This window comes from Brachyhypopomus gauderio, chromosome 3 (assembly GCF_052324685.1).
Source record: "Brachyhypopomus gauderio isolate BG-103 chromosome 3, BGAUD_0.2, whole genome shotgun sequence".
NCBI classification, from domain to species: Eukaryota; Metazoa; Chordata; class Actinopteri; order Gymnotiformes; family Hypopomidae; genus Brachyhypopomus; species Brachyhypopomus gauderio.
The window spans coordinates 13,835,964-13,950,585 of record NC_135213.1 but is presented as its reverse complement, the minus strand read 5'-3'; the positions used below and the strand labels follow the sequence as shown (position 1 = coordinate 13,950,585).

At 42.6% G+C, this 114,622-nt stretch overlaps 3 protein-coding genes and 2 long non-coding RNA genes across 9 annotated transcripts; all 5 read left to right on the top strand.

The window, feature by feature from the left end:
- Positions 1 to 2,826: 2,826 nt before the first annotated feature.
- LOC143509734 (uncharacterized) lies at positions 2,827 to 3,755 on the top strand. Its single transcript, XR_013129755.1, has 3 exons — positions 2,827 to 3,319; positions 3,387 to 3,510; positions 3,624 to 3,755. It is a non-coding gene; the product is annotated as an uncharacterized LOC143509734 (long non-coding RNA).
- An 18,146-nt stretch (positions 3,756 to 21,901) lies between these two features.
- LOC143510365 (uncharacterized) lies at positions 21,902 to 23,139 on the top strand. Its single transcript, XR_013129959.1, has 2 exons — positions 21,902 to 22,130; positions 22,647 to 23,139. It is a non-coding gene; the product is annotated as an uncharacterized LOC143510365 (long non-coding RNA).
- Positions 23,140 to 25,003: 1,864 nt separating this feature from the next.
- Positions 25,004 to 31,383, top strand: dnai2b (dynein, axonemal, intermediate chain 2b). Of its 4 annotated transcripts, none has more exons than XR_013129958.1 (13): positions 25,004 to 25,269; positions 25,749 to 25,939; positions 26,496 to 26,657; positions 26,966 to 27,087; positions 27,201 to 27,343; positions 27,613 to 27,726; positions 27,920 to 28,059; positions 28,265 to 28,387; positions 28,496 to 28,719; positions 29,176 to 29,311; positions 29,569 to 29,715; positions 30,199 to 30,863; positions 31,166 to 31,257. XR_013129958.1 is itself a non-coding variant. In XM_076999634.1 (13 exons), exons 2-13 carry the CDS (start codon positions 25,757 to 25,759, stop codon positions 31,190 to 31,192), a joined length of 1,749 nt encoding a protein of 582 aa, XP_076855749.1. In that variant the 5' UTR covers positions 25,004 to 25,269; positions 25,749 to 25,756; the 3' UTR covers positions 31,193 to 31,383. The 4 variants fall into 4 exon arrangements, 3 of the variants coding, with proteins under 3 accessions (XP_076855749.1, XP_076855751.1, XP_076855750.1); XM_076999634.1 differs by having other exon boundaries at positions 30,199 to 30,426; positions 31,166 to 31,383; XM_076999636.1 differs by having other exon boundaries at positions 30,199 to 30,426; positions 30,729 to 31,383.
- A 371-nt stretch (positions 31,384 to 31,754) lies between these two features.
- kif19 (kinesin family member 19) lies at positions 31,755 to 67,379 on the top strand. Of its 2 annotated transcripts, none has more exons than XM_076999633.1 (20): positions 31,755 to 32,326; positions 33,126 to 33,206; positions 53,384 to 53,494; positions 53,645 to 53,732; positions 54,793 to 54,929; positions 56,923 to 57,048; positions 57,313 to 57,507; positions 58,234 to 58,380; positions 58,603 to 58,725; positions 58,845 to 59,001; positions 59,116 to 59,290; positions 59,574 to 59,772; positions 60,936 to 61,206; positions 61,305 to 61,426; positions 61,583 to 61,746; positions 62,088 to 62,193; positions 62,323 to 62,446; positions 65,597 to 65,985; positions 66,175 to 66,340; positions 66,647 to 67,379. In XM_076999633.1, exons 1-20 carry the CDS (start codon positions 32,288 to 32,290, stop codon positions 66,784 to 66,786), a joined length of 3,060 nt encoding a protein of 1,019 aa, XP_076855748.1. In that variant the 5' UTR covers positions 31,755 to 32,287; the 3' UTR covers positions 66,787 to 67,379. The 2 variants fall into 2 exon arrangements, with proteins under 2 accessions (XP_076855748.1, XP_076855747.1); XM_076999632.1 differs by having other exon boundaries at positions 61,305 to 61,429.
- A 787-nt stretch (positions 67,380 to 68,166) lies between these two features.
- On the top strand, positions 68,167 to 88,972 carry abca5 (ATP-binding cassette, sub-family A (ABC1), member 5). Its single transcript, XM_076999631.1, has 39 exons — positions 68,167 to 68,342; positions 68,849 to 69,015; positions 70,313 to 70,499; positions 70,906 to 71,073; positions 71,405 to 71,502; positions 71,749 to 71,975; positions 72,262 to 72,403; positions 72,795 to 72,983; positions 73,296 to 73,443; positions 74,238 to 74,415; positions 75,055 to 75,113; positions 75,539 to 75,649; positions 75,842 to 76,017; positions 76,197 to 76,316; positions 76,418 to 76,556; positions 76,664 to 76,754; positions 77,134 to 77,273; positions 77,531 to 77,650; positions 77,909 to 78,110; positions 78,280 to 78,446; positions 78,964 to 79,091; positions 79,500 to 79,637; positions 79,743 to 79,856; positions 80,031 to 80,201; positions 81,391 to 81,504; positions 81,682 to 81,819; positions 82,056 to 82,121; positions 82,204 to 82,295; positions 82,470 to 82,593; positions 82,799 to 82,916; positions 83,006 to 83,097; positions 83,294 to 83,469; positions 83,726 to 83,801; positions 84,191 to 84,285; positions 84,622 to 84,741; positions 84,875 to 85,027; positions 85,156 to 85,235; positions 85,325 to 85,380; positions 85,545 to 88,972. The coding sequence occupies exons 1-39, from the start codon at positions 68,330 to 68,332 to the stop codon at positions 85,683 to 85,685; spliced, it is 5,034 nt and encodes a 1,677-aa protein (XP_076855746.1). The 5' UTR covers positions 68,167 to 68,329; the 3' UTR covers positions 85,686 to 88,972.
- Positions 88,973 to 114,622: the final 25,650 nt, after the last annotated feature.

The following is a 114,622-nucleotide window of genomic DNA, read 5'->3' as shown; positions in this document are numbered from 1 at the left end:
AGAAGCCAGGAGGTACAAAGGGACTAGGCAGGGGACGAGGTCTAGGAGGAGAGCAGAGGTCGGTACACGGGAGAGCAGTAACACTGAGAAAACGCTTGGTATGTGGCATGGCAACAATACTTCGCAACCCGGAAGAGAGAGGAGGAAGCTTAAATAGTAGCAAAGGGGAGGGGCGATGAGCGACAGGTGAACCGCATCACACGGGTATCATGTGCTGTTCCTGACAGTACCCCCCCTCTGACGAGCGGCTCCAGCCGCAACAGATCGGTTAGACGGGGGCCGGCCACGACGCCTGGGAGCAGGGAAGTTAGGATGAGCAGCGTGGAATTCAGCGATGAGAGGAGGGTCTAACACATCCCGCGCGGGGACCCACGCCCGCTCCTCAGGACCATAGCCCTCCCACTCAATGAGATACTGAAGCCCACCCCGACGTCGACGGGACTCCAGGATGTCCTGAATGAGGTAGGCAGGACGACCGTCGAGCTCCAGCGGCTCTGGTGGCTTGGCGAGCGGCGTGGCAGCAGACATGGGGCTGTAAAACACAGGCTTAAGCAGTGAAACATGAAAGACAGGATGTATGCGATACTGAGGAGGGAGCTGCAATTTATAGGACACTGCATTGACTCGACTCAGGACCTTGAAGGGCCCGATGTACTTCGAGCTGAGCTTCTTACAATTCTGTCGCAGGTTCAGGTTACGAGTGGACAACCACACTCTCTGACCTGGGTGGTAGACCAGAGTGGGCAGGCGGCGACGGTCAGCATGGAGCCTCCGAGTATGCAAGGCACGGCGTAGGTGTACGTGGGCCCGCTCCCATGTTCGCGCGCTGTTCTTGAACCAGTCGTCCAACGCCGGGACGTCTGATGGCGTATTGTCCCACGGAAAGAAAGCAGGTTGATAGCCATATACACATTGGAATGGGGTCATCTTGGTGGAAGAATGCATAAGGGAATTACGGGCATATTCAGCCCAGGGTAAGTACTTGCTCCAGCTGGATTGAGAGACACAGTATCGCCTTAGGAATCCCCCTATTTCCTGATTCACTCTTTCCACTTCTCCGTTAGACTGAGGGTGATACCCGGAGGTAAGGCTCACTACGACCCCGAGTAATTTGCAGAACTGTCTCCACAACTGTGAGGTGAATTGGACTCCGCGATCTGAGACAATATCTTCTGGTAACCCGAAGACGCGGAAAACGAACGTAAAAACGGCTTGGGCTGTTTCCATGGCAGTGGGCAGCCCTGGAAAGGGAATCAAGCGACACATTTTTGAGAATCTGTCAACTACGACTAAAACGACTGTATTCCCCTCGGACTTGGGCAGGTCAGTGATAAAGTCCATCGCTATGTGTGACCAGGGACGGCGTGGAATCGAGAGCGGTAACAGTTTCCCTACAGGGAGTGTTCGAGGAGTGCGACTCTTAGCGCATACGCTACACGCCAATATATAGTCCCGCACGTCGTCTTTCAGGGACGCCCACCAATACCGCCGTGACAGGAGATGTGTAGTGCGTGTGATTCCGGGGTGACCAGTACCTGCGGTATCGTGTGCAAGCTGTAGGAAGCGCCCTCTCAGCGACACAGGAACATACTGCTTTCCTTCTGGGCAGTCGTCAGGGCTGGGATCACTGTGTAGAGCGTTTTCCAATTCGCCTTGCAGGTTCCAACGAACAGCGGCCAGGAAACAGGTGCGAGGCAGTACATACTCCGGTATTTTGTCCGTGGGATCCTTTTCATGTATACGTGACAGGGCATCTGCTTTAGTGTTCTTTGAACCAGGCCGGTAGGAAACGGAGAATCGAAACCGGGAGAAGAACAATGCCCATCTGGCTTGTCGGGGATTCAGTCGTTTGGCTTCCTTCAGGTATTCCAGGTTTTTATGGTCTGTGTAGATGACAAACGGATGTTCAGCCCCCTCTAACCAGTGTCTCCACTGCTCTAAAGCGAGTTTTATCGCTAGAAGTTCTCGGTTACCAACGTCGTAGTTTTGTTCGGCCGGTTGTAGTTTCTTGGAGTAGAAGGCACAAGGGACCAACTTAGGGGGGTTTCCTTGGCGTTGGGAGAGAATAGCTCCCACACCCACCGCCGAGGCATCGACCTCCACCACAAAAGGGACTTGGGGATCAGGGAGATGCAGAATAGGTGCCGAGGTGAACGCCCCCTTAAGCAACGAAAATGCCCGATCAGCCTCGGGTGTCCAGTCCAGCCGCAGATGCCGCCCACCCCGAAGGAGGTTGGTGAGCGGAGTGGCCAGCGAACCAAAACCCCTGATGAAGCGGCGATAGAAGTTGGCAAACCCGATGAAACGCTGTAGTTCCTTTCTCGTCCGAGGCACAGGCCATTGCGTGACAGCCGACACCTTGTCCAGGTTCATGGAGACCTGCCCAGGGGATAAAGTGCAACCGAGGAAGGTCACGGAAGTCCGATGAAACTCGCATTTCTCCGCTTTGGCGTAGAGGCGATGCTGCCGTAGACGGGCTAGCACTGCAGTGACATGTCGGACATGTTCCGCGACGGAGGTGGAATATATTAGGATGTCGTCTATGTAAACTATGACAAACTTCCCTATCAAGTCACGGAATATGTCATCCATGAAAGCCTGGAAGACAGACGGGCTATTGGCAAGCCCATACGGCATGACGAGATACTCGTAGTGGCCTCGGGCAGTCACAAATGCAGTTTTCCATTCGTCCCCCTCACGAATGCGAATCAGGTTATAGGCACTCCGCAAGTCCAACTTGGTGAACACACGCGCCTCCCTGAGGCGTTCTTGCGATGCAGAGATGAACGGAAGGGGGTACACAAACTTGGAGGTGACAGCGTTTAAGGAGCGATAGTCTATACAGGGACGCAGCCCTCCATCCTTCTTCTCTACAAAGAAGAACCCTGCAGCTACGGGTGATGTAGAGGGACGGATAAACCCCTTCTGAAGGGCCTCGTCTATATACTTTTCCATTGCCGAATCTTCAGGACGGGACAAAGCGTATGGTTTCGTTTTGCGTGGGAGCGGGGAGCCGGGCAGCAGATCAATAGCACAGTCCCCCGGTCTGTGTGGTGGCAGGTGACTGGCGCTTTCTTTACAGAAGACGTCTGCGTAACTCCGGTACTGAGCAGGAACGGCAGTTTCGAGAGGGGAATCGGGGCTTTCTATGGACGAAGACCGGAGAGGTAAGTATATGCAATGCTTGAAGCAGTGAGAACCCCATTTCGCGATTTCTCTAGTTTTCCAGGAGATATCCGGGTTATGTAGAGACAGCCAGGGAAAGCCGAGAACAACAGGATCACGGGGCGACGGCAGGAGCAGGAACTGAACAGTCTCGGTATGAAACAGACCTATCTGGAGTGTGATAGGCACCGTACACTGGGTAATCAATCCCTCACCTATAGGTTGGCCATTCAGCGCGTTAACTCGTAAGGGAGGACTGACTGACGTAGTGGGAATACGTAATCGGCGGGCCATGTCAACATCTAGGATATTACCTGCAGCCCCGGAGTCTACGAGTGCTGACAGGTGAGTGGACATGCCACCCCAGATGACTTGCACAGGCACATTCAGTTGATTGTGACGATCTAAGCAGAAAACGGGGTTGCTTATGTGTCTGCTGGTGGGGCTCTCCTCTCCAGCGCGAGCTGGGCGAACTGGGCAACGAACACGGAAGTGGCCGCTCTCACCGCAGTACAGGCAGAGGTTCTCCTGAAGACGCCGAGACCTTTCGTGCGAGGACAGCGGGGTCCTGCCTAATTGCATAGGCTCCGAACCCTCTCCTGGTGTGTTAGGCAATGGCAGGACTTGTCGATACGACGCGAAGGAGGGTGGATTCCCACAAGACGTCTGACGGTGGGCGAGTAACAGCTTGTCGACGTTCACAGCTGTTTGAATGAAGTCCGACAGCGACTGCTCTTCACTGCGACAGGCGAGCTCTACTTGCAAGTCCTGTCTTAATCCTTTACGGAACACGGTTTTGAGGGCTGGTTCGCTCCACCCGCTACCGGCAGCCAGGGTACGGAACTCTCGAGCGTAATCCGCTGCGCTACGTTGCTCTTGACGAATTTCGCACAACAGGGTGCCCACGTCTCTACCTGCTGCCGGGTGGTCGAACACCGACTTGAACAACGCAGAGAACTGCTCCTCAGAGTCGAGAGACTGGTCTTTGCTGTTCCACAGGGCGGTTCCCCAGGCACCGGCCTCTCCAGTGAGATGCGTCAATACGAAGTCTATCCTGTGCTTCTCGGTAGGGAACTGGGCAGGGTGATGCTCGAAGTACAAGGAGCATTGCATTAAAAAGTTCTGACAACGTTCCGGAGAGCCGTCATACCGCTCCGGTACTGCTACAGGAATGCAGGGAGGAAGGACGGGCGGAGCGGCGGCTACAGCAGCCTGATATCGAACTGACTGGATGGCCTGGACGTTCATAGCCACGATAAGCTGTCGAACCTCTCCTTGGAGTACGGCGATGGTATGTCCTTGCTGAGCCAGGAGTGCAGGTACGTCCGCTGGATCCGTTGTATAGGGCGAAGTATTATGTAACGTACTGATCAGGCAGACAAGGATCCAAGTGCGGATAATAGCCGCTTTTATTGAAACAGCAATTACGGAGTGATCAAACAGGCGAGTAACTCTGTTCAGGGGGTGTAGTGCAGGAGTGATGTGATCGTAGTCAGGACAGTCCAGGGTCACGCCGATGAGACAGAAGCCAGGAGGTACAAAGGGACTAGGCAGGGGACGAGGTCTAGGAGGAGAGCAGAGGTCGGTACACGGGAGAGCAGTAACACTGAGAAAACGCTTGGTATGTGGCATGGCAACAATACTTCGCAACCCGGAAGAGAGAGGAGGAAGCTTAAATAGTAGCAAAGGGGAGGGGCGATGAGCGGCAGGTGAACCGCATCACACGGGTATCATGTGCTGTTCCTGACAGTCTGGTATTTTCTCTGTTTAACTTTTGGATGTTTCTCTGTTCTGTGTTGCCCTGCCTTGGTTCGTGTACTCTCTGTTCGTAATGCCCCTGTACCTGTCTAACCTTGATGGCTCTCCCGTTGCGACCCCTGCCTGTTACTACGACGACGATTATGGTATGTCCTTTAATAAATCTTGCTCTTCTCAGCACTTGTGTCTGTCCTCTCGCTTCGCAGCGCGAGCTGCGTTACATATACATGCACATATATTCAGGGCCGGTATGGGACACTTTTTCAGTCCGGGAGTTTCATGCCCAAATCCGGCCCAAAATTATTTTTCCCTCCCAATCGGCCCAAACTAGAGACTGACATGAGCCGGCCCATCGGGAATCCTCCCGAATCTCCCGATTAGCCACTCCGGCTCTGCATATATTATAATATGTATATATATGAGAGATAGATTTATACATTGGTTACATTGGGGAGAACATTCGTTTGGGGTGCAAGAAGTGTAATAAAATAATGAATATATTCCACGACAAGACCGACTGTTACCATGGAACATGGTTTGAATTCAACTTACCTTCAACCATAAAGTTTTCAGATACACGACGAATTTCACATCGCATATTTTTATCATAAGTTGATCTGAATAAACCGTGGGAGATATACTACTTTAACTCGCCATAAAATCTGAAATCCTTCATTTTTTATTACAACGCTTCTCGTACGATCACACACTCCGTTCACTACTTCGCATCTAGTAGTGTCGTAAAGTGTTACCGCATGCGCAAAATATCTGCCAGATACGTGCCTGGGCCAATCGCAACGCGCATGCGCACATTTTCTCGCGCATGTTCGGTACGGATCGGGCAGGGTGTACGGATCAGGTAGTCACACCACTTTCTGCTTGCGATAGGCCCTTTTCACAACAAAGCGGAAATACGTCACCGCCGGGTAAAACAAGTTCCGGTACTCGCAGAAGATAGTTGTTATCAATTCACCTCAGCATGAAGCGTGTATTTACTTCATCCCTGTTGTCGCTGCCGAGACTGAATTTTAAATACGTTTCCAGTATTGTTGGAAAACATTCAACAACGAAGGGTTCAAAGTTGAATAGAGGCTACAAATTGTTTGTAGAAGAATTTATTTACTCATACCAGGGTAAGGTGACACCAGCTAGCACTAGCTAGGTAACTAACTAACTATTATTTAACGTATAGCTAGTTCCATTAGTCATCCTACGGAGTGGTAAAACAGTCTATATTATTATAATATTATAATATTACGAATGATACTGAGAGCTGACAAAGGTCAAACATTTGCTCAAAACAACAAATTGGTTTTCTTTGGCTGCTTAAGCCTATACGTGTGTGAACCTGCAATCTCCACTTGTGGCTAGATTTAAATAATTGTTTTTATTAGTCTGACTTGCATAAAAAGTCAAATGGTTTATTATTTTACATAAAAATGTTTTTAAAATAAAGTTATTCAACTGTCCACATATGTGGACACCATACAAGAACAGAGTGAATATTTTCTATAAAAATTGCCCAAATATATAACAAATTGTGAGAATCTATCCTCTTTTCATTAAAACAAGTAAGTTTTGTTCTGTTAAAATAATCTTGAAACAAACAGCTCTTAACATTTGAACAGTTAATTGCGATTTAATGCTGTTCAGGCTACAATTTAGCTTGAATTGGATAAATAAAGATAGGCAGTGATGTCAAAATATTCAGGTTATTCCACAGCTATTTCCTTGTATGAAATCCCTCAAAAACAGTCTCATCTATTAGTGAGTCTCGAAACAGATTGGAGAATAACTCAATGGGTACCTCACCCTGCGCTTTCACCTCAAAAATCCCCATGAACATAGGTGGGACTCAAAGGGAATCAATAACCTTGTATCTCCAGATTCTATTCCTGCCTCTGACATTCTGTTTTCTTTGCTAATTATTTAAACCTCCCTCATTTCCTTTGTTCCCTTCCTCGTTTTGTTATTTTTCGCTTTTTTTCGCTTCGTCTCACATCTGGCTCATATTCTCCTTCGCTGATGTCACTGTCACTGTAAGTGGACTCTGACGCACTACCTACTGGAATATCCTCAATAACTGTATAGTGTGATGTTGATGATCTACACTGCCCTGGTTGAAAAACAACACATAAACATGTGTGCTATAATGTACTGTCATTGAAATTTGAACCTTATTGATGACCAAGAACAGTCAAAAGCAGTTGGGTATGGTATCAGAGTAGAGTACAAAGTTTATTAAAGACAAAAGCTTCCCAAGGAGTCCCATCGCTTCTCGGATGCTTCCGGGTTGGAGAACGCTGTGCGCGTCTGGCTGCCGCTTCCTCCCGGTCTCACTTTCTTCTTACTTTCTTTTCTTTCTCCTGATACAAACCTATGGGTATTTGGACTTTACAATAAGTAATACTGCCTATTTCCAATCGGTGGACTTGAATCTTTTGGGATCTGCTTCGTTCGGATCATCCTGTCTTCAATCCAGCTCTTGTGCTGGCTCCCTCACCTCATTGCTGTGTTGGGAAAAGTGTTGTCAAAAAAATCGATATATCGATATGTATCGATACTGAACATTCTGAAACGGTACAATACTCGTTTCTCTTAAGTATCGATTCTTTTTACATAAAATGTGCTTTCGTTTGACCCACCCAAGCTGCCGTAATGCACAGGACAGTTTGTAATGCTAAAATGGCAGCTAAAGCAAATGCAGTGATGTTGGATTCGAAGCAGATACAGATGGAAAACCGAAGGACATGAACAAGCCAGTTTGCAAGCGGTGCTTTTGGAACATTTCAACGAAGGGCGCTAAAGCCTGGTTGAGTGACCATAGCGCTCGACTCCGTGAGCGGTGTAGGCGTTTATACTTTCCGCTTTGCAGTGTTGTCCAAAACTATATGTGGTAGTGTAAAAGAAACACCCCTCAACAACAGGGGAATGAACACTTACCTGACCAATTTTAATGCTGCTTTGTGTTTCAGTGTGTTTCAGGTTTGAAAAGTGCTGGAATGTAGGCTAAAGTACTTGAAAATGCTTGAAATTGTAACTAATTCGTTTCACAACAAATAGCTATCTGACTGAGCAGAGCTCTTGTATTACGTTAACAAATACGAGCCTCTTATAATTCCAGGACAAAACATGAAAAGAACGTGAAGACGTTAAGATTGGGCGTTTTGAAAATGAACAACCATTTAATAATGTGATAAAAAGCAATATTTCGAATCATTTAGAGTATATGTATAAATATTTAACTTAATTAAGTTTAACGTGCTGGGAAATATTGGTACAAGCGCTTGAATTCCACCTTTATAGAGGTGTATGAACCCTGCAAATATGACTGTTCATTGCGCTGAGGCGCAGCGCGCGCGAAGTTACAAAATTCGAGAAGTGCACGACCTCGCGTGCGCCGCGCTTCAGCGCGATGAACAAAGTCATGTTTGCAGGGTCCATACACATTGTGGAATTCAAACACTTGTATGTCACTTTCAAGGTCCATTTCAATATTTCCCAGCACGAGCAAAGACACTTTGTCAGACGTTCAAAAGACGTCCACTGAAATGCCAGAATGAAAGTTTGCGACGTCTTTTTTGAACGTCTATTACTGCGTTCAGTTGCAGTTTTTGCACGTCCACTGACATCCAATAAAGGTCCTAGTCAGACGTTCAGATAGAAAACTCGTCATAGACGTCCATGTTAAGTTAAGGTTAAGGTCCTAGTCTCACTGTCAGATTTTGAACCAGTTTTGAACGTCCACCAGACATGCAAAAATGGGTCTGGACTGACCGACGTGATACAGACATGATTTTAACGTTGCATGTTTGTTGGAATAAGTTGAATATTTATACATATACTCAAAAATATTCGCTTTTTTATCACATTATTTAATGGTTGTTTATTTTCAAAACGCCCAATCTTAACGTCTTCACGTTCTCTCATGTTTCGTCCTGGAATTACAAGAGGCTCGTATTTGTTAACGTAATATAAGAGAACTGTTTAGTCAGACAGATATTTGTTGTGAAATGAAGTTACAATTTCAAGCATTTTCAAACACAAAGCAACATTCATTTGTTTATAAAAAAATAAAAAGGTTTTAAAACGAAAATTAGCACAGTATCTGACTTTGGTATCGAAAATGGTATCGAATTTCAATATTTTTTGAAGTATCGTATCGAAGTTGTAATTCTTAGTATCGTGACAAGCCTAGTTGGGAACTTGAGTTTCAGCTGTAGACTATGAATCCTGCCGTGTTTCTGCTCTTAATCGTCTGCCTTATTGGATCTGGGGATGTGGTCTCTGCTTTCCATGGGACGGATGGGCAAGATTGTAGGATTGTATATACATCCGACGATCTGCGCTGTCTCCGCTCGCATTACCGTCTGGACTCGGACATATACAACTACTGCCGCTCTGTCGGTCTCAATCGCCGACCGCGCTACATACACCGATCAAGTAAAACTTGACCTAGGCTGCTCCAGCTATCAGCCAGTATCCCAGCTGTTTGGACAGATGGCCGTGGCTATAGGAAATATAAACCTAAACACAGCCATGGAGTCGACACTAGTGTTTTGCGCCTTGTCCCACAAGCAACTATCTCATCCCAATCCTCCGATTCATCTGGTCTGTTTATTCTTGCCTTATTTAACTGCCATTTGCTTACAAACAAAGCTACTCTAGTAAACGACTTAATTGAACATAAGCAACTGGATATGCAGTTTCTCACGAAGAATTGGCAGACACAGGGGGATTTTATGCTTCTAAATGAAGCTTCTCCTCCTGGATTTACATACTTTTGTTCGCCTAGACTAACAGGTAGAGGTGGCGGGTTAGCTGTCATTTTCAATAAGAAGGTGAGACTAACTCTGCTTAAACTACATGAAGTCTCGGCTTTGGAATATATGGCTTTAAAGGTGTCTGGCTTGTCCACTGTGATTTACTGTTGATATATCGCCCACCTAAACTGTCCACTGCTGACTTTTTATCTGAACTTGGTGAACTACTTACCATTGCCAGCTCCAAGTCTCCATCTCTGGTCCTACTCTGAGACTTTAATATCCATATGGACACTGTTTCATCTTTATCCACTGAATTTTTATCTCTGCTCAAATGTTTTGATTTAACTCAACATATAGATTTTCCCACGCACAATCAGGGCCATATTCTTGATTTAATTTGTTCTGCTGGATGTGCTGTTAATAACATCTCTGGTACTGGCTTGGGTATATCTGACCACAAAGTTATCACTGCTGGCCTCTGCCTGCTTATAGCTAAGACCCCCTCTAAAATGACAATATCCTTTCGTAATCTTTCTGCTGTTGATTCTCTCGCCTTCTTCAAACTTTATTCCCTTCAATTTGTAACATATCTAACGTTGAGGATGCTGTCTCTTTGTATAATGATTCTGTCTCTGCCATCCTCAATACACTAGCTCCACTTAAGACGAGGACTGTACCATCCACGCACACCTCTCCCTGGTTCACCACTGAACTACACACACTGAAATCGACCGGCAGGCGCCTTGAGCGTCTCTATAAAAAAACAGGTCTTCAAGTTCACGCTATGGCCTTTACTGACCATATGCTCACCTACAAATCTGCACTACAATCTGCTTGTTCTCTGTACTACTCTAACCTTATACATGGCTCCAGACATGACCCTAAACATCTCTTCTCTATTGTCAACAAAATTTCTTGCCCTCCTACTCACACAGTCTTATCCTCTCCTGAAATCTGTACTTCTTTTCTCAACCATTTCCAAGGTAAAATTACTTCCATAAACAAAGGTTTTCCTAGTTCACCCTCCCCTGACTTCTTTCTCTCCTCCCAGTCCTATTAACACTCTGTTTTCTCATTTCTCTCCGGTTTCCATCAGCAACACTGCCTAAATAATTTCTAAGTCCAAATCCTTATCCAGTCAACTTGACCCCGCCCCAACTTCTCTCCTAAAGCTCTGTCTCTCGGACATAAGTACTCCTATAACACATATCATTAATCTCTCTCTCTCCACTGGTTATGTTCCCTGTTCTCTTAAAACGGCTGCTATTACTCCTGTTATTAAAAAACCTTCTCTTGATAGTTCTGACGTACAATCCTACAGACCGATTTCCAATCTACCTTTTATTTCTAAAGTTCTTGAGAGAGCTGTCGCCATACAGTTACAGGCTTTTCTCACCACCAACAATCTCTTTGAGACATTCCAGTCTGGATTTCGTCCCTTACATAGCACTGAGACTGCTCTTCTCAGTGTTTTGAATAACCTGCTCCTGTCCTCTGACTCTGGGCGTGCATCTGTCATTCTTCTCCTTGATTTAACTGCTGCTTTTGATACAGTTAATCACAAAATACTCCTCTCACGTCTCTCCAGTTTTGGTCTGTCTGGCACTGTGCTCTCTTGGTTTTCATCCTACCTTACTAACAGATCTCAGTTTGTCAGTATAGGTAAGCACAAATCCATTTCTGTCCCAGTCACCCAGGGAGTTCCACAGGGTTCCGTTCTTGGTCCCCTACTATTCATTACATACTTACTTCCTCTTGGTAACATTATCCACTCCTTCGACATCAACTATCACTTTTATGCGGATGACACACAGCTGTATCTGGATCTCCACCCTTCTGACTCTTTCCCTCCTACCACACTGCTGTCCTGCATCCAGGAGATAACTCACTGGTTAAGCAATAACTTCCTCAAACTAAATCCTACTAAAACTGAGTTCATGATCATCGGCACCAAGTCTGCCATCTCTGCGCTCTCCAACTGTAGTCTATCTGTTGATAATATCCAGGTTGCCCAGTCTTCTGTTGTGTGAAACCTTGGCGTTTCATTCGAATCCTCTCTCACTTTCATCCCACACATAAATTCTATCCATAAATCTGCTTTTTTCCATCTCCGCAAAATTGCCAGGCTCCGCCCCATACTTTCACTAAAAGATGCCGAAACCCTGGTACATGCATTCATTACTTCCAGACTAGATTACTGTAACTCCCTGCTTTATGGTCTACCTGCTAAATCACTTTGCCCCCTACAACAGATACAAAACTGCAGCCAGAGTTCTAATGTCCACAAAGAAATCTGCTCACATCACTCCTATCCTCCATCAGTTACACTGGCTTCCTATCTCTGAACGCATCCACTATAACAGGGGTCTCCAACCTTTTTGAAACTGGGAGCTACTTCTTGGATACCAATTATTGTGGAGGGCTACCCGAAGAGTTGTTGAGTGGGGGGGGTGGCGAACGAAAGTTGCGTGTGCGAGTGTCAATTGCTAAGCGGGAAGACCGCTAGCAACCGCGGACAATCTATAATAGTGGCAAAAACATGACATGGGTGACCCCTGGTTTATTCAATATTGACGGCAGCCTAACTTTTTGATTGACAGGTAATTGAGCAATAGAACACGAGAGGGAGTGTGTTATCGTGAATATATGTACATGCCGTTACTTGACAACGAGTCCGCGGAGTGATACAGAGAGAATACCGTGCTGTTATCACACATATCTGCAGGGTTAGAACACTTCTCAACCAGTCGGATTGTGAACTAACTGTTGTAAAATTGGCGAATAATTATTTAGTGTTAGAAGGGGAGGGACAACTGTGAATTTTGATTGGACATAAATTTAAGTAGATTTCTCGATGGGACCAATTAGGTTTACAAATTTATATGTAATTCATTGGCCCTTTGGCGAGCTACTCGGAAAGGGGTGGCGAGCTACTGGTAGCTCGCGAGCGAAGTGTTGGAGACCCCTGCACTATAAAATCCTACTCCTAACATTCAAATCTCTGCATGGTCTTGCACCCTCCTATCTCTCCAACCTTCTCCACCTTCATATCTCATCACGTCAGCTCAGGTCCTCTAACCTAGGTTTGCTCTCCGTCCCACGCCACAGACTCTCTACTATGGGTGGCAGATCATTCAGTGTTGCTGCCCCCACCCTCTGGAATTCATTACCTCCCTCTATTCATTCCTCTGACTCTCTCTCTACTTTCAAAACTCAACTCAAGACTTTCCACTTTTCTCAATATTTTCGGTCTTTCTAAGCCCTGTATTTTTCCCCTTTCATTTGTGTACAGCGACCTTGGGTTTGTGAAAGGCGCTATATAAAATAAACATATTATTATTATTATAAAAGACAGAAAAATAGAAAGATGAATCGATCCAGAGATCTCCGTTACACACACTCAAGAGCGTCTGCAAGAGAAAGCTGCCCCCCACTCACAGACCATAGTTCTTATATTATTTTGCTACATGATTACATCATACTTCCATGACATGAGTTAAGCATGTTAGGTCTCATTGGTGGCCCACGTGAGGTGAGGTAATGGGGTGAGGTATCACCCCCATCACTCCTTCCCTGCCACGGTACGTCAGATGCACCATTAAGATGCAGCTCATCCTTATCTACAAACCAGAGACCTTCAGGGCTGTCTGCCTTCATCTCACAAGGAGTGCCTTCACACAATTTACTACATTATTACTAGAGAGAGTGCCTACACAGAGGCGGTCTTTGCATAGAGGCGTTGCTAGGCAATTGCCTTGGGCCCCTCCCACTGTAGGGCCCCCTTGTCTAGCTAAAGCCAGGTTCACATTGCACGACTTCTCGGTCGTCAGGTTTTTGTGCCGTTCGCACTACACGACTGGTTGTGCTGTAATCGCGAGTCTTTCAGTTGTTGTGGCTTTCACACTACATGACTGATCGGCGGCGCGGGCTCACGAATTAAACGACTGGGGAATCGTCGACTCATCTGGCTGCCGTCCAAAAACACGAGAACACGAAAACGAAACTCTCGCGAGAACCAGCAACACCACGTAGAAGAAAAAAACAATGTACATGTACTCCACATTTTCGTTACTATTTTTTTTATCGTTTAACCACTCCATAGTCCCAAATTTCCAGAATTATTTAATCTCTCCGTTGCAGTGAACATAGATATAGTCAATCGCACTATTTCTCCAGTGCTGTCACTGTTCTGGCCAGTCCAGTAAATCTGCTGGCAGTTTAGCTACCCTTACATACGGGTCCAAGCCACGCTCATCTTGAAACAATAGTGGACGAAATTCCGCCTTTAGACCCAGAAGCAGAGATTCTGTTGCTGTTATGGAGAGACATTTTGAGGGTGCATAAAGTTCGAAGGCAGATAAATGGCCCGCATGATGCAGCCTATGCGCAAAAGCTAGATTTGGGCTGTGTGATAGTCGGTGACGTGTGCCTAGGTAGCGTCCATAGACCACGAGATGTCACTAGCATGAAAACGTTTGTTCTTGAGAATGGCAGGCCAACTCACTTTCAGCCATGTGAGAATCACCTACTGGTTAAAGAAAAAGTAGTCTCGCAAAATTCGCATCAGCCTCTCAGTCAAAACCATGTTGCAGGATACCTAAACAGTGCTGTAGAGCACGGCGAGGAGTTAGGCTCTACAGTATTCAGTCAGACCAAAGACGATAATAAAATTGCTCGCTCCATGGAGGACCAGGTGTTTCTCAGCATGATGGAAAACGAATTCTTTCAAGATTCCACGAACAGTTGGGTAGCCCCACTGCCATTTCGCAAACCACGAGTGCACCTACCCAATAACCGACAATATGCCTTGAGTCGCTTCAGGTCTCTACGCCGTACCCTTGACAGACGCCCGGAGATGAAATCTCACTTCGTAGAATTCATGCAAAAAGTGCTAGAGAGCAACCATGCAGAACCCGCACCTCCAGTGCAGGAAGGCAAGGAGTACTGGTATTTGCCGTCGTTCGGAGTATATCACCCACATAAACCCAGATACGCGTGGTCTTCGACTCCAGTGCTCAGTTTGATGGGGTGTCTCTCAATGATGTGCTGCTGTCCGGCCCTGACATGAACAATAGCCTGTTGGGTGTGCTCATGAGATTCAGGAAGAACCCAGTGGCCTTCACAGCCGACATCCAACAGATGTTCCACTGTTTTCTAGTACGAGAAGATTGTAGAGATGTTTTGTGTTTCCTATGGCATCAAGACGACTTGAATAAAGAGGCTGTCGATTACAGAATGAGGGTGCATGTGTTCGGAAACAGCCCATCGCCTGCTGTAGCAATTTTCGGACTGAGGCGAGCTGCTCAACAATCAGAAAAGGAATATGGGGCAGATGTACGTCGCCTGGTGGAAAGAGAGTTCTATATGGACGATGTATTGAAGTCTGTTCCTACTGTGGAGGAAGCTGTTGATCTCCTAAGGAGAACTCAGGAGATGTTAGCAGCCTCAAACCTCAGACTCCACAAAGTGGCTTCCAACAAGGTGGAGGTGCTGGACGCACTCCCAACAGAGGACAGGGCGAAAGATCTTCAAAATCTCAACCTGCTCGTGGACGAGCTACCAGTCCAACGAAGCCTTGGAATAAGGTGGAGTATCATGTCAGACCTCCTCACATTTCATGTGCCTGAAAATGAAAAACCGTACACACGGAGAGGGGTGCTGTCGGTAGTCAACAGCATCTTTGACCCACTGGGCATCCTATCCCCAGTGACCATTCAGGGCCGACTCTTGCTGAGAGAGCTCTCCGTGCAGATCAATGACTGGGATTCGGTCTTACCTGAACACATGAGGGCAAAATGGATAGAGTGGCAAAATTCATTACAGCACCTCAGAGATATCCAGGTATCCCGCACATATTCCACCAACCCCCCGACAGAGCTCAATACAGAGAACTATGTGTGTTCTCGGATGCCTCAGTTAAGGCTATTGCCGCTGTCGCATATCTCAAGGTTATCAACAGTGGGGAATCAGAAGTTGGGTTTGTGCTTGGTAAAGCTAGACTCGCTCCTCAACCTGAACTCACCGTTCCCAGGCTGGAGTTGTGCGCAGCAGTGATGGCTGTTGAAATTGCAGACGTAAAAGAGGAGATAGACATAAAACTCGATGCAGTAAACTTCTATACGGACAGCAGGGTGGTTTTGGGTTATATCCATAACCAGTCAAAACGTTTCTATGTCTATGTGAATAACAGAGTGCAGCGCATTAGGCAGTCGTCTGATCCTGAGCAGTGGCATTACGTGTCAACAAACCAAAACCCTGCCGATCATGGTTCACACTCAGTCTCTGCTTCCAGTCTCAGTAACACCACATGGATTAAAGGACCTTCTTTCCTCCACGACCCATCGCAGCAGCCACCAGAACGACCGTTCAGGTTCAAGCTCGTTGATCCAGAGACCGATGTCGAGGTACGTCCTGAGGTGAAACCCCTGTCCACTCATATTTCCGAGAGCTATTTGAGCTCGACACGATGGGGACGATTCTCGGAATGGAAATCACTGGTCAGAGCCATAGCACGTCTCCGCCACATAGTACATTGTTTTGCCAACCCAAGTGATGAAGTAGGTTGTTCTGGTTGGCATATCTGCAAGAGAAGCCTTTCATCAGATGCGCTGAAAGGGGCCGAGGACCTCATCATCAGGAGTGTACAACAGGAGTGTACAACGCGAAGCGTATTCAGAGGAAATCAAGCGCATCAAGGAGAAGCGCGATCTTTCTCCACAAAGCCCACTCATAAAGATGAACCCTATCCTTGACAGTAAGGATCTGCTCCGGATCGGCGGATGCATTAAACACTCCGGCCTTGACCTGAAAGAAACTAATCCTGTTATCATTCCTGGCAGCCACTGTGTCGCAACCCTTCTTGTAAGACACCACCACATAAAAATCCATCACCAAGGAAGGCATTTTACTGAAGGCGCTGTCAGAGCAAGCGGACTGTGGCTGATTGGAGCAAAGCGATGTATAGGTAAAGTACTCAGTGGTTGTGTCACCTGCAAGAGACTCAGAGGTAGAGTACAGGAACAGAAAATGTGTGACCTTCCAAGAGATCGGCTTCAAGCCGAGCCCCCATTCTCCTATGTGGGCATGGACTTGTTCGGCCCATGGGAAGTGTCCACAAGGCGCACCAGAGGAGGCCAAGCGAATGCCAAGAGGTGGGCAGTATTGTTTACCTGCCTATGTACTAGGGCAGTTCACATAGAGGTGGTCGAAGAGATGAGCTCTTCAAGTTTTATAAACGCATTAAGGCGTTTTTTCGCACTACGTGGTCCAGCAAAGCAACTGCGTTCAGATAGTGGTAGCAACTTCATCGGTGCTTGCAGAGAATTGGGAATAAACACACCAGAGAAAAAAAGGATAGACGTATATTTGCAGGATCAGAATTGCACGTGGCTCTTCAACCCACCTCATTCATCTCATATGGGTGGAGTGTGGGAGAGGATGATAGGAGTGGTCCGGCGCATATTAGATTCCATGTTGATGCGGGTTGCTCGAGTTCGACTCACTCACGAAGTCCTAACCACACTTCTGGCAGAAGTCACTGCCATTATCAACACGCGGCCTCTAGTGCCCGTATCATCCGACCCGGAGCATCCTTACATCCTCACACCTTCCATGCTGCTGACACAAAAGGCCTGCCTGCCTCCTCCCCAGCACGGTGATCTAGGTCAAGGGGAAGTGCTGAAGTATCAGTGGAAGCGTGTACAGCTTCTGGCCGAAGAATTCTGGGGTAGGTGGCGTAAAGAGTATCTCGTCACCTTGCAATTTCGACAGAAATGGCAACAGGAAAGAAAAGACATAAAGGATGGCGACGTGGTCCTCCTTAAAGAGAAACAAGTGAGAAGAAACGAGTGGCCTATGGGTGTTGTGGTGAAGGGTGTGCCTAGTAAAGATGGACTTATAAGGAAAGCAGAGATAAAGGTTGTGCAGCAAGGCGCAGTAAAGATTTTCTACAGGCCCATCTCTGATCTGGTCCTCCTATTCTCCCCAGTATAGTTAGTCGTGGTATCTTACAGATACCAGGCGGGGAGTGTTCTGGCCAGTCCAGTAAATCTGCTGGCAGTTTAGCTACCCTTACATACGGGTCCAGGAAGTGTCTCCCATCTTATAGCAGAGAAGAGAAGCATGTACAGCCGATGCATTCCGCTCTTACTGCTTGTTCATCAGGCATTCCCTGTGAGTGTTAGTATTTTATTGATTGTTGATGTATGATTTAAACCTTATGTTTATGTGACATATTTGTTTTGCTTGTGATTGTAGTTTTACACCTTTCATTCGATAAAGGATTTTCAACACTACGTCGGGGTTCCGAGGATCATTGAATGAGGGTGTTTAGCTAACTGGATAGCTGGAAGCTACGTTCGGCGAGGCCAGTACAGTCACAATAACTTAAACACAGTGTTGTAGTAAAGTTGTATGAAGCTAGACGCTGCTGTTGACTCACAGTCGCCGACTGGGCTACATATTAAACATGCTAGATATTAAACATGCTAGATATCTGCCGGTCGTCTGCGATGAGTCGGCGACCACTCGGCGAGCGTCTTTCAGCAGTTCACGCTACACGACTGAGCCGAGCGCCGAGTGATCCCCGATTTGCCTCCGACCACAGTTTCTGTCGGCGATCTACAAAAACAGTCGGCGACTGAAAAACCAGCCTAAAATCGTGTAGTGTGAACCTGAACTTATTTCTCGCATATTAATGTTGATGAGCCCCCAAATTGCTAAGTCCGCCACTGTGCCTACAAGCATGTAAGGCATACAATGATCAACGTGTACTAGGCCTAACATATGTTCAATATATACCTTAATAACGTGATTTCCATTCTACTCACTACTAAGTACATATGTGTATATTGATGAAGTTTACAGTAAGACAATATATCAATTTTTCACCAACAGAACACACACACACACAAATGTTCTTAGATTTAGCTTTTTAGGCAATAAAAATGGAAAATTTTATATTTGTTTCTATTTACAGCAACAACACATTTTGTACAAATTTACTATTATTTATTTATATGAACGGCTTAAAAATCTATGACATGTTACATCGTTCAACGTATTGCCATTATTGCATAATGCCCACATATGTGGACACTTGGTTTATGAGGTAAAAATCCTTAGATGTTAATGTGAAAACTAACTAGAGATGTGCATTTCCTGAAGGAAATACATAGTGCTTGAAAAGAGATGCAAGTCTCTGTGTGTGTGTGTGTGTGTGCATGTAGTGTATATGGTGTATGCTCCATCTGCTCTATCTGCCCCATTTGCCCCTCTGCTCCATCTGCCCCATACGGCCCTCTACTCTATCTGCCCCTCTGCTCCATCTACCCCTCTGCCCCCTTTGCCCCATCTGCTCTATCTGCCCCATTTGCCTCTCACCCTCATCTGCCCCTCTTCTCCATCTGCCCCTCTGCTCCATCTGCCCCTCTGCTCCATCTACCCCTCTGCTCCATCTGCCCCATTTTCCCCATCTGGCCCTCTGCTCCATCTGCCCCTCTGCTCTAGCTGACCCTCTGCTCCATCTGACCCTCTGCTCCATCTGCCCCATCTGCATGTATGTATGTGTGTGTGTGTGTCTGTGTGCTGTATGTGTTTGACTGTGTGTAGTGGGTATGAGAGAGATGCATGTGTGTGCGCGTGCGTGTGTGGGGGAGGGGGAGAGACATTCAAAAATAACTGACACTCTGTCTCTGCCACTCTGAGTGGAGAAGCCTTGTTTTATGTGATTTGCACCCTCCGAACAAACGGTCGTAGTTCGGGACCCATTTAACCTATCGCTTCACCGAAGAGATTGTTTGAGAGAGGACCCCTTGCTGATGATTTTGATATATTTTTGTGTGGTTTGACCCTAAAATGACTGATTTATGACAAGTTAAAAACACACAAAAATCTCAACAAAGCTGATTCTGATATATTTATATGGGGGCCAATGGGGCAGTTTTCTGTGTCTGGTGCCAAACAAATGCTCATAACTCTAAAACGAATTGATCAAATGATTAGATATCTCGGCAAGCTAGAAAGGACAAGTTTCTCTCCCATTTAAAATTCAAATGGAGCTTCTAGGTCAAGGTGTAAGGATTTTACAGCAGTTTATCCAAGAACGTTTTGATTATTATAGGGCTACCCCTCTGCTCCATTTGCCCCTCTGTTCCATCTGCTCCTCTGCCCCTCTGCTCCATCTGCCCTTTTGCCCCTCTGCTCCATTGCCCCATCAGCCAATCTGTTCCATCTGCCCCTCTGCTCCATCTGCCCTTTTGCCCCATCTGCCCCTCTGCTCCATCTGCCCCTCTGCCCCATCCGCTCCATCAGCCCCATCTGCATATACATCTGCATATGCAGATGGGGCTGATGGAGCGGATGGGGCAGAGGGGCAGATGGAGCAGAGGGGCAGATGGGGCAAAAGGGCAGATGGAGCAGAGGGGCAGATGGAACAGATTGGCTGATGGGGCAATGGAGCAGAGGGGCAAAAGGGCAGATGGAGCAGAGGGGCAGAGGAGCAGATGGAACAGAGGGGCAAATGGAGCAGAGGGGTAGAGCAGCAGAGGGGGCAGATGGAGCAGAGGGGCAGATATAGCAGAGGGGCAGATTGAGCAGACTCCACACACACACACACACACACACACACACACACACACACACCTACCTCACACACACTCACACCTACCTCTCTCTCACACACACACACACACACACACACACACACACACACACACACACACACACACACACACACACACCTACCTCACACACACACACACACACACCTACCTCACACACACAGACTTGCATCTCTTTTCAAGCACTATGTATTTCCTTCAGGAAATGCATGTCTAGTTTTTTATGCCAGCTCACACTCTAACTGGCAGTGATGACTTGAAATTCCGAACATTCCACCATTAATTTTAAATAGGGCAAGTTAAAAGGACAAGTTAAAAGGACAAGTTTCTCTCCCTTTTAAAATTTAAATGGAGCTTCTAGGTCAAGGTGTAAGTATTTTACAGCAGTTTATCCAATAACGTTTTGATCATTTTTTTATGCCAGCTCACACTCTAACTGGCAGTGATGATTTGAAATTCTGAACATTTCACCATTCATTTAATAGGGCCATTTTTCATTTTTAAACTCAATTCTATTAAAATCTATAACTCTAATCGACTCCAAAAACGGATAGCACACCACACAGAGCTGAGACCTTCAAAACGCAGTTCGAACGGAGTCTGTACGTTAAGCGGTTCGGGCCGCATTAATTGCAGAAATTTGGAGAAAAGGAATTAACAATATAGGGCTTTTCAAGCCCTATAACAATACCTTGCAGCAAAACTTTTCTTTGTGTATGTTAAAATAAGTCTGACGTTAGCATTGTATACATAGTTAGCTAGCTAGTCGGACTTATAAATATCTATCTAGCTAGCTGGTTATTTGTTTTACCATAGTTCATGGAGCTTCCAACTGTCTAAATGCGTTGATATCGTGAAAAAATAAACATGGAACGGACCCTACTGACAGCCATTCACAATTCACATCCAGAAGTCAATCCTGTCTGGGTCCCTCCCACGACTGTCAAAAATCAAACGATCTGCTCCGCGAGCAGGAGCTTAATCGCAAGCAGAAAGGGTGTGACAAATTTTCCTCGCGCAAGCAACTCTCTCCTCGTGCGCGAGAGTAGTTTTGCTCGCGCAGGGAAGCTCTCTCCGCGTGCGCGAGAGCATTTTTGCTCGCGCGAATAAGCACTTTTCCTCGCGCGAAATGATTTTCCGCGCTCGCGATTATTGACTTGGATTTGACGTCATAGATTTTATCGCTTTCAGTGTGAACGCACAGCGCGCGAGGCCGGAGGAAAATGACGTAATCGCGGTGGCTCCGCCCGTGCGCGACGGCCTCGCGCGCTGTCGTGCACCTCTCGAATCAAATATAAACCAAGCTTAAACAAGGCTTAAGCCTAGCTTTAGCTGACTATGCTCTTTTCCCCGCACAAGCCGTCGCGGCTCATGGTTTAAACCAGTGTTTCTCAACCTTTTTTCAGTTGTGGCACCTTTTATATGCATGCAAAATTTTAAGGCACCCCAGTTTACAATGCCCTAAAAACACAGGCTTGCCAACTTTTGAAGATCGTTTGGATTGAGATTTGAACCTGGAGGAGGTGGCGAGTGTATTGTTTACGTGAGAGTTGGCAACCCTGAAAACATCCTCTCTGCAACCACGCCACACATGGAATTTCTCACGCTTGAATATTATTTATTTATTTATTAAATAATCTAATCCATCGGTTGTATATTATCAGAGCCGTAGAAAGAGAGAGTTGCGACACTCCCATAGACTCCTATTGTAATTCAGGAATGCGGAAGTAAACGTGCCATGGGGAGACCAATAGTTCCAAACATGCTATAGTTCCAGCATTGAACTGCGTATATTTGAAGCATTTCCGCGGCTGTTTTTCTGGTAAGTTAATGAATTATTCATCGTTTCCTATATAATCCTCCATATATGTGATTAGTATTACTGTTATAGTTAAGTGGTCACTTGTTGTTAGTTTATTTCTGCATTTTAAATGCCGTTAGCTTAAATTACACTTCGCTAGCATTAGCTATGCTATTAAAAGCAGGAATCGCTTAGCGGTGCATTAGCCTCAGAGTATTCAGTCATTAGGATAATTGTTAAATTCAGTAATACCTATATAGATTTGATCATATTGTAATTAATGGTAACTATCTGAAGTAGAAAAGATGGTTGGATTGTAATGAAGTTACTCTTTGGTTGATTAATTAATTAGCTAGTGTTTCAGTGACAGGTGATAAAACCAGCTGCTTGTACATGGATGACCACTATTTATACAGGATGCAACAATCAACAGCTCTATATCTCAACACAATTTAGTAACACTTTTTTTTTAATTTAATTACGTATGATGCTTAGGATTGTCATTACCATCATAACATTTAAAATGTTTTTTTTTAGGCCAGTGGTGTGATGACCAGACCAGTGGAGCATCAGTGGAGTGGTTTTATGTGATCTTTTTTAGTGTCATCCCCTCTTGAAAAGCCACCAAATCTTGCAACGGGCCAATCAAAGCTTCACAGGAAGAGAGCTTCTCCCTCTCCTCTATATCTGGAGGAATTGTAAACGTCTGTCCACGGACAAGGGCACTTCTCAAGTTCTTAACTAGATGTGGGACATCTGGCATAAAGTATAGCCTTCTGTCTGGTTTTGCTGGATGTGGAATAGATGTTTTATTATGGTCCACTCCGAAAGCCTTCCACATTGCCCGATTAGGGCTGCCCATGTCAGTGGTGATATTAATAACATGTAGCCCTATGGAGTCTGCTCTGTGAATAATGTCTAAAATGAGTGGTTTATAAACTGCCCCATCAGTGGAGTTACCACTGTAGTGGTAAGCCACTACTTGTTTCCAGCGTGTTGTGCTCCCTGTCAACATAAAAACACATGCATGCGTTGCTTCTCCTGTGTGGCCAGGTAAAGTCACATCCCCATAAAGCTTTCCTGTTCCCAGGTGCAGTTCCACGCTTGGTGTGATTGACATCTCATCAAGAGTCGGCACACATTCCTTCTCCATCTCATTTAGGCTATCTACCTTCAGCTTAAGCATGTCAAACACTTCCCCCAATATTCCTGTATCTGTAGAAGTATATCTGTAGAAGTTCTGTAGAAGTTTGATGTGAAACGAAAATGTTAGGGATGAATTAATTTATGTATTTAATAATGTTATTTTAGTGTTGTAATGTGGCTAATGAATTAATTTATGTATTTAATGAGGTTTTTTTTTGTGTTGTAATGTGGCTAATGAATTAATTTATGTATTTAATGATGTTATTTTAGTGTTGTAGTGTAGACTACAGAATAAATCTATGTATTAAATGTTAAATGTGTTTTTAGTGTTGTTTTATGGACTAAATAAATCTATGCCTGAACCTTTAATAGTGCAGGCTGCTTCAACAGGCTATTTGTAACTCTAGTTTTGTTCAAAGATACTATAAAAATTATATCAATAAATATTTATTGAAAGTTGATATAAATATTAAGTTGATAAAAAGCAGATTAAGTGTTATATCGCCGGTGGATGGCGCCAGAGCTAGCGAGCTAGTAACGTATTGAATCACATCTGTGGTTCTGAGGTAAATAAACTGGATATTTTTTTTCGTCGTGAGATATCGGAAGTGTGGCGTGAGAGCGTGTGAAAACGGTCAAATGCGTGTTGGCAACCCTGTATGTTGTAATATTTGCCAGAAATACGGTAACCGCAGATGTCTTTCCCGTTTAAAACCATTCAGTGTTCGTGTTTGATTGGAACTATACGGTCCTCCATGAACCACGTGACCTCTGAGCGGCGAGATCACAGAGTGTCGCAACTCTCTCTTTCTACGGCTCTGGTATATTATAACAGGTTGAACCAATCAGAATATAGATCGCGCTGTTGCTTGGTAGACTAGCCAGCCCGCTCTCCAACCACACACACACACACACACACACACACACAGCCGCTACACTAACCATCGCGACAGATTCCAATCCCCCCCGCCTGAAAAAAAGCTCACGCCCACCAAACTTGAGAGATCTGGTAATATGAAATAAATTTGAATGATTTTAAAGCGTATAATAACTTCAATTTTTGAAACTATCGTTTTTTTTTATTTCACATCAGAATATTTTGACGGCACCCCCGATGAAGACAGCCGCGTCACCCTGGTTGAGAAACGCTGGTTTAAACGACTCCTCGCCATCACAATATTGTTATACTGTGCATCAATAAAAACTTCAATACTTTTTCCACGTTTGAATATTCTCAGTCTGTGTGTAGGTACATTTGTCAGCTTTGCCTTAAATTTATATTAAAACTTTTCAAGAAATAGAGTTCTATTAGTAATGGCAATTTAATTACGGGGGCATATTGAAATGAAATACAAACATATCATCTTTTTTCTGCATTTACATAACATGTATTTTTTTATCATTGGGTTTTAGGTTTAAGTTCGAAAACATGCATTTCTATTTCTTTACCTAATACATCACTTTAAGCCAGTATCAATAGTTTGGCTGTCATCATTCATGCACAAATCAAGCCTTGAATATATCTCTGGCTTCAAAAACATGACTATCAAGATGCCCCCTCATTATGTTTTACTGCCCCCCCAAGCAAAGCAGTCCAGAACCGGGGCTGCTTGCTCCTCTGAAGTGTTAGAAAAGCTTGACTGCATAGATCGGTTAAAGGTTCCTGATCAAACTGCTGCTGTGCTTATTAAGGAAAATCATGTTATAGCACCATCTACTGTTATGGTGTGACAGTCGCCTGTGTGCGTTTCACACTTGTTGATTTGAACATTTAATCCATAATCTACAAGAGGAAGACAACCATGGCTAAATTACATTGCAAAGGACATATATAATGTAAGATTGTCTAAAAACTACGTAGGTCAATGAAACGTTTACAACGTATATCTTCCGGAAGTGGGCAGGGGCTGTTGCTATGATACAGAAAACTTCTGAGTGAGACATGAAATTACAGCAAAGTCTAATGAAAGTGTAGAAAAACGCGGTTTATGCATTCGTACAACTGAGGGTCCAGGTAAGGATTTCACAGCACGTAACCTACTGTTTTAGTGACAAACTGTCGCCATTCTTGCGCTTGCTCATACTTTGCCCACATTATATGGTAGAGCAGCAGGTCTTTGGTGCTACCTAGTTAGTTAGGGTAGCTGTCCGTTAACTATTCTATAACGTCAGAACGTCGTATATTTAACAGGTCGCTTCGTTGTCTAACATTTCAATAATTTGCTAGCTAATCTAATGTTTTTTACTTTTCGTTTGCCCTTTTCGAAGTCACTGCTTGCAATAGTTTGTAAACACTATGTATTTGCAATCATTTCTTATGTTGAAACAAATGCCGTTATAAAATGAACCTAAGTAGCTATTTAGCTAGCTTGTGTGTGTATATATATATATATATATATATATATATATGCCTTATAGCATATATATCTGATATTTATGTTAGTCCAAAATTCATTCATATCCAAACAACTGGATTAATCACTTGACTTGTAGGACTCATCATGGAGATTGTGTTTGTGTACACCAAGAAGCGCAGTGAGTTCGGCCGCCAGTGTAACTTTTCGGATAAGGCGGCAGAGCTGCATGTGGACATCCTGCCTGACCCGTCACTCGCTGCCAGCTTCATAGACAGGGACCCCTGTGATGTGGCCATACAGTGCACACAGGAAATGTCAGAACATGAGGTTAGTGGAAGAAATTTCAGAGCACAGTTTATAATAATAATAATAATAATAATAATAATAATAATTTTTATAAGCTCCTTTCACAACACTCAAGGACACTTTACAAGAAAAAAAAAACAAAAACATGCAAAAGAACAAAAAACGCACTAAAGGACACAAAACATAGAGATGATGTAGAAGAGGAGGATCTGAACAAGCGGGAGGAAGATACGATATTGAGAATATTTGACAGATATGAGTTCATAGAACCCTTCCACTATTTAGTCCACCATTGCTCATCACTATGCATTTTAAAGTTTTTCTTACTCTTAGCCCAAATCCCTAATTACAGTATAACCTAAGACGAAAATTTTCTTGGTAGCTGAATAAACTCCTGAATTGCAGGAGTAATACTTCAACATGTCATCAGTAGGATTAAACTTACGGTTTAATCATGGTTCCACTTTAAGTTTCTACAGATCAAGAACATATCCTATTAGAATACATACATTGAGATGCGTATGGATAGACAGTCAGTGTATGTCATAAGCTAACTTGACTTCATTCACTTTTTCAGGTTAACACAGAGCGTTTTGATTCTGAGGCATGTGGCATAAATCATGTGGAAGGAGGATGGCCAAAAGATGTCAATCCTCAGGAAATGGAACAAACAATTCGCTACAGAAAGAAAGTTGAAAAAGATGAGAACTATGTGAATACCATCATACAGCTGGGGAGTGTGAGTGTTGTATAAAAAACAAACACGCAACCAAGCACAAAAGCTCACAAACCCTAACAAAACTAAAATTTTAGACCTGTGTTATGAATGCTTAAAACATGTTTGAGAAAGGTTGAGCAGGTTTGAGTAAACTGACTAGAGAATGAGAGATGAAATTGAACCCTGTAGGTGTAAGTTGGTTTAAGCATTTATATAAAGAAGGCCTAAATTCAGAAAGAAGGTCTAAATTATACCAAAAAAAGAGTTACAAAGCTGCTGTGAATAATTGGAATCTTTCCATCACAGATCTGTGTTTCTCCCTGCTCTAGCATATGGAACACTGCATCAAACAGAACAACGCCATTGACATTTATCAGGAATACTTTGAAGAGGAAGAGATAGTTGAAGAAACAGAGGAACAACCTTCAGCCAAAACTGTCAATGTTTTCAGGTGACCCAGCTGATACTCATAATGGTACTTGGCCTATCATGATTACTGGTTGGATGAGAACTGCGATTTTCCTGATTATAATCCTCAGTGTCTCTGATCTTGTCTATGTTCAGGGACCCTAATGAGGTGAAACGCACTGCCACTAGCCTGTCATGGCACCCTGATGGCAGCCGTAAATTGGCTGTGGCATACTCCTCTTTGGAGTTCCAGAAAGTCACCAAAGACATGTGTTATGATTCCTATATCTGGGACATTGGTATGCCAAACTACCGGTTCTGTTCTGGTTCTTGTATTACTGCGACTAAATATGGGAAAAGGCAGTACAGGCCAGGGAGTTGAATGTACATGAATGTTTTTTTGCTTGCATACTGCTTCACATTTGTGAAATGTCCTCAAATAGTCTCGGTTAATGCAGGTGATATTATAATTTGCAGACATGTCAAAGACTATAATTTTATGTATATAATTAGTATGCTAAATACTGCAGTATTCTGAGGGCAAGGGCACACTCTCTTTCCTTTTCAGAGAATCCCAATAAACCTGAGATGACTCTAAAACCTGTTTCTCCGCTTGTGTGTTTGGAGTACAACCCCAAAGACTCTCACATCCTAATTGGAGGGAGCTACAATGGGCAGATTGGTGGGGACAAACTTATTGGTTCTGCATCACTGACCTCCCCTTCTTTATGTCTTTCTTAATGGAGATGTTCTTTTTTTTAATTATGTAGAAATGTTGTTGCCTTACACCACATTTTGGGCTCACTTAAAACCTTGCCTCTAGATATATGAATATCTGAAAAGTCAATACTAAACTGTGTGTGGATTCTTTGTAGCCTACTGGGACACGCGTAAAGGTAGCCAGCCAGTTGAGATGTCTGCTATGGAGCACAGCCATAGAGACCCTGTCTATAAGGTTATCTGGCTGCAATCAAAGACTGGCACTGACTCCTTCTCAGCTTCCACTGATGGTCAGGTCAGTACACAGTTTACACACTGAGTAATTTCAGGGCCCAGGATCACTTAACTGGGTTAAGGACAGTTTAATTCTTATGTTTGTATTGCTGTTTGCACATATCAAATGTACTTACCATATGATACCCTATGGTCCCCTATATAATTTTACATCTCTCCTTGATATAAGGCATTTATAATAGATATACTATGATAAAATACTTCAGGTGCTGTGGTGGGATATTCGTAAGATGAGTGAACCCACAGAAAGATTGGTGCTGGACCCCAGCAAGAAGGGCAACCTGGATAATGCCCTAGGAGCTATCTCACTGGAGTTTGAAACCACTATGGTGAGGGTTTTCTTTTGTGATTACTGTACTATGAGTGCCAAAATTAGTCATTGCTTTCCACATTAGCACCACAGATTGAATGTGAATGGTCTTTTTTCCCTTTACCAGCCCACAAAGTTCATGGTTGGGACGGAGCAGGGACTGGTGGTCTCATGTAATCGTAAAGCAAAAACACCTGCAGAGAAAATTGTTTGTACATATAGTGGCCACCATGGACCCATCTACGCCCTGCAGAGGAACCCTTTCTTCCCTAAGAACTTTCTGACTGTGGCTGACTGGACTGCCCGCATCTGGTCTGAGGACATTAGAGAATCCTCCATCATGTGGACCAAGTAAGGGCCCTTAAATACTACTAATAGCAGGTCTGCAGAGGTGGAGCTGAACCTGTAAGGATCAGCATTAATTCAGGTCACCCAAATACCAAGAAGCAAATCAATAGTAATAGTGAGAGATAAATAGGTTAGTTGCTTTTAAATTTACAGTTTGGCCCTTATTTCCAAGATAGAGTAATATATAATATCTGTAAAATGTGAAATATTATTCATCATATTTCAGTATCCATTATTCAGGCTGAATGAACAGTCCAGTGCAATGTTTCCCCTTTTCTACATTCGAATGCAATACAGAGTAATGAATGTGAAGGTGATAAGCAGTGATGTGTTATTAAAGGATGATCATGTGCAGTGAACAACACAAAATATATGTAGTACTACATTTCTAACTAAATGTAACAGTTTCAGTCCAACGGCCTCAAATTACATTTTTATAAAGTGTATCCATATCTGCAGATACCACATGGCCTACCTGTCAGATGGATGTTGGAGTCCTGCGAGACCTGCTGTCTTTTTCACTGTTAAAATGGATGGCACCCTAGACATATGGGACTTTCTGTTCAAGCAGAATGACCCCACACTCAGTCTTAAAGTAGGTGCCTAAATCTATGACTTGGTCTAGCCTTCTAATTCAAATCTATGAATCTGCCTTACAAAACAACATTAACTGCTTGCAAGGAACCTCCTTAATTTTTTTTTATAAAGGTTTATTCAAAAGTATTGTATAGTATCTGTAATATTCCACTACTGTAACTGTTTTCATAAATACTTAAGTGCCACTTTAACACAAATACAAGTTCTCTGGATTATGGCTGTATATCTTTAATTGGATAATTATGTTTGTGCTAGGTGTGCGATGAGGCTCTGTACAGCATACGTGTGCAGGATAATGGACGTTTGCTGGGCTGCGGTTCACAGCAGGGCACAGCCACTCTGCTAGAGATCTCACCAGGCCTCTGCACATTGCAGAAAAATGAAAAGGCCTTGGCCACAGCGGTGAGACACACACACACACACACACACACACACACACACACACACACACGTAGAACAAGTAGAACACAGAACCTCATCTGTTCTTACAATATCCAACAGTCGATATGCTTAAATGCTCAAAATGACTTTACTGGTTCTTGACGTATATGAAGAATTTTGGAAATGGTGAGATAAGCATAAAGTGTTTTAATATTTTAAAATGTGTGCCATTCTATTTTGCAGTCTGTGTAACTAAAAAAAATTAATAAAATAAAATGGGCATGACCAAATGCATTCAGGATTTCCTACTGAGTGATTTTCTTATGTCTCTTTAAAAAAAAATAGAAAATATAATTAGTTTCAATGGATAACTACAAGAATGTCCAGATGTTGGTGATGTCGGCACCCCTGCGGAAAGCTGAATAACGTTCATCTGAGCAATGCTTATGAAGTGAAATGACAGGGTGTAAGCATCTCTTTGTGTACATCTGTGTTTGCTGGCAGATGTTTGAACGGGAAACGAAGCGGGAGAAGATTCTGGAGGCGCGTCACAGAGAGATGCGTCTGAAGGAGCGCAGCCGCTCGGAGCAGAGCAAGGAGGACGACGCCAGAGACGGAGAAGGAGAGGAGAGTGCAGAGGAGCTGGTGGCCCGTGCCGAGAGAGAGTTCTATGACGTGGTGGAGGCTGAGATGAAGAAAAGGGGGAAAGATGAGAAGAAGGAGAAAGATGAGGTCAGGAATGGAGAGAAATGAAAGTTCAAGGGTTATACAAGAAAAATCAAAACACAATATTCAATTATATTTTCACAATATTCAAGTGTGATACTTGATTGCACAAAGTAGATAAATTCCATTTGTCTCGAGAGAACCGAAGGCAAAATTAGGTGAAACAGTTTCAAATGTTTCACTGACTATTTCAAATACATCCAGTCAGGAATTCCAGTAGTAGAAGGTAATTCGTCCATTGGGAATATAGGTTGGTTTTTAGTTTATGGTGCACGTCATCTGCCACAGTCTTTCCTCCCCTCATATAGTGACATGACCGATGTAATTGTCCTGTGTTGTGGAGAGATTGCATCCAGCTTTGGTCCACTGCTCCATTAAGATAAGCCTCCCATTCCCTATATATAGTACCACATACTCAGCTGGAACATAGAAGCATTGTGCAGGTCAGAAGGAAAAATCAATAACGCCCTTCTTGGTCTTGCCTATAGCATTATATGTGAAATATTAATTGATAACCAGCTATGTATTAATGCTTACATAAGCGCCTCTGAGTTTCGATCAGAAGATGTTTACAGAAACAGTAACTATTGTGCTCTAGCCAGTATAGTGATAGATTTTGCCATCTGTGTGGTACAATGTCATTATATCCGTCATGAAGCCATTTTCTGACAGCTGTAAAATGTAGGACCGTTAACACATTGTTAGGTGCAGTGTTTTCAGAGTTGAATATTTTGTTGCTCTGCAGGAGAAAGATGTGTGTGAAGAGTCATGAGAGGAAGCAGCACCAGAACATCTTCACCTGTTCCCATCATCCTCACAGAGCTCTCAGGAATAAAGAACAGAAACATACTATATGCCTGTTGACTCTTTCATAAAACATTTATGCAGTTAACTGCAGGGCTCTAGTAGTAACTGAAGCAAAGCAAAAGTTTATTAAAGAACATTTTGTTTTTTCCTCTGCAATTTTTATGTAATCTTTTTGCAGCAAGGGTGTTGTTACTTTGTTTAACTGAGGATCAATATTCACAAAGTATATTCAGTGCAAGAAAGGGATTTAAAATATATCACAAAATGTAAATGATATGGTTTGGATGTCAGCTCACTTGCTTGACTGAACTGAACTCTGGGTAGAACCCCAACACTGCAGCTTTCGGATTTGTTTTAATACATTGGCATTGCTATAATTTAACATATTTATGTTTGTTACTAAATATCGATATATTCTGCTTGAGGTAACAGGCCTTGTTTAAAATGCTGATGGAGTTTACGGTTTTATAACTTCAAACACACAAAAAATGAAAGCTTGCAGCCAGCAGGTGCCGCAGTAAACACGGTCTGGTGGTTGTGTACCTGGAGTTGAGGACGCGACTGCGTTTAATGACGGGTTAACTATACAACCTCATGGAGAATGGCGTTAGGAAGGCTACACTTCACTACCGATCTCTAAGGGGACAGGAAACAACAGCAATCGCTTCACAGGGAATGGGAAGGCAGTGAAGTACGGGGGAGCTGGCGAAAAGTGCCGTGAGCGCTTTCCTGCTCCGATTAGGACATAAACGAGAATAGACTATACTATTTGAACAGTATTTGAGAGAGACGATAGGTATATTTTGAGCCGGATAGTCGCCGATAGTTCCGTGGTACTGATAAAAGAATTTGGCGTGCGAACAGGTGCGTTCCGTGATAGCTTCTCTACGCACAAAAGACGCATTTTGCGCTTGATGCAGATGCGTCGCAGAACACAAGACAGGTAGTTTGTCGTGTAAGCCAGTGCTGGCATTGCAAAGGGTATTTTGTGTATCGTCCCAATGAGGTTGATATATATAATTTCACAAGAAATACTAAGCCTTTCTGAGTTTATGTTGTCATGAAGGATACCGGAGAATCGAAGGACCACCAACTAACAGTAAGTAGCTAATATATAGCCTAGCTTACTGTGCCAGCCTTGTGTCTCGGATGTCATAACCTTCTTTCTAATTTAAGTTGTCGCTTTTTATCACGTTTTTCTAATTCTATTTAACTACACATACTTAAATAACTGCTAAATGCTGTCATGCGGATTTCTACGTTATCATTTGTTTTATTACATACTACATATCGCATGAATTATTGCAGTAATTTTGACTGAGAGGGTCCACACACCACTGTCCCAGTGCATCTATTCTTTGTTATGAGTCCAAACTGGGTATACTAACCCAGAGATCCAGCGTTGGGGAGTTTTATGCTTGTTTTCCATTGATCTTTTGGCCCTAAACTGAATAATTCACATGACCAGTTCCAGTTCCCTCTCACTTCTTCCTCTGGCAGCACCAAACTGGACCAGCCATCAGTCATAGCAGAGCCTTTGAAATGGTAGTTAGAATGCAGAGAGGTAGGCCTATTGCATGTCAAGTAAAGGAGGACCCAACCTGGGCCCATCAACTTCAACACCAACAATATTAGACCAAAGCAGGCAAACTGCAAATGTGACTCAAAATGGGATCTTATGCTCAAAAGTCAATTACTTTCACAGAATGCCATAACACCTGATATTTTATATGACGCTCGTATCGTAAACATCCACTTGGGGCAGAGGTTAAAAAGTGTCAGCGTTTCTCACAGTGTGTTTTCTTTAGAGCTTACTCCTTTGCATCTGTCTTAAAAAGCTTGCGAAGTTCTGTTTTTTCTGGGCTGAAGCATGCTGTGCCTGAATATATGTTTTCCAGGTGGCCTTGCGAATTCGGCCTCTGAGCAATGTAGAGCAGGAGGAAGGAGCACGCATAGTCGCCCACCGAATTGACGACCAGGTGAGACTTTGGCCTCATTGTGTGCATGTACGCTTGAGTTTGTGGAAGAAATATATGTTATTTTAATTGTGCTCATGTTTATATACATCATGTTAAAGAAACAGCAAAAAATGTTACAGATATGTTTAAGCCTTAGCAACTTTTTACTGTGTATCACAAGTAACTGGACTGTAGGGGTTTGAACTTTCTTGATCAGCTATGTGTGGTCGCCTCATTTGATTAATACATAAAAGTACAAAATAAAGTTCTAGTTGTTTGCAGAAGAGTCATCTGCCTTGAAATCGGTTAGCTTTGGTCCTTAATATTACAGCAATATACCAACAAAACAAAAATATCACTAAACCAGGCTGTCAAAAGACTGAAAAACTCTGAATAAATTACTTTGATAAACATTATACAGTATTCTGTAGTGGTATTCAAAGTGGTATTTGGAACATGGTTAAGACCCCAGAGCATACCAGATAGTTTAGCAATGGTACACACCCTGTCAGGTCACAGAAAACCACAGCAGTGGATGTCCAATTGCTGTACACACCTTGTTCATCACTGGTTGGTTTGTGACCACAGTGGCTAGTGGATGGCAACAGATGGCCTATAGACTACTGTAGTGTGTGTTTCGAAACATGGTGGCTATTAAGTGTAGGTGCAACTACCCTTAAACTCAAGCTAGTAATCTGCTGTTTAATCCCATTGCTATTTCCTTCCAAATCCAAGGTGGTAAAGTGCAGAGTCAAAGCTTCGTAACTTATATCACGTATTCTGAACTCCCAAACATCACTCCTCCCAATCAGTCTGCTTAGTATGCATATAAATGAATTCATTGTACTTACAGAAAAGACAGTTAACAGTATGACTCAGCATGTCCACATTAGCAGGTTCCATTTGGCGTTCCGCTGTCCATGTGCCAAAGCTTAGATGAGCAGTGTGTTGTGTTGCATTGTCATATTTGTGCTGTGGAGAAATGGGCCTGAGATTTAAAAGTTGCATCTGTTCTAAACCCTGCATGTTGCAATGGTGTACGACCAAGTACACAATGTCATGCCGCTATTAGAATGAAAATCCTTTTTAAAGAATGTGTCTAATGAATCACAGCTATTTTGAAAATAAGGCAGTCTGAGACTCTGAGAATCTGATGCTAGCAGTGTTCACATATGTCTACAGGCTATGCCAAAGGTCTCCAGTGCATTTCTGCCTTATTTTTGTCATGATTCTAACTGGGGCTTAACACTGATAATTGGCTGTATTAATGGAATGATGAGGCCCAGCAGCAGTTTCATATCTCCGGGGTTTAAGTTTAATTGGGCCATACTCTGGTGCTATGCTAATTCATATGGGTGTGATCACTGGCAGAAGGATAGCTAGTTCCCCTTCTGCTGGTGGCAACAATGCCGCTGATGGTGCTACCTGTGAAAATAATTATTCATCCATAATGTTTTTTTTATATTGAAATATTGATATTGAGTATTGAGATTATTTGTGGTCTAATAGCTAGGCAATACCACAGACTACCATACAGAGTGTGTGATAAATGTATATGGTGTATGTTAGTGCAAAAACAATACTAAGCATGATACTTCATGATACTAAAATAAGAGTCCTGACTGTGGAGAATAACACAGAGCACTAGATAACAAGATGGACAGATAGAGTTAAAGGCTGCATTTAGCACACAAGATTGCATTGCATTTAAAACTTAAACTCTATGTTCAAACTCAGTCTTTTCTTTAAGTAATTTGGAGTTGCATTAATAACAGATCCAGAATGGCTTGTGAGTCATTTCTAATTAGATTTCTTAGTGTGGGTCTAGTAGCTGATGGTGGGGCAGTGTGTTTACATTGGAGAGCTTAGGTTCATTAGAGCAAACAGGTTGTGCAGGTGGTGATGGGATTGTACTGGTAGTGATTAGCCGTGCTCACACGTACACAAGGGCTTATGTACTTTGTATTGTGTTTGTGCAGCCAGACACATGAATGGAGTGGATAAAGACAAAGTCAAGCAGGGGTCCCACTCTTTCACACATGGAGCTTATTGGATTTGTACTGTCAGTCTCATATGTAATGTCCCAATTCATTGGTTGATATTGATACAATACACAAAATTGTCTAAATAGTGCATCAGAAGTAATAAAAAACTACTTTATGATATGACAAATTAAAATATGTTTGGTAAGTACAACAACATGCTCTCTCTCACAACACAAACTTGTTGTTATGGACACACACTAGCCCACGGTCACATCACCAAAAGCAATTAGCCAAATTTGCTGACTAACTAAAATAGAAACCTCACAACCATATGCCATATGGCTCTTGGCTGAGGCAGGTAAGTTTCATTTTGAGGTGGTGCACTCCTGGAGGCAGACGGTTTAGGGCGTAAGCCCCCTGAGTCTGAGCTCAGCTCTGGGGCTTTGCGGGGCTTAGACAACAACCATCTGCCCAGCTCCACCATCCCTCCTTACCTGCTGACCATACTGCCACAGAGCCACTATGGGTTTGGCCCTCATAGACACAACATGGAGCTTGTTTGGACTTTCCGCAGATCTGCTGTGTGCTAAGTGAACATAAATAGAACCTCATGCAATAGGTAATGTATGGGACTCAAGCCCCATAATAGGGTGTGATCGATAAACAGGCTGACAGATGGAGAGATGGAATTAGATAGATAGACAGACAGACAAATAGATAATTAATGTGTGTATATAGGTTACCCTTAATAGTTAACAATAACTATAGGAGTGTTACTGTGAACAGGCAAAGCAAGGTGCTGAGTTGCCTCATTGGTATGCATCATCAATGTGTAATGTCACTCAGGTAAGGCTGTTTGGTTGAAGAGAGAGAGAGAAGAAGGGAGCAGATGTCTGGATGTGTATCCAAAGCTCTGTGTAGATGGAAGTGACTGTAGACCAGCTCATTTACAACACATTACTCAACATTACTCATGTACTATAAGCGGTTCTGCAGTGATTATTGGGCACTGTCCATAGCAGCAGAACCTGTGGTATTTCAGTGTGTCCCTTTTATCTGGTAGACAACCTGCATAATTGTAGTATAGTTCAACCTATCCCTAAAACAATATAGCAAGATTTCCTTCACTCACTTCACAGCCTCAAAACAGAAGCTTCATTTTTGTTACAACCAAGGTGAATCACATCCTCATACTATCACTAGTATATGGCTGACAGCAGTAAAGACTGTGGGCAGGCTCTGGATATTGTGTTATTGTGTGGTACGCGTATCCTGTTGCTTTTACAGACTGTTAACTGAAGTCCTCAGCAGGCCTCCTGTGCTCTCCCTGTCTCTCTCTCTCTCTCTCTCCCCCTGTCTCTCTGTCTCTGTCTGTCTGTCTGTCTGTCTGTCTGTCTGTCTCTCTCTCTCTCTCTCTCTCTCTCTCTCTCTCTCTCTCTCTCTTTCTTTGTCTCTCATGCGCACACACACACACATGCACAGCCGAACACACAGGAGGGGAATGGTTTATAGGGAGGCCTCGTTGTCATGGTGATTCACAGGCAAGGTCAGAGCCATTGTTTGTTTCCTTTTTCCTTCTCTTGTGAGGTGGGGGTGGCTCTGATGGACAGGAGAGTGAGAGACAGGCAGCTCTGAGGGACAGGAGAGTGAGAGACAGGCAGCTCTGAGGGACAGGAGAGTGAGAGACAGGCAGCTCTGATGGACAGGAGAGTGAGAGACAGGCAGCTCTGAGGGACAGGAGAGTGAGAGACAGGCAGCTCTGAGGGACAGGAGAGTGAGACAGGCAGCTCTGAGGGACAGGAGAGTGAGAGACAGGCAGCTCTGAGGGACAGGAGATTGAGAGACAGGCAGCTCTGAGGGACAGGAGAGTGAGAGACAGGCAGTTCTGAGGGACAGGAGAGTGAGACAGGCAGCTCTGATGGACAGGAGAGTGAGAGCCAGGCAGCTCTGATGGACAGGAGAGTGAGAGACAGGCAGCTCTGATGGACAGGAGAGTGAGAGCCAGGCAGCTCTGATGGACAGGAGAGTGAGACAGGCAGCTCTGATGGACAGGAGAGTGAGAGACAGGCAGCTCTGATGGACAGGAGAGTGAGAGACAGGCAGCTCTGAGGGACAGGAGAGTGAGAGACGGGCAGCTCTGATGGACAGGAGAGTGAGAGACGGGCAGCTCTGAGGGACAGGAGAGTGAGAGACGGGCAGCTCTGATGGACAGGAGAGTGAGACAGGCAGCTCTGATGGACAGGAGAGTGAGAGACAGGCAGCTCTGATGGACAGGAGAGTGAGAGACAGGCAGCTCTGAGGGACAGGAGAGTGAGAGACAGGCAGCTCTGATGGACAGGAGAGTGAGAGACAGGCAGCTCTGAGGGACAGGAGAGTGAGAGACAGGCAGCTCTGAGGGACAGGAGAGTGAGAGACAGGCAGCTCTGATGGACAGGAGAGTGAGAGACAGGCAGCTCTGAGGGACAGGAGAGTGAGAGACAGGCAGCTCTGAGGGACAGGAGAGTGAGAGACAGGCAGCTCTGAGGGACAGGAGAGTGAGAGACAGGCCAACGTGTGGTGTCTGCTGAACGTGTGGTGTGTGAGGTGAGGTGTGATCAGCAGGCACTGTGAGGCAAAGATTTGTTCACCAGCACAAAATATCTTTTCCCTGACAGATGATTAAGAAGAATTTAGTCTCGGAATAGGGGAGAATGAGACTATTTGACTCTCTGTGTGTGTGTGTGTGTGTGTGTGTGTGTGTGTGTCTAAGTCTAAGACAGAGAAGGGATAGACCTCTGATCTTGACCGGTATAAAACAAAAGGCTGCATTCATCTGGCTCAGTGCAAACTTTACCTGATAACATGGCAAATTCCCTCCTTTGTGGACAACAAAGCGGCCTTGCTGAGTCTCCCGTATTCGGTTTCTGCCGTCTTCCTGCCCCTTCTGTTCCTTTGGAGCAGATTCAAATTGCTGTTACCTTGAGGCAGATAATAGTGAGAGGCCCTGAGCAGAAATAGCCCCCTGCTGGCCAGGGCACTGCCATTACACTGACATATCATCTCTCCACCTAGATCAAAGAAGTTCATTACCAATATAATTATGGCCAGGGGCTTTGAAAGCCCTCTTCTCCTTCCTTAATCTGTGCACTGTTCTCAGGGTCTCTGTTCAATGGCTGTGCTTTACCGCCTGGCATATTTTGGGCAGATAATAATTACTTGTCACAAATTGGCCCAGTGAGAGCTGAAAGAGGAGTTTCACCAAATAGCGGGCAGTGACTTTTATAGGTCTACTGTTTGAATAGGCCCAGAGCTGGAGCAAGGAATAACACTGCAAACAAAAACGGCCTTCAGTGGGCATGATTTAGTCTCGTTCCTGACCAGGGAAATGCCCACAGTTGGACTCCGCGCATTTACAGGTTGACTCCCTGCATTGTGTTTTTATGGTTCAGCTGAACTTAGTTTCCCTGTCCTGCTCTGTAAATGTCCCTCATTCCCAAATTCCCTCTTTGTTTGTTGTTTATTATTGTCAGGGCTTTTCCAGAGCCTTTAGCTCAGCCCTTATAGTCTTACCATTATTCTGGCCAGCCAGCGGGAGTAGTCTGTTCAGAGGGCATGTAGAATCCAGGAATTCCAACAAGTTCAGTGGAACCACTCAAAGCTGAGAATTTAAATATGGTGGCCCTTGCCCTGTTGGAGGCCTGACACTGAAAGTGTGTGTGGACGAGGTGCCAGTGACTACACGGGTATGGGTGGAGAGGAGCCTGCTTAAAATGGTCTCGTTAATAGACTAGCTGGCCCTAAAGAAGGCTGCAGTTAAGTGCATTGGGGCTCCTTGAAATGGAATGTAAAACTCATCTTCATGGCTGCTTTTCAAACTCTATCACTCTCTCCCTCCCTTTCTGGTCTCCTCTCCCTCTCCTGCTGTCTCTCCCTCCCTCTCTCTGTCCATCTCCCATTTTCTCTGTCTCTGTCTCCCTCCCTCTCTAGCTCTCTCCCTCTCTGTCTCTACATCCCACTCAGAATGGGACGAGATGGGGTCTGTCGATAAGCTGTTACCGTTGAAGCAGGAGAAAAGGCCGGGCACTCATTCTGACTGAAGGTCTAAAGGTGTCGTGTTAGATAATGTTAGCTGATTGATAATGGTTGCATGGCGTCACCTGGGACACGGCCTGGTTAGTTGTGTTAATGCAGTGTAGGCTGGTATATGGGCCGCTCTTCCTGTGTGGCTAATTGATACTTGTTGCACAAGGCTCAGCCTGGCCACCTTCAGTGAAAGTGTGTGTGTGTGTGTGTATGTGTGTGTCCGTGTGTGTGTGTGCGTGAGAGAGAGAGAGAGAGAGAGAGAGAGAGAGAGAGAGAGAGAGATGAGCAGTGCGGAGAACATGGAGAGATAAGAAGAAGGCGCATGCAATGATGGCTGGCCAAGCGACGCCCCAGAGATACCCAGAGATTACATGGGCAAGAACAATATAAGCAAACAAATAGGTCCCCCAGTATGATTAATGTAATTCACACAACCACATTAGTTAGGTCCCCCAGTATGAGTAATATAATTCATACAGCCACATCAGTGGCTTTATATTGTGTTTATATTTACAACTAAAGCTGAGGAATCTCTTCTATCACTGTTTAGACTTTTAATGTTTGTTTTTAATCAGGAATTTACACAGGTTAATAATTAATCAACCAAAACTTGGCTCTCTGAAATCTTGAAAAACTAGAGGTTTATCTAGTAAGCCTAAACAAATTACAATCAAACCAGCAATTTAAATGTACAGACTAAGATTTTGGCCAAAACATTTGTTAAAAAAACAGAAGAAAATTAAAACCTTAACCAACATGATCCTGCTCAATGCTTCATCTGTCAACATCAGCAGTGTGCCACGTACATCTATTACCCTTAGCTATTACCATGTGCTGCATTAGTGTGAATTGTCATGAATGTAGTAGTGTCTGTACTGAAGATTTTAGGCTGCATTCGACTCCCTGTGCAGCTGAGTGTCATCTAGCTCAAGCGCACCCAGCCCTGACACTCTGTAGGAATATCATCTGTTTTTTCATCTTTCCATGCTGTTGTTATTTTGCTCCAGCTAACATTTTCTAGCTACATTGGAACAGCACCACAAACCTAAACTTGACATCAGTCCTTTTTGGGGGAGATGCTAAAGACCTTCTATCCCTCCTTCAGCCAAGTCGTTGTCCATGACCCAGTTGTTGCCCACACTGGGACACAAGTCCTCAAAGGAGGAGCTTCCCGCCATCCTTGTTTGTATTGGTCTCACACTTCTGGACTTGACGAGAAAGAAAGTAAAAGCAAAATGGTGCCTTCTAATAAGCTCCCTGTAGACTTCACACCAAGCTTCATATTGATGATGATGACTTATTATTACTATGATGGTGAAAGCACATGGGTGTGAGTGTGTGCTGCTTCTCTCCGGGGTGCTTTCTCACTGTTGTTTTCCTTGATCTTTAAAAACGTTTCATGGGAGTCTCTAGATTCCCTGACATGGTGAGAAAAGGAATAAATAGATGTAGAAGTATTGATGTATTTTGTACATAATCGGCCAAGCAGAGCTGCAAAACGTATTCTAGACGTATATTTTTGTTTTAGAGTGAGCTTCCAAAACTATTAGCTTCTGATTAGTTTTAGGCAAATACAGTGATACTGAAACTATAGGCTAGTACCGACAAACAGCTACCCAAACAAAGCTATTTAGAAGATTGGTGGAGTGCTGCAGAAATTGTTGTCCTTCTGGAAGGTTCTCCTCTCTCCACAGAGCAGTGCTGAAGCTCTGTCAACCTTGTGACCATTGGGTGTTTCCTCCCTGACTAAGGCCCTTCTACCCTGATCACTCAGATTGGCCATGTGGCCAGCTATAGTGGTACCAAACCTCTTCCATTTACAGATTATGGAGGCCACTGTGCTCACTGGGACCTTCAGTGCTGCAGAATGTGTTCTGTTCCCTTCCCCAGATCTTTGCCTCAAAACAATATCAGAGGTCTACAGTAGGGCTGTCGCGATAACCGCAGTATAGCAATACCGCGCTATTGACGAGAAAATCGCAACGTACGGGAATTAACCGCAACAACCGCAATATTTGTGTTTTTTCCCATGCGAGGGGAAAGTGCCTGTGCAAGAGTTAAAGTCATTTTCCCATCAACCCCCTGTTATCATCCGGTGCGGCTGATCAACAATCCGTCTCCTTTTTTCAAAGATGGAAACTACGGCAGATGCTCTGGTCAAAAAACAAAACGCGACTTCGCCGGTTTGAGAGCATTTCGGGTTCAAGTCAAATCCACGCAGATCCACTCGCCTGGTGGCGCGTCAATGAGGCTAGATTTCCTCTGCTCTGCAAACTTGCCCGCAAGTACATGTGCATTTGTGCAACAAGCACACCATCAGAGCGAGTTTTTAGTACTGCCGGGAATATTGTTAGCCCTTTCCGCTCCTCACTGAAACCAGTGAAAGGTGAATATGTTGGTTTTCTTAGCGCGCAACAGGGACGTGACAACTCAGGTTTAAGCTGAGACGTTATTCTTCTGGTTAAGGAAAGATTTCGTTTTATTGATTTATTTATTAAAATCTCTTTTTGTGTTTAAAATCTCGTTTAAAATATTTACCCTACACTTTTAAGAAAGCGAAAGAGCATGGGTTCTTACTGCATCTCATTTGACTTCTGTGTTCTCTATTTGACAATAAACACATATTTAACTGCTCTTAAAACTGTGTCTTCTTCTTTAAAAACAATAAGAACCCCTTTACAATAAAAACAATAAAACAATTATATAGCTCTAAAATTAAGATTTTAGACGACAAATGACGCATATCGCGTCATACCGCATATCGCGGTGTTGAGCCACCATAAATAACCGCAGGGGAAATTCTTTCACCGCGACAGCCCTAGTCTACAGACAATTCCTTGGACTTCATGGCTCTGACATGTACTGTCAAATATGAGACATTATATACACATTATTATATATGTGTGTGCCTTTCCAAATCATGTCCAATCAACTGAATTTACCACAGATGATTTCAATCAAGTTACCTACTGAAGGATGGATAGTGGAAACAGGACACACCTGAGCTATATTTTGAGTGTCATGGCAAAGGCTGTGACTACTTATATATGTGACGGTGGCGCCAGAGAGACGGACGAGACACGAGTCCGGTTGTTCACACACAGTCACTTTAATTTAACAACAAGTATTGCGCAATCAGCGCACGATAAACACTCACACACAGCACACAACGTGCAGACTGTAGACAACGACGAGCACAAGACACTGCGCGAACGCACATTAAATAGACAGACCACATCAACCCCACGTGACGACGAGACGAGCCACAGGTGAGACGGATAATGACAAGACGCACCCGCACCCACAGAGAGACACTGACGCAGACGAATAGACGCAGACAACGTTAACACACGCCCCAAAGGAAGGGTTCGGGGACCGTAGCGTGACAGACGCCCCCACCAAGGGCACTACCCGTCCCGGGGTGCCAACAGGACCGAGTGCCCCGAACCCACATCGATGGGCGGATCCGAAGCACCCAGTCCTGCGTCTGGGAGATGACCGCCCTCGGTGGAGAGTCCGCCACCAACAGCTTAGAACACCCTCCCTGGGAAGACCGGGGAAAACACGTTAGACACGTTTAACGGGACGGACACAAACACACAAACAGGAACACTTACACACAGAGGAACAAACGGGAAAAAGGGGTTCGGTACACATACGGGCAGACTCACGAACACTGGGACAGACACACACGAAACAGGCGCCAGACTGCGCGCCAGGAGTAGAGCGATAAGGGGAGAGAGATCGAGAGATCGGGAGCTGCAGGTGCTGCAGCGAACGGTCCTCCTCCAGGCTTTGCTGCGCCGGGTGCAGCGCGGCGGGCGGACGCGCCGGGTGCAGCGCGGCGGGCGGACGCGCCGGGTGCAGCGCGGCGGGCGGACGCGCCGGGTGCAGCGCGGCGGGTGGACTCTCCCCCCAGCTGGCCGTATGGTACGCCTGTCTCGCTCTGCGACCGTCCTCTGGAGTCGACCGTGGGCTCTTCCACCTCCATCTCGGTCGCCTCGCTGTCCCGGCTCCAACTCATGGGCTGCTCCGGGCTGCCACCCCGGGAGCAGTCCATCCTCTCTCCTCCGGAGCGATCTGAGGACGGGGTCCACCTCCCCTTCACAGTCCCAGCAGAACACTCAGAGGGGTGCGGACTGCCCTCGTCCTCTGAGTAGAGTTCGCTGTCCGTGCACTCTGAGACGCCTGAGTGCACGGACGGAGGACGATCTTCCTCCTCTTCCTCACCGTAACCTACGGCAGGTGCGGAGTACTCCGACGGAGGGTAATCTTCGTACTCCCCCTCCTCCTCACCGTAGCCTACAGCCGATGCGGAGTACTCCGACGGAGGGTAATCGTCTTCGTACTCCTCCTCCTCACCACCGTAGTTAACGGTGGAGGCGTCGCAAACCGACGGAGGGTAATCCACCTCCTCTTCCTCACCATAGTTCACAGTGGAGGCGTCGCATATCGACGGAGGGTAGGCGTCTTCTCCCTCTTCACCCTCACCGTAGTATATGGCGGGGGCGGAACAAACCGAGGGAGCCTGGTCTTCCTCTTCGCCTTCCTCTTCCTCATCCTCGCCTTCCGAGCCCTCTTCTGAGAACTCGCCTTCCGGGGTTTTCTCGGTGGCGCATATCTCCACAGCACCTACCCATAGAGGTGAGAGGTCCCGGGAAGGCGAGGGGTGTCGCTCTCGCCACATTCGTTCCGCGGTCTCACGGAAATACACCGCCATCTCCGCGGTGGAGGACGCCTGAGCCTGACGCAGCATGAGCGCACAGACAGGGTCCTGCTGCATCATCTCAGGGGTCGCTGTGGTCTTGCGGTGCTGGGCAGGGGAAGAGGCGTGACATCGCTTGCTGGGCTTCTTGCCCTTCTTTGGTCGGGTCACGTAGCCTGGCATACTTGGGTGTCTCAGACGGCTCGTCGTTCTGTGACGGTGGCGCCAGAGAGACGGACGAGACACGAGTCCGGTTGTTCACACACAGTCACTTTAATTTAACAACAAGTATTGCGCAATCAGCGCACGATAAACACTCACACACAGCACACAACGTGCAGACTGTAGACAACGACGAGCACAAGACACTGCGCGAACGCACATTAAATAGACAGACCACATCAACCCCACGTGACGACGAGACGAGCCACAGGTGAGACGGATAATGACAAGACGCACCCGCACCCACAGAGAGACACTGACGCAGACGAATAGACGCAGACAACGTTAACACACGCCCCAAAGGAAGGGTTCGGGGACCGTAGCGTGACAATATACATGTGATTTCTTTAGTTTTTTTATTTTTAATAAATGTGCAAAAAGTCAAATACATTTTTTTTCACTTTGTCATTATGGGGCATTGTGTATAGAATTTTGAGGGGGGGAAATGTACCAGTAATCCATTCTAGAAAGCTGCACCATCACAAAATATGGGAAAAGTGAAGCGCTGTGAATTTCTGATGCACAGTATGTCCTGGCAGGTTGCCAGGTTCCGCCTCATAATCCTCCACTGTAGTGACTATGTGCTGGGGATAGGCTTAATGTTGTGAGGTTGTGAGGGACAGGCTAGTTTTTGTGAAGTTGTGAGGGACAGGCTTCTTCTTGTGCGGTTATGAGGGGTTGGCTTCTTGTTGTGAGGGACTGACTTCTTGTTGTGAAGTTCTGAGGATTGGCTTCTTGTCATGAGGTTGTGAAGGCTGGCTTCATGTCGAGGTTGTGAGAGACTGGCTTCTTGTTAGGAGGATGTGAGGGACTGGCTTGTTGTGAGGGACTGGCTTGTTGTCGTGAAGATGTGAGAACTGGCTTCTTTTGGGAGTCTTTTGGAAAGTGATACAATTGTATACAATCTTTTTACAGTGACCTTGGTTTGAACATTTGGTCTTATTAATCTCATTAATTTTTATTCTTTGTGTTGGTAATTTTGACTTTATTTGTATGCTTTTTACTTGGTAAATTGGACTTTACACCAAAAGACGTGATAAACTATAGTTTCCATGGTAATCTGTATTGGTCATTCATAGTCGGTTAAAATAAAGGTTCAGCACACTGTCTTGTGAATTTCATTAGTATGTGATAGAAACATAATTCTATCTTATATAGTCTATGCCATGTTTTTCTTTAAGGCCTGCCCACAATAAATCACTTTTTTTGCCCAACATATTTGGCCAGCTATTTGAATTAAAAATTTTTAATTTACTTTTTTTTTTATTTCTATAATTTAGATTTACAAATTAGAATTAGAAATAAAATATCTTGTCTTTTACAGAACATATTTTGTTGTATTATTTTCTTGTCTTGTGCCTGCCAAATGACTAAATGTGAATGTACTTGTTTGAAGCATTTCCCTGACCCACATAAGTTTGGCATTGATAGGATCTCATTGCTTTTTCTTTATTTGGCCTTCCTTTAAGCACACTGTGTACAGAGAGCATGTTGACCCAATGCATTTAAACTCTCCCAGACCCTGGGAGCTGATGTGTTTGGCATGGTCTCAGTAATCAGCCATTGTCCCAGTTAGTTGCTCAAAGCTGACGTTTATGTCATGACCCCACACTTACCTCTGACCTTGCTCTCTATCTTATATCACTGCATGACGTTAAAGACAGCAACAAAGCAACCTCCATAAAGGCTAATATGATACAACCCCAAAGTGTGTGTGTGTGTGTGTGTGTGTGTGTGTGTGTGTGTGTGTGTGTGTGTGTGTGTGTGTGTGTGTGTGTGTGTGTGTGTGTGTGTGTGTGTGTAAGGAGACACAAACAAAACATTTTATATAAATTAAACATTAATATATATTACATTAATTTATAAATTTATAATACATTATATATATATATATATATATATATATATATATATATATATATATATATATATATATATATATATATATATATAATTTATTATTAATTAATTTATATATATATATATATATATACATATATACATATATATATGTACATATATATATATATATATATATATATATATATATATATATATATATATATATATATATATAACTGTAAAACAAAACAAAACTAAAAAAATAGTAATTGGCTAACTAATTAATTGGTCAATCATTAATATTGTGCACATACACTCACTGGCCACTTTATTAGGTACACCTGTCAAACTGCTCATTAACGCAAATGTCGAATCAGCCAATCACATGGCAGCAACTCAATGCATTTAGGCATGGCCAAGACGATCTGCTGCAGTTCAAACCGAGCATCAGAATGGCGTAGAAAGGTGATTTAAATAACTTTGAACGTGGCATGGTTGTTGATGTCAGACAGGCTGGTCTGAGTATTTCACAAACTGCTGATCTACTGGGATTTTCACACACAACAATCCCTAGGGTTTACAGAGAATGGTCAAAAAAAGAGAAAATATCCAGTGAGTAGCAGTTCTGTGGGTGCAAATGCCTTGTTGATGCCAGAGGTCAGAGGAGAATGGCCAGACTGGTTCGAGCTGATAGAACAGCATCAGTATAACGTGCCATGTCATAAAGCGCAAATCATCTCTTACTGGTTTCTTGAACACAACAATGAGTTCACTGTACTCGAATGGCCTCCACAGTCACCAGATCTTAATTCAATAGAGCATCTTTGGGATGTGGTGGAATGGGAGATTCACATCATGGATGTGCAGCTGACAAATCTGCAGCAACTGTGTGATGCTATCATGTCAATATGGACCAGACTCTCTGAGGAATGTTTCCAGTACCTTGTTGAATCTATGCCATGAAGGATTAATGCATTTCTGAAGGCAAAAGGGGGTCCAACCCGGTACTAGCAATGTGCACCTTATAAAGTGGCCAGTGAGTGTAGTCTAGCTTCTGTCTGTAAAAACGAAACGGCAACAATTTTCTGCCAATTACTCCGACTTACAGTTTGTGATAAATGGCTTTATAAATTGTTCATCCTCACGGTATCTGAATTAGTTTATCTGCTCCTTTCTGACCATTGGTGTGCTCTGTACACTTGGGACAGGCATGTCAGGACCTGTTGAGCGTAGCCTCTCCTAGACAACACAGTGCACTGACCTGTGCAGTTAGAAAGGAAAATTGCCTGTACAGCTAAACTCACGCCTCTGAATACTGCTCATGTTAGACCAGCTTTTGTTCTTTACCACGTGGGATATGTGTGCGCTTATGAATGATGAATGAGTTGTGTACACACACTCACACACACACACACACACATATATATATATATATATATATATATATATATATATATATATATATATATGGGAAATATAAGAGAAAGGTCATGACCTTGAATCACCTATGTACCCACAATTAATAATTGCTCAGGAAACATTGCATTCTTCTGCAGCACATGCATTTCTGGAACACGGGAGGCACTGGAGTCTTGGAAAGAGTATCGCACTTCCAGGGGACTGTGGAATGAAGGTGCGGCATCCCATCAGATAGCTTTCACCTTCTCAAAGCTGGGCTCTCCTCGTAGGTCTTGGCCTTTTCAGGCTCCTTGAGCAGGCAGGGCCTTTTGTGTGCATTTGTTTGGCTCTTTTGTATGGCTGCAGCCTGGTGCGTCAGCCGTGCCCACCACGTCACTGGCGTAGTCTGCTTGTGGAGCCGTGTGGAGCACCTGGAGGCCACAAGGCTGGTGCTGGACTCCACATCCTCCGTCTCTGCTGCACACGGTTAGATGTTCTTAGAAAAGGTTAGAAAAGATTAATCACACCTTTGTTTATTTAAACTCAGAATGGCTGGCATCTGGCATGGACACATATGAAAGATAAGCAGCTCAATGTATTTGAAAATGCAAGAATGGACCTTTCTAGGATGTCATCTGCCTGCACTGCCACCATTTATTAATGGAATGAAATGTCCTGAAGCTGCTATGATAGTAATGTGTGTAATGGCTAGTTTAAAAAGGAACAGAAAATGTATGATCTTAATGTTGATATTTGTTGATATGTTGATATAAAAATATCCAAAAAAAAAAAAAGGTACAACTATGGGTGTTTAAGAATGTCAATATGGAAGCAAAGCCATAATGATCCATGTTGCCCTGTGCCTATACTGATCATCGTCTTAACGGAGCCCAAATACTGGATTAATGTGTATACAAATAAGTCCGTTCGGAAAGATTGATTGAGTTTGACAATTCAAATTTTCTGGAAGTCAGCTGAAATCGTGCACAATGAGTACATCTTTGTAACTCTCATCTTTGCTGTTGCTGCTGAGTATTTTCTTTACAGAAACACAGAAGATCTCCCAGTAAATTATGGCTTGCAGTGCTCATACATATATCAGGTAGTAAATTACAAGCCTCAGCATGTGTGTGTTAGTAGGAGTGAGTTTCTACTGGCCGGCCCAGTCTCCCCTCTTAAGGCATGGACCCTGTGCCCCCCTACAGCCACGACCCCCCGCAGTCCCGGCTCCAACAACCTCACGGCAATGGGTTTCTGTAAGCCTGCCTGGCTCTCTGTAGCTATGACAACTGCTTCGTTAGGGGCAACACGGGTGGGGAAGGATTTGTGGAAGAAGCGAGCACATGCACACATGTACACACAGAATATCTGGAGGAAACACACGCACACACAGTCATGAGCGTGTCATGTGGCGTGGCACCCACTCACAGGCTCTTTTGGAAGCTTTGCAACACAAGCCGTTTGTCTTTTGATACAAAAACTACACGAGAGGGAGACATGCGCAGGCACACACAGTCAGTCATCAACGTGTCAGCTGGAATAACACCCACTCACAAGCTTTGCAGCTCACGCTTCGAAATACTGAGAGTGCAGATAAATATGCACTTCTTCAAAAGATCCCGAAGCACGGGGGGGGGGGGGGGGGGGGGCACATTGATCTGTCCCTCCATGGGTTTTACACAGAGATGGGAGACTTGGTGACAGCAGATTTTGCCTCAAGTCTCATTCCACTGGGTTCTTAGTTTAGTTTCATTCAATGCATCTTGAATTTCCCTGTGTACCATATTAATGACTTAAAAAATTGGCTCTGTATAAGGGGTAGGATACTTGTGTACAAAGTGGATTTCGAAAAACAGTTGTGGAGTCAGTTGTTGTAGATTGTGCCTATATTTGTAGTAACATTTTATAACTCTAACTCGTGATAATCAGCTTGGTTGTAATCCTGGATTTGAGAGGAGAAGGTTGTCTCCAGAGTAAACTACGCCCAGAGCCCCGCGGACCTGCTTAACATAATGACGTAATGTTGTTTTGACTCCTGCACTCACATCTGTCTGTTTCCACCTGCTTCCTCTGTTTTTCTCATTCTGCTGTTCTGTTTATTCTGCTATTCTTTTTTTCCTCTTCTTTTGATTAAAAGAAATGAGTTGGAGTTAGACTTTGGTCAAAATCGAAAAAGCTAACTATTGTAATAAGTAAAAACATGTCAACATATGGTTCTACCAAAAACATGTTGCATTTATAAAACTAAACATACAATATATGCAAGGCACCATATACTATCACTATATAAAAACAAATGTGCATTGTGTGTGTGTGTGTGTGTGTGTGTGTGTGTGTGTGTGTGTGTGTGTGTGTGTGTGTGTGTGTGTGTGTGTGTACACTTCAGTGAACTGACTGCAGCACTGTCTCCGCTCAAGTGGAAATGCCAAACTCGATAGCGAAGCTAATCTTGGCAGCCTCTCTCACACCACCCCCATGCCTCCTTTATGATGGATGTAATATTTTAATCAGTTGGACAGCTACCAGGAATGCCCTCCCCAATAATTCTGCCTCCGCCATTAATTGGTAACTCGATCAGCCTTGAGGACTTGGACAGTCACCCACACTGATCGCGCCTTCGTTTGCGCTCATTTAAATAACACTATCCCGCTAATTGAATCCGCATTGCTGCATTGACAGGCTGTTGTGAGGACCTGCGCTACTTGCTGATGTGTGTTAATATTTTATGAGTGCATGCCGCTTTTTTAATTTTAGCACCCCGGTCTTGACTCACACATGCCCTGTTAAATTTGCTGGGATGGAGCACTATGAAACATTAGCTGCAAACATCTCCAGCATATGTCCAGCGCCTCAGCCGAAAAGCGGCAGGAAGGAGGGGCCTCATAGGCTCCGCCTTCTCCTTCTGACAGCAGATGCACCAGCTCCCTGCTTCGAATGTTTCGCCTTCCCTTTGCAACTTCACGAAGGCATGAATTAGTCAGAGGCGTTAATCAGTTCTGTCTGAGCTGGGGAATGTGTTCTCACGTTGTCGAAACCAGAGATGGCTTTCCTTGGCAGCCCTCCACCTGGAGAAGGGCCTCCCCCACAGAAATCCCCTTACTACTTTCCTGTACTTCTGGAGGAAGCAGGCTAGCCCACACACATACTTCATCTTCAGCACATGTGTAGTGCTCCTCTTGCACTAGGGAGACTAAATGATTGTAATTGAATGGAAGTGTAATGCTGGGCATTTGCTTATATCACTGTTACAGGACGAACTGACTGCCAGTCGATGATAAACCTAAAATTAAACAAATTAGCGTAACTGCTAATATTTATCCAATGTTTGTAAGCTATTATCATGAAGGCTGGAATGTTCCCCTGTTATAAATTGCGGGCAGTGGTTATACCTTATGTAGCTACATACATGTCTTTGTTGGTAATTGGTGTAACACTTTCTGGCATAATGAACCTAAAAGACCGGCAAGAGATTATATCAGCCTGGCTCTACTGACTGGATTTCTGTTTCCCTATTAGTATTATATATTCATCTTAGTAATTTGCATATCAGTCTGGCTTCTGGCAGTGGTGTGCACTGTATACTGGGCCTGGTTGTATATATGAACATCAGAATATCAAACATCATTCAGAGATAATTATGGCATTTACACTGATGACAGATTAGATGTTATAGGCACCACTTTATTTGTATGTCTATGAGCAGTGATAAAGCTTGAGTGATAAAGCATATCACCTTTCACCTTTTACGTAGCTGAAAAGGTGATATGGGTACAGACGTATGTAGCTATCAACGTAGCTAATGCTCCGGAAGAGGATGTTTTGTGATTCCTTACAGGCCTCAGCATGTACCCCCATGTGTGTTACGGTATAGTTCGTGTTTGTGTGTGTGTTTTGTGGATGAAATCTTTCTAATGACAAGGAATATCTGTGGTCACTCATCTAGCTGCTAATTCAGGTAGTCATTCAGGTGGAGTAGGTGGAGCCTACTGTGTGTGGCTGCCTCAGTGCTGATGAGAATGGGTTTTGAAATGTGTACACGGAGAACATGGACTCAAACTCATCAGACACAAATACGGCTTTGTAAGTTAGAAAGAAATGGGGGGTTTTGATAATGACTAGCTAGATTAGATTACACCTGCAACAAAAGCCCTTTGTCATTTGGATTTGGGCTTAACCATTCTCAACGTGTAGTAAATCTAATTGCAATTGTCTGGCAGAATACCATAATGGCCATTATAGGTGGTATTTTTAATGAGAGGATGATGATTAGTGAGCCAGTGTTAATCAGATGGTGTGTTCCTTCAGGATCAGCGCAGGTGTCTTGGCGCGGTGAAGCAGCGCTGGATAGAGGACCTAGGTGTGCATGGAGCCAGTGTCCAGCTGTCTCTGTCCGATGGTGTTCTGGGTAATTTAAGGAATATATGTACCATATGGCACAGAGGGGGATAACATCAATAATCCACAAACAAGTAGATGACATTCGCTCGCATGGGCACTTACAGTAAATGGGTTTTTTAATGTCAGTATGGCAAGTGATTGAGAACAATATACTCATTGAAATGCACACATTAGTGCCTGATATACACACCTCTGTCTATCTCACACACACACACGCACACACACAGAAAATGTGTGTTCCTCCTCAACAAATTAAAAAAGCAGCCATCAAACTCTTATACAACCTTCCTAACCGGCTAAACAATGTGCACTTGTGATAATGGAATACCGTGAGCTGTGCAGTTGAAGCAAAGTTCACTTCCTAGTAGAGGATAATTCAAGGTCTTAATCACTATTGTTGTGGCCTTTCTGCCTTGTCTATTTCCAGGGCAAAGAGGATTTTCTTCTAATTGTCTTTACTAAGCTCTATTGCCCACATAGGGGTCATGTGTCATGTTATAAAACAAAACTTGATGTAATACCACATTTACTGTAGGATAGATTGGTCATTATAAACCAATTAAAAAGAAAAAGTAAAATGCTTATGTACAGTTACTTGTCAGACCCTCAAACACAGAGAGGCTGTATTTTCAAATCATTCCAAACCTGTTACTCTCAAGAAAAGGAACATCAAGGATGATGTGGGATAGGTCTTCCTGTCCTCCTCCCGCCCCTTCTCACACTGACCCCTCCCATCTCACGCTGACCCCTCCCATCTTGTTCCTGCCGTCTTCGCTGTTTGCAGTCCAAAGTCGCGTGTTTGCTTTGCTCGCCACTGTAATTGTGCTCTTTTAAAAGTCAGATGTGTCCTTGTGCATTTCAAACAAGGGGCTTCAAAGAGAACAGCGTGTGTTTCTGAGAGGGCTGGTCAGGTTGGGGGGTGGGGGTCACAGCCACAGAGCCAGCCTGGGCAGAGTTTTTAGCACAGCAAGGTTCCCACTTTGGGGCAAAATCTGGGCTACTAACAGGCTCCATTTTCACTTCACAATCTACACAAATGAAGCTGTGAAAAAGGAGCGTTTAGTTCTTGCTGGCAGAGACTGGCTCTCAGACTGCATGAGCAAGCTGTTATACTCTTCTATGTAGCACAGAACCTCCGTATTATCCATGTACCTTAAAGCTAGTTTTATTCAAATGCTACACATTAGGCTGCTCCATAGAGCTGGACCTAGCTAAAGGTCTAGTCATCTAATGATGATTTAATGCCTCAGATTGTTAACATGATAAAAGAGTAAAATGGGCCAGTTAAGTAGATCTGTCCATAATTTCTGAAGTCTGTCTTTCTGAATGTCAGATAGGGCAAAGGAGCTTTTGTGCTCTCTAAAGGCTGCAAATGTAAAGGCATGAGTGAAGCATTTATTCCTGCACTCCTTAATGAAACACGTGGCTTTTACATAAGACCTAGCAGAGAATGAATGATCCTTGATGAATCCTCATGAATGGTTGTGCTGGTTGGTGTTAAAAAAAGGCAAACAAAGACCTTTTCTCTAAATTTTCTGCTGGTGGTCATTGAAAAAAAAAAATCTATCTCTCGCTCTCGCTCTCAGATGGTGCTGCTGAAGGACCCTTTGGAAGATCCTGACGACATCCTGCGGGCTCATCGTTCCAGGGAGAAGACGTACATGTTTGACGTGGCCTTCGACTACACAGCCACACAGGTCAGGCTTATTTCGAATGTGTGTAGTTCATGCAAGCTACATGGCTCAGTGAGAACATACATAATAAAGCTGTGCATTTTTGAATAATTTCTGTATGCATGGCATAAAGCAGCACAGAGCAGCCTTCATGCAGTTGTGTGTACTTAACAGGAGGAGGTGTATAGGGCCACTACTAAAGGCTTGATTGAGGGCCTCATTTCAGGATTCAATGCTACTGTTTTTGCTTATGGACCCACAGGTCAGTATTGCTATACATTCTTTACTGTGTGTATGTGTATAGATTTTTATGTCTGTCTGGACTTGAGCTTTTTTAATATGGTACCTGAAATACTACTTGAGCTTTGCCATGACACACGACTCATCTCTGTATGATTTGATTAAGATGCCTCAACACTAATCAACCAAAATACCAAAGAGCAGATTAAAAGGAAAAAAACCTTTTATAAATGGTAAACATTCCAAACAGTGCCCCCTAAGACAAAAACATACCACCCCATTACAAAAATGAGATATGGACAAACATTCTGTAAACCTGTTGGTGAAGGGTTATGTGGTGTGGAAGAGATTTCTACTAAGGCAGTGTTTATGTAATATGTTAATGTTCCCCCATTCTGATATGAGGGCTACCACTACAGCAGTGTACCAGTCAGATTTACTTCCTGTTTCAATCGCCTCTCATCTCTAATGTCCTTGCAGTGCCTTTTCCTGTCGGACAGCAACTATATAAAAACATGAATACATGAAAACTACTCAGTAAAACCGCAGCGCTCTTACATCACAGTCACCTTTGACCTAGCCAGGCTACTTACAAAAATAAAAGCCTGATCTATTTCAGGCCATCCAGAAATTGCACATGGTGTACAAATATTGCAGAAACTGATGTGGCCACATAACATAATCCTGTTATAACAGGGGTGCCCATTACGTCGATCGAAGTGTCGGTTGATCGCGAAGGAATGCGGGTAGATCGCATGACATTAAAAAGTAGTGGATGAATGACAGGATATCGTCCATCTGCTTTGACGGTTGTATATATACACCGCCCCAGTAACAATTTACGTTTGCCAACCCCCCCCCGTCAACAATTTACGTTCACCACCACCATCCACCCCCCCCCCCCCCACCCCCCCCCCCCCCATCTCAACAAATTACACTCGGGGCGAGGTAGATCTTTCTGACTTGGTCATCTTATAAGTAGCTCGCAACCTGAAAATTTGTTGGCACCCCTGTGTTATAACATTATCTAGTGCAACAATGCACCACATTATCTGACTTTATCTGTTTGTGTGTGTGTTTAGGTTGTGGGAAGACATACACTATGCTAGGGACGGATAAGGAACCTGGTATTTATGTGCGCACTCTTAACGACCTTTTCAAGGCCATTGAAGAGACCAGTGATGACATGCAGTACAGTGTCTCCATGTCTTACCTGGAGGTAAACTCACCATTATGAACGTGCTGTCATCTTCACAGCACTGTGACTGTTTATCATTCAGCAGTAAAATAATCACAACCATACCAGTCATGTCTCTGATATCCTTTAACATATTTCCTGTGGCAACATGATGAGATTATTCTAACCTGATCAACAGCTTATAGCTGAAAACCCATAAATGTATATGAGTCAGTCAGTGCTGGTTTTGTGATGTTGAAGTTATTTTTCTGAGTTACAAGCTTGACTTGATAAGGACATGGGATGATGTAGTCCACTGTTTACATATAATATAATATAAGCATTATAATATATAATATAAGCAATAACTGTCAGTAACAATAACTAATACTGAAATGTGACATTTTAAATTTTCAGCTTGACATACAAAAGCACACCATCAAGTGTTCAGCAGGTTGGGATGTTTTTAGATGAACAGCCCTAGAAATGTTTATTCCAATCGTTTTTGTCATCCCCATTCTTTTCTCTGTCGTCTTCATGTCATCCCAGACTTGTATGTAACATGCACCAGTTTTTGTTGATATCCGCTTCACACATCCTCTATGTTGTGCACAATTTCTTTAAAAAACTCAGCGCTTCAAGAAACACCTTTCTGGCGTTCAAGATAAACGAATGGCGCGAGAGTTAAATTGCACAGTCACCGCATGTTAAATGTGGAAGGAAAGGTTGAGGAGTCACTGAATGGAGCTGGATTCAGGTAACAGGAGCTCGCCAGTAAAGAGGAGGAGACGGAGGCACCGTTGAGGACTCATCTTTATTAAAAGGGTCCTGCCTGTGGAACAGCTGCCAGGTCACACATGAGATCGCTGTCTCGCACAGGCGGGGCATCTGCAGGATAGCACTAACGTAGTCCAGACAGGCAGGACACTAGGGCTGGGGGCCCCGCTCGGCACCAGCCGGGCTGCATGTGTGTGAGAGCTGTGGAGAGGAGCTGTGATAAATCATGGTTTATCACTGAGTCCTGGGCACATAAAGGGCCATAATGGTTGGTGATGGTTGATCTCTACACACGAGCACAAAGACGTTAAAGGCTGGTTTATGACTGTGTTTTGGAAAGGACCCATCTGCTGCCTTTCTGTCTTGTCAGTCCTCCCCCCTTCTTTCTCTCTCTCTCTCTCACTCACGCACACACACACACACACACACACACACACACACACACACACACACAATTTAACACCAAAAGGGGACTTTGTTTTTGCTAATTTTGAGACATTTAATAACTGTCTACTTTCTCTGTTAAATAAACAGACAGTAAACACGTCTCATTATGGGAAAGATGCTTCTCTTGGTCTTTTATTTTAGACTGTGCATTTCACTATAATGTTTAGATAAATTGAGATTCATGTGCGTGTGTGTGTGCGTGTAGATGATTGGTTTCCTGTTTTTATCCATATATTGATTAGACATGAAAATTTTGTGTATCTGCGTGTTCAAAAGCATGTAGCTTTATTTAGCCTTTAATGTTTTAATGTGCATATGTGTTCTGTCATTCTTTTTCACTCTCCTCTCTTTTTGCTCCCTTCTGTTTTTAAGTCTGTTTGTGTTTGGCCAGTCTCTCTTCTCTCTGTGTCAATGGGATCTTTTCATATACCTCATCCTCTCTCTAAAATTATCACCTCCTTAGTGGACTTCAAAGCATCCTCACTAATGCTGCGAAAATGTCCTGTGTGGCATTACTAAAATTGCAGCTTTTGAAGTGACCACAGCTGCTCACATTCTCTTTCTGATTACATTTATCTTTTGGTGGTCTTCTTCCAGAGATCTATTAAAATGATAGACATTAAAAAAACATTTTATATTTGTAGAGTGAAAAAATGGATTTTGCATACATAGTCAAACAAATGACATTTTTCAGACTAGTTTTGTCAGTGCTTATGCACTGTGCTGTATCTGAAACCTGCTGAATCTGAAGCTCTGGGTGATGATTGTTTTCTGATTCTGAAATTTTATATAGTGCGTCTCTGCCCTGCAGATCTATAATGAGATGATCCGAGACCTGCTGAATCCGGCTTCAGGGTTTCTGGACCTGAGGGAAGACTCGAAGGGTGAGATTCAGGTCGCAGGAATTACAGAGGTGTCTACCATCAATGCCCGTGAGGTTGGTTATGACAACTACAAAAATTTCTTGTTTGAAGCAGGTATTCTGCTTGTTTAGAAAAGGTTTTTGTTGTCTTAATTGTTAAAACATCTAATACTGCTTTTAGAGCTTTATTTTCTGACAATGTGGTTCATCATATGTTACTGTCTTACCGTCTTTCTGTGTCTGTGCCCTCCTTGTCTCTGCTGTGTCCCCCATGTCTGCTGTCCTCTGTGTCCCTGCCCTCCTGTCTCCCCACCTCCCTGTGTCTCTTCTGGCCTTCAGATCATGGAACTGTTGATGAAGGGCAACAAACAGCGCACGCAGGAGCCGACAGCGGCCAATCAGACGTCTTCGCGCTCGCATGCCGTGCTGCAGGTGGCCGTGAGGCAGCAGAGCCGGTGCCGGGACGTCCTGCAGGAGGTCCGGTTCGCCCGCCTCTTCATGATTGACCTGGCCGGGTCCGAGCGAGCCGCGCAGGTACAAGCAGCACGTTACACTCTGCCTCCCTGCCCGCTGCTGTGGGGGTGAGAGCCCCGGTGAACATCTCCGGGTTACAGTGAATGTAGCACATTGACCTATTGCATTATTTTTGCATTATTTAATTCCTTATACTCCAATACTAATTTCAATACTAGTTATTATGAGCAGGTCATTATAATGTTTTTAGGTTTTGAAAGCTTTGGTTTGAAACCAGGCCTGCCTGCTGCAGGGTTTTGATAATAAAGTATTTTAACGACATGAATAAGTTTGAATAAATTAGTTTATAAAACTGGAAGGCAGTAGTGATGGACATACTTGGTCTCCTAGCAATAGACATGTTCTGAAGAGGAACTAGATTCATCATGTACAACTAAAATGAAATGTTACTGGGCACAAGCAATTACCTATACTTGTGTGAAAAGCCTCACAGCGGGTTGCCGTGATTCAGCCGCCTGTCAGACCTGCTTATTAATTTGGCTTTTTCCTTTGACGTCGTGTGAGACAAAAACACGTGGCATCATGTTTTGGGAGTGAGAGATCACTTATCTGCCATGGAAACGGACGGAAATGTGAACCAGCTAGTCTCTCCATGGGAGTAAGAGTATAGATAGACAGCAGCTACCAAAGGGAGTGATGAGAGTGCCCTCTGCTGGTTCAGAATGAAGCTTCAATTAGCTTCAGTAAGATTAAGCTTTTGACAGCCTTACCCTCATTCTCTTTCAGACCCAGAACAGGGGACAGAGGCTGAAGGAAGGAGCTCATATAAACCGATCTCTGCTGGCTCTGGGAAACTGCATCAACGCTCTGAGCGAAAAGAACGGCAACAAATACGTCAACTACAGAGACAGCAAACTCACACGCCTCCTTAAGGTGGCACTATTGAGCCTTGTGTATAACTGTGTGGCCTACCCGTCTGGTCCTCTCTTTCTCAAATTTTTTTCTTTAGTTATCTCTTTCTTTCTCTCGGTTGTAGATGCATGAGCACAGTACTTCACAAACATTTCTGATAAATTGAGAATTCGTTCTGTATTTCTTTGGCCTGTCAGTTGATGCTGCTCTGTAATGAGCTGCTGTTATCTTGTTGACCGGCAGGACTCTTTGGGTGGGAACAGTCGTACAGTAATGATAGCTCACATAAGCCCTGCTTCAATGGCCTTTGAAGAGTCTCGGAACACTCTAACCTACGCTGACCGTGCCAAAAACATTCGCACACGGGTAATGTGTATGTGAATTTGCCAGAATTTATATCCCCATGTCCCATTGGGGTGGAGAGCATTGTCAATGTGCCTTGTTTCTGATATGTGAATGTTTCTGTTCTGTTCTGATCTCCTCAGGTAAAGAGAAATTTGCTGAATGTGTCTTATCACATTGCCCAGTACACCAGTATCATCTCTGAGCTGCGCAGTGAAATTCAGAGGCTAAAGAACAAGATTGCTGACCAGGCCAGCCGGCAGCCCAGCCCAGACCGAACAGACATCCGCCATGTGCAGGGTATCTGCTCCCTCTCCTAGTCACCTACATTTCAAATGCACATGATTATTTATATATATTGAATACCCTTGTATAAAGACAGTGGCTCACTGTCTCCCCCCTCTGGTGGTGTAGCGGAGGTGCAAGCTCACTCCACGCAGCAGAGCCGGGCGGAGATGGATCAACTGAGGGAGCAGCTGATCGAAGCCTTCAGACAGCAGATGGAGATCAGAAAACATCTGATGGAACTGGACAACACCAACATGGAGATCCAGATTGACACTTCCAAACACCTGCTCACCATCGCAGAGTGAGAATCACGCTTTAGCATGGACACACACACACACACACACGCACGCACGCGCGCACGCACTCAGGAATGTGGAGCACATAACACTCAAATTAAAAGAATTTTACATTTATCTGTCTAAACTATCTAAAACACACACATTTAAGTAGCATAGGTTTGATAAGTTCTTATTAATAATCTTGATCTATAGAAGGATTTCTTGCATCAGTAGTTAATGTACACTGACTGAAAAGCGTAACGTTAGCCTGCTCCTCGTCTGAAGTGGGCTTTTATTTCTTTGAAGCTGGGAGCAAGAACGCAGCAGGCACCGTAAAAAGTGGCAGGGTGAAAGGAGGAAGGAGAGCTTGAACAAGGACGACAGCGAGAAAGACTCAGACACGCCCGAGTCTCCTCCAGACAGCACGGAGCCTCACGAGGTGGCCATGGCTAGAGAGAACCTCGTCACACTCATGGCTGAACAGAAGAAAATCTGTAGGCAAAAAGTAAGGATTGTTTCTGGCCACTAGATGGAGTAAAAGATCCACAGTAACTCTCCTGTGCACGTTGGACAGATTCGAATATCATATATTATGCTGTCTGTTGTTTTCAAAGGTGATATTTTTAACTACATACCAAATCTTTAACAAGTATTAATACATAAGCTATTAATAAATCAGTGGAGAAGTGCATTTAATTCACATATGAATATTTTCTTATTTGCCATGATGTTTAGAATGCAGTTAACTCTAATTGGTTTTTCCTTATATCATCTAGTGTAAGGGTAATTGCCCACAGTATTGGTGTGGTTTTTGCCGAAGGCTGCAAACTCGTCCGGACCCCTTTGATCACCAAAATGAGAAATGGGACATACTATGGTCTCATGTTCCTTTTAATTCACTACTAGAGAGAGAGAGAGAGAGAGAGAGAGACTAAAGCATACAATAATCAACGTGTGATTGGTCTTACATATTACATACATGTTAATAACGTGATTTCTATTTTACTCCTTAATAAGTGTGGTCACTACTTATACTGTATATATTGATGAATATGATTTACAGAAAGACAAAATATGAATGTTTCCATCACACGGTACAGCCTCTGGCTCCTCCCTTTGGGTGTGTAGTCTACGTCTGGTTATGTCCATATGTGTATTTCATTGGGTGTGTTCCAATGTACATGTATTCATTCGTCTCACCTGTGGCTCGCCTCATCATCGCCTCATCATCACTTGGGTCTCGTTTAGTGTATCTGTATAATGTGCGTTCACTCAATGTCCCGTGCTCATCTTTGTCTGAGTCTGCACATTTATGTGTCCATGTTTAGTGTACGCTATTCGCGCTACATCTCCAGCTGAAAAAACGCTGTGTGTGTTTGAAATACACTCGTCTAGTTGTTCTGACTTGCCTCACTGTTACAACACCCAAAAAGAGCAAAACAAATGAAGTATGGTGTAACCTATTATGTCACATCCACTCCTTGCTTTCCTCTTTCTCTCACTACATGCAAGGAACTAACAATCTCTGAAGATCAATACTGAATATATATAAAGATCAATACTGAATATATGTTGTTAGGTGTAATGTGGGTGGCCAGTGCTTCATTGTAGTGGACAGGGGTGATGTTGCTGTGCTGGTGCGCTCACATGGTCCCCACCCTGTTCCAGGCAGGGCTGGAGAGGCGTCTGGCCGAGTTGCGTGAGAGGGCACGTCGTCTGGAGGAGCTCCTTCCCCGGCGGGTGAGCTCTGAGGAGCAGCGGGAGCTTCTGGGTCTCCTGTGCAAGGTGCACGAGCTGGAGATCGGGAACGCGGAGATGCAGTCGCATGCCTTGCTCAAGGACAACGTGATCCGTCAGAAGGACGCAGTGGTGCAGCGCTTCGAGCAGCACCGTCAGCTGTGCCACGAGATCATCAGGCAGCAGCGGCGGTTCATCGATGGTGGGTGTGGCTTGGAAGGGTGGGGGTGGGGGGGGGGGTGTTGGTTGTTGGCTAGCACAGTTTCACGTCTCACAGCCCTCAAACTTGTGATTCCACAGACCACAATCTCTTGGTGCCTCCGCATCTTCAAGAGCTGTATGAGCTGTACATTCGTGACCTGGATGAACGGAACCTGACTCGAGTTGTGGCCCTAGACAAGGTTGCCGTTCACACTTTGAAGGTGGTACGCAGCTCTTTTAAATGCACTTAGAGCACCATTTTCTGTGCATGTTCAGGTGGTGTAGATGTTGCATGCTCACTGAAAATATTAATAAGATTGTGCTTGCATGAAAAACTTTTTTCTTTTGCTGTTGCCTCCCTACCATTTTGGTTATAGGAGGGTTCCCTTCCCAAAATTGCCCTCCCTAGCAGAGGACGTGACCCCTTGCAGGAGTTGGACTCAGACCAGGAGAGTGTTCGCACACTGGGGTCAGAAACTAGACAAGGAAGGGTCAAAGTGCGGAGGCACACTTTGCCACCCATTCTCCCAGAGCCTGATGGGTAAAAATGCACTATTCAAAAGCATCTCACTTCAAACAGTTAATGTCCCAATCAGGCATGGCAGCAACCTGTGACTTCCTTCACTTGGTGATGCAACATTGAATGTGCTGTGACTTCATTTGGTGATACAGCTTTGAAGAAGCTCCAGTAATAAACTCAGTTCTAGTACTGAGGCTGCAATGGCATGATTTTGTACGTCTTGATTTAACCTTTAACTCTGATCACATCGAAGTCCAACTCGTCCTTCAAATGCATGTAACACCAAGCGGCTCTGCCTCTTGTCATTTGATGCTCATGCATTTCATACGGGGCTTTACGTTTTCTCCCTCTGCTTCCCACAGGGACAATAACTGCGTGTTCAAAAGCAGCACACATGCCAAGCAGATGAAGAACTCTGTGGTGATGACTCCTCCACCCATTCACATCAATGGGCATGGAAATCGAGAGGTGGGCACCCACTCTTCTTGAATGTTTTCAAGTAACCTGATCTTTTGGGCATTTATGCACCTCCAAGCTGAATATGCATGACAGTGTTGTGAGGCTGGTAACATTGCAATATATTGCCTCTCCCTGCAGTTGTTGCCAAGTGCCCTAGAGGGCGCTCTGAGTTACAGCCTCCTGAGCCACAGTGTAAGCAGTCATCTAGATTCCTCCCCAGAGAGCAGCGAGAATGGAACTGAAGCTTCTCTCACACCTAAAGGTGAAGGTTCAATAGGTTCAACATGGCCAACCACTTGGCTTAGAAATCAGAATGATGTCATGGTCACACTAACTACTGTCTACTTCTATCACGAGCACACTAACTACTGGCTCTAGGAATACCACGAGACGTTGGAATGTAGTGAACATCAGTACAACATCTTTTCTCAATTATACTGTGTACAAACCAGATTCCAAAAAAGTTGGGACACTATACAAATTGTGAATAAAATTCTGAATGCAATGATGTGGAGATGGCAAATGTCAATATTTTATTCGTAATAGAACATAGATGACAGATCAAAAGTTTAATCTGAGTAAATGTAACATTTTAAAGGAAAAATATGTTGATTCCAAATTTCACAGTGTCAACAAATCCCACTTGGGACAAGTAGCAATAAGTGGCTGGAAAAAGGAAATTGAGCATATAACGAAGAGCTGGAAGACCAATTAACACTAATTAAGTCAATTGACAACATGATTGGGTATAAAAAGAGCTTCTCATAGTGTCAGTGTCTCTCTGAAGCCAAGATGGTAAGAGGATCACCAATTCCACCATTGTTGCACATAAAGTTAGTGCAGCAATACCAGAATGGTGTTACCCAGCGTAAAATAGCAAAGATTTAAGTTATCATCATCAAACGTGCATAACATCATCGAAAGATTCAGAGAACAATCGCTGTGCGTAAGGGTCAAAGCCGTAAAACTCTACTGCAGGGGTACTCAACTGGCGGACCGCGGTCCGGATCCGGACCCGAACGCAGTCCTGTCCGGACCCAATCTCATTCCTGAATAACTGGATACGGACCAAAACAAAACCGTAACATTTATTTCAGGGCTATTGAAAAAACACTCCGTCACGAGTGTACATTTGCCATCCCGCTCAACAACTTACGTTCGCGCCCCCCGTCACGAGTGTACGAGGGTCAGCGCGGCGAAAATAACGTAATCGCTGAGGCTCCGCGTGTGCGCGAGTGCCTCGCGCGCTGTCGGTTCGCGAGGTCGTGCACCTCTCGAATTTTGTAACTTCGCGCCGCGCTTCAGCGCAATGAACAAAGTCACGTTTTCAGGGTTCATACACCTTTATAAGGTGGAGTTCAAGCACTTGTACGTCACTTTCAAGGTCCATTTCAATATTTCCCAGCATGTTAAACATAATTAAGTTAAATATTTATACATATACTCGAAATAATTCGCTTTTTATCACATTATTTAATGGTTGTTTATTTTAAAAAACGCCCAATCTTCACGTCTTCACGTTCTCATGTTTCGTCCTGGAATTACAAGAGGCTCGTATTTGTTAACCTAATACAAGAGAACTATTCAGTCAGACATATTTGTTGTGAAACCAAGTAGTTACAATTTCAAGCATTATAAAGTACTTTAACCTAAATTCCAGCACTTTTCAAACCTGAAACACATAGCAACATTAAAATTGGTCAGGTAAATGTCCATTCCACTGTTTTGAGGGGTGTTTCTACCACATATCGTTTCGGACAAAACACCACAAACCCCCCCCCCCCCCCCCCCCCCCCCCCCGGACCTCAGGTCAAAGGTATCTGCCAAAATTGGACCGCGGACAAATTTAGTTGAGTACGCCTGCTCTACTGGATGCTCGTGATCTCTGGGCCCTTAAACGTCACTGCACCGCAAACAGGAATGCCACTTTCAAGGAAATAACAGAATGGGCTCAGGAAACTTCCAGAAAGCATTGTCAGTGAACACAATCCACCGTGCCATCCGCTGTTGCTAGCTGAAATTCTACAGTGCAAAGAGGAAGCCATTTCTAAGCAAGCTCCACAAGTTCAGACGTTTGCACTGAGCAAGGGGTCATTTAAAATGGAGTGTGGCAAAATGGAAGACTATTCTGTGGTCAGATGAGTCACGATTTGAAGTTCTTTATGGAACACTGGGATGCCATGTCATCTGGACCAGAGAGGACAAGGATAACCTGCATCACTGACGGTATGGGGTTGCATGAGTGCTTGTAGCATGGGCAGCTTGCAGTCCAGATTTTTCACCTATAGAGAACATTTGGCACATCATAAAGAGGAAGGTGCGACAAAGAAAGATGATTTAACAGTTAGATGCCTGTATTAGATATGAATGGGAGAGCATTCCTATTTCTAAACTTGAGAAACTGGTCTCCTCTGTCCCCAGACGTCTGAGAAATGAAATTTTGAAAACATATTTTTCCCTTAAAATTATACATTCTCTCAGTTTAAACTTTTGATCTGTGATCTATTCTGAATAAAATGTTAGATGTTGGCACCTCCACATCATTGCATTCGGCTTTTATTCATTATTTGTTTAGTGTCCCAATTTTTTTGGAATCAGGTTTGTACATCTGGGTACATATCTGGGTACATATCTGCATATCCTGACCTTGAGTCAGAGTACAACTCTCTGCAACACTCATTGCATCATCAAGCTGAACCGAAGTACAGAGAGAGAACTAATTTGTTTAGCCTAGTAAAAGTATTGTGTGTGGTAATTGCCATCAGAATGGGCTGATTTTCTGGACACAGGATAGTCTATGGGTAATGCTATGAATGGTAATTCATTCAGAATCTATTTAAGGTCAGTTTATCCATAGTATGAAACAGTAAGACCACATTAAATGCAAAACGGTTTCTAAAATCAGACAATACATTCACTTGTCCCTCTTGTTCAAATACACAATTGCACTGTGGATAAAAAATGTTTTTAAATCAGTTACAGTGTACTTTTCGGAGTCTGTAGAAGTAGTTGAAACTTTTCATTCAGAGGGCGATGTTCTGATACAGTAATAACTGTAATCTTGTTTAATGTGTGCTTCTGAAAGAGTTGTAAAAAAGAAAAATTTCATCCCGTAATCTGACTGCTAACTACCAGCATCACTTAGAAGACTTAAATTTCCAAACGGCTAATAAATGCAAAAGTCAAAACTAACTCATTAAAAGACTTGCAAAATAGTCATAAGTTTGGAGCACACCTGAAACACTGAAAAACTGACCATTCATGATCAAGTTTGTGTTATGATTGAAACACTTATCTATTATAACACTGTAATCTTGTCTTAATTTGTGCGTGAGGAACTGTTCTAGTAAATCTCACACTGACTTGGCTCATAATCCTCTGTAATACGTATATCTGTTCCCCTCCACATCAGAGAGGCAGCAGATCCTGAGAGGTGTGCACAGCATTGCGGTGAAAGCCGCCCGCCGGCGCTCCAAAGTGCTGGAGATAGACGCCCTTCGCCTTCCGCCTCCACCCTCGCCGCTGGACCCGAAAAACAACAAGAGCAGTTTGTCTTTGAGCGAGGCGTCCCCAAAAGGCCTTCTACTGCGTCACGGCCGGCGGCCCAGCCCCGAACTCCGCCACGCCACCTCTGATGACAACCTGTCCAGCAGCACAGGCGAAGGCCCAGCCCCTAATAGCACCTGGACCCGCCCCCGGAACCGGCAGGCCGTGCCCAGGACCAACGCCACACGGGAGCAGGATTTTGAGGCTCGCCGGCGCAAGCGAAGGTCTCGGTCCTTCGAAGTCACTGGGCAAGCTGTGCGTCCTTAAGCCATTTTTCAGACATGAATAGAGCAATTTATCAACAAAATGGATGTTCCTGTAATAGCGCAATTATCGCATTCATTATGTTCTTTTGTCAATACATTTTTCCAGCAGCGGTGCTGGATTTTTAAATGTTTGGGAGTAAATGACTGTAAATTATTCAAGGCACTCTTTACTTTGCAGCTGACCCAGGGGAAGAACACAAACCAGCGATTCCGGCCTCTTGATAGCACATCTGACCACCACCTGCACATTAATGGCCAGCCCCCTGCTCCCCTCCTGCGGCCCCAGTACAGAGTTACAGCTCAGCTTAGCAAAGTTCGACCCTCCCACAACAACCTCCAAACAGGTACACTACTACACTGTGGAACACCCGTGACTGTGACACACTTGGTGCAAATAGCAAATGTGTACCAATTGGCATGACTTGCACAACCTGATTAACTCAGACTTTTCTATTTATCTCTATGCTCTATGGTTGCAGTATACATTCTCAGCTATTACCCAGATTAAAGTGTCGTTGTGAACCACTGTCAGACTAAGACTCTTATTTCTCAAAATAGATCGTTCTCAATTGTAACACATCAATGCATCAAGATAACTGTTTGTTCATGGCAGTGAGGTGTATTATTTCTCTTTCCCCAAAACTTCAAAGGATCAACGGGGGACACATCCTCTGTCAACTTCCCCGCCCACCTCAGCAATCTGAAGCGTGGACCCCAAACCAGGCACCCACAGCCTGTTCTCTATGTTACCAGTACTGGGGCTGGGGGCCAGCGTACCCGCAAACATTGAGGGGACCCTACCCTGCCGTCTCCCTTATCCATCCGATAACGGCACCATTCTGAGATAAAGACTGAAATTCTCCCCAACACCAGCACTAACAGCTGTACGGATTCTCTTCATCCCAGTGGCTGAGTTGTAAGTAATCGGATCTCCACTACGAGCCAGAAGAGAAACCACATTGTTGCCTTGTGCTGGGTACACTGGAACGTGGTTCAGTGGGAACCCTGCAGGTCCTGATGGGTATAAACTGACAAGCTTGAAGCTCGTCTCCAGCACACATCACACAAGCGTTACCTGCTTCTGTAAATTCGATGACTTATGTACTGACGTGCATTGATTGTCATAGGCTCAGTGCCTTTATTCTGCTTTAACACAGAAGTTTTACATCTTAACCCCAAAGCAAATAACACAAATGCTAATTTAAATTTAGGATTTTGACAGAGGATTGTGCATCGCAAGTCTTTGGATTTAATGATTAAGGGGTGGTGTGTGTGCCTGTGTCTGTGTATGTGTGTGCATGGCATGGGTGCGTGCGTGTGTGTGTGTGTGTGTGTGTGATAGAGATTTGGAAAAGTCATAAATAAAAGCACCATGAAAACCTAGTTCATTGAGGCTTAATGCTGACCTTTGTTATTTATGACTCCAGGCACAGACTTATCTCTGTTCTCTCCACAAAGGAGTCGTGTCTCACAGTTCTTGTGTTTGCATAAGGAGGGGCACTGGTTTTTACGGTTTTCTTCTTGTCTCACACAAGCAAGGTGTGTTTCTGGTATTACTGTCATAGCTTCTTAGTGACAAAGACGCTTCTGTAGATTTGATTCCTGTGTGTCACTCCATTTTGTTTGCTGATGTCACTGTTATTGTTTAGTTTAAGCAACAAATAGGATTTTTACATTTCTTAGTAATTTGCCAGAGGTTGATCATTCAACCAAATTTCTTCTGTGTATGTTGTGTGCTAGTGGTATCAACACAGATTCAACATTTCTGAGCCTCGGAGGATGTTCTTAATGATCAATCTGCCTTTTCTTTCATCTTCTTTGAAGTTTGTGATATTTTTCATATGCATACAGATATTCTTTTCTATTCTTAATTTTGTATATTTTTATTTGTATCCGAATAAAACTGATTGTAAATTTGCCGTATTTACTGAATTGCCTTTAACGCCAGCATATCAAGAGCGGTCAAGAGCCGAACCCATTTGCATATTGCATTTGCTGTTGATTGAATGTGAAAGATGTGCGTGAAATTCAATATGTCGCCTGACGGAAACCAATCATTTATTAACAAAAATATAACATAACCAAACCTACCAACAACAATAACAACAACAACAAAATCACCTAATCTGGAGCAGAGTGACTCATGATTGGGCAACGTCACGGGCCTCGGTGCAGCTGGTGGCTGGGGAGGAAGTGGCATCGCAAACACGGTTAGGTTCAGGTGTACGAGAATAGACCAGTGGCGTGTGCGCATTTTGACTGGGTGCGCTGACAAAATCACAATGAACAGCGTTTGACAGAGACGTCGCGACCCGGGAGAAAGACATGCCTTAATGTATTTCATACGTAAGTCCGTTTCAACTGACTCGCGGTTTAACGCAGGACGGTCCAGTTGACGGCGGCTAGCTGCCTGTCGGTGTTTACTACCAGCAGCTAGCATGACAGCAGGGTGTCGGGGATGGTCGCTATCTAGCTGTCTTATCTAGCTCGCTAGCTAAACATATCAGTTTGATCAATAAATAATATATTTTTGTGTGCAGGTGCGATATGTGTGTTTAGCTATATATATCTAGCTACTAGCTAGCTATAAATGTATTCAACTCGGCCAACATATTCAAAATATTTATTTTGTTGTTGAAATAAGTTGATTAATCGGATAGCTAGTTAACTTACGCCCCATGTAGATAACAGAAATACTATAAGTTAAAACACAGAGTGCAATTTGGTGAAAGTTATTGGGAAGTTGGATTTTGGTCAGCGGTTATTCATGCAGGTGCGGTTTTTTTAAACTTTGCACCATTTTTTTGCGCTAGTTTCCGTTGGAGTTTCACTTCTCGGTCTCTCCCCCCCAGCTGTATCGGACGTGAAGGTGCGTTCCTGTCCTTGTCCCAGCCTGTTGAAGCATGCTGCAAAAATGCAACCTTTAAGGAGAAGAGATGCTGGGGTCTGGCATCAAACGAAAAGCCTGCTGTACAAAAATATTCTGATCAAATGGAGGACCAAGCAACAAAGTCTCCAGGTGCCATTTAAAATGAGTTGTTATTATTTTGGAGGTGGAGGGTCTTGGCATATGTCGCTGAGAGCTTAGGAATTAACTATGAGTGCCTTGATGTGACCTGTTTTACATTGGTTAGGATTTCATTACTTGGGTATATGTCATGGCATAGCTGGAGTGACTTAGCATTAGCTGGCTCATCAGGCAGCATAATCATAGTTGGATGTCTTAATAGACTCAAATATTTAGTTTGATCATTTTTAAACTCAACATTTAATTTACAGAGATTTCTGGTCATAGTACTGGACCAGAAAAAACATTAAGATGATGTATCATGCTGAATATCCAACGTATTTAGAATCAGTTCTAAAGATCACCCTTTAAATAATACAATTGCTTATTGTTAATATACCTGATAAAATACATATTACAATGAAAGACTGACAGTGTGTAGATGTATAAGAAAGGGAGTTCAGAAGTAATTAAGCCCAAAATTACATGGTTTTTACCATTTAACTTCATCTTCAGATTCTAAAGGCACAGTGCTCTATTCTGCGAGTGTGTTATTGTCTGCTGTTTTTTTTTCTTCCTCAACTCAAGTTTCTTGGCGTTTCACTTTTGATTTTGAACGGAGTGAGAAATTAAACCTCCCCTGGCAATTTTTCTTTCAATTTATTTATTTATTTCCTCTTGGTGGCAGTCATGTATTTTTTATTTTAGCTTAAGTTGCTCTAATGTATTTTTAATGTCCCTCCGTGTTTGATGCTTGTTTCCTTAGGGCTGGAGAGTGAGAGAGGGTGTATTTGAAAGCCTTGTGGAATGAATAGGCTGTTAAGGAAATGGAGGCCCTCTTTAATAACACACCCACTGCTGCCATTCATTTCCATGTGCATTTCAAGCTGCACTTACAGTGCTACTTGTTGTTGTTCACATTGAGATGCATAGGGCTCTGCAAGTTATTAATAGGGATAAATGGATAAAAGTTTTATGCAGTGCCTTCAGATAGACCTCTTGCCAGCAACTGCCTTCTTTGCTTTATTGATTGTTGTAGAGTTTGATTTGCAGCAATATTGTGAGTCCTGAAATTTCTGATATTTTGTAATGGTCAGTAGCATTTGATAATATTTAAAAGGGTCACACTTTTATAAATATTAACTTTTAGTGTCACATGTCTCTAAGCGGAAATGGGCTGGGGGGGAAAAGTCATAGACTCAGTATGCCATAACACATATATGTTATTCCGTGTCAGATAATCTCCAGATTATTGTTACGTTCCCAATGATTACTTGTGGCATTATGCCATGTGTTTGTCTCTGTGTAGGAGTTGATTCTTCCTCTGCTGCTCTTGGGTCTGCTCATCCTGATCAGTACCCTCAACCCTCATATCTCCTACGGGAGCATCAGCACCTCTGAGCTAGAAGATAGTGATGTTTACCTCAAAGGCCTGGGTTACACTCCCATAACAAATGTCACCAGTCAGATTATGGAGGAAGTGGCACAAGAGTTACGTGAGTTTCAGCGACTGGTAATCCACTGGCATAATCCCATAGAAACATGTTTTTGACTTAAGAAAAAGACCATATTTGTATTTGGTATCCTGTTTATGGAGCCATGAGCCATCAAGGGCTTGAGAAAACCTGACAAAATTTATGTGATGGACATAGATATGTACTCTACTAATGTTGCTGCACAATATACAGTTATTTATGAGCATTCTAGTGAAATATGTAAGTGTTAATATTCTCCTAGTGTTCACATAATTTGTCTGTAATTAGGACATGTGAAATTAACTTAACAATAATATAACCATAACATCATGCAGAAATAAAGATGCTGTGTGTGCAGAGGACCGTAAAACCGTATATTCCTGTGTGTTGATAAAGTATGACATGGTTCATGTGGTTCTTCTAACAGATATGCAGGACCATTTAGATATGTTTTCTACTGAAGAAGACCTGGAGAATGCCAGCCTCTATGAACCTGTGGGCTATGTGGGAGTGGTGTTCCTTGATAAGATGTCCTACCAGTTACGATTCCCCTATCACCAGGTCCCCTTGCCTAGTGACTACACTGAGTCGATTGGTGAGAATGCCTGCCTTTGTAGAGTAGATTCTAAAAAATAAAAAGGAGAGAGATTAAGCAAAATCACCAATACCTAACATGCTTTGAATATGAAGTCTTAATTTGCTTAGCTCTTCTGTTTTGGACAATTGCTAACATTTGGTTAGCAGAGTACTCAAATAATGTTTGATGCATTTTATGGAAATATACATAAAATTACTGTTGGTTACCAATTAGTGTAGGCTAAGCTTGTGTATATTTATATTCTGCTCAGTAATTTAAATATAATATTTGAAACTTGAGCAAAGCCATGTCCTAGAATTAAGTTTTTGCTTTTTGTCTTACTTCTCAGCTAACTGTTATGCCAACCATTTGAACTGCCATGCAGCAAACTATTGGTATTCTGGTTTCACACGGCTTCAGTCACTGATCGACGCTGCCATCATACAGGTGGGGTTGGCATGAAAAGCTGTGCATTTATCTGGGCCTGGAGTATGTTGGCTTTAAACACACACTTGAAAACCTAGTTTTTAGTAATGTAACTACACCCACATTATTGAAAACTGATCATTTTAACAAGCAGAGCGCAGCTTCAGAAAACGTATGAAACAAGGTCTATCGGTGAGGAATACACAAAATTCTCTGGAAAGGAAAAAGGAAAAAAAAAAAGACGCCGTTTTTAATCTTTTGATGCAGATGCAGACGAAGCGTTCAGTGTGGGTGGAGCTGAGTTTGCGTGTGGTGATGATGGGTCACCCCGACACAGTGGAGGTCCAGAAGTTCCCTCATGCACTCATCTCCATTTATTTGGTGTTGGCTTTCACGCCCTTCGTCTCCTTCCTCATTGTCAATGTGGCAGCAGAGAAGGAGCACCGGCTTAAAGACACCATGAGCATGATGGGGCTGTATGACACGGCGTTCTGGTAGGCACGCTCACCTTGATGAGTCAACTGCGCAACTCCAATTGAATCTGCATTGAGTTTTTTGCCACGTTTATGTCCTTTATGGCCTCTGCTCATGTGTGGAACATGCAGTCTGTAGCGAATGTGCAGTGAGATTTGAAGGCTCATGAAACAGTGTTTCATTATTAGTACTTCTCTTTCCATTCAGCATGTTGTGAAATTGTGGAGGTCCATGGCTGCAATGGTGCATGGGTTTACAATTGTGTGTGTGTGTGTGTGTGTGTGTGTGTGTGTGTTTCATGTATAGGCTCTCGTGGGGTCTTCTTTATGCCGCCCTGATTACCACAATGTCTGTTCTTATGGCTGTTATTTCTACATGGACACCTCTCTTCTCCAACAGCAATTTCCTTGTCATATTCCTTCTCATCTTCCTTTATGGAATATCCACTGTAAGTGCTGTCAGTCTTCATTTGTTTTGTAGGTAAAAAGCAGCATTTCATTTAATTGGTTCTAGGAGATTGCTTGTTTGACCATAGGTCTTGCTTCATTTCCTGGCCTCATAGATACAAAAGTTTGTAATCACAGGTCTGATTCTGTTAGATATTGTACCTTTTTAATTCAACATGTTTAGTGGTGCTCAGGTCATATATGTATTGTCTTCAAACGTCTCAAGGGTTTATACCTACAGTTGTTTACTCAGTATTGCAGAATGCTCTTGAACACAGTAATTCACACCAGAGCAAATTGGAAAGAAGGAAGGAATGCATGTGTGTTTTAGTAGTCCTGTAGTAGAACTTGGATGTGTAGCTGATGACTTTGCCTCTCCTCCCTTCTCCCCAGATCTTCTTCTCCTTCATGCTGACTCCTCTCTTTAAGAAGCCCAAGTTTGCTTGTACAACGGGCTCCATGCTGACGCTGGTGTTTGGCTGCTTGTCTCTGTTTACTGTTCTGATGAGGGATTTCCCCCAGCTGCCTGTCTGGTTGCTCTGCCTGTTCTCTCCCAGTGCCTTCTCCATTGGCATTGCCCAGGTAACACACAATCCAACAGGGCAGTGGTGCCCGAGTTCGGGTCCCTGTGTGTTAAAGTGCTTTTAGAGGTGACACAGATAAACTGGTACTTATCTTGTGCTAATTGGAATAAAAATTATTTATATCCCCTCTAAAACAAATGCACTTTTTGTATGAAACAGCACTTTGTGACCTATACAAAACTAGACTTGATTGTACTTTTTCCTTAGTTCTAGGCCTTGCCATGTTTGATTAGTTAATACTCCTTCAGTACATTGATGGACATACCTTATTTGTGCTTGCCATGTGTTGTGTTGATTGTAAAACGTGTAGGTGGTCTATCTGGAGGCCCAGGGGGACGGTGCAGTGTTCTCCACTCTGGCTCACGGTCCTCATGCACTGTATGTGCCATTGTTGATGCTCTTCCTCGACTGCTTCCTCTATCTGCTGCTGGCTATTTATCTAGACCAGGTGCTACCAGGTGAGCTACACACCCTATCCTACAAACACCCGTCAGACATTTCAATATGGGTCCTCTTAACACAGCATTGCTATTGTATATAACAGCTTTCGTCCATCAGCGTTTAAAATACCACGAACGTGTTGCTGTATGCTGACCGTTTAGAATTTTAACGCATTTGCTAAATTGTTATGGAGTTCCTTCTGGTGCGATTGAACCAATTAACTTGGACATGTGGAGGCTACATCAATGCAAGATGTCAAATCAGGCCTGTAGAAGCCTCCAATTAAGGCAGTCCAAAAAAGCAATAAATTTGACTGTATATCTTCCATGGGGAAAAACAAATTTTATGGCCCATGATGTGATTTTCCTGGTGGTGAATTGGGTTGGATTCTAACTGTAATATAGAGTGTAACAGTTCAGCTACAGATGCCAAGCCACACCCACTCACATAGTAAAGTTAGTCATAACTTGCTCTACAAGACAATGTCTGGGAGCCTCTTGGCTATACAGTGAAATTAACTATTTTATACTTATAAGTAGTATTGCTTATAATTACGGTAATGTTCTGTATCCTTTTACTTCCATGTTTTTTCTAGTTATGTTTAAGTGTCTTTTAATTTTTAATATGTCTGTGCATAAAATAGCCCATGATCCAATATGGTACTATGGTGGTTTACTGATATTAGAAATGTTGAAATTTTTTTGGTATCAGCCATCAATAATCTGTGTTTCAACATGATTGGTGCCTCTCAGATTGTAGTGTAAAAAATCCTGGAGGAGCTCAGCTTTTGTAACTTTATTTTGCCCTCTAGGCGAGTTTGGAATGAGACGCTCTGTGATCTACTTCTTGAAGCCTTCTTATTGGTCAAAACGCAGAAAGCGCTATGTGGAAGTGAGCTCTGTTTATGAAGGCGAGGTGAATGGGACGCCTACGGCTGATGAGTCGGTGGAACCAGTTTCTCCTGAGTTTAGAGGCAAAGAGGCCATCAGGTATTACTTTAACCTTTCACACATTTAAGCTGTTGGAGACCCAAGCTGTATCGTTTTATTTTTTTTGCACCTTTATTTTTCTAACTTTGTAACTTCCACAAAGCAGCTATACATAGTATGTTTTTTCTGCCCTAATGTAATGATTTTGAATTTTCATAGCAGTGTCTTTATGCATAAAACACTCTAAAAATATCAGGTTTCACAGTAAACAACATGCTTACAGAAATGGTGAGAGTGGCTTATCAGGTGTGGGAACATGAAAACTTTGGCATATGCTTAGGTGAAGAATACATCATTAATTCATATTTTAATGATTATAATTATAATACCATGTGAATTACAACACATGTGCACAGTACTTGCTGATACTTATTTGCACAAACGAGCCATCAGTAAGGGCAAGACCTCCCAGTTCTTATGATTTGTGCTCTGAGTGTTAAAACACATGTCTGCTTATATATAAATATTTGTCTGTTCACAAAATAAATAAAACCTAGAAGGTGGGGTGTGAAAATGCCTGCAAATATCATTGTGTAGGCTAAATATGAGGGAGACTTGGTGAGGTCATGGCGAGGTCACCATTGAATATCCATCGTGTGTGTGTGTGTGTGTTCGTGTGTGTGTTCATCTTCACCCCAGGATCTATAACATCCATAAAACCTATAAAGAGAAGGACAGCATGGTGGATGCACTGCATGGTGAGTTCTTATACTTTGATACTGATGTCCTGTCTTAACAGTAATAGCAGTTTCATTATATTTCTAGCAAAGATTATTATTTCACCCTTCTGTATTGATTTATTCATACATGTTTACTGCAATAAGTATTGCTGTGGTTCTATTCTGCTCTGTTGCATTATAAGCACACCTGGCAGCCTGGGGAGAGGATTAAATTTGCAGTTGGGGAGGTTTAATCTGGATTTAAGTGTAGGGAGTTCAGAATTCTCAGCCCCCTGGTTCAGGGTCCATTTGCATGGTACCTACCTGCGATTACTCTGGCAACCACCGGCCAGTGTAATCCCTAACTACAAGTGCTAACACCTGGTATTGCTTTTGGCTGTGATGCAACACATCTAACACACCTAGCATAGAGGATTATCCCTAAACCCCAGGTTTACTTTCAGGTTTGACTTTTGACATCTACGAAGGTCAGATCACGGCTCTGCTGGGTCATAGTGGAGCAGGGAAGTCCACCCTCATGAACATCCTGTGTGGCATTTGTCCTGCAACAGAAGGTCTGATCAAGGCATTGTACACTTCTAAATAAATACTGTCCAATATTAGTGTGAATGCATACAAGGCTCTCTCTAAGAAGGGAGCATATCTAATAAAATTACCCAGCTCACCTATCTGATTCATAACTGTGGACAAATACAACATAAAAAGTGAGCACCTGCACATTTGTAATCCCCTTGTCTGGTCCACAGGCTCTGCTACCATCTACGGCTCTCCAGTGGCGGAGATTGCAGACGGGGCTGAGATGAAGCAGCTGGTGGGAATCTGCCCACAGTTCAACATCATCTTTGACGTGCTGACTGTGGAGGAGCACTTGAGGATCTTCGCAGCCATTAAAGGCATTCTACCCTGTGACATTGACAATGAGGTGAGGACCTGCTATCACTGCCTGGTCCTCAGCACAGCCCAACCGGAAAGGGTCAATAATTTATCACAGAAATAAATAAAGAAATTTTTCGGACTGTATCGAGGTATCCTCTCTCCAGGTCAGTTTGCACTAACTAGAGCTGCTGTGTTGTATGTAAAGACTGCTTTGCCTGTCTATAGGTTAGGAAAGTTTTGAAGGATCTGGACTTGGAGAAGATCATGGATGCACAAGCCAAGAACCTGAGCAGGGGTCAGAAGAGGAAGCTGTCTGTGGGCATTGCCATTCTAGGGGACCCTAAGGTACAGAACACCTCCACAGCTTGATTATCTTAATGAATGCTTCTGGTTCACTGTGTGTATGTGTGTGTGTGTGTGTGTCTACGTGTGTACGCGTGCTATAGATCCTGCTCCTGGATGAGCCTACAGCAGGTATGGACCCAGTGTCACGTCACCAGGTGTGGGCCCTGCTGAAGGGTCGTCGGGCGGGCAGAGTTACGGTCCTCACCACACACTACATGGATGAGGCAGACATACTGGCAGGTACAGGATGGTCGGCCTTCCTTGTGCTCATTCTCACGTGGTCCTAATCACAGAAACACTCCGTCATATTTGGTATTTCCTTCGTGTTTGACCCTTCTGCTCCACAGATCGTAAAGCGGTCATCTCTCAAGGCCAGCTGAAATGTGTGGGCTCGTCTCTCTACCTCAAAACCAAGTGTGGAGTTGGCTACCACCTCAGGTCAGTGTAACGTACTATAATGATATATGAATGACATGCAGTTATCCTAGTTTGTGGAGTAACTAGTCCCTAAAAAACAATTATTTTAATATGTAAACAATGTGGTTTAAATTTAATGAAATAGCTGTTTAATTTAGTATACTTGAAAGTATGAATTTGAAAACTACTCAAGTTTACTTAGTAAAACTTAGTAAATATAGTAAATATAAAGATTGAATGATCCTAATGTTTGTGAGATTGTGTATTAGTTACGTGTGCATGTCTTGTCAGTTCCTAAGGTTTGTGTATGTGTGTGCTTCCGCCTGATTGGTAACGAAAGTGAGAAGATGGCTGGTATCGACATAGCATCTTTTTCTCAATGTGTTTTCACTTGGTGCAGGATGTCTGTGACAGAAGTCTGTGATGCAGACAGCCTTACATCACTGGTCAAGCAGCATGTTCCGAAGGCTCAGTTGTCAAGGCAACAGGAGGCTGAGCTCACGTTCACGTTGCCTTTTGAGAGCATGGAAACGTTTCCAGGTTTGGCTTCTGCTAACCTTCTGCTTTACCATCTGCCTTGGACTACACTGCCTTATGCCTGACTGAACATGAGTGATCTGCACAGTTCTATCAGTGCTGATTAGTGGATTTACCAGGTGCTTTTAGCTTTGGCATAGTGCATCAGGGGTGCGCGAAGCTGCTTTGTTTTGTTACTTCGTCTCCGGGTTTGGATGATTATTGTGTTGTAAGATATGCTTGTATGAAGGTAAGTGGTGCCTCTCTTGTCTCGGTCCAAGGACTTTTCACAGCGCTGGACTGTAGGCCTGACCTGGGTATCATTAACTATGGTGTTTCCATGACAACATTAGAAGATGTGTTTTTGCGTCTGGAGGCGGAAACAGAAGTGGATCAGGCAGGTAAAAAAATATCTTTCTCCACTCGTGCGTGCACACACACACACACACACACTTATTCGAGGTAACAATGAGAAGCATTTGTTGTACCTGTGATGATTTAACATCAAATAGCTTTGACCTCACACAGCTATCTAGAGAGTGTGTTCATTCGTTTAATGCTCTTAAAATCATTAAGTTGTCAAAACAGCAGGAACCCCAATCCTCCTATTTCTAAATAGCCCCAGTGTTGACATAAGCATATTTCATTATGTGTTTCAGACTACAGTGTATTCAACCAGGACAAGACAGAGGAGGAGGGAGACGCGTCCTCCCTGGATGACATGGACCAGAGGCTTCTTACCTTCTCAGATGGCAGGCAGGATGCAGTAACAGGCCATGCCCTCTGGAGGCAGCAGTTCAGCATTGTGGCCTGGCTTCATATGCTTAACCTGCAGAGAGAAAGGAAACCCATCATATACAAGTGAGTGCATGCATTTCACCTCAAAACACCACGATAGCTTTTACATGGTAAATGAGGCGAAATCATTTTGTGTGTGATTTCTTCCTCCCTTTCACTGTGTGCGTGTGTGTGTGTGTGTGTGTGTGTGTGTGTGTCCACCCTCTTTGTCACTCTCAATCTCCTACACCAGTTTGATGCTGCTTTTGGTCTTCCTGACTGCGGTGCTGATTCTATCTCTGGCTACAGGGAATATTCAGATCCATTCCCCCGAAAGACACTTCCAGCCGATGTACCTGCTTCGTCGTCATGAAGCCCCTCGCAAATATGCTACCAGCCTGCTCATACTCAACTCGTCTGGTTTGTTAGCCAGCCTCCCTCAAATAGAAATTTATAATTATTGATGTCAAACTGCTTCATTAAATATTCAGATCAGTTGTTAATTATTCGAGTTCTAATTGAGCACTGTTTATATAGTTAGCTATCAGAGGTGTCAATTTCAGGTTCAGAAAGTAAAAGTCCTCACCAGGATTTTGCTCAGGCTTCCTGGATTGTGTTGATTCCACTAATTTTACCTGGATTGTACTAATTAGAAAATCTAGCAAGCTTGAGCAAAATCCTGGTGAGGACTTTTACTTTCTGAACCTGGAATTGACACCTCTGTTAGCTATACCTGTTAAGGTACTGACACCTGAAGATGATATGGAAATGAAAGATATCCTTCAGAGAAGTTACTTACAGCATGAGGTTCACAGTGAATGTAACCTAGAAGGGATGCATCATGCTTTCATATACATAATGCTTCCTGGTCCCTACTGCATTAGAAAGGTCGCCATTTGGGTGAATCCTTCCTCTCCATTTTTGTCTTCCTTGGCAGTATCTGATATATCTGGCTTCATTCACAACCTGGAGTCTCAGGACATTAAGGTCGAGATGATGAAGAAAATGGACTACATGTCTGCTGCCCCTCACAGTGCTGCCATCAACGTAACAGGCTCCAGTAGGGTAAGGCTTTGAACAGCCTTGGTATGGATCAGGATTGTAGTAACCTTAAATGTGTCTGTTAAAGAATCTCCTTTACCTCTGAGGAGCATCTTGACTTGTGGGCGCAGATGAAAAGCTACTGTGTTGGTGTGCTAGAGTGTGGGTGGGAAGCACGGTGGATCGGAGTGGGGTAGCTCTACCAAACTGAGCTCTTGGTCTTCTCAAGATGAGGGCTTTGGAGCAGCAGGTTTGCTTAGAGAATGAGGATTGCCACCAGCATGGCTGCTTAAAGATGCCTGTCATGTGGACTGTGAATCCTCTTTGACTTCTAGCTTCTGTTTTATTTGTGAATTTTTTACATTATCCAGGAGGTGTTTTTTAATTAAACATTCACCCTGTGTCTCTATCCTTGTGCATCTCTCTGTGCAGGGTTTTAAGTATACGATCGCCTTTAACAGTACAACGGTGCACTCTCTGCCCATGGCAGTGAATGTACTCAGTAACGCCTTGCTCAGAGGCTTCAATGGTACAGGACAGATCAACACCTGGACCAAGCCCTTTGAATACGTGAGTACCCGAAATGTACTCCAGCATTCTAGTTATCCACGTCTTTAACACAGACTATAATTGTGTGTGTTCCAAAGGTGGAATCCTCTTTCTCTTTTATCCTAGCAAATTCCAGACTCGATGTCTTATGCTATGGTTTACATTGAGGCAGTGATTCTGGGCATGTTGGCAGCTGGCATGCCAGCCTATTTTGCAATGGACCACACACGAGATCGAGAGGTAAACATGTCCAAAGAAGTGCCTTATATGTAACAGACGCCATCTTGGGTCAGTGTGTACCCATGTTCTTTTTCAGCAGAACGTACCTTATTGCAGTAAACAAAATTGGAACTAACTGAGCGACACTGTAAGCAGAAGTAAATTTCCGGTTTTGTGATTTTCTTTCCGATTTAGATAAAATGTCGCTCAACGCTGAGAATCTCTGGCCTGTTGCCGTCTGCATACTGGTGTGGGCAGGCCGCCGTGGACATACCCTTCTACTACCTCATCCTTATTGCCATGACAACCACGCTGTTCGCCTTCCATTCCAATAATCTACTGTCCGACAGCAATGTCATGTCTGTGGTAAGGAGAGATGCTCACAGACATACACTCACCAGCCACTTCATTAGGTACACCTGTCCAACTGCTCATTAATGCAAAGGTCAAATCAGCCAATCACATGGCAGTAACTCAATGCATTTAGGCATGTAGACATGGCCAAGATGATCTGCTGCAATTCAAACCAAGCATCAGAATGGTGTAGAAAGGTGATTTAAGTGACTTTGAACGTGGCATGGTTGTTGATGCCAGATGGGCTGGTCTGAGTATTTCACAAACTGCTGATCATCTGGGATTTTCTCGCACAACCATCTCAAGTGTTTACAGATAATGGTCAGAAAAAGAGAAAATATTCAGTGAGTGGCAGTTCTGTGGGTGCAAATGCCTTGTTGATGTCAGAGGAGAATGGCCAGATTAGTTCGAAGCTGATAGAACAGTAACAGTAACTCAAATAACCTCGTTACAACCGAGGCATACAGAAGGGCATCTCTGAACGCACAACACGTCGAAGCTTGAGGCGTATGGACTCCAGCAGCAGAAGACTACACCAGCTGCATCTCTGGTCAGCTAAGAACAGGAAACTGAGGCTACAATTCAGACTGGCTCACCAAAATTGCACAATAGAAGATTGGAAAAACGTTACCTGGTCTGATGAGTCTCGATCTCTGCTTCGGCATTCAGATGGTAGGGTCAGAAATTGGCGTCAACAACATGAAAGCATGGATCCATCCTGCGATCCATCCTGCTTTGTAATAACGGTTCATGCTGATAGTGGTGGTGCAGTGGTGTGGGAGATATTTTCCTGGCAAAATTTGGGCCCATTAGTACCAATTGAGCATCATGTCAAGGCAGTTCTGAAGAGGGTCCAACTCCGTACTAGCAAGGTGTACCTAATAAAGTGGCCGGTGAGTGTACATGCACTCACTCAAATTGATGTGCACAAGCAGTAGCTAGTTTGTCTTAGAATTTTCTATTGAATCATACAAATCTATTGAATTGCTATAAATTTTCTAATGAATCTCACACACACATACACTTCAATCAAACATTATACCAAACATTACATTGCACCTTGCTAATTGCTGCCTCTTGTACATTTTCATTATTCAGTGTCAGAGCTGATGAATCCTGCAACCCACATGAACTCGTGCTAGGTCTCGTGATCTTGTACATGCTGTAGTTTATGTCTAACTTTTTTTTTCTTGCCTTTCAGATTCTCTGTCTAATCGGATTCTGCCCTGCCATGATCCTCTTCACATATTGTGTGTCATTCATGTTTGCCAAAGTCCAGAGCAACAGAGACTTCTTTTCCGTCGTCTCCATGATGGTAAGTCACAGGCTGAGATGTTACTTCAAAACAAGGTCTGCTGAAGACCGATGTATTACTAAATGTAAACTTAGATTTGTCACTAAATGAAAGGTGTTGCAATTACTACAAAAAAAAGTTGTACTGCGTTGTAATACCACAACTGTGTGTGTGTGTGTGTGTGTGTGTGTGTGTCAGGTGTGTGTAGTGTCTGCATCTCTGGTCCAGCTGGCTTTTGTAAATGATTACCCTGTCCTGATGCGTTTTCTACACAACACCCTATGCTTCTTCAACCCACTCTATCCTCTAATTGGTTGCCTCAACTGCATCACAAAGGTAAGTGCCTCTAATTAGACAACATCATAATGATCATTATGGTCTCGAGTTTCAACCAATGGCCAGGTAAAGGTTTGACTGAGGTTTGAATATGTGCATTACCAGAGTAGTTAGGATTTGCATTCTGGATGATGAATGTGGGTTACTGCTTAGTTACTCTCATGTTTGGTGATTTAGAATCCAACATTTGTTCATAGAGTTCATAGTGCACACATGATGAATGTCTGTGATTTCAGGCTACCTTCCTTCTATCTTTCCATGAAGAATTCCTGTGGAAAAATCTTCTCATTGCAGTTATAGCTGTGAGTTTCTCAGACTTTGTGAACATGCCTTACAGGCCTCGAGTAATTTCGTATACTGACTAATTTCTTGTGGTGTTTGCAGCCTTATCTCCATTGCATCCTACTACTGTTCTTACTGCGGTGGTTAGAGATACGCCATGGAGGCAGGACTATGAAGAATGACCAGCTGTGCAGGTGAGAGTGAAATCTCCTTTATTATGATCTCTGTCTCACAGGTCAGGGCTTCTGTTTTGTGTTAAAGTGACTCCTGACGCAGAATTTAATATTTAGGATTTTTAAGTACTTCTCCACAATGTTGCATTTGTCATGCAATGTATTGTTTTTAATTCCATACACTCTTCTGTGTAGGATCTCCTCTAAAGCCAAAGGCAAAGTGCAGAGGAACCCAGAGGAGAGCATAAATGAAGATGAGGATGTACTGTTGGAGAAGGCTCGTGTGAAGGAGGCACTCACCTGTCAGAGCTGTGAAGAGGTGGGAAATATTTCATTAATTTACTCACCAACCATGTGTTTTCAGCTGTGGTGTTTAATACACTGCTTTTAATTAAATACATTTCATAAATTTCAGATGGTAGATCTCATTATGAGGTCAGCTGCCAATTTAAAGAAAGATTTTATTCACATTTGATATTACTAAGTAATGTATGTAGTAACTAGTTTAAAATGTGTGTACTCAGAAACCCGTGGTGGTGGTGAGCAACCTGAGGAAGGAGTACTCCGGCAAGAGAGAGGGCTTCTCTCTCAATAAGACCAGGAAAGTGGCCGCCAAGAACATCTCCTTCTGCGTCCGTAGAGGTACGCTCTTTTCTTCTGTTCACCTAGCCCTTGTGTGAGATTTGGGTAAGGTAAGGAAGTCCTACCTTCTGTTTTCCTGTTTTACTCAGGCGAGGTCCTGGGCCTTTTGGGACCCAACGGAGCGGGGAAGAGCACAATCATGCACATGCTGTCTGGAGACACAGCTGCCACTGCTGGACAGGTGCCGCCTGCAAACTCCTCTGAGCAGACCCGCTGCATTATAAAGTGGCTGTAAAACCACTGCACTCGGAACCTTTTTTTAAAAGCCTCAGTCAGACCTGCAGCAAATGAAATCTTTTGTTTTGTTTGAGTGCCCTAATTTCAAAACACCATGTGAATGACCATTATCCAGTTTTATGCATTGTGCTGTTTTTCAGATTTTGATGGGTGACTTTAGCACAGAGTTCAATCCAGTGGATAACCCGCTAGAGCACGTGGGCTACTGCCCTCAGGTGAACCCGCTTTGGCCCAGGATCACCCTGCAGGAGCATCTCCAGATATATGCTGCCATTAAGGGCTTACGCAATGACGATGTGCCAAACATTATCAGACGGTACCTCTAGGACTGCACTTCTCTATCAATATACATGTTTTCATGCTCATTCTCCGATGGTGAGCAGCATTTCATGTAGCTTTCGCATTCTAACCCCTGGTCATCAGATAGTAAGACTGACTTTCATATCTTAATGCAGTCACATTGCCAAGGGGGAGGATCTAATCAGATTAGTATTAGTATTCATACCGAAATAGTTGATAAATAAGGATCCGTGGACATAGAGAGAAACAGTTGTGTGTGTGTGTGTCCTCAGTGTGGTTAATGCTCTGGAGCTGAAGGATCACCTTCATAAGCAGGCTAAACACCTGTCTGCAGGCCTCAAGAGGAAGGTGAGGTTCCAACACCTGGTGCTGATGAAACCACCGCTGCTTTACCACTTTTGAGTCCTTTGAGTAAACATTTCTGATCCTATTTCGCATTTACATTTTACATGTTGAAGCATTTGACAGGTGCTCTTATCCAGAGCGCCTTATGATCTCAAACGTTACAGAGGTAGGCAAGTGTAGTGTTGGGAGTCTCGCCCATGCAGTCTTATTGGTACAGCATAGTATACTTGCCTGGATGGGGCTTAAACCCCATGGGAGTGGCAACACTGTTACCCACTGCACAATACCAACCATTTTAAAAAAGGCCCTTCTTTTATATGAGACATGCCTTACTAGGACTCTCTTCACAGCAGGATCTGTTTTTTTTCCACCATGTTTTTGTTTGTTTGCAGTTGTGTTTTGCACTGAGCATGCTGGGAAATCCTCAGATTGTGCTCCTGGATGAACCCTCATCTGGGATGGACGCTAAATCTAAGCAGCGCATGTGGTAAAACCCTTTTTGTGTTTTTGGAGCATACATTTACTGATGTATACCTCTGTGGCTATTTTACATTGCACCTTGATAGCAGGCCACAGAGCTCACATGATATTATTTTACTTTTAAGATTAATTGGATCCTGTTGTTTGGACCATATAATATTAACATAACACTGCAATTTAGAAAAATAAATAAATAAAATGACATGATGATGTCAAGACGTTGCATGATAATAACCTGATGACATTGCAGACTTGGCTTTACGTGTGTCTGACACAGACAGTACCTCCTGCTCCTAGTCCAGGCGTTTCTTCATTAACATGTTACTGTTGCCTGGTGCTGCAGGAGAGCAATGCGTGCTGCTTTTAAAAACAAGCAACGTGGTGCCATCTTGACCACTCACTACATGGAGGAGGCAGAGGCCGTCTGTGACCGAGTGGCCATCATGGTCGCTGGCCAGCTACGGTCAGCCGAATTCTCACTGCTTTCTTCCAGGACCCTAATTGTTGTTGTTGTCGTCATTATTATTATTATCAACACTGTTATTATTATTGAAACATTAATTAGTTGTGTTAATTTGTGATGCGGTTTCCTTTAGGTGCATTGGTTCCATCCAGCACCTGAAGGGGAAGTATGGTCGAGGTTATAGTCTAGAGATTAAACTTCGTGAAGAGCTCACTGGCCTCCAGCAGGTGGCACTACTGCACAAGGAGATACTAAAGATCTTTCCTCATGCTTCACGCCAAGAGAGGTGTGTGGTAGAGAACAAGAGCGTCTGTAGGAGTGGTGGTGCTTGAGTGACAAAAAAAGAGGTGTTTACACAAAGCCTTAATGATGTATATTAAGTATATGTGTGTTTTGCTTTGTTGTGTTTTGCAGTTTTGCCACACTGATGGTTTATAAAATTCCAATGGAGGATGTTAAATCACTGGCCAAGGCCTTTTCCCAGTTAGAGAGTGGTAGGTTGCCATAGAACGATACTTAGGACAAACACGAATTTCAGTTATTTACAAATTGACTAATAATTCTTTCTTGTTGCCTCGCACAGCTAAGCAGAACTTCAACTTTGAGGAATACAACTTCTCTCAGTCCACCCTCGAGCAGGTTGGTTATAATGTTGAGCTGTTGCCATAAATGCTAACATTCCCTAATAATAATTCCATAATAAACATAATAATAACGGTAGTTTAGTTTTTTTAGGGTACTTTAGGAATTTTTTTCTCCTGGTTATTTTTGGGCTCTCATTGTACTGAATTTGTACATCTCAGGTTTTCATGGAGTTTGCTAAAGAGCAGGAGAATGAGGAAGAGGAGTTGGGCTCTCTTAGCACCACCTTCCAGTGGCAACGCCTCCGTCAGGACGGGCCTGCGTCCTTCAGTCACACTGACAGCATCGTACACCAGCTGTGAGCCGGTTCCTCCCACTCTCTCCCGCTTCCCTGCCTCCACTGACTGATTGCCAAACTTGTACTGGCATATGCTATTTTTGAAATCCTCACCTTCCGACAGTAGGATGCACTATATGTGAACAACTTACCTTTGCTAGTTCCTGGTCTTGGAGAACAGATCTGATCTGTGTTCAGCTGTGTCTTGGTCTCACCTTCCAGCTGTTACACACGGCTCTGTGAATCACGTCGAAAAAATGCACGGGAAGGATCATATGCCATCGGGAATCTTGGCAGAACCAAAGCGGTGCGTCTCTAACCCAACTGTAAGCTATCCGCCCCATCCATCACTCACGTTTGCGCTGAAGAGGGGCTTTGCTGTCCATAGCATTAGATCTGCAATGAAGGGAGGATTTTTTTTTGTCTGGGATATCTAATGATTTTCACAAGCATAGGGAGCTGCAGAAGGAGGAACCTCGTGATACCTAGTGTAGGCTTCAAGGTGGTACCACAGCACTGCTGCTGAGATATACCAGCACGTGGAGACTCTACGCTTCACAACCCACCACTGGTGGCCTGTTGTCCGGGCGGTGCGGCGTGGCCCTGCTCTCTGCTGCTCCCCGGAGTGCTCGGACTTCTCTCCTCCAACACCAGCATGTGCTTCAGGCCCCTGCTGCAACGCCCAGGTCTCCAGAGCCTGAGGCTTGTTGACATGGCACGGACCTATATGGGCCAATAGCATCTGATTACTGGGGAAAAAAAATAACCACCACACCATCCCTCTCCACCTCCCCCAAGTCTTTTGGTTTTTTAGTTTTTTTGTTTGTTTTTTTTACTTGCCCTGTGGCCTTTGTGTGGATATGATTAAATGTCTGAAATAATGGAGACAAAAGCTTGAGAATGTAGTTGCTGCACACTCCACTTAGACGCATGTAGCACTCCATATTAAACAGAAATGGAAACATGGCCACGAGGTACTGCGGAAGACTGAGGTCATGTGACTGTTTTTAATTAGTTAAAAGGAGATTACATACTGAGCAAGGCCTTGAATGCATGACTGTGTTATGATGGTGTTTTATTGGAAAGCACTGTCTGTGTGTGACAGGTGTTTTATCATACTGGTGTAGCAAAGATTAAGTTCTTAAGAGCTTTATGGTGTGAAATTACTTTTTAATGCAGGTTTGAGATGCACAATTTACTTACCCTGCGTACTCATAGCATGTATTCAGTCTTTTGTTGTGTTTTTTCCTGTTTTTAATACCAGCATTTCGTCGACTTATTAAAGAAGTGTGGTTTGGAATTGCCTTTATTGCCCACCAAAATAAAACACTACCACATTAATAGAAAATATAAACCCAAGACTATCTTTAGATTTGACCGATTATTGTACAAATTATTAGGCATTTTTAACTGCCAAGAAGGCACGGCTCACTAAAGATGTAATTTATAAAACTGGTGCATCCAAGTTGTGATTCACTTTAATCTTTATCCCTTAAAGAAATGTATGTCTTAATGCAGTTTGACTTGGCTGTTTGGCTGTGTATCTCTAAGCAATTTTGTTTCAACTTGAATTTTGACAGATCATCCAGGTGTGTCACTGAGGCTCAATTAAACAATTCAGCAGTTTTGTATGATGGCTTTTAATTAAATTACCGTAGTATAGTTTAATAATCCTTCTCAGACAGGTGGAACAGCGTCAATCTTATAGTTGCCACTTTTAATATAGCAGTAGATTCTGCAGTACATGTTAAAGCTTACACAACTTTGATGTCCAGTTTGGCTTTTCTTGAATGCTAGGTGGCTTAGATGCCTCTACACCCCTACCCCTGTATGGATTGTCTTGATTAAGCTATTAGCATATTCGTTATCCCAGCACAGTGCTAATATTCCACATTGTACCGTTAGCCTTGTCATCATCTTGTGTAGCAGTGGACATTTCAGTCAGGTGCTCACTTAAATATGCCAGGGGCTGCTTATAGCTCGAACGTCCTCTACTCAGAAAGCAGCTGATGAATGTTTTGGGATGGCTTATCTTGTGTACATATTTCATTTCAGTTTTTTTTCTTGACTGTACAATAAAAAAGACAAGGGAAGTTTGTTTTTTGGTTTTTTTATGTGAAATGAGGGATATAATATAACAGTTTGAACCAGTCCATAAAAATTGTAATCTATGTCAAAAAGGTGCATTGTGTTGAATTTTGTATGTCTATATACTATATTTTATTTATACTCAATTTGGGTTTTGGAGGGCTTTTAAATATTTATATTTACAATATTTATATTTGACCGAGTCAGCTACCCAACATGGGCTTTACCATCGAGTACTTGTATTTGATTTATAATATTTCAAGAGGCAGTTGAAAAATCTTCCCCTAGCATCAGGTGAAATGCCCTCGACATAAACACAGAGACAAACTTACACTGGGGAAAGCTTCATCCGCATTTGGGAAAAAAATAACAGTAATCTGATTGAATACACTGAAAGTTCTTGGAATTGCCGTACGTATGATCGTACCGCTTTATTGATGTAATGATAAAAGTGGCAAGTTACTAATTTTTATTAAATGAGCTTTATTTTTGCACATATGTAGCCTCTTGTACCAATATTATAGGGACGGGTTGACTAGGATATATGTTCAGTAAAATCACCAAACAAGAAATTAATTTTCTCAAAAGTGCAATATATCGGTAAATTTTTGTGTCTATGGTCACTGCTTTCTGCAAATGTGTCATGGCTTATGGCAATATTGATGTCCCTCTTGTGAACTCAGAAGTGTCTTGCAGTAAACTGTAGCCACCAGTATGTAACATTGTTGAATGCTTTTGCTTTGCACTTTATTTGGTGCCCAAATCCTTAAAAATTATAACAAAACCATAATTTTTAATTGCTTACATTTTAACAAAACATTAATATATCATCTGAAATTGTTCATGCTTAGACAAATTGTATTTTTGTTCTGTTGTATTTTTTGTTCCTATAACTTATTAATCATAAAGTTTCTCTATACATACAATTGGGTGTTGAAAATGTTGAAAGTGACTATTCTAAAGGCAAATTGAGCTTAATTGCCTCTGAACACTGGAGTAACATTCTTTAGTCTGTTAATTGATCAGATGCATTATACATTTAACAAGTGTGCACTGTTATTTTTAAATACACTTCTGCCACATGACCTTTTGGGATTGTTCTTTTTTGTGCCGGTTTACACACAATTCATTTCTTCAGCCCTTGTTTGCTGAAATGTTGAAACCCCCTTTATGTACAGCATTTACCGCAGAGAATTGAAATAAAGAAATGTATGAAAACACAAACATTCTTCCAGCTCTCTTCCTCACTACTGTGTAAAAGGCTGTAGGAGAAGATGCTGGCGGCTGCTTCTTTTTAGCTACCACTGACATTATGAACATAAGTAAATGTCATAATTTAGGCACTGGCTCTTTAGGTAGTCAGGGTAATATAGAACATCTTTTGATCTCCTCTTATGACTGTTTTAAAGGTTAATGAAAGTTAAGCACTACGCTCTGGGTTAAGCACTACTTTAGCCTTTGTGGTGATTGATGTAAGTGGAAAATGCAAATTTAGTAGAACATGGGAAGAGGAACACAGGTCTATATAAATTTGGAGCTCCAACATCTAGTGAACATGAACAAAATTCCTTCTAACATTTCCAGATATCCAGGGCAGTGTTCAGATCTTACGGTTTATTGCTGGTTCATTCACAGTGCATCATATCAAACGGGAGCCTGCAAAACATACAGAGCCCTGAAAAGCAGTTTCACTTCAAAGAAAGACCCTTACTATCGGTAAATTTAGCAAGCTTCTTCAAAAACGGTGACTGGCATCACACGAGATTCCTTGAAATAACGTGTCTTGCAGAAAGGGGCTGTGAGTTGTAGTTGATGTGTGTGATTTACAACTTTAAGATTCTTTGAAACAACATATATTAATACAAATGTGGATATGTCAAATTTTGTCTCATTAGTCAATTAGTAATGAATAGGTGGAACTGCAGTTACAAAAGAATAAGAAAATATATTACTATTAGAAAGTATCTTAGTCTTATATATAGTCTTATATTTACTCTGTGAATGTTTCATTAAAGCTGTTTTATTAAATGAAATATCATCTAGTATATAGTCACCAGAAAATGCCAAAGCCCTGGTAACATCATTACAATTACTCAACAATGGTCATATAGCATTCCACTTAACGGCTGACCATCGGTGCATCACACAGCTGCTTGTTTGATGGGTGGATGGTCTCTTTTGTGGCTGCTGCACTACCAGTACCAGTGCATGTACCAGTCCCTGAGAATTCCTGCACTATGAAAAGTGGCATTATCTTGTAGGTAGCCATTGTGCTTGGGCTACGTGGTCACCATGAATGGAGCTCATATAATGTAGTGGTATGCTCTGGCATCAGTGTGTTGATCTAGGGAACGTTCAACTGATCCATTCTGAAGCACTGGGATCTTTGTGTTTTATTACATCTACTTGAACAGTGTTCACTTTTGACAGCATCATTATGTTGTCCACACTTGATTACTTTTGTAGGTGCACCCATCAACATTTATTTATTTATTTATCATTAAATTGCCCCACAGCCATAAGAAAGGTTAAAGGTCTGATGGAATAAAGGCCTGGACGTAATATCCCTTGATTGAATGACAAAGTGACCTTTTACACCAGCAGAGGGAAGTATTGTTTAACAATTCAAGGTCTAAGATGGGATATTTTACAAATAACATGTCCAGCTCAGTTTTAGTGTCAGCGAAAATTCAAATAGAAATGATTTTTTGTTAGTTTTTTTTACATAATTTGTGTGCCACACTTGGAGGGAACCAAGGTGACACTAGTGTGTGTTTTAGTTCATTGTCCACTCCCTTTGTGTTGTAGTGTAGCCTACTTGTGTAGCCTACTTTGTGTTGTAGTGTACTTGTCTCTTCAAATGGAATGGTCGCTTCCCTGCATTGCTATGATCACCCAACTTTTCTTAATATTAGGAGCGCGATGTTACAACCGTTGTCATTCTACCTTGGGTGGAGAGTTGTTACTTTATCTCCATTACTTCAGCAAGGCCGGTAATACTGCCAAGAAATGAGGCGTCGTGACAGCACAGGAATCGGTACAAAAAATGAGGAAAACAGGGTGGCGTGGAGTCAGAAGGCTTCTCTGTGTAGTTTCCTCGAAACTTACATGGGGAAACAGTTTTTACGGTGCTCTCAGATATGTAGACACGTCTACACGTCTTGCTCGTGTTCCCAGTTTAGCTGCAGTTGGTGTCAGCTATTCTGTGGAAAGTCCCATAAACATCGCTTGCTACACTGCACAGCGCAACTGTACATACAAGTCACGGTGAGACTGGCTCTGGCTCGCAGATCACCATATCGAGATCTTCAGTCATTTGGTTATCCATGTTTTTTCCCCAAGGATGCCAGTGGTTGATTTATTTAATCCAGTTACTAAACTCGTTTAAACGTGTACAGTGAGGATTGCGGGTCCCATCCATTAAGGTGATCATACACTTGATCTTATTCTGTCTTTTGGGTTTCCTATTAGCATTTGAATAGTAGTAGGGGTCCTTTCACAAGTATCTTAAACAGGTAGCTTTCATAGATCCATAAGCTATTATTCACATTCTATCAATCCTAGCACAGCAACTATTTTCTTAGTTAGTCATGTAGAAGCAGGGACAGCAGATTCTGGGCCATGTACACTCTCAGTGTCAGTGGGCATATATAAATGCCAGTAAACGAGGCACATAAGCAAAATGGGCCCCTCTCCCTACTCGGGCCCTGGTCCACTTTCCCCCCCACTACCACCCCCATGTGTAGAAGCTTCGTTCCTTATGGAGACTGTTATATTCAATAATGTATTGTAACGGTTACAGCTACGCTGTGCCTTTAAGGGAGAGATAACTTGTTCATAGGGGGTGTGTCTTTGGGGAGGATCCTGAAGAGAGAGAGTGAGATATAGTAGAAGTCCCGGGGAAGAAGACGGTATGCTTGTACAACGGCTTTAGTCCGTACCTTCCTATTCTGTATTAGTGGACTCTCTATTACTACAGTAACACTGTTGTGAGGCTCAACGCTGTTTCATCCTTTTATGTGTAATTGGGTAACAGCCGTGTGACCTGGCTTCGTATGGTCCGAGTAGCCAATAAACCCTCATGCTGCCCACCTCCGAGTGTATGGTGTCCTGAATGCTGACGGCCAATGCTACACCACACGACTTCCAGGCCTGGAGTTTCATGTTTTCCCCGCACTGAGGGTGAGAGTGTTACAGTATGGAGGACTTATAATAAATTATGTCTTTCTTGCTCTGGTATTTTAGATTCAGTAGCTCTTGTCAAACTGAAACATAACAAGCCTAAGTTAAACCTCAACCTTGGATAAATTATACCATTCAAGCCCCCAGGTGTGACTGCTGAAAGGCTAAGTAGATGGAAGAAAGACAATTTGCAAGTGTCTTTTGAAATTCTGAAAACATGTCTACACAGATTTCAGGAGGCAGCTACATTAACAGGAAATCAATACATTTCGTCTGTTATGGCATCTAGTTGACACAGGCCAAATGTTCTTTGTTATATGCTTAATGCAGTGCCTAACCCTGGTACTCCTGGCCCAGAGTCTCCACTGAGACCTCTCTGAGACTTTCATAAGTACTTTATGGAAAAAATAGAGTACATTTAGATCTAGCATGAAATGATTTGTGATTGACCGTTTTCAGTGTCAGCTGTGCACAGCAACCTTCTCTATTTCCTGCTAGAAAACAAAATGGTTTCTTCTGCACTTATAGCTCATTTATGCTCAAATTATGTCACTGATACATACATATGTTTGTAAACATTTTAATTGTAATAACAGCCTTATTTACGAATAAGTAATATGTCATTAATGCTAAATGTACAAAAACCATTTTGTAAAGGCAGGAGGCGAAGAGGAAGCGATGGTTTACTTATAAGGAGACTGAACAATTATATTGTGGATAATAAACTTTGTTTAGCTAATCATTTTTTACAACTTAATAAGATTAAATCTTTGGTTATTTTATTTAACCAATGACTACCATAGAATATTGTCACCTTGATTCTTAGGTCAAACCAGAGACAGGAGTGATGCAGATGTCATTTGCAGTTTGCAGTTTGATAAGCATTTCTCCAACATGGTCAAAAATGTTTATTGCAGGTATTATTACCTCAGAAATATCCAGTTGAACCATGATTAAAGATTCATGTCAACCAATGACCCGGAAAAGGTGATTCATGCATTTGTCTCGTCTCATTTGAACTACTGTAACTCACAGCTTCTTCTGGTTAGCCGATCTTCATTAGCACAACTCCAGTTCATCCAAAATGCTGCAGCTTGAAATCTCAGTGGCATAAAAAAAGAAAGATCCCATTACTCCAAATCTAACATCCCTGCACTGTGTTCCAGTACAGTTCATAATTCAACTATGTTATACTGTGGGTTTTTAAAGCAATACATTGGCTGACTCCTGCTTGTATATCAGGCTAATTTCAGTTTTATACACCTTCAAGAGCCTTTAGAGCTTCTGGTCAGCTTATGCTGAGGGCTCTCTCATCAAATAATAAAGCTGGACTGACCTGGCTGTCGCAGTGGTGTCAAAACTCAAAATGTATTTATATCACTTGGCTTAAAAAAACTTGTCACTAACTAAAGTTATGTGGAATGGATGTTTTTTGGTGTATTATATATAGTTTTCCTTCCATTTTCTTTCATTTTTATCTTTTTCTTAACCTCTACTCCTGCTGTTTTAATTATGTTATAGAAATAAATGTTGTTTACTTACTTAGACTGTAACTTCTGGCATAAAAATGGTCATGCAAATTCAAAATAAAAAAGAGGCTCTATGCAAGGGATTTAGTTATACTCTGCACCTGGGTAAACTCCTCTGGAGAGGGTAAAATAGACGGCAACCTACTTTGGGATTGTTTATGAATATGGGCCTTGCCCTAGTTTAGAGCATATAGGCTATGTTTATGTAGCCAATGGCAACAGAAACAATAACATTATATTTATATGGCCTCTCTTATGCAGCATGTGTGCAGATTTTTTATAGCACCTTTTACACATACACAGAACGCTTTGAATTGTAACATCAGTGTATACGATGACCCAGGATAGATAGATAATCCAGTGAATCTATCTCTCTGTCCGTCCACCTGTCCATCAATTAATGAATGAATGAATTTGTTGTAGCGTCTCCTTCATGTGATTTGATAGATTCCCCATTAATATTAATGTTTAGGGTTCCATGATAAGCAAAAAACAAAAGAAAAAATGCTGTTGTTTGTTTAATTATTTTCATGAAAATCTTTACCCATATAAATATTTTTAGAAATATACCCTAAACCCTAAACTGTTATGTTACAACAACCTACTTACATAATTGAATGTTGTAGATGTAAGGAAAAGTGGTTATATGCGATATAAGAGACATTTAAGATATGCTGTGAGTTTGTTGATTAGAATCATGGGTGTGAGGTTTCTATTAGGGCTGTAACTTGCAGACCAGACCAGGGGTTTGTCCAGGGGGTTGTCTAGGGGTTCATCCAGGGTTTGCCACTTTCCACAGCAATATCTGTATGTCATAGTTTCAGTTATACAGAAATTCTGATTCTGATCTGATTTGACTAGTTTTATAACTCTTCATTCTTCATAGAATGAGCTTCTTGTCTCATGGTTGAAATACGATATGAACCACAGTTAATGGAAACCTTTTTCATCCCACCAAACATGACAGCTATTCTTTAGGACTTTTAAAGAGATATGGATGTAAAAACAGACTTAGGTAAGTACTATCTGGCTTATATTACAGTGAATTATTCATGGACATACTGAGTGTGTTCTAAGTCTGTGTTCTAAGATAAAACTCTAATTAGTGCATTCCTCCCAGGTTCCAGTGAAGAGCACAGGCAAAATGATTCTCTCTCTCTTCAAAGTTTGTTGAGGACAGGTTTTGTCTGCATTTCCAGGTTTCAGCATTACCAAAACCACCAGAAGCGACCCTTCTCTAGAATGTCTAATTCAGTCAGTACTCTGACAATCATGCACTCGAAGAAATAAGGCCTATCTGTTTTCATGTGTCTTGTGGTTCCAGCCTTTCAGTGAGGGTAGAATCTGTCCTCAGTTCTGAACTGTTGCTTCATCATTCTGCTCTGTGACACGGTCGCAGGGAAGCTCAAGGGAAAAGTGTGACAGGAAATAAAAATTCTTTTAAAAAGAAAAATGGAAATGTTTGCAATAAGAATGCATGCTGATAAGCAAAGATAAAGAAGTAAGTAAATAAATGAATACATAAAATAAAACAAATTATTAGGGGTGGGCATAGATTAATTTTTTAAATCTAGATTAATCTCACGGCGGCACGGTGGTGTGGTGGCTAGCACTGTCGCCTCACAGCAAGGCGGTCTGGGTTCGATTCTCGGTTTGGGCTGCTCTGTGTGGAGTTTGCATGTTCTCCCTGTGCGTGGGTTTCCTCCGGGTACTCCGGTTTCCTCCCACAGTCCAAAGACATGCGTGTTAGATTGATTGATCACTCTAAATTGCCTGTAGGTGTGCATGTGTGTTGGCCATGCGGTGGACTGGCGACCTGCCCATGGTGTACCCTGCCTTCGCCCGGAGATGCTGGGATTGGCTCCAGCCCCCCCGTGACCCCGACTAGTGGGATTAAGCGGTTCAAATAATGGATGGATGGATGGATTAATCTCACTAAAGTCTTGAAATTAATCTAGATTAATCTATATTAAAATGGCTCATATGCATGCTACCCAAGTAATGACTAAAAGTCAGTTTTTGAGATAGGGTTTCTTAATACAGGGGGTGCGTTAGACCAGGGGCTCATCTCCTGTTTCCAAAATGCATCAGTGACTGCTTGAGGAAGCTGTTCTACTTTGATACTTGAAGAAAAAAAAAACATTCTCAAAAAATGTAGGCTACTCGTGTTCAATGGTTTATTCAGTTAAACATGAATTTGTAAGCCTACATACTGTACATTAAAAGGGGTTGATAACATGTTTATTCAGCTACACATATTTGAAATGTAAGCCAACATTTAGTACATTTAACCTCATGGACGTAAATTGGGGGGGGGGGGGGCACTTTTTCAAAAGCCGGTTTTGGTCTTCTGCAGTTTTAACGATTAAAAAGAAATATTTAAATAGCGACGCATCTAGCACTAGGACCATGCAGAAAACGACCGCTCCGAGCTCCGCTCCGTTAACACTTTACGTTCCTAAAAATGAATTTTCCATGAAGCAAACCTGGCGACTTCGTGGCTGCATCCATGTAAACACACGTACGATTTGTAATTCACAGGTTTGAAAACTGGTTCTCGCCCCTACTGCCCCTACTAAGAAAATCCTCATGGGCAGATCTTCATGATATCATCAGTGAGAACAATAGACTAGAATGATTTATTGCTGAAAACATACATGATGCTAACAGAAGTATAGATAAATAGACTTTTTGTTTCAAGGATACATGAACTGCAATAGTCCATTAATAGTCCAATAATGAGCTCAGTGAAAAAGTCTCAGAAAGAATACAAAATATGTCACATTAAACTTGTAAACACCCAGGAGCACATTAGGCACAAATCTCCTCAGTTAGATGTCAATTTAAACATAAATAGTATATATCCAGCAAGGTATAGCAGCAACTGAATAAACTTGAGAGTTTTTGATTCATGTATTAAAATACAATGTGGACTAAAATATTCATCAGCTAAACTCTGAATAGGATAATTATGATAGGTAATTGACAGATGGATCATAGTATGAGGTAATTAGTTGGGATGGTGTGAGTATGTGAAACAGTCCTGGGTGAATTGGGAATGTTCCAGAGAGTTACAGCAGGGCATACATCATATTTATGGCATATGGAAGGCAATCCTGTAACATGAAGAGGCTTAAATCCATGTAATCACTATCACAAAGCCATCTACAACTTTGTGGAGGAAAGTCCTATTCTCAGAAAAGGTCAGTAAAAACTGTCCTTATAGGATTTGTCACAATTCTGGGGACTTGGCATGTATATGTTCTGTGTTGGAGTTGCACTATATTTTGCTGTTGACTCCAGAAATTATGGTTGCGACTTGTTGGGCAGACCAGGGGGCATGTGGGAGTTGCTGGTTGACTGTCGTGATAAGCAACCACCAACCTACCACCAACAACCACAGCTATTTTTGGACACAGGACTAAAGAGAAGGTTGACAGTACCACATATCTTCAACCATTTGCCTGCTCTTTTACAGTATGGGCTCATATAATTGTGCACAGAGCTTCTTAAATGGAACCTGTCACAATGGGGATCACTGGGTGGGAAGAAGCAGAAGTAGATATGTTGACTCACAATTGTTTTGTAAAGGAAGCCATGGGTTCAGTGCTGTTTCCTTTGAAGTTGATTTTAAAACATCTCATCTTCCTGTGATCCAGTGAATCGATGGAGGACCATAAGAAATCAGCATCCATATTAGTGAACTAATCTAGATGTACTAAGCTATATGTGTTTTGAAGTGGTGGACAGCGACAAAGAAAATGTAATACCTTACTGTACTTAAGTATTTTTTGTGTATTTCTTTACTTTTTTGAAGTAGGCTACTTCCATTTTTGTCACATTTAACTTTAACGCAACTACTTTTCAAAGTAAAATATTTTACTTTTTACTCGACTACAATATGCAAAATATATATAGTTCCTTCAGGCGTATGTGTTAAAAAACAACTCAAAACAAAAGAAGCGTGAAGCACGCGCACCTATCAGCCTTCGGTTCAACGGCAATGCAACAGCGTAACGGTTAAGGAGAACAAATGCCTACATAAAAATGAAAGAAACTGTGACTCGCCACAAATCTCATGGCCTTCTCTGAGTGAAAATTTTGAAGTAGCCTACTCAAAAAGAAAAAATACTCCTTCGTTTTCAAGTGCTTTCTCTGCTTGCCTTTGACGATTTCTTCTTACAAAAATTCTCCATCCAGTCTAAGGAAACACTATAGGTGGGGTGATTTCATAGGCCTACTAGCATGTAGCTCTGTTAGCTTGCTAGCTAGTTATCTGTTCTACCATAGTTCAGTGTATATGGAGCTTCCAGCTAGTCATATGCATTTATATTGTGATTTAATAAACTTAATAATAATAATAAAATTAGTAATAGCACTTTACATTAGAAAACAAATTCTGTTTTGACAGGAATATTAGGACCATAATAAATAACAGTACTTTACTTAAGTACATATGAAGGCCAATACCTTTGTACTTTTACTCAAGGTGAGGTATATAGGTCTAAATACTTTGACACAAGTACATGGTTTGTAAACTTTGTCCACTACTGATGTTTTGTGATATTTAAATAATGCGCTTCACATTTTCTCGCTACATTGACTTCAGTATGGATTGGCCCAACACTAGTTGTCCATATCTATGGAGTACAATGCTGGGTGGTTTAACTCTAAACTGCAGGTCAGCATTCTTATGAATGACTGGATTTCCTTTTCATCTGCAACATTCAGTGCAAATTTGGTGGTGCTTACCAACAGCTTATCTTCCAGGAAGAATTCAGAATTTTCAATGCAGTTCTGCCAAATGATTTTCTTCATAAATTGTCAGAGCGCTTAATGATTAATTTTGTGCTTCTTGGTGTCTAAGGTGCTTCGTGCTAAGGTGTCTGAGTCAGTTGTGCTTAAGGAGATGCTTGGTAACTGAAAGAGTGTCTTTTTTCAAGAAAGCAAGCAGAGCTTTCTTATAGTTATCTACCGTTGAGCCCTTTATGGGACCAGCTGCCTTGCGAATTGTTTTGATGGTAACTAGTCGGTTCTCTGAAGGTCACAAATGGAGTTCTTTTAAGAAGAGAGTGGTTAGTAAATACAGACAGGTTTCCACAAAAAAAGTTACTTTGTGAAGTTCAACTGAAGCTTCAGACGAGGAACTGTCTATGTCTGTAGGCTGGGATATAGGTTGGCAGAGAAAGAAAGTTCGGCTTGGCTTGGCGATTCTTTCCTATGAGCTGTGGTAACATTCTGCTCTGTGTTATGACATCAGCTGGGTGGTCTTCAGAATGCACATAATACCAGAACCTGAAATCTGTTAGCTCCTGGATGTCAGCAATTCTGGCCCCACAGACACTCTGTAGTGGCATGATTCTGGTAGGAACCATTTCAGCGCAGTGGTGGAGTCACTCCAGTATGTGACACTACTGATGGAAAAAGTGAGCGTGTGTTGCAGGACTACAGCAGGGTGAGCACTAGTGTGGGCGGCACACAGTTCCAATCTGGGGATTGACTGCTGGTGTCTTGGTGGAACTGTGGACACAGCTGCCAGAAACACCACTGGGAGTCTTCCTGCATTATACTTGGTCCGAAGATGAAATAATGATTTATATATTGTTTATGTTTCATCAGAGAAGATGTGAATGCAAATCTTCAGTTTGATGATGTGGCAGTGTGGCAGGTCTTTCTGGAGGCTGTGGGTCTTCTCAACATTACTTCTTTGCTGAGAATTTTCATCAAGATCTTAGATACTGTATGAGGTGTATGTAGTGTATGAGTTGCAAAAGCCAAGTGGGTAATATTGGCTTACAGAGTCTGATAAATGTGCATGATATACACATGGTTCTCAAGCTGCCAATGTTAGCAGGTGATGGTATCTGACACACAAATACCACAGTAAGCCAATCGTCCTCTCTAGAGGATCTGCACCATCATTTGTGAAAATGAGTTCCCTGCTTTCTGACCTCAACTCTTTTGGCATGTGTTTGGTGATAGATAGAGATTTTCAAAATAAGAGCTCCTGAAATTTGCTGACTTTATTTTGTGGCTGCCAGCTATCGAGGATTTCTGAAAGGGAGGGAGTGCCCCCAACAGAGCAGATTCTAATGCAGGGACTGGAAAGTGGTGTCTATTTAAGCTCTTGTCTTGATAGTTTCCACTTTCCATTACAGTTGTCTAGGTTATATGAAATGTACCTGTGATCAGGCAGAGGTGATCATTTAATCAGTGGGGCATCAGTGGGGGGTTCTGGTCTTTTGCAAGTCATAGTCATATGCACTCAAAGTGCATGAGCAGTCATAAATATTATGACTGCCAATAAAATCATGATTTTAGTAATTGTACTGGTTGTAATTTAGTAAAACATTGCATCAACTATTTGATACAATTGATATATTTCTATGAATGCTAAGACAGTTAATACAATAAAGGTAAGCCTTAACCAGATTGTTGAAAATGGACTATTTTATCACCCCTACACCTAGTTTATTTATTTGCATCTATAGTTAGACTACTATTGTATTTGTGGGAAGTATTTCTGGTGTTACGTGTTCAGGACCTCGAAGGAGAACTCATGTCAGTTTGACAACAGAGAGAAGCCTATAGACTGGAGGTGGGAATTCTGCATTACTGTTCATGGCTGACTGCTTCATTCATAAAATGTGGACTCTCCAGCTTCAGCTATATATATATTCCTAAAAAAAAACTCCATGTAGAGTCCTAAGATAGGTGACCTATTTTTAAGGATCACCACTAGATGGCACTGCAAACTAAGACTTGACCAAAAGACAATAATGAGCAGGCATTACTAACTGCCAGTGTGTTACATTTGTATCAATGTAATTTATTGAGCTCTCTAAGGGGTGGACAGCTGTGCCTATTGTGTAACACCATGTGTTTCTGAAGCTGAGAGAATTGTGTTTGTCTAACATGATCGATATGCATCCCAAGTCATTGTGGTAGGTAAGAAATTGAAATTGATTTGTGAAGAGTGTTATTCAAAAAGATCCATCTAGTGATGCAGCGACATTGTTTGTAATGAAATGAGTAGCTGCGTAAGGTAATAGAATGGTATGATGTCTGAAATTTTCAGTAGTTAGCATATCAAGGTGAATGTTATTGTATCAAATCAAATCAAATCAAATCAAAGTTTATTTGTATAGCGCTTTTCACAACACATGTCACAAAGCGCTTTACAGGATTTAAAAGGTTAACAATACTATGGGCCCAGAACCCTAATGAGCAAGCCAAAGGCGACAGTGGCGAGGAAAAACTCCCTATGATGGTGGGGAATAGGAAGAAACCTCGGGAGAACCAAGACTCAAAAGGGAACCCATCCTCCATTGGGCGGCCCGTTAACACACAAATTACACAAAATACAGACAAATACACAAGCCACACACAAATCACACAATCAGACTAAGTAAAGGTAAAAATGAAAGTTCTGGGTTTTGATATTGTCATTGTAAATGTCTGTTGATGAACGCCAGGCTTTCATTCCATGTCGGAGCAGCGATGCTGGTATTGTAGGCTCCGACTGCAGTGTTACTCTCCAGGTGAACCTTGGAGAAAAGATACGAGATGTAGTAAATATGTAACAAATTAATCAAAGGCCAAACTAAACAGATGAGTCTTTAATCGAGTTTTAAACATTGAGACTGTGTCTGAGTCCCGAATAGAGGCAGGAAGATTATTCCACAATTGTGGAGCTTTAAAAGAAAAGGCTCTTCCACCTGCTGTGATCTTTTTGATCCTAGGAACAGTTAATAACCCTGCGTCCTGTGAGCGAAGTGAACGCGCTGGGTTATATTGTTCAATAAGTTCACTAAGATAGTCTGGAGCTAAGCCATGCAGCGTTTTATATGTTAATAAAAGTATTTTATAGTCAATACGGAATCTAATTGGCAGCCAGTGTAATGACGATAGTACGGGACTAATGTGATCAAACTTTTTAGTTTTTGTTAAAACTCGTGCTGCTGCGTTCTGAACCAGCTGGAGTTTGTTTATCGATTTACCAGAACATCCAGCTAAGAGACTGTTGCAATAGTCTAAACGAGAGGATATGAATGCATGGATTAGTTTTTCTGCATCACTAGTATTTAATATGTTTCTAATTTTGGCAATGTTGCGCAAGTGAAAGAACGCTACCCTAGTTATATTATTAATATGTGTATTGAACGAGAGATCTGGGTCTATTGTGACGCCCAAGTTCTTTACCTCTGCGCTGGGGGTTATAGTAAAAGAATGTAGATTCAATGCTACATTATGTATCTTGTCTCTCGCAGCCCTAGACCCAACTATTATTAATTCTGTTTTATCGGGATTTAGTGCTAGAAAGTTACACGCCATCCAATGTTTAATCTCTTCTACACATTTCTCTATTTTACTGTTTGCGCCTAAATCATCGGGTTTTGCCGATAAATATAGCTGAGTGTCGTCTGCGTAGGAATGGAAACTGATGTCGTGCTTATGCATAATCTCGCCTAGGGGTAACATGTACAGTGTGAATAGAAGTGGTCCTAGGACTGTCCCTTGTGGGACACCGTATTTAACCTGCACAGATTTAGAGGTTTTATTATTAACACTTACACATTGGAAGCGGTCAGTCAAATATGATCTAAACCAGGAGAGTGCGACTCCTTTAATACCTACCGTGTTTTCTAGTCTATCCAGCAAAATGTTGTGGTCTACAGTATCAAAAGCTGCACTAAGATCTAACAGTACAAGGAACGAGACTAGCCCATTATCGGCCGATATTAGTAAATCATTCACTACCCTGAGTAAAGCTGTTTCAGTGCTGTGGTTTGGTCTAAATCCTGATTGGAACTTTTCATGGATACTATTTGATTGGAGATGGTGGTTTAACTGATTGGAAACTGCTTTTTCTAAAATTTTAGAGATAAATGGGAGATTAGAAATGGGTCTATAGTTGGCTAGAATCTGCGGATCTAGATTCTGTTTTTTAATCAAGGGTCTAATTACGGCGCATTTTAATTGTTTGGGCACGTACCCTAGGTTAAGGGAACAGTTAATCATATTAAGTAAGGGCCCTGCAATGGCTGGGAGTAGGTCTTTAAATAGACGGGTTGGAACTGGGTCGAATATACATGATGTAGGCTTAGATGAATTAATCAGTGTTGTGAGCTCTTTTTGCGATATAGGATCGAAGACATTTAGCTCGGTAATATTTTTGGATGCATAGTTACTAATAACTAAACTACTGGGGTTGGATTGGAGGTTAGGCTGCAATGTATTATGACTCTGTAGTCGGATATTATCTATTTTATTATTAAAAAAGTTTAAAAATTCATCGCTAGTGTGTGTAAGTGTTGTATTAGAACTAGTGTCGTTGATATTTCTTGTTAGTTTTGATACAGTCGCGAAGAGAAATCTAGGGTTATTTTTGTTGTTTTCTATTAGTGTCGAATAGTATGCGGCTCTAGCTTTTATTAAGGCATGTTTGTATTTGACTATGTATGAGATGATTAATGACACCTCGCTCCCAGCTCCCCTGAACGCAAAGCATCTACACTCCTCTGAAACAGGTCTGTGCAGAGCTAATACACTGCCATCATTATTCAAAACTAATACGTCTACTCTCAGGGAGTAAAAGGAAATAATCACGGTTTATCCTGTGTTCTTATTCAGCAGCTACTCTCCATATTGGTAATATCACAGGGGGCAGAGTCTAGACTGGATGAATTTTTATTTAAATGCTAGAGAAATGAACTAATCAAACAGAGGACAAGGGCTATTAACCACCGCTAGAGAGACAGACACACAGCCACAGTGAGATTAATAACAAACACCTTTCATGTCGCTAAAGAGCCAAGATGGTGTCCCTCAACACCATATGATTCATGATGTCCATAACATGGGGAAAAAGTCTCAACAAACAGACAAATGAAAAGTTTCTCCAAATCAAAGTTTCAGTTGATTGGCATTGTTAGTGGAGCATGTGGACGCACAGCACATGGTGTATGAAGGAGCAGTCTTCTGTCTCTCTCTGTGAGGGACATGGACTGCCCTTTCAGGCATGTTCCCATAAACACAAATGGGCCAGGGTTCAGGAACGCATGCATTACATTACCTGACCCTCTGGGATGCCCCTCACACACACACATCACTCACATTAGGTATAAATAAAATATGATAGAAACAAAACCTTTTTAAAGTAAAAGGTAACATGACATGTTTAGCTGGACTGAAGAGGACGCGTGATTGACACATGGTTGGGTTTCACATGTAACCTAAGAGAGGGTGCTTCCAAAAATCACTGGTGTACACCTCTTTCACAGACACAAATACAATAACTTTCATATGAACAATTTGATTCTAAATCTTAATATCAATTGGTTATTTTTATTATTATTATTTATATTAAACATTTTCTCCAATTGACCACGGAAAAGTAAACTTTTTTGACATGTTCAATTTATAGCAAACTAGATTCCAGAATGACTCCTCTAGTCTCTCTCTCTCTCTCTCTCTCTATCACTCTCTCCCCTTTTTTCTCTGTGCTGTGACAAGTCTGACTACTCTGACTTAACCATTACGGTGATGGTTGCCCACAAGCACAACCTAACTGAGCTGCTGGCACTCTCTCTCTCTTTCTCTCTCGCTCTCTTCTCTTTTTTCTCTCTCACCCTCTTCTTTTCTTTACATTCTGTCATACACTGTGAATCAAATCGCAAGGTACTAACCACAGTGTAGTACTTTTTGCTCTGGCTGCTCTGACAGTGTAGGAGACAGCAAGGTAGTGTGTGTGTGTATGTGTGTGTGTGTATGTGTGTGTGTGTGTGTGTGTGTGTGTGTGTGTGTGTGGCTGTGCTATATTTGCCTGTTAGAAGTGGCACTTCATAGAACACACTGACAGTAACAGGTGGCTCTATTGTTTCACTGAATGTTTATGATAACCAATTACAAAATTTTGCATTACCCCCTACATAGGCACTGATTACAAGAAAAAAATACACTTCAGTAGCAAGTAAACCTCTGCCGGTGGTCATGCATTGCTAGGTTATGCCTTGGCTGGCATACCATAATACTCAAAAGTGGTTTCTGCATCCTTCAGGCATCCATGGGGATGCTGTATGTGGTAGTTTAACCCAGCTGAGTAAGTGCTGATCACTGTGATTGAGGAGAGTGTTTTATTGTTCGGGCTGCAGATGTTTACCTCAGTCATGAGCAATCTCGGAGCACCCCACGTGCCAAGCAAAATCCGGACTAGCCACGATCAGGGGTAGAGCTGCAGGCACTGACCCTGCCTGCCTATTAACAGCAGGACGAGTTTCAGGTCTCTGTCAGCAGACATCTCACAGGCTGCCCAGGGCTTATGGAGAGGGAGTGAGCTCTGGGAGTAAAAATCAGATATCATGAGCTAATAGAAAGGGGGAGTGAAGGGAAAGGGAGGGAACAGTACTGTATATGTGTATGTATTTACTTTGCCTTCAGCATGACAGTAGGCGTGGGTGGGAAGTCTTCATGGTGTTCCTCTTGTCCTGCAGTGTTTTATCTTACAGTATAATACTTAAAAAATAAATAAATAATTGTAAAAAGATACAGTCATGTCTTCTACCATCTGCTGTCTATCTTGAGAGATGGTAACCTTAGAAGTTTGTAACTTTTTATATCAAAAGCTTGCTTACATCAAATTCAACAGTGTGCATCAAATAATGTACAGTAGGTCTGAGTACATACTGAGCATAATCAGTAAACATTATGGATTTTTGCCCACGTTTAATGTCTTCTAGTAGCTAGACATCCTGACAGTATGTGTGTCTCCTTTGTGGGGGTGTATTTTGTGTGAACAGGAGTTTGTGGGGGGTACTAGCCACTGGTAAATGTATTACCATACACATAGTTTCTGGCAAGAGTAATTAAGTTTAATGTTGGCTGTAGTCATCATTACTTGAAAGAGAGTGACTTAATTTGACTCCTTTAGAGAGAGGCTGTCTGATCATCCTCATGAGAACAGCAATTACCAGTATAATATGTTGGAAAAATCCAGTCACTGCTTGTCGAATGAATTGGCTTGAGTGGCCCAAGGAAAAAAAAATGAATAAATATTTACACAAGGAGGAGAGGATGTTATGAAGAAAGCCATAGCTGGTACTTTTCAATCACGCAGGTTGCTTGTTAGCAGTAGAGAAGCTAAGGCTCTCCGAGAGATTATGGCGAATAATGGCTGTTTGGACTGCCTTACTGGGGCAAGAGAACTCTGGAAATTGAGCTGCTGGAGTAATGAATGCTCTGCTGTCATGGCAGCACACTGTTTCTCCTGTCTCATCTTGGGCTCCGTCACCCCGAGACCTGTTTCATCCCACCCTTCCGTTCGGCTCCTGGAACGCACTCGCACGGAGACGGAGAAACCGGCGCACCCTCCCCAGCCTCAAAGTTTAATCACGCTCGCGCTGCGTCATTAATATCAAACTCGCCACTCAGGCGAGAGCAGTGTACTGTTCCTCCACAAGGAGAGAGCGCAATACAACACGCCGACTCAGAAGCTGCTGATATGCCCAGTCAGGGCCTTTCACCATTTGAAGATTAATGTCTCACGGTTTAGTTTAGAGGCAGTAATGTTCGTAATGGTTTCTCGCCTCCATGTTGTTCACACACTGAAAGATTATCCTGGTGCAGTAAGTTAGGAGCTGCCTGTAGAGGACTGAGTTTATGCCATGCGGTGTAGGTGATTTCCACAGTTTTATGTTTTACATCTAAACTATATATTTTTTCTTTGTTTTTCACCCCTACACCTAGGCTTTGTCACTGTCATATCTGACAGGACCATGGCGTCAGTAGATCTTGAGGGAGTAATTTATCATGATATGGGATGGACTTAGTCTGAGATGGACCTCATACATCACTGCCATGTTTACCTGTGGAGGATTCAGGATGAGGTTTATCATCAGCTAGCAATGCTCAGCCACACTAGAGTGCACACACACACACACACACACACACACACACACACACACACACACACACACACACACACACACACACACACACACACACACACACACGGGATACTGGTGAAGTGCACTGTTATTACATTTTGTAATTGTCGCATTTGTTTTTCTGCTGATATAGATACTAAAATAAACAGATACTGTACACAGTGTACATGTAAGTGGAAGTGCAAAGCTATTAAGCTATTTTAATTTTGTTCAAGGGCGACTTATCTAATGACTGCTACGTGTAATAACAATAGCCCTCTATCTTGGCCTTCATCAACACAGTGTGTTCGGAGCTGGGACTCAGGTCCTGAGGAGAGGAGGGCTGGATGATGGGAGACAGAGGTCAGACTGACACACATCCATCACGGCACAGCAGTGCTGGAAAAACAGCTCTGTCCTCATCGAGCGTGTCAGCCTCCATCGCCTTCCTGCTGCTGAGTGCGAGCTTAGCCACCCTCAGCAGCTGCACGTGACCCTTCGCTGGCACCTCATGGAAAGTGTCACGCATACCACTATGATGAGGAGATGTGGAGGTCTGAAAGACACAGGGGAAGCAGAACCAAAAGAGATACATGTAATGTAATGAACTCTGACTTATAGGTTTTACATTTGCTCCCCTGGGAGGAGGATGTGAGGATTATTCCTGTCCTTGCTGTGAACACTGATCGTGGTATTAATTAGCTGAACTGTTGATTGGCAACCATGAGTTGTTTCTCAATGTATCTTCTTTCTCTTGTTATTTGTCTTGCCTCACACACCTATCACTTAATACTGTATAGTTTCAGTCCAATTTGCATAACAAATATGGAGTCAGTAAGTCACTTAAACAGTGATGAGACGCAATTACATGAGAGGACTTCACTAAGCTTCAATTAATTACCAGTTTACTGATTTTCATCACAGTGCAGTAGATTTTTTTTAAAACACATAATATGCGTTAATATATTCTTCAATTAATCATTCTCAATCTGCTATCCCAATATTTAGCATTTCAGTCAACAACGACACAGGTGAAATATGATTAAATAAGTTAGTGAATAATAGAACAGTTTAATACAGTCATATTTTCATTGCAAGAACTGCTTTTTCCTGTAAAACCAAATGAAAAAAAAAAAACAATGTTAATTGCGAAAGAAACTAAACCTACAAATGGCCCAACATTTTGAACGATTGGGCTCAAATTGCAGAGAAGCTGCAGCTTTGTGCAGCTTAAGTTGCAGGGAAAGGTGAAGTCATCTATCCTGCTCACTAAAGGGCCCAGGTGGGGCTCATTACTGCATTTAGGTGAAGCCTCATTAACTAGGACCCTGCATGTCCCCTGCATGTCCTGAGAGCCTGCAGCCACCAATATGACGGTGAGAGTGAAGCGTGACGAATAGCCTGCATTCTTCTTTGCTTGATGCTTTGGGTTCTAGTGGGAATTATCCTTCTGGTTTGCATGTAAGTACTTTGTAATTCATTAATAGCAAAAGTAATCTTTTTCCATTTGCCAACCCCTTGTCCACTTGCTCCCCAGCCACTGACTTCGCATGATTTATGGTAGAGGCTCCAACACAGCTAACAGGAGGAATTTGCTCAGAGCAGAAGCCGATCCATATGAAAAGTTTTTAACAGTTAGGGCCAAGCCTTGGGGCAGCTTTTTGTGACTTTGCATATACAACATACAGTTCAATCACCTGGCTATAGTTGTTATGAATTCTGTGTGACATCATGTTGCCCGAGGCTTATATTATATTATAATAATATAATAATATTAGTTCATCTTATGTAAGTGCATTGTTTATCATTTCATATTGAATTTTTGTAACTCATTAAGCACTCTATTAAGGTTGCTAACATGCTGCAAAGCAAGTTCCTGTTCATGGGGAGTTTTCCTTGCCTCTGACAGCCACTGGAATATCGGCCCTATCAGTATTCCCCTGGTGTTTGATAAGAAGGTCATTACTGAATACGAATATATCTTACTCCAGATAAACTACTGACCTACACTCAGATTAGAAAAATAAAGAAAGGTCAAATTTACATTTTATTTTCTTTTACTCAATCCTTTCATATTTGCTAACCAAATCTGCATTCCTCAATTTTGTTGCTTTTTCCAAAAACGTTGGAATAAAACTGTACTGCATATAACCTCCTACTTACTACATTCAAGAAAAGCAATCACTCCTTTGCATATTAATATATGTATGTGACGGGCAGGGTAAGCAACTCAAAAAGGAAGCGATCACGCCAAGTCTCAGGGAAAGAGGATGGTTTAATAGAAAGTGTGCAAACCAAAAACCCATGCATTGTTCCAAATGAAGGAAATAATAACCAGCAGTCAACTGGTACAAAGACAAGACATAGACGAACAAACGACCCTCAGGTGAGACGGATCACGGGTCCCGCCCACCTGAGGGACGAACATCACGTGACCAAAAACAGGACCGCTGCTGCTGTAACCGGGGGCGACCGGCAGGGGGCCCCCCCACAACGTGACAATGTAACCATGCAATTGCACCATAATTGCAGTATAAATTACTTAATAACAGTGTATAACAATGCAATGAACAATGCATTATTCTATGTTATCCTCTATTTCTATTAGAAGTGCAGTGCGTCCACATTGTGGCACATTACTAATGTGATATCTACACTTTAACAGTTACTATGTAAAATTTTAGCAAAACGGACAAAGAAACGAACGGAAAAGATGAATGGTAATGGTCAGCCATGTTGTTTTGAGTTGCTGCAACATGTAGGCAGCTAAGGGCTTACTTTTTGCTTCTCTATCTGTCTCTCTCTCCTCTCTTTCTCTCTCTCACACACACAGAAACCTGCCTGTGGCATTGTATTGAGTATGGCATTCATTTAATTCATTTATACTAATAAAATGGGCCCACTCCTCTCTTGCCTTCATAGCCCATGTGTAGAGAGATATGTCTCTGTATTGAAAGGAAACCGTTTTGACAGGTAACACCCTGAAGCTCTGTCAGGTGCTCTGCAACAGGATTCATATTCAAGTCACTGAGCTGCAATAATACATACGATATTTATTTAGTCCATGTAGGTTATGAAAATTATGCATTTATTTTTAATTGGACCCACAGGTTGGGTATAAGTTGAAATTCTCAGTACTACTGTGACATGTATGTCTAGTGACTAGATAGTGACATTCTAAGAATGGAAAATAATATTTCCACACTCATTTTGAGTCATTGCATGATTCTAATTAAGAGAATAAAACTTGAAATCACTGCCCTGTACATAAAGTATGGAATCCCATTTACAAGTTCTCTAATAAAGCCACTGTAATAGAAACACCCACCTTCTACCTTTATTTACTGGCCTCTTGATACAGCTACAGCTATCTTAGATGAACATTTGCACCTGTTTGCATAAGTTTGCAATTCCATAATATAGCCCATGTGTTGGCATGTCCAGTTGGCTAGCCACCTGCTACCTTCTGCTGGGGTTTTGTACTGGTCTATGTCACAGCTGAGGCGAGAGTGCTTGGCCACCAAATCAGATCCAACCAACAGACGTTCTGTGGTGAGAAACTGGCCCTTGATGAAGGGATACAGGATGACTTAAGACAAACTCTGCATTGGCAATAGACCTCTAATCTATTTCCAGGAACACAGTGACTGTACACATGCAGTGAAACTGTAGAACTGACGTTTTACTAAAGAGACGACTGAGTTTAGATGTTTAATATGAGTCATATACTTTATATATTAATTGGATAAACAGGGTGGATATAAGTAATATATTTTCCTATTTGTTTTATCACTTAATTTATCTAGAGAAAAATATTTGTCTAAAGAGAAGATTTATATCCACCCTGTATAAGAGAAGTAAGTAAGAGACGTTTATGAAGATAAACGTTTAAAATACACTAAATACTAAATGTTTATTTATGGAACTCACAATAGTTCTATCCAGAGTATTAGGAAAGAAATCACAGAATCTATACACAATTAATTTTTTATTTTTTTTAAACAGATGAATAATGTAACCGTATGTAAGACATCAGGTAATGTGACTGCAGTGTGTGTGTGTGTGTGTGTGTGTGTGTTTATATAAGAGTAGCCTAATCGGTACTGTCACAACTTCACTCCATACAAAAGGTAACATATGGAAAGTCAGAATAAACAATCCACCAAGAAACAAAATTTCTATCTAAACTATTGTTATAAACAGTAAATGCAACCAAATGCCTTTGGAAATCACAGTCAGGCTTCACTAATATTTTTATCATCTCCAGAGATGTGTGCACATGTGTTGCAAAGAGCGCTAAAAGGGCTTTGAAAAACACAGCCTGACTTTAATCATTATCCTTTGACATTCTGTAATTGTGTCTATGGTGGAAACTCATGGAATGCACCTTTAATGCAGACAAAACCCCATCTGCACAAATCACTTTGTCTAATGCTAATTATAAACTACTAGCTTTCACTTCTCATTAGTGATGCTGTCTTGTAAAGCTCAGATGCACTAATTGATTCCAAATTAAACATTACAGAAAAGGCCAGATATGATGCTCTTCTGGAGCCATGGCTGTGGTGTCTGGGGTAGGAAGCATTCTGAGATTGTCTCAATTGTCTCAATCTGTTTCTGCAAAACGCTCTTTCTCACTGTAACACAGTATATATTAGGCCAGTGGTTCCCAAAGTGGGAGGCACACGGAGCAATTGCAAGTGGGGCATGGCAAGGCAAATCGGCTATGCATGCACCTTTGAGCATTGATGGCAAAAGATGGACAAGGGGGTGCATGAAAATATTTTCATCTACAAAAGGGGGGCATGCCAGAAAAGCATTGGGAGGTGCTACATTAGGCTATACCAGACATGGGCAAACTAGGGCCCGCGGGCCATATACGGGCCATTAGGCTTTTTAATCCGGCCCGCCAAACTTGTACGAATTATAGTAAAGACCTTATTCATTACCCCTTTTCACCATTTCTCCTGCAATAACCTTGTTTCCCCAATAGATGTTGGAGTGTAACTTTCCCGCGGCCGTTTTCGCTCTTCGGTAAAAATTAGCTGACCAAAGAAAAATGGACACTCAATGCTGAGAGTTTAAAAAGGAGTGGACAACAAACTTTTTTTCACTGAGGTCCGAAAAACGGCTGTATGTCTGATATGCCAAGAAATGGTTGCAGTTTTCAAAGAGTACAATATCAGCAGTCACTTTGCTACAAAGCATGCAAACAACGCTAGCAAACAGTCAACAGAAGGACGAGCGGCTACTGCTCAGAGGTTGGCAGTTTCTCTACTGTGTTATAAAAAAAATGCATATGGAAAGTTTGGAGGAGCATCTTTTAATTAAGTGCAATTTGCCCATTTACGAACAGCAGGGGTACAGTAGCTTTATTAACACGCCGCACATCGCTCTCAATTTAAAGACCCCTTTCTGGTTTCTGCTACAGGCAGGATATTTAATGTAGTCTATCTCTCAGGACAATCCGTCCGTGATTTTGTGAGGTTTAAAACAATTAGAAATTATTGAGCTTGAGTATTTCCTTAGGTAATAATATGTTTTGAACGTTGAAAGTGTTCCATTTATCTTTTTCCAGGAAATGTTGATTTCATTAACTTTGCACTTTCAATTGAAATGTTTAAAAATAATAAATTAAAGTGTGTGTCCAAATGCTCCTGACCCGACCCCTCTGTCAAATTTTGGAACCCATTGTGGCCTGCAAGTCAAAAAGTTTGCCCACCCCTGGGCTATACACCTCTAACACCAAATTCATATCAATATGAATCTAATATTATATAATAATTATAACACCATTATGTGACGCCGGGGGCGTCGGGACAGAGGCAGCCGGAGACGTGGGTTGAACAGAAGGTGGTTTATTATCCATGGCAACCAGTAATACTCGTAGTACGCAATGCATGGTAAAGCTCGTAGCGCATATACTGCAGATGCAAGGTAAAGCTCGTAGCGCATACACTGTAGATGCAAGGTAAAGCTCGTAGCGCATACACAGCAGATGCAAGGTAAAGCTCGTAGCGCATACACAGTTGATGCAAGGTGACGCTCGTACACACACACGGTAGGGACGTGCTGTCAACCAGAGACGCTCGTGTAGTGGCAATGTGCAGCACTGGACCAGACGACCTGCGGGCTTAAGAAGTGCAAAGTAAACAAGAAACAGGTGCTCAGTATGATGGTGATTGCGACTGTGGGAGTGGCTGCGTGCGCGGGGGTGTGTGCTGGGATCGGCTGCTGGCCGGGTTGCGCGCCCTCTGGTGGCGACCCGGCCCCCTCACCGTGACACATTATTTATTATTTAATTATTAATTCAATAATAATTACAATAGGTTTCTCACACTACATGTGTGAACCCTAACAATAATAACACTGCTAATAATAGTATAATCTCAGAAAACATGGTCATATAGATTTTAAACTGATTGTATTGTTTTGTACAGGATGTCTCAAAAGAAAGGAAAACGCAAATAAAATAAAAAGGGTTAAGGCTATCATCTCCTGTTTCTGATGAAATTTCACTACATCTGGCTGAATGCTGGCACGAGCAACAACAAATGTTTTTAAAATGAACAATATTCTGTGTCTTCAAAATGTATATTAATTTTTAATAACATCCTATATTAAATTATATCTTGCAATATGCAAACTACAATCAACTCTGTTATACGTGTAGACTCTGATGGTGTATGTAAAGGTATTGCTGTGTAGGATGTAATGCTGGCCGATAAAAGGATATCGATTTGTTTCCTGATAAATTTTTCCTCTATGACAATGATAAGCTTGGGCAAAATAATTCAATAAACCTTTGTTTCCATTTCCCACCTTAAGTAGCGCCGCTAAATACATAGCTAACTACACTTAAAGATCTTTACTCATGTATTTCAGCTTTACGGTTTTTAAGTTTTCGTCTCAAAAGTTAGTTATCTATTAGCTATATGTTATATTTTTAGTAATTTATTATATAGCTATATTTAAAGAGCTTTACTAATTGAGTCCAGTTGTGCCGAATTCTGACTCCTCTGCAGAATCCGACTCCCTTCGTTTGCACGCGTATAAAGACGCTACAGATGATATTTGGCTTAAAATGAAAATATTATAGAAAAAATATATAATATAAAAAAATATATTAATATAAAAAGTTATATTATAAACAAACCTTGTACAGACATGTGCTTTATGGAAAAGTCACCAAAATAAATACATTAACCAGTCCTGACATTTCAGTCCTGTGAGTTACAGTGATCATAACTTACTCTAGTACTCTAGTTTTGTCCTAAATAGATAATTGGACATAATTAGGGAATATTTGGCAAAAATTGTATTCAAAAGGAAATAAGTTAGATTGTCCGTAAGATGTATAAGATTGACAGTAATGATGAGTAACAAAGTCACTGGTCACTTCGTATGTATCGAATTAATTAGAAGCTTTGTAATTAATTAATCGAAATTAATCGCATTTTAATCGCTTTTCAGTATTTAACATGAGAAATATTAATTTAAGTTTGAATGATGAATGAATCAATGGACATAATCATAAACTTCAACATCTTGCTTATTTTTCCAGCAGTCTACTACACAGACCAATAGATGAGTGCACAAAACAAAGCAGTTTTCATAACACTGGAAATTGTGACCAAAAATGTTGTTTATTAATTTTGGGAGTTTTGCTCAGGATATTGGAAGAATAAGAAGAACTGAAATAAATCTGAATTTGTTTTTAATACCAATACCAGATCACTGAACCTTTGTTAGCAACAAGAATTATCTTGGTGTGACAGCTCATATTATAGATGATGAATGGAAGATCCAGTCATTTGCTTTGAGCATGCAGAAGACCACTTCTAGGCACTATGGATATGCCTGTGGCAGAGGCCTGGGAAATTAAAGAAAAATATACCATCTAAAATGATATTAAAAACATCTTCTGATTTACTTCAATTCTTCTTATTCTTCCAATATCCTGAGCAAAACTCCCAAAATTAAACAACATTTTTGGTCAGAATTTCCAGTGTTCTGAAAACTGTTTGCTCTGTTTTCTGCACTCATCTATTGGTCTGTGTAGTAGACTGGTGGAAAAATAAACAAGATGTTGAAGTTTATGCTTATGTTCATTGATTCATTCATCATTCAAACTTAAATTAATATTTCTCATGTTAAATATTGAAATGCGATTAAAATGCGATTAATTTCGATTAATTAATTACAAAGCTTCTGATTAATTTTTTTGATCGCGTCCCACC

Excerpts from the sequence above, each read along its gene's own strand:
- abca5 (XM_076999631.1), top strand. Across the intron at positions 79,638-79,742 it reads GGACCAAGCCCTTTGAATAC|CAAATTCCAGACTCGATGTC; the intron begins GTGAGTACCCGA and ends CTTTTATCCTAG. Across the intron at positions 83,098-83,293 it reads CAGCTGCCACTGCTGGACAG|ATTTTGATGGGTGACTTTAG; the intron begins GTGCCGCCTGCA and ends GCTGTTTTTCAG.
- dnai2b (XM_076999634.1), top strand. The coding sequence starts at position 25,757 with ATGGAGATTGTGTTTGTGTACACCAAGAAGCGCAGTGAGTTCGGCCGC. Across the intron at positions 26,658-26,965 it reads CCATCATACAGCTGGGGAGT|CATATGGAACACTGCATCAA; the intron begins GTGAGTGTTGTA and ends TCCCTGCTCTAG. Across the intron at positions 27,344-27,612 it reads TTCCTATATCTGGGACATTG|AGAATCCCAATAAACCTGAG; the intron begins GTATGCCAAACT and ends TTTCCTTTTCAG.
- kif19 (XM_076999632.1), top strand. The coding sequence starts at position 32,288 with ATGAAGGATACCGGAGAATCGAAGGACCACCAACTAACA. Across the intron at positions 33,207-53,383 it reads CCCACCGAATTGACGACCAG|ATGGTGCTGCTGAAGGACCC; the intron begins GTGAGACTTTGG and ends TCTCGCTCTCAG. Across the intron at positions 58,381-58,602 it reads AACTCACACGCCTCCTTAAG|GACTCTTTGGGTGGGAACAG; the intron begins GTGGCACTATTG and ends GTTGACCGGCAG.